Source organism: Cetorhinus maximus, chromosome 5, assembly GCF_964194155.1.
Source record: "Cetorhinus maximus chromosome 5, sCetMax3.hap1.1, whole genome shotgun sequence".
Taxonomy (NCBI): domain Eukaryota; kingdom Metazoa; phylum Chordata; class Chondrichthyes; order Lamniformes; family Cetorhinidae; genus Cetorhinus; species Cetorhinus maximus.
The window spans coordinates 77460146-77604324 of NC_135883.1; the positions used below are offsets into that span (position 1 = coordinate 77460146).

Here is a 144179-nt window from a genome sequence, read left to right on the forward strand (position 1 = left end):
CCCAGGATGTTGATTGTGGGGATTCAGCGATGGTAATGCCATTGAGTGTCAAGGAGTGATCATTAGTGTTACCACTCACTGGGGAGAGTGCGCTGTAACATCAAACCCCACTGATCCCCGAGCCGTGACAAATGTGAAAAGTTTGTTCAAACAACCAGATTGCCCCAATTCTACCTAGCTGTTTAATTTAGGTTAACAGAATACAAGCACCAGGTTTGTAAACTTAATAAGAAAATAACTGTTTATTGAACAAACTGTTGTTAACCAGTGGCAAAAGAAAGAAATATGAACTGCTCATTTCTAACTCTGTAACCTAAACTCTACCCCTTCTTAAATCCCTATACAAACACACATACAAGACATGCAAGACACACAAAAACATGGATTTTAAGGGTGGGATCAAACAGTTCACTAGCACCAATTCTGGAGTATAGGATTCGATTGTTGATTTTGATTGATGTCTTCTAAATTTCCTTCAGTTCTTGTTGATAACATGAGGTGGTCTTCCAGCACTTTCAGTATTTAGTTCACTGGTTGAGCACTTGCCTTTCAATGTCTCTAACAATGATTTTCCCCTTTGCCTCTTGGCAGCAGTTTTCAGAGAGAGAGAGAGCAGGTTATAGAGATATGGGAAGAAAAAAAACAGCTAGGTATTATTGTGGAATTACTGGAATCTTCCACATACAGGTGAGAGAGATTTTAGGTTTGGTCCTTTCAGGCAAGGAGCTATTCTGCACTGCTCTCACACAAAACCTGGTCACCTGGTCAGGAGCCAATTAAAACATTGTTACCAGGCAGCTTCTTTGGTCCAGGACTCCTTTCCAGCACCATCCTGTCTTTCATGGCACACTCTGTTCCAGGACTGCAACATCGTATATATCTCTCATCCTGTTCCAGTGGACATGTCTTTCAATCTGCAATCAATTGTATTCTAATCCATAGTCTAACAGAAAATAAAAAGATATGTTCTTTACAACAGTCCAACAGAAATAAAAATATATGTTCCTTACATTAGATTCCCTCTTGTTGGAGATGGTCATTGCCTGGTACTTGTGTGATGCAAATGTTACTTGCTATTTGTCAGCTGCATTTGGACATGGACTGCTTCAGTATCTGAGGAGTCGCGAATGGTGCTGAACATTGTGCAATCATCAGCGAACATCCCCACTTCTGACCTTATGATGGAAGGAAGGTCAGTGATGAAGCAGCTGAAGGTGGTTGGGCCTAGGACACTACCTTGAGGAACTCGTGCTGAGATGTCCTGAAGCTGAGATGATTGACCTCCGACAACCACAGCCATCTTCCTTTGTGCTCGGTATGACTCCAACCAGTGGAGAGTTTTCCCCCTGATTCCCATTGACTCCAGTTTTGTTAGGGCTACCTGGTGCCACACTTCATCAAATATTGCCTTCAGTCACTCTCACCTCACTTCTGGAGTTCAGCTCTTTTGTCAAAGTTTGAACCATGGCTGTAATGATGTTCTTATGATCATAAGCATGTCATGAGCTTCCAGTCAACTGTGATTTTAATTCTTAGGTTCACTTCCACTTTGACTTCTCTCTCTCCTCAGCTGCCTAGACAGTTCCAATCAAGTACAGTGTAAAGTCAAGGAACAGAACCTTATTTTTGGGCGAGGCACTTTACAGCTTTTCAGAGCCACAATTGACTTCAGCAATTTCAGATCATAACCTCTTCCCCGAGCTGTTTTTGGATGATTGCTGTTGCTGATGATTTCCCTTTTATATTAAAACCTCCATATTCTGTTTCTTTACTTGTGCCATTATCAACAACTTTAGTCTTGCACCATGATCCCGTTTGTCATTTAATTTATTTTGTCTTCCAGTCAATTATAGATCTTCCCCATTATTCTCCCCCCACCCTCCAAACCCTACTTTCCCTCTGTCCCTGTCATTGCTTCAAACCTGTTACATCTTAAACTTTTCCAGTTCTGAAATGGGTTTCTCTTTACGCACAAGTGTTCGCAGGCTCCTGAGAAAGGGAAACTATGCTGAGCGTGTGGGTGCTGGAGCCCCGGTCTATCTGGCTGCTGTGCTCGAGTATCTGACTGCTGAAATCCTTGAGCTGGGCGGTAATGCGGCCCGGCCCGGCATCATCCCCAGATACCTGCAGCTGGCCGTCCATAACGACAAGGAGGGGCATAGATAGGGTAGACAGGAAGGAACATTTCCCCTTGGTGGAGGGTCAATAACCATGGGGCAGAGATTTAAGGTAAGGGGCAGGAGGTTTAGAGGGGATCTGAGGAAAAATTATTTCACCCAGTAGGTGGTGGGAATCTGGAATTCACTGCCTGAAAGGGTGGTAAAGGCAGAAACCCTCATAACATTTAAGGAGTATTTGGATGTACACTTGCAATGCCACAGCATACAAGGCTATGGGCCTAGTGCTGGAAAATGGGATTAGAATAGTTAGGTACTTGTTTGACCGGCACAGACTCGATGGGCCGAAGGGCCTTTTGCTGTGCTGTGGACCTCTATGACTCTATGACTAAGGGGTTCAACAAGCTGCTGGGAGGGGTGACCATAATTCAGGGTGGGGTGCTGCCTAAAATCCAGGCCGTGCTGCTACCCAAGAAAACCAGCGCCACTGTGGGCTCGAAGACCAAGTGAAGCAGCCATTCTTTAATCTAAGAACCCACTGTCATTCAGCTCAGTGGGACTGCACTCACCTGGTTTCATTCTTACCTATCTAATCCTAACCAGGGAATCAATCCCCATCCACCACTACTCTCCTCCGTCTGGCTGAACTTGTTCTGACACTGAACAATTTCTCCTTTAACTCCTCTCACTTCCTCCAAATAAAAGGTGTGGCTATGGGTACCCGCATGGGCCCCAGCTATGCCTGTCTCTTTATGGGGAACGTGGAACATTGCTTGTTCCAGTCCTACTCCGGCCCCCTCCCACAACTCTTTCTCCGGTACATCGATGATTACTTCAGTGCTGCTTCATGCTCTCGTCAGGACCTGGAAAAATTTATTAATTTTGCTTCCAATCTCCACCCCTCCATCATTTTCACATGGTCCATCTCTGACACTTCCCTTCCCTTCCTTGACCTCTCTGTCTCAATTTCTGGTGATAGACTGTCCACCAATATCCATTACAAGCCTACCGACTCCCACAGCTACCTCGACTACAGCTCCTCACACCCCGCTTCCTGTAAGGACTCCATCCCATTCTCTCAGTTCCTTCGCCTCCGTCGCATCTGTTCTGATGATGCTACCTTCAAAAACAGTTCCTCTGACATGTCCTCCTTCTTCCTTAACCGAGGTTTTCCACCCACGGTCGTTGACAGGGCCCTCAACCGTGTCCGGCCCATCTCCCGCGCATCCGCCTTCACGCCTTCTCCTCCTTTCCAGAAACATGATAGGATCCCCCTTGTCCTCACTTATCACCCCACCAGCCTCCGCATTCAAAGGATCATCCTCCGCCATTTCCGCCAACTCCAGCATGATGCCACCACCAAACACATCTTCCCTCACCCCCCCTGGCGGCATTCCGTAGGGATCGTTCCCTCCGGGACACCCTGGTCCACTCCTCCATCACCCCCTACTCCTCAACCCCCACCTATAGCACCTCCCCATGCCCACACAAAAGATGCAACACCTGCCCCTTCACTTCCTCTCTCCTCACCGTCCAAGGGCCCAAACACTCCTTTCAAGTGAAGCAGCATTTCACTTGCATTTCCCCTAACTTAGTCTACTGCATTCGTCGCTCCCAATGCGGTCTTCTCTACATTGGAGAGACCAAATGTAAACTGGGCGACCACTTTGCAGAACACCTGCGGTCTGTCCACAAGAAAGACCCAAACCTCCCTGTCGCTTGCCATTTTAACACTCCACCCTGCTCTCTTGCCCACATGTCTGTCCTTGGCTTGCTGTATTGTTCCAGTGAAGCCCAACGCAAACTAGAGGAACAGCACCTCATCTTCCGACTAGGCACTTTACAGCCTTCCGGACTGAATATTGAATTCAACAACTTTAGATCTTGAACTCCCTCCTCCATCCCCACCCCCTTTCCATTTCTTCCCCCTCCCTTTTGTTTTTTTTCCAATAATTTATATAGATTTTTCTTTTCCCACCTATTTCCATTATTTTTAAATCTATACTTTTAATGCCCTGTTAGTCTTTCCACCCCTCCCCCACTAGAGCTGTACCTTGAGTGTTCTGCCATCCATTCTTAATTAGCACATTCGTTTAGATAATATCACCACCTTTAACACCTCTTTGTTCCTTTTTTCTGTGACATCTTTTGATTATCTGCTCCTATCACTGCTTGCTTGTCCCTACAACCACCACCCCCCCCCACCCCCAACTTCTCTCCCCCCACCCCCCACCTTAAACCAGCTTATATTTCACCCCTCTCCTAATATTACTCAGTTCTATTGAAGGGTCATGAGGACTCGAAACGTCAACTCTTTTCTTCTCCACCGATGCTGCCAGACCTGCTGACTTTTTCCAGGTAATTCTGTTTTTGTTTTTAATCATTAGCTATGGCTTATCTTCCTGTTTCTGCACTGTTATCTTTGGTGGCCCCCAAAGATCAACCCATGGCTCCTTCCTACTTCTTATTTTTATGCTGCCCCTCAGCAACATCATCAGAAAACACAATGTCTGATGTGATGTTTTTAATGTGAATGATGCGCAACAGATACAAGAGCCTAACATTTCCACAGACCCTGTTGGGGAAATTGAACTGCAGTGTGCAGGGCTTCCTGTCACACTTCTACAAGGGCATCCTCCCTCACGAAGTGGTGGAACTTGGACTAGCACGTGAAGCATGACTGGGGCCAAAGGAAGAGGAAAATAAAAAATTCTAAACCATCTTTCTATCTCTTCACTAGTAGTCCCTCTGGGATTGATTTAAACTGCAGGGTTTTCCCTAAACACAGAACGGAGTCTGCACCCATAATCTGAGGCATAAGCCATATTGGGCCTATTAAGATAAAAGCAAAATACTGTGGATGCTGGAAATCTGAAACAAAAACAAAAATTGCTGGAAAAACTCAGTAGGTCTGACAGCATCTGTAGAGAGGAAGACAGTTAATGTTTCGAGTCCATATGACTCTTCATCAGAACTAAAGAGGAATAAAAATGTGGTGAAATATAAGCTGTTTAAGGTGGGTGGGACAGGTGGAGCTGGATATAGGGCCAGTGATAGGTGGAGACAAAGGAGAGGTTGCCAAAGGTGTCATAAACAAAAGGACAAAGGGGTGTTGACGTTAGTGATATTAGTTAAAGTGTGTGCTAATGTTGACATTAAGGATAGAAAGCAGGATGAGCAAGTGACAGATGGCCCTAGTGGGGGTGGGGTGGGGGAAGGGATCGAAATAGGCTAAAAGGTGGAGATAAAACAATGGATGGAATAAATTTAAAAATAATAATAGAAATAGGTGGGAAAAGAAAAAAAATTAATAATAATTATTAGCAAAAAGGGGATCAAAAAGGGGGTGAGGATGGAGGAGAGAGTTCATGATCTGAAGTTGTTGAACTCAATGTTAAGCCTGGAAGGCTGTAAAGTTTCTAATTGGAAGATGAGGTGCTGTTCTTCCAGTTTGCATTGAGCTTCACTGGAACATTGCAGCAAGCCAAGAACAGACATGTGGGCATGAGAGCAGGGTGGTGTGTTGAAATAATAAGCTACAGGGAGGTCTGGGTCATGCTTGTGGACAGACCGAAGGTGTTCCGCAAAGCGGTCACCCAGTCTGCGTTTGGTCTCTCCAATGTAGAGGAGACCGCGTTGGGAGCAGCGAATGCAGTAGACTAAATTGAGGGAAGTGCAAGTGAAGTGCTGCTTCACTTGAAAGGAGTGTTTGGGCCCTTGGACGGTGAGGAGGGGGGAAGTAAAGGGGCAGGTGTTGCACCTTCTGCAGTTGCATGGGAAGGTGCTGTGGGGGGGGGTTGAGGTGTAAGGGGTGGTGGAGGAGTGGACCAGGGTGTCCCGGAGGGAACGGTCCCTACAGAATGCCGACAGGTGGGGTGAAGGGAAGATGTGTTTGGTGGTGGCATCATGCTGGAGTTGGCGGAATTATTATGGCCTTGGTCAGACTGTAACTCTAGAGCTGCATTCAATTTTTAACGCACCTCCGGAAAGATAAATTGGTAATGGGGTTGGGGGCAAGGGGGGTACTACAACAGATTCACCAGAATGGTAGTGGGGTTTAGAGGGTTAAATTTGAGGACAAGTTGCAAATTATTGGCTCTCGGGTACAAGTTTTGAGGGTGACTTGATAGCAATGTTTAGGGATTTGCTAGTATAAATAGATAAGCTATTTTCTCTGATAGGGTTGCAGAAATCTGGAAATCTCTCCCATCAAAAGGATGTGAATACATGTTAATTGAAGTTTTCAAGGTTGAGATAGAATTATTTCATGTAAGGGTATTAAGGGATATGGAGATAAGGTGGCAAAATGAAGTGGAGATAGGTTATCCATGACCTAATTGAATTACGAAATAGGTGTAAGGCTTTCTCATGTTGCTATGGAATCTCTGCCTTGCCCCTGCCTTAAGTAAGCTCCTAACTCTCCCTTTCCCCTTAAATTGTTAAAGTTGCAGCCCCAAATTAAACTTCACTTCACATTTTTTAAATTTAGTTTATTTGGTTGGTTTTAAAAGAGCTTCACCGTACCAGCAGAATAACCCACTGAGCAGCAGATTATTAAACTCTCCTGCCCTAAGTAAGCAGGAAACGCCACACAACGACCGCCTTAATATAAAGCATAGGCAATCTGAAAAATAATTAAAGAGGCACTTTCTTGGTTTCTTCTCGACATTTTACTCTGCAGCCAGTATGATAACATTTCAACGCCGTCTGAGAGTTAAGGCAGTGTCGGTGCGATGAGGAGCTGAGGTAGAGAGGAGAGTGGGCGGGGACAAGGTTTAAGTATCTGATTGGCAGTGGAATGTTGCCCGGAGGGTTCTGAGGATGACGCGAAGCTCTGGCCCCGCCCTTTCCCTCTTCACTGCGACAGCGGAGCGAGCGCTTGCTGATTTCCATTCAACATCAGCCCGAGCTCGTCGCGCCATCAACAAAGCATCATCGCTGGAGCTATGGGAATAAATGCAGCCGACATTGATGACCAGTCGCTTCTTCCTTACTATTTGAAGCCTGTCGACTTGGTGAAAGTGTCCGCAAGGTTTCTGCAGTGGTGGAGTCGCTGGTGCCAGTAAAATAAATCGGCGGCCGTCCGTATGGGGGGGTGGTTGCCGATTCTAGCGCAGTAGAAGTGCGTCGAGCGGGGCAGTGGCACAATGCGGAGTGAGGCGGCTCGCCACAAAAACACGGTAAAATGAACCAGTGTGCGAGCTATGGACGCCTGGCAGCTCCAGCAGTGGCCACCAGCAAACTCTTCACCGTCTAGCCCTGCTAGCAATGGGAGCTTTTAGCTTGTTGTGGTGCTTTCTTCCCTCTCTCGTAGCTTGGTCCGCAGCGACGATGCATTGGAGCGTTCTGACGGTAAGTACATCTGGATGTGAGCAGTGGGTTGTTTACCACAAGCCCTCTCATTGTTTGGGAGGCAAGGATATGTTTTAGATTCACAGTTTTTTGAAGGTATATACAGATTGTAATAGCTTGAGGTGTTGAGGACTTCATGGTTTTTCTATTCAATATCGATGCTGGAATGCGTCTGGGCAGGGCATTAGGTGCATGGTAATTTCCTGTACAAAGGATGGCACACTAGTTCCACCTCGACATCAGTGTTGAATTCATGCACGGGTACCCATGCACCGCAGAAGATAATGCACTTTATATTGACATATTTTTGTTGTTTTGGTAATGGATATTTTTGACGTTACTTTTGTCTTGGCTTAACTTAACTTAGTTTTTATTGGATGAAAATGTGCTATTGTGAAATAATACTGATTTGAAATGTAAGCCAGTATTGCAGCTGGCATTGACTTTCCTAAGAGGAGAACCTCTGTAATTTAAACTGTAAAACATTTCATTTGAAGTAATCTGGTTATACTTGGTCCCATACGTATATCAAGGATGCAGATCGCTGTATCAAGTTATTGATGTTTAAACTAGCAGTATGCCCTTGTTGGCTACAGTCACGGTGATGTGAATTTTCACTGTATTGGACATAATTTTGTATTGTTTTCACTTAAATAATTTGAAATCCTGTTAACTTGGCTTCTGGTGGCTATATTTCCTGTCAGTGTCACGCAGAGATGAAATTTAATTTTAACCTGTTCAACATGCACAATCTGTGTTCTAGACAGGTTTTCATTCATGCTGACACAATTACACTTCTTAAGCAAACTTGTTAAAGATTCAATGTTTTTTTTGAACAAGGCTAAACACAGTCATTGTGAAGCCTCTACTTCAAGTAGGAGTACTAATACACAGAATTGTGCTATATTTCAGCAATATTTTCCCTGTTTAAAATTTAATTTTTAATTATTTAGTGACAGTGAAGTGAGGCCAATTCTTAATGGTTGTTTAAAGTCCAATCACCTGTCTTAAAATGGCATCACAGCAAAATTCTGGGAACCATGAGGTTTGTAACCATAATCTCCATTACTTTGAGTAATTCCATGCCCTTTTACTAATTGTATATTTCATACAATTACAATGCAAATGAGCCATTTGGCCCAATCAGTCTCTGTTGATGCTTATTGTCCACACTGAGTGGCACTAAATCCAAGTGCCTGTCCTGTTTCTGTTTCCCTTCACGCTTCTGCCACTTATCTAACCTGTTACCTTTTGGAATAATCTCTGCTTCAATCACTAACTCTGGTAACGAATTCCACAACCACAATCCTGTGTTAACAATTTTTTCCTTGTTTTCTGTCCTAAGTTTCATTCTTGACCCCTCAATCACTAGAAACTGATTTTTTCCAATCTCCTCTGTCCTCCTTAACTTTATACACCTTGATCGAAACACTCTGATTACAATCTATATTTCCTCGTGCCAGGCAGCATACTAATGATTCCTGTTGTAGCATCCTTCCTAAAGTATGATTTTTTTGGGGGGGGAGGTGCAAAACTGCACCCAGTAATCAAACGGGTTTTACTGAGCTTTTATCTAGATTCACCATTATAGTTTGACTTTTATATTCTACCCCTCGTGCCATAAAGTCTATTATATTCTTTGTCTTTTTCCATTATCCATTAATGCCCATTATTCCATTGGTTTTTTATCTCTGAGACATGGGAGATGTTGCTTTGAACAGTGAACCACACCCTCCTCTGCAAATACAGACATTGAAAACTGCTTCCTCCAGCTCTACCGCTCCCCACTTCCAAGCATTCTGCATTACGTCTTGATTTATGAAAAAAAACAGGTTTTTAATCCACATCGTTCTTTTTAATTCCATACCCATGAATCAGCTCTAATATTATCTGTGTGGTACCTGGTTCAAGACTTTCTCTCAATCCATGTACTGTACATTACATCCACTGTATTTTCCTTTTTCATTATACCTGTCACCACCTCAGATTTGCCAAATGTGATCTATTTTTCTCTTTTAGTTAACTTCACACAGCCCAATTAATCTGAAGATGATAAAATAACTACATTTTCAGTGAGTAAATTCAGGCATGATTTATTGCAAGGGTGCCCTTGTGACAACAATGCAAGTCTGCAGATCTTTTAACTTGTCCCTGGTGGTGTTTGATCCCTAGCTTTTCCAAATAGGGGTGTTTGCCATTGTTATTTGGGTCTTTCAGGTCAAATGAGGATACATTTTTGCCACCGAGAAGCCCTTGCAGTTACTGACTGATCAAGTGAGTTTCTTTGGCTAATTAGGGAGAGGCACTGATCCTGCCTGTTGATGTGTTGTATGTTATCTTCTGCCCCAATCCATGACAGTCATGCTCATGTTTAAGGTAGAATGAGGGGAAGAAAAAGTAGGTGTGAAATCCAGATTGAGTTACTCTGAACTTTAAAGTGTATCAGCTGGAAGTCTTTTTAAATGCAAAAGTACCTGGATGTAAGCTTCAACATAATGACCAATTATTCCTATATCAGGCAATAATTAAAAATTACAGCAATTATGTGGTTTGGTGTACATTGAAAATAAGATACATTTACAAATGCAGCCCCTTCAGAACTACCTCATCAAGAAAATGATGCAGTAAACTTATAACAATGTTCAGGAGGTGGCCACAATTTCAATTGTGAGCTAAGATGTGTTCGTATATGTTTTTTTCCAATCCATGCTTAATGTTCTGAAACCTCTAAAAACACAAGTACAATACCATTGTCAATTCTTGTGGCACGAATAGTGTATATTGTTACTTTTTTTGTTCATTAATCCTTGTAAAAGGACTCATTTGCTGTCTTTTCTATATCCACCTGCAGATATATTTCATTGCTTTATAAACTTACTGAAACTCAATTTCTGAATTATGTAGAAATTCTACTGATGTTCTCGAATGGGTTTTAAATTCACTTTACTACATCTTCCTGCCCTACCCTTGTTTCTTCATATTTGCCTAAAATCTAAATCACTTGAGTGTTTTTTTTGTTATATGAGAAATCTGAGATTGTGCAGACCAGTTGCTTTGTTTGTTTTAAAAAAATTAAAATTTCAATTATTAAGCACGCTTGTTAGGATAATTCTCAGGAGGGAGATTCATAAAGCTTGCAATTGGTGGGCCTTAATACTGAAATACTTTAGAATTAACTTTTCAACCATTAATTCTAACAACTATGCAGCAAGCACAACTAGCTTCTTTTACCAATGTAGTTCAGACCACCTATATTGTAATAAGGTCAGTATGATCTGGTTTCATACCCTAATAGTAATGATGATCATGCAGTTTTCATAAAAATAATTCCCTTTACCAATTCATCTGCAGCATTTATGTAGCCTCTCCTATTTCTTCAGGGTATCCCAAAGTATTCTACAGTCAATTAAGTACTTCTAAAGCGTAGTCACTGCTATAATTACATGATAATTTGTGCACAGTGAGAATATAAATTTGGGTTCTGCACTAGATACTCTTTTAGATTCACCACTCTCTTCTAAAAGTAGATCTCCTGCCTCCAATGAGAAGGTGTTTACTGGAAGGGTCGGGAAAATGAAACTCCTTCGATGTGAACTGGAGACTATGATCTTGCACACCCTCCCACAGGCACTCCTTCCAATCCCCAGGAAGACTTACTGACAAACTCTTCAGTGAAGCAAGACCAATTATAAAGCATCAAGGCAGATACATTTACAAACAATTTAACAAATGGAGGGCTCTTTAAAGTGAACTTTATTCCCTGCAAAACAAGAATTCCAGCTCAAGTCATTATATTGAACATCTGCATGAGGTTTGGTGCCTCAGTCATCCATTCCAATTACTGCCTGGCTGCTCCTTTGGGTTCAATCCAACAATGTGTAATCACCATTCCCTACTTTGAGCTTCGAACACAATATCTGCAGATTGCCAAAAATGCCACCTTATGCCACAGTGCTGTTTACCTCAGCCCAACCTCGCTCCTCCTTCTTCTCCTTAGGCTTCCATATCTCAAGACTCATGAGGCAGACGAAGTACATGCTTACGTCCATTTTCAGTTTCTTCCTGGAATGGGTTGCTAGCCTGAAGTCAGAGGCTATATGTAGCTTGAGGGGCACAACTCCGCCGGAGACTCTCCCACTCTTACCAGCTGCCATAGGCAAGTTGGAGGGATTTGCATGTTGATAATCAATCCGTTTAGCCATGTTATGAACTTTCCATGGCCATCAATTCCTGGGGTGGGACTCAAACCAAGAGTTTCTGGCTCAGAGGTAGGAACATTACCCACTACGCCACAAGACCTCAACCTCACTCTCATTGTTGCAGAAACCTTCATTTATGGCTACATCACCTCTCAGCTTCATTTCTCAAATCTCTCTGAGTGGCTTTTTGCTACTTTTAATTTAAAGTTCAGCGTTTACTTATTCTGTGTCTTTTAACAATATTGTCTCCCCTCAGTCACCTTTCTAGCCCAAAGATCGTTGAACTTTTCAAAGTTCACATCTCTGATGCTAGGTACAATTTTGCATGTTTTTGTACCTCCAGGAATTTTTTTTATCTGTCGTCAGTTTTCTGATCTATGCCAATCAAGCATGACAGCTTATAACTTGTATTGACATCATTATTTTGTTTTGTTGATGGGTATTCTGCAGTGATTAGATATATTGAATGTATTAAAAGGCACAAACCTTTCAACTTCACCCAGGGGTATTTTGATATCATTAATGGTGAGCTTATGTTGCCCATTTATTCCTTTTACATGCAGTATTTCACACTTGTCTGTTATGCATTCTCAGTTGCCATTATTTCTGTCCACTTGCATATCTTGCCTAATTTATTTTGTGGTCCTTGAGTTGCTTTTTCAGATTCCACTACCCTACTCAGCTGGTTGTTGTAGGCCAATAGCCTCGGCTTCAGTGCACCACCGCAGGGGTTTCGCAAGGGCCAGTGATCCGAAGGGCTTCAAAAATGGCATTTACGCCATCATAAAGTCAGAAGCAAGGAAGCTTGTTGATCGTAGTAGTTTACCCCTTCATTAACAATTCCTCAGATAGTGAAAGCATGTAGTCAGAGCTGCACAGAATTCAGGACAGAATTGATAAAGTGACAAGTAACATTTAAAAAAAAATCTTTCATGGGATGTGGGCATCATTGGCAAAGCCAGCATTTGCCCATCCCTAATTGCCCTTGAGCTGATTGGCTTGCAAGGGTCACTGCAGAGGATGGTTAAGAGTCAACCATGTTGTTGTGGGACTGGAGTCACATGCAGACCAGACCAGGTAAGGACTGCAGATTTCCTTCCCTGAAGGACAACAGTGAACCCGGTGGGTTTTTATGACAATCGATAGTGTCATGGCTTCATTACTGAGACTAGCTTTTAATTCCAGATTTTATTAATTGAATTTAAATTCCACCAGCTGCTATGGTGAGATTTGAACCCATGTGCCCAGAGCATTAGCCTCTGGGTTATGTGTCGACTATGTCACAGTCTCTCCCACTATATTCAGCATAATAACTTCTATCTTGTGTTTGTGCCACACAAGTGCTAGGCAATGACAATCCTCAGTAAGATGGTCCAACAACATATCAATCGTGTGGCTAGTCCAGTTATGGCTACTCGAGTAGGTAGGAGGTTTGGTATTCTGCATGGGGTGGCTCTGCTCCTGACTACCCAAAGTCTTTCCTCCACTTAAGGCACAGCTAGGGGGTCAGATGGAATACTTTTCAGCTGCTTGCATGGATGCAGCTGCAAATGATCTCAAGAAGCTTAATATTAGGACACCCCTTCCTGCACCTTAAACATTAACAACTAATGCAGATGGCTGCACTTTGTACTATCTATAGGATATACTACTGCAGTTTCCGAACACAAGGATTAGGAGCAGGAATAGATCATTCGGGCCCCTCAAGCCAGCTGCGTCATTTGGTGAGCTCATGGCTGACCTGATTGTGGATTTAACTCCACTTCCCTGCCTGTCCCCCATAACCCTTGACTCCCTTGCTGATCAAAAATCTCTAACTCAGCCTTGAACATATTCAATGGCTCAGCCTCCACTGTTATCTGTGGAAGAGAATCCCAAGGGCTAGCAGCCCTCTGAGAGAAACAATTCCCTCTCATCTCCATCTTAAATGGGAGATCCGTAAATTCTAAACTGTCTCTTGGTTCTAGACTCCTGCAAAAGGAGCATTCTCAGCATCCAACCTGTCAAGTCCCCTCAGGATCTTTTATGTTTCAATTAGATCAGCCCTCATTCTTCTAAACTCCAATGGGTATAGGCCCAACCTGTTCAGCCTTTCTTTATAAGATAACCCACCCCCCCCCCTCCCATCCCAGGAATCAACAAAGTCAAATGAACCTTCTCTGAACAGCTTCTAAGGCAATTGTCTCCTTTTCACTTCCTTGAAGGACAATGATGACAGGTTCATGGAACACCATTACCTCCAAATTCCCCTCCAAGGTCCAAATGATGCTGACTTGGAAATATATCACCATTCCTTCATCACTGGGTCAAAATCCTGAAAACCCCTACCTAACCACACTATGGAAGTGTTTTCACTACACACAATGCAGTGAATCAAGGAGAAAGCTCACCACCATCTTCTCATGGGCAATTGAGGATGAGAAATAAATGTTGACTTTGCTAGTGATACCATTGCCTGAGAAGAAATTCTAATAATTAACAAAGTTGGCCATTTTTCCTTTAGCTATTATTGTAAATTAATAAAGCCCTGAGATACTTCTAGCACTCGATTTCTCTTTCTTCATTCCTGCTATTCCACACTATCCCTCACAAATTTTATAGCCATGACAATCCTGTTCCATCCTCCTGCTTTCTGTTTATTAGTCTCTGGAGCTTTGCTAAATGTGTTTTACAAGTCAGTGTGTCCAGCCAGCAACAGCTTCGTTTTCTGAGGATTTTTCACAGGGCACTTAGGATGTCATTTCTTCAAAAAAAGGTTAAGAGATTGGCCAGACAGGAAAAACAAGTCATGAGGATGTAATATTTGGTATTGAATCACGGAAACGTTCATGATGAGAGTGAAAGCTCTTGTAGCAAGGGCAATTTTTGTGATTTAACTATTGGTGTTTGATTGTGACCAAGAGAACTGCAGGATTCTCTGAAGTTAGTATTAAAATAGTTTTGGGGAAATGAATCACCTGTGTGTCAGTCCCCTGTACGGATTTGAGAGTCTTTACTGTGTCCAGCTGTGTTGGTCAGTTCCCTGTCCATATTTGTTGTCTTTACCTTGTACAGCTGTGAGTGGGTCAGTTCCCTGTCCAGGTCTCAGTGCGTCTTTCCCTTCTGAGTCATGTGAGGATATAATTGGGCTGCTCATGCTGTATCTAATTTAATGCAGAAGACTTTGCTATGTCTTTTGACTCATGAGGGGAGCTAAATAAATTTTTGTTGGATGCAATAACCCCTGCTAACTTGATGTGTTCAAACTGGTTCAAGTTGGTATTTCTCTGAGCCATATTCAATTGACGGCCAGAATATTGGACAGGGGTAATATTTGAAGCATCTTAAATTTGGGTGGGAAAGTTGCTTGTTCAGAGAAGCTTAAAGTTATCATCAATATTTGCCTACAGAATGCAACTGCATTTTAACTGCTGTGAAACACCTACACAGTGCAATGTAAATTCAAGTCTAATTTGTTTAGTGTAGTTTCTTTTATGCTGTGCTAAGTCACATATTCATGGTGCCTAATGTTAGAGCTGTCCACACACTGCCTCAAGCAGCACATTCCAAACCCATGACCACTACCATCTGGAAGGACAAGGGCAGAAGATAGACGGGAACACCAACACCTGGAAGTTTCCCTCCAAGCCATTCACCATCCTTGGAAATATATCACCGTTCTTACACTGTTGCTGGGTCAAAATCTTGGAACCCCCTTCCTAACAGCACTGTGGGTGTACCTACACCACATGGACTGCAGTGGTTCAAGAAGGCAGCTCACCACCACCTTCTGAAAGGCAACTGGGGATGGACAATAAATGCTCTCCTAGCCAGCAATGCCCACATCTCATGAATGAATTTAAAAATATCAAAATGCAGCATTAGACCCACTGGTAGGGTACTTCTCCTTCCTCCTTTAAAACACTCCAAATACATACTCCTTTGACCCAAACCTTTGGCCATCTGCCATAGTCTTATGTGGCTTGGTGTCAAATTTTGCTTCAACCCTCCTGTGAAGCGTCTTGGGTTGTTTCATTACATTAAAGCCACAATATAAATATAAGTTATTGTTTTTGGTTGTTGGCGGTGGCATCCTTGCATTTACATAAGATTAAGGACATGCAGTAATTCAAATCTGTTGGCGATTTTTATATGGTTTACTTCTGATGGCTGAAGTGGCCAATATGTGAGAGGCAGGTTTTGCCATGAGTGCTGCATACGAAGTGTTTATCAGGTTGTTGGAGTTTTTTTTAAACCCATAATTTTTCGTTTCAGCTGGAGTTTTGAAAAATCACAGTTTGAATTACAAAAATATCTTTGTCAGAAGTGGTACCACACAAAGCCAGATTTGTGTAGCAATTGTTAGTTGATTTTTTGGCCTTTTAAAGTAAAATGCCTTTTTTAAGGTGTCCACATGTTTCTATCTAGAAGACTGACCCATGTCATTCAGTTTTGTGGGTAAAAGCAAAATACTGTGGATGCTGGATAATTCGAAACAAAAACAGAAAATGCTGGAAAAACTCAGCAGGTCTAACAGCGTCTGTGGAGAGAAAGACAGAGTTAACATTTCGAGTCCATATGACTCTTCAGAGCTAAAGAGAAGTAAAAATGTGGTGAAATTTATACTATTTAAGGGGGGGAGGGGGGTGGAGCAGGTGAAGCTGGATAGAAGGCTAGTGATAGGTGGGGGCAAAGGAGAGATTGACAAAGATGTCAGGAACAAAAGGACAAAAGGGTGTTAATGGTACTGGTACTGGCTAAAGGAGATGCTGATGGTGGCATTAAGGTAAGAAAGCAGAATGTGATAGCAAGACAAGGGTAAGCACTCTGGAAAGAACAACATGAACAAATGACAGGTGGGGGGAAGGGACAGTGGTGGGAAAATAGATCGAAAATAGGATAAAAGATGGGGATAAAACAATGAATTTTTTAAAATGAATAAAAAATAAAAATAAGTGGATAAAAAAAAAAATGAATATTGAAAAAGGAGGATAAAAAATGGGTCAAGATGAAGGAGAGATTTCATGGTCTGAAGTTTTTGAACTCCATGTTAAGTCCGGAAGGCTGTGGAGTGCCTAATTGGAAGGTGAGGTGCTGTTCCTCCAGTTTCCTCAACATTGCAGCAGGCCAAGGATGGACATGTGTGCATGAGAGCAGGATGAGTTTTGTGGATTTTGGTTACCTGCAGTAAGTAGATGTCCAAATGACAATTGTTCACGTATGAGCCAAGACAATGATTGCTGGCTGACTGTTGAACTGGAGAGGATACAGGTAATAATACAGGAGTAGCATTATCCCGTTCCATATGCACTTCCCATCAATAGTGTACGAAATGGTTTGAACCAATTTTCAGCTCCAGTAGTTTATTGAAGTTTGAATTACTTTGTGATTAACTGAGTAAGTGTCCACTTCACCTTTTGGTTTCTTTGGGGTTGTATTCAGTTATATCTCTTGAATGCATCTTGAGATGTAAATACATTTTAAAATTTGTTTTGTAAGTGTTAAAGCCCTGTACCACAATCTCAGTAAGTTTGCAATGTAAAAGGCATGTTGTTGCTGATGGCAATTCTTTCAATTATTGCTGACACTGGCAACTGTGAAGCAAATTTCTGTATATGGTGATATAGTCTCAGGCGTTTACAGCGCAGAAGGAGGCCATTCAGCCCATCGAGTCTGCACCAGTCAACAAAGATCTGACTGCACTAAACCCATTTTCCAGTGCTTGGCCCATAGCCCTGGAGGCTATGGCAACGCAAGTGAATATCTAAATACTTCTTAAATGTTACAAGAGTTTCTGACTCAACCACCCTTTCAGGCAGTGGGTTCCAGACTCCCACCACTCTCTGGGTGAAAAAATTTCTCCTTAAATCCCTTCTTAGCCTTCTACCTCTTATCTTAAAATCTGTGCATCCTGGTTATTGACCCATTGGCTAATGGAAAATGTGCCTTCCTATTCACCCTATCTATGCCCCTCATAATCTTATGAACCTCTGTCAGGCTCCCCTCTCAACCTTTGCTGCTCCAAGGAAAACAGCCCCAGCCTATTCAATCTTTCCTCATAGCCAGCATCCTGGTAAATCTTCTCAGCACCCTCTCCAGTGCAATCACATCCTTCCTATAATGTGGTGACCAGAACTGCATGCAGTAATCCAGTTGTGGCCTATCCAGCATTTTATGCAGTTCCAGCATAACCTCCCTGCTCTTGCCTTTATTAGCCAAGGTGTAGAATACAAGTATACCATATGCCTTCCTAACCACCCTATCTACCTGCCCTGCTACCTTCAGGGATCTGTGGATATGTACACCAAGATCCCTCTGATCTTCAGAGCTTTCCAGGGTCCTACCATTCATAGTGTAATCCCTTGCCTTGTTAGCCCTCCCCAAGTGCATTACCCCTCACTTTTCAGGGTTGAATTCCATTTGCCACTGCTCTGCCCACCTGACCAGTCCACTGATATCCTCCTGCAGCTTACAGCTATATTCCTCACGATTTACCCAATTTTCATGTCATTTGTGAACTTCTTGATCATACCCCCTTCATTTAAGTCCAAATCATTTATGTACACCACAAACAGCATGGGCCCCAGCACCGAGTCCTGCGGAACTCCATGGAAACAGACTCCCAGTCACAGAAACATCCCTCTACCATTACCCTCTGCTTCCTGTCTCTCAGCCAATTTTGGATCCAATGTGCCACTTTGCCTTGGATCCCATGGACTCTTACTTTCTTGACCAGTCTGCCATGAGGGACCTTATCAAAAGCCTTGCTAAAGCCCATGTGGACCACATCAAATACATTACCTTCATCAACACTCCTGGCTACCTCCTCAAAAATTCGATCAAATTTGTCAAACATGACATTCCCTTAACAAATCCATGCAGGCTATCCCTGATTAATCCGTGTCTCTCCAAGTGCAGATATATTCCCTCAGAATCCTTTCTAGTAACTTCCCCACCACTGCGGTTAGACTGACTGGCCTGTAATTTTCTGGTCAATCCCTTCCTCCCTTTTTTAAAAATGGGACAATGTTAGCGGTTCTCCAGTCCTCTGGCATCTCACCTGTGGTCAGAGAGGATTTGAAAATTACTGCCAGGGCTCCTAGTATCCCTTCCCTTGCCTCCCTCAACAGCTTGGGATACATCTCATCCGGGCCTGTGGATTCATCCACTTTTAAGGCTGCTAAACCCGCTAGTACCTCCTCTCTCTCTCTGTTAATTTCCTCTAATATTTCACAGTCCTCCACCCTGATATCCATACCTGCATTGTCCTTTTCCATTGTGAAGACCGGCGCAAAGTATTCATTGAGGACTGTACCCACATCTTCCGGGTCCACACACACATCACCTCTAAAGTCACTAATTGGCCTGACTCTTCCCCTAGTAATTCTCTTGCTCCTTATGAATTAAAAAAAAAACCCTTTGGATTTTCCTTTATTTTACCCACCAATGCTTTCTCATGCGCTCTCTTAGCTTTCCTAATTTCCTGCACTTTTTATGCACCTCTAGGGACTCTGCCGTATTGAGCCCTCGGTATCCGCCATAAGCTTCTCTTTTTTTTCTTAATGTCGATTGACATCCAGGGTTCTCTGGACTTGGTCACCCCCTTTGTCTTTACAGGAACATATTTGCCCTGCATTCTAGCTGTTTCCTCCTTGAATGCCTCCTACTGCTCTGACACAGTTTTATCTGCAAGGAGCTGCTCCCAGTCCACTTGGGCCAAATCGTATCTCATCTTAGTAAAATTACCCTTTACCCAGTTTAGCACTTTTATTCCCGGTCCAACTTTATCCTTTTCCATAACTATTCTAAATCTAACTGAGTTATGGTCACTATCTCCAAAATGCTCCCTTACTGATATGCTTTCTACCTGCCTTGGCTCATTTCCGAATATTGGGCCCAGAACTGTCCCCTCCCTTGTTGTGCTTTCTATATAGTGGCTAAAAAAAGTTCTCCTGGATGCAACTTAAGAATGTTGCTCCCTCCCTACCTTGCACACTAAAACTATCCCAGTTAATATTTGGGTAGTTAAAATCCCCTCTATTACTGTCATATTATTCTTACACTTCCTCTGAAATTTGATTACATATTTGATCCTCTATGGATATGGTATATTCGATTTCAGAAGTCCACTGTATCACCCTTTCCTCCCTCACTCATTTTAAATTTTGTTTTTTTTATTCATTCAAGGGATGTGGGCTTTGCTGGCTAGGCCAGCATTTGTTGCTCATCCCTATCCCTAGTTGCCCTTGAGAAGGTAGTGGTGAGCTGCCGCCTTGGACCTCTGTGGTCCAAGTGGTGTAGGTACACCCACAGTGCTGTTAGGAAGGGAGCCCCAGGATTTTGACCCAGTGACAGTGAAGGAATGGCGATATATTTCCAGGTCAGGATGGTGAGTGACTTGATGGGGAACTTTCTGGTGGTGATGTTCCCATTATATTTAAACATTACAACATGGCAGCAACAGTGTAAGATCATAACTGAGATGTGCACGTGTAAAGACAGACAAGCTGCAGTCTTTAGATCATAATGTGTTCTTCCATCTACTGTAAGCAGCTGAAGAATTTGGTTAAAAAGATGATGGTGGATTTTATAGTGATTGGACAGTCATCTAAATTCTTCTCATGTTGACTCCTCCTCCACTGTCGCTAAATTATCTGACTGCTTATCCAACACCCAGTAGTGAATGAGCAGAAATTTTCTCCAGTTGAATATTGAGCCGTCGTAATGTGGCTCATTTACGCATGCTAGATGTGAAATATGTGTCGTCGGCAAACAAAGGTATGTGTTCCAGTCTTGCACCTTCTTTGAATTACCCAGCGGCTTGGGGAACTTATAGTCCCTGTTGCTTTCTCTATAGCATTGACTCGGCCAATCACTGTTGACTTGCCAATGAATCAGCACCCTTTTCTCCTGCAACATAAATTATTGTCGTCATTTGAAATATGGCATTCTTGCGTTTGTCCTGATGAATGCAAGACAAAAAGCTTTATCAACATGTCTCTGCTTTTTTTAGCAATATTCAAGGCTAAAGCCATGTTTTTTTTGGTTCCCATTCCAAGCTCTGATCCCTCACTATTGACTCCATCCCTCTCCCTCACAACTGTCCAAGATTAAACCAGCCTGTTCACAACTTTATTGTCACATTTGGCCCTAAGATGAACTTACAACCTCACATTTGCACCGTTGCTATGACTGCCTATTTCCACGTCCGTAACATCATTCAACTTCGCTCCTGTCTCAGCTCATTTCCTGCAGAAACTCGCATTCATGTCATTGTTACTTCTCGACTTGACAGTCCCAATGTGCTCCTGGCTGGTCTCCCACATTCTACCCTCTGTGAACTTGAGGTCATCCAAAACTCTGCTGCCCATGTCTTAACTCACAGAAAGTTCTGTTCACCTATTACACCTGTTCTTGCTGACCTACATTTAGTTCCTGGTCAAGCAATGCTCTGATTTTAAAATTCTCATCCTTGCTTTCATATCCCTTCATCCTCCATCTCTCTATAATGTTCTCCATCCCCACGGCCATTTAAGATAGCTGCGCTTCTTTGATTCTGGTCTCTTGAGCATCTCTGATTTTAATTCCTCCACCATTGGTGGCAGGGTCTTCTGTGGCCTTAGCCCTAAGCTCTGGAATTCCTTCCATACACCTCCAACTCTACCTCACTCTGCTTATTTAAGGTACTGCTTAAAACTGGTCCCTGACCAAGCTTTTGGTCATCTGACCCAACATCTCCTCACATGGCTTGGTGTCATATTTTATATGATAATGCCCATGTGAAGCAACTTGGAACGTAAATGGTGCTTTAAATACGTGCGCTTGTACAAGTCTCTCTCTGCCTTGCCCACTTACCATAGTACTGTCAATAGTCACAAATCTGAAATTTGAAACATTGTGCAAAATAAGAACACTTGTACAGTTCTTATCAATGATAACATGAAAGCAGCTTCAGAGCATTGTTGTATTGCTCCTAGTTAATCTGTCTTGGCTGTAACATTAATGATGTTTGATCTCAGCAGTGGCAACACTTTGTTACTGCAGGATAAAAGTTAACGTTAACTTTCTCCCTTGGATAACCCAAGTTTATTTTAATGGTATTTGTTATTGTTTCACTTCAAAATCTTAACTACTCTCTATTTATCTTGTGTCTTTGTTTCCACATGGTTGCACAATTCCAGTGGATCGAAATTTTGTTTTTTTTGTCTCAAGTGCTTGTGTCATGATTGATAGGTTATGCGTGCCATTTAATTCAATTTGTCTTGGTAGGAATGGGAAATTGGATGTACAAAATACCCATTTTGTTGTTTGCATTTTCATTCCTTCAGGGTGTGTGTGTTTCCTCTTTGCCCCAGTGCTCTAGCTGGTTAGAGTTTGAGAGAGGAAATCTGCTGTCAGTCACATTGTGCAGTACACAGAAATTCTCCACTATAGCACGTGCTTCTCTTCATGCAATGTTGTTTGTTTCAGTACACTAGCAAACAATCAGATACAATCTGGAGTCTTCAAATTTTGACACTGTGAAAAGTAGACCAAACTTGCATTTATGTAGAGCCTTTTAGGTCCTCTAGTCATCCCGAAGTGCTTCACAGCCAATGAAACAATATTGAAGTTATGTCACTGTCATGCACAAAACACTGCTATCAATTTGTACAGCCAGGTCCCACAGTAGTGTGACAATGGCCAGGTAATGTGTATTTAGTAACGTTGAGAGATCAGTATTGGGCCAGGATGATGTGCACTTCTTCAAAATAATGCTATGGCATCTTTACATTCACCTGAATGGGCAAACGTCTCAGCCAAAAGATGGCACTTCTGACAGTGCAGCACTCCCTCAGTACTGCACTGGCATGTCAACCTGGATTTTTTGTGCTCAAGTCTCTGGAGTGGGAATTAAAAAGTAAAAATCAAAGCTTTCCATCTAAATTGGCATAATTTATATACAATGTCACACATCCTTATTACGGGTCAGCAAGTGTTTGATTCACTGCTAAATGGAGTCCTGTGAAATTAAGTGCTCATAGTTTCTCAAAAAGTAAAAGCTTGTATTCTCTCCTCTGAGGTGGGTCGCCATCATAATTAATCCATGCATGGGGAAGGAATTTTTATTCCATAAATTCAAATTGTCCGCACCCTGTTGTATAGTTACCCAAGTGATATGATGTTTACAGTATTTTAGTATAGGACAAAATCAGCTGAAAAATGTTGTCATTTGTTTACTGTTGGCAAAATAAATATTTATAGAGTGAACTTTTGATGCCTCTGTAAATATCTGATTGCAGAGACCTATGAATCCTTGACTATATGCTTACAGACAACTTGACACTGCATTACACTAATCAGTGTAAACATATAGCGCCTGAATTTGTCAGAGCTTGGATGGTGGCTGGAGGGGGAATGTATCTTGCAGCAGGCTCCCTTAGTTACATTTACATGTTTAGATTTCAGACTTTGTTCTCCAAGTTGCTGGAGAAGCATGCAGATATTGGTATGGAGAGGCTAAAAGGACATCTGCCATTTTGAACAATGAGACAAACAGTTATCACCTTAACCAATGAGGTTAAAGGATTGAGAAGGATGGTGAATTAGAACATTAGAACTAGGAGCAGAAGTAGGCTATACGGTTTCTTGAGCCCCCTCCACCATTCAGTAAGATCATGGCTGACCTGATCTTGGCCTCAACTCTGGTTTCCTACCCCCCCCTTAACTCTTGACTCCACTATAGTTCAAGAATCTGTCTATCTCAGCCTTAAATATATTCAATGACCCAACCTCCGCAACTCCCTGGAGTAGTGAATTCCAAAGATTCATGGCCCTCTTGAGAGAAGAAATTCCTCATCATCTCTGTCTTAATGGGGGACCCATGTTCTGAAACTGTGCCCCCTAGTTCTAGATTCCCTCTCTGAAACATCCTCTCAACATCTACCCTGTCAAGCCCCCTCAGAATCTAATGTTTCGTTACGATTACCTCTCGTTCTCTAAACTCCAGTGAATTTAGGCCCAAATCTGCTCACCCTTTCCTCATAGGACAGCCCCTTCATCCCAGGAATCAGCCTGGTGAATCTTCTCTGAACTTTTTTTTTGTTGCAAAAATATGCTTTATTCATAAAATATCAGAACATTACGAAACACTTCAAATTGACCATCACAAAGTGCAATAATATTCAAGTCTTCTACATAGATCATATTGTACCCTGAAGTGCTTCAATACAATCAAAGGAACATTACAGACATTTCAAAATGGTCATAATAGTGCAATGGTGTTTAATTTGTCTCCATAGTCATGTTGCACTCTGAGGTGCTTAAATACAATTGTGATACATTTAATATTCACTGCACACGTTCAGTGTGAGTCATACAGCCCGAGGGGCCTATACAATACCTAGCCCCTCGGTGCTCTATGGCTGAAAGGTCTTAGACAGTGACCTTTCCCCATTGCGCTTCTGTGGCAGCTGCCCCAATCTTTAGTGCATCTCTCATCACGTAGTCCTGGACTTTGGAATGCGCCAGTGTGCAACATTCGGTCAGGGACAACTTTTTGCTTTGGAAGACCAGCCAGTTTTGGGCAGATCAAAGAGAATCTTTCACTGAGTTGTTGATCCTCCATCTGCAGTTGAAGTTTGTCTCGGTGTGTGTCCCTGGGAACAGCCCGTAGAGCTTGGAGTCCTGCGTCATGGAACTGCTCAGGATGAACCTTAACAAAAACCACTGCATCTCTCTCCAGTCGTTCTTGCAAAGGCACGCAAAGAGGTGGGAAATGGTCTCTTCCTCACCACAGCCACCTCGAGGGCAACGTGTGGAGGGCGTGAGACTCCTGGCACATAGGAAGGTTCTGTCTGGGAGGGCCTTTCTCAACACCAGCCAAGCTATATTTTGGTGCTTGTTGGAAAGTTCTGGCGATGAGGCATTCTGCCAAATGACTTTGACAGTCTGCTCAGGGAACCATCTGACAGGATCCACCATCTCCTTTTCCCGCAGGATCTCTAAGACGTTACGTGCTGACCACTGCCTGATGGACTTGTGGTCAACCGTGTTTCTCTGCATAAACTTTTCCACGAGGGACAGGTGGTACAGCACGGTCCAACTACTTGGAGCGTTCCGCGGCAGTGTGGCCAGACCCATCCTTCGCAACACCGGGGACAGGTAGAACCTCAGCACGTAGTGATACTTGGTGTTTGCGTACCGAGGGTCTAAGCACAGCTTGATGCAGCCACACACAAAGGTGGCCATCAGGATGAGGGCGATGTTGGCCACGTTTTTTCCACGTTTACCTAAAGGTTTCTACATTGTGTATTTGCGAACAAAGTCCATTTTCCACCTCCTAGATAAAGCGGAAGATGGCTCAGGTGGTTGCCACAGCAGAGGATTGAGGAATGGGCCAGACCTGCCCCATGTACAGCAACACCGAGGGTGCTTCATGCCTGATGACCACGTTCTTACCTGCAATACAGAGGGAGCATCACTCCCACATGCCTGAATTTTTTCACCGTGGCTACTCGCTCCTTCCAGTTTCTAATGCATGCCCTGGTCCCTCCAAACCATATCCTCAGCACACTCAGGCAGTCTTGTCTGACGGTGAAGGGGACAAAGGATCAATCAGCCCAGCTTCCAAAGAACATGGCCTTGCTCTTGCCACGATTTACTTTGGCACTTGCCATTTCGAGCTGGCCGCAGATGTTGATCAGTCTGCGCACTGAAAGCAGATCCGAGCAGAAGACAGTGATGTCATCCACGTACAGGGAGACTTTGACCTGAGTGCTTCCACTGCCTGGGATCGCCACTCCTCATCCTCGAATCTTTCCTGATGGACTTGGCAAAGGGTGCAGTGCAACAAGCAGGACAAGAGAGGGAGGGCAGCCCTGTCTGACTCGGGTTTTAATTGGAAAGCTTTCTGATTCCCACCCATCGATTGTGCTACTGATGTTTGTGTAGAGCAGTTGGACCCTATTTCCAATGCAAGTGTAATCCTCCTTAAATAAGACGACTAAAACTGTACATAGTACTCTAGGTGTGGTCTCACCAATGCCCTGTACAGTTGAAGAAAGACTTAATTATTTTTATACTTCATCCTCTTTGCAATAAAGGCTAACATTCCATTTGCCTTCCTAGTTACTTGCTGTACCTGCATGCTGACTTTGTTTCATGGGTATGGATATTCAGATCTCTTTGTACCACAGAATTCTGCAGCTTCTCTCCATTTAAATAATATTTTGTTTTGCTGTTTTTCCTGAACAAAGTGAACAACCTCACCCTTTCCCAGATTAAAGTCCATCTGCCAATTTTTTTGCCCATTCACTGAACTAATCTATATAACTTTGCAGACTGTGTCCTCCTCACAACTTGCTTTCCAATTTACCTTTTGTATCATCAGCAAATTAGGCTACAATACATTGCCCCTTCACCCAAATTGTTCATATAGATTGTAAATAATTGAGGGCCCTGGATTGATCCCTGTGGCACCCCACTCGTTACAGTTTGTCAACTTGAGATTGACCCATTTACCCTGACTCTCTGTCAGTTGAAAAATCCTCTATGCATGCTCATATATTGTCCTCAACACACTGACATCTTGTTTCATGTAGTAACCTTTCATGCGGCACCTAGTCGAATGTCCTTTGGAAATCCAAATATACTATGTCCACTCATTTCTCATTTATCCACATCCTAAAGAACTCCAATAAATTTGTCAAACACGATTTCCCTTTCATAAAACTATGCTGATTCTGCTTGATTGTTGTATAATTTTCTAAATGTGTTGCTGCTATTTAATGGATCCCAGCATTTTCTCAAGCTAATCGACCAATTAGTTTCCTGCTTTCTGGTTCCCTCCTTTCTTGAATAGGGATGTTACATTTGTGGTTTTCCAATCCATTGAGACGTTTCCAGAACCTATGGAATTTTGGATAATAACGACGAATACATCCACTTTCTGTAGCCACTTCCTTGAAGAACCTAGGATGTCGGCTGTCAAGGCCAGGGCGTGTGTCAGCTTTTGGTCCCAATAATTTTTCTCATTCTTTTTTCTTTAGTTATAATTGTTTTGCACATTTATAACACTTCTTTCAGAAAAAATTTGCCCCGTTGTACACCTTTCATGATCACCAGACTTCTCAATGCTTTACAGCCAATCAAGTAGTTTTGAAGAGAAATCACTGTTGGAATACTGTAACTGGCTACATTCTAATTTAAAAGAACATTCGCGGTTTCACTGTCTTGTCTGGTTGCACTTGTGGTCTATTGGGCAACGCCCATTTTGGTCAGTTTCATAATTCCACTGTCTTAATCTATTTTGCCAATATTAGTAGGTATTTTATGCATGCATTTGCATACTGCAAATTAGAAATAGCATTGGGGACATAGCTCTTTCATGTAAACACTGCCTCCTATTATTAAACTACTGGACTAATGGAATGCAGCAGTTAAAATCGGATGTTTTGTTTTCTGTCCTGCAGTGAATTAGAGCACAAATTCTGTACTGGGGTTGCTCAGTTCATAGAACCATTCAAGTTTGCAATACAGGAGGCCATTCTGCTCGTTGAAACTGTGCTGGCTCCAGAACAATCTAAACCTATTCCCACTGCATTGTTCTTCTTGAGTCTTGCAATTTCCCCTGTGTTTTAAATTTTTATCCGCCTTTGCCTTCAAAATGCAGTGGTCTTTGCCTCAGCCATCCAATGGTAATGACTTTATGTCCAACAATCCTGAAAAGAAATTCCTCCATACAATTCTGTACTCTCAAAGTGATGATTTTTGATTGATAGCACCTTGTAATCTTGAGGTGAGATGACATCAAGGCAGCTTTTGACCAAGGTTGACATCAAGAAGGAGTACTAGCAAAACTGGAGTCAATGGGAATAAGGGGAACAACTTTCCAATGGTTGGAGTCATACCTAGCACAGAGGAAGATGGTCGTTGGAAATCAATCATTTCAGTCCCAGGGCATCACTGCATGAGTTGCTCAGGGTAGTGTTTTAGACTGACCATCTTTAGCTGCTTCATCAGTGATCTTTCCTCCATCACAAGGTCAGATGGTGGTGTTCACTGATGATTGCATTGTGTTCAGTACCATCCGTGTCTCAGATACTGAAACAGTCCATGTCCATATGCGGCAAGACCTGGACAACATTCAGGCTTGGGCGTGAGTGGCAAGTAATATTCGTACCATATAATTGGTAGACAATCACCATCTCCAACAGCAGAGAGTTTAACCATCTCCCCTTCATAATCAATGGCATTACCATCACGGAATCCTCTACGATCAATATCTTGAGGTTACCATTGACCAGAAACTGAACTGGAGCAGTCATGTGGCTCCAAGATCAGGTCAGAGGCTGGGAATTCTGTGGTGATTAACTCCCCTCCTGACTCTCAAAAGTTTATCCACCATCTACAGGGCACAAGTCAGGAATGTGGTGGATACTCTCCACTTGTCTGGATGATTGCAGCTGTAACAACATTCAAGAAACTTGACACCTGGAGAAAGTTTGCTTGGTACCTTAAATATTCGCTCCCTCCATCACCAATGCACAGTGGCAGCAATGTGTACTAGTTACAAGATGCACTGCAGCAACTCACCAAGACTCTTTGACAGCATCTTACAAACCTGTGATCTCTACTAACTAGAAGGACAAGGGTGGCAGATGTATGGGAACACCAGCACCTGCAAGTTCCCCTCCAAACCCCACACCATCCTGACTTGGAAATATATTGCCATTCCTTCACTGTTGCTGGGTCAAAATGCTGGAACTTCCTTCAAAACAGCACTGTGGGTGGAACTACACCACTTGGATTGCAGCAGTTCAAGAAGGCAGCTCACCACCACCTCTCAAAGCTAATTAGGGATGGGCAACAAACTCTGGCCTAGCCAGCGATGCCCACGTCCTATGAAAGAATAAAAAAAAAAAATGCCTTTCCCAACTTAAATGATGGTGGAAGTGAGAACATAGGTGGACTTGGCACTCACCTTTGGGATACACCACTTCCAAACCTTCTCCAGTCCAAGCCACACTGATTACCCCTAACTGTTTTTGTTCGCTGTCCAGGAACCAAAAATTTGTGTGTTACTATATTTCCTCTTCTATCATATTTCTGTATTTTTCTTTTCAAGCCTTTTGTGAGGTACCTTATTGACTGCCTTTTTGTATGTCTATGTTAATATCTGCAGCATTCCATGGTCAACCCAATTAAATTTTTCAAACATGACATGCTTTTAATAAATCTGTGCTGACTGTCTTTAGTTAGTCCATATATATCTAAACACTTGTTGATTTTGCCTTGAATATAGATTGTAAGCGTTTGGCCACAACTGATGGTAATAGTTGGTCTAGAAGGCTATTCTCTGGCACAACTGCAAAACTTGTATGTTTGAGGAGAATTCAGAAAATCGTGCCTTGCTACCTTCTGTCTGATTTCTTTGAGCAGCCCAGGGTGCGTGCTTTCCAGCTCCGGTAACTTATGCATCATGAGCTCTGCTATTCCTTTACAGGACCAATCCCTTTCCACAAGTGCCTCCTGCCCACCTCCAGCAAACCCATATTCTCAATTTCACTATTATTTGTAAACACTGAAATAATTTATTTCATAAATAATCTCCATACTATTATCCTCCACAATCAATTCCATTCATCCCAGAGTGGTCAAGCCTCTCATTTAAATTTTTACTTGTGTGTGTATAAAGCCTTCACTACTTCCTTTTTTTAAATATTCTCTAATCTTTCTTTTCTGTTCTAGGCTTTCTGATCTTTTCACCTTCCCACTATAGCTTTTTGATAGTTCTTGTAACTCGTATTGTTGGCCCTAACTTTTATCAGTGCTTTCCTTTTAAAGTTTATTTAGTTTTGGTCTCTTTGTATCCAAGGAGTCTTGCATTTGTTATCTTTATACCTCAGATTTTAAGCTCTCCCACAGCTAATTCTCTTGACTAACTTTTCAACCAAGTTAATTTGAGCCAGACCTCTGCCTTTCCCGAGTCCAGCATCCTTATTTTGACTCTTCTTCATTTTATGTAATCACATTGAACCCAACTGTATTGTGATCACTACTTCTCAGCTATTCTACCATTTGAACATCAGTTATTGTCCTCCTTCATTTCTCAGACCTAAATCAAGCTGTGTTGCTTTGCTTGTTGGATTACAAATTACCGAACTAAGAAGTAGCCCTGGGCAAATTTTGAAATATAATTCCTACTTGGGCCACATGCATTACACGTATCCCAGTCTATTGTGGGACAGTTAAAATCACACTAGATTATTCCATTGTTGATTTTGTACATATCTAAAAGGTGAAGTGCATGATTTGGTGCATCAGCTGCATATTGGCTTTGGAACAGCTTATCAGCACTTCCTTTGTGAATTCAGCTTCATAGCCAATACATATGGTGTATGTCAGCTGAACTGTTTTTCATTGAAGCTCTCAAAAGCTGCAACAAAATCTTTCATATTGACATTCAACGCAAGTCTGACTGCAAATAGTGAAGAATCTGTAATTTTCTATTTGAGTGGCTTTGTCAGTATTTTAACAAATAAAGCTGTTACTTTACCTAACCCAGAACTTCTTTGCATTAGTTTAAAAAAATGATCTGAAATAACAACAGAAAGTAGGCAGCAGGCTCAGTATATGAATCGATAGATTAACATTTCATGTGCAGACCTTTAGTTAGCTATTTTTAGATAAATGCAAATAATCCAACAGTTGCTTCAGTTCTTGCCGAGTTATATAGAGTTGTAGAATGTTCCATTAGCTTAATCTGCTTATCAACTGATGAAATTTGTATTGCATCTGAAAACTGGCAATGCGCATGTGTATATACACACAAGCCCAAAACGACAGGTTGTATGGTTCTGCTAAACCAGGTAATATACCAGTTTCAACCTAAGAAAGGAAACATTTCTTAACTTTATGCAGAAAACTTTGCCATCAGGCCCTCAAATTTGTTGCTATATAATGCTTATATTATTACTTTTATAAGCATAAGTATATTCACTCTATTGCCTCAACAGTGTGCCTTAGCTTATAAACTGCATCACAGTTTATATCCATGCCCTCCACTCTTGTTTTATACACCACCCTGTCTTAATAATTTGGTGCTCAGATTTTTATTTTGATGCTCCCCATTGTCCCAGCTATTATTCCTTCCTCAAGCCAATCACTGGTAGGGTATGTCCGCATGAGTCAGTGCGTCAAAATAAATTATTCCATTCAAAGGATTTTGAGATGTAATGCTTTGTAAATCTGAGTCTTGTTATTTTGATATAGGCCAGATTGACAGAACATTCCTATATTGAAAGCTGGGTTCCAGAGGGACAAAGGGCCAGCTAGACCCTTTAGGAATGTTAGCACCATGCTTTTGAGCAATTTCACAGTTGAGACCTCCATTATCTGCCACAATGGAAAAAGCTCCCTCTCTGCTTTGATGGTTAATCAAAAATTCCATGAATTTATTCCTGTTGGTGTAGCACAACAATGCTCTGGTACTGGAATGTAGGAAAGTGCAGTACACATAACAGAAGAACAATCAGTTTTTTTTAACCAAAAGATTAAGCACAATTAACCAGAGAAACACGAGTGCCCTATGCAGTGGGAGTTATCTCAAATTGTGGAGCATAATCAGGGTGATGGTGGTTATGCACACGTTTTTTGTTTTGTAAGATTATTTGGTGGCTCAACCTTTATTTTTGTGTGCCTTAGAAATTATGATCTGTTATTGTTATTGGAGGTAATGAATGGTCAGCCCTGGAATATTTACTTTGAGGGTGGAGTTGAATTTGAGGCCATTAGTAGCAGTTTGCCTGTTTTTGTTTGGTGGCCACAGCAGTTCATGTTCTTGCTGGAATTATCTTTTCACTTGAGATGGGTTGGTGATGTTGCTAATATTTCACTTTTCTACATTTGTCAAGCAGGGTTAATGGATGGCTTCAATTTCCCAGATCTGCCCTGATAATATTTCATTGTTGCTGAATAGCTGGAACCTTATACTGGGTGGGGTAGGACTGCACATGCAATTTTGGTACAATGTGAAAATTTTCTTTCTGCTTACCAAAGTAAGAGGATGATGGTGCTGAGAATGAAATGCTTTATAATTAAGGCAGCAGTTGTCAGCATTAAATGCTTTCAGGACAGGCACACCGTAGCTAAATGTCAAATCATGCACCCTTTATTTAGACCCAACAAAGGCCTTTAGCCCCAAATTCTGAAGAATGCCCTTTACGATGCTAGTATAACATTTTTACCTTTACCCCACACTAAACATCTTTAGACTTGTATAAATGACATTGCCAGTCACTACCAAATGGAAGGCAGTTTTGCATTTTACATACTGCTTGTGAGGATTAATTGCATGTGCATTTTGATGTATAACCAGTTAATTGATTTGTTCTTTTGGCGGAATTTGTTTTTAAATTAATGTTGGGCAGATCACATGGAAAATTAGCAGTTATTTAATAAATCTACTTAAACAGGTAGACTTCAATAAATACTTGAGTGCTACAAAATGTCTTACTTGCTTTTTCTCTGCTTTGTTTCAGCTGCTGTTTGTGTTGCTTGGTGACATCACAGCTCAAGTAGAACCCACTCCAAAGGCTGCTCTATCTCATTCTGGTAAATACTTTCACCATGATCGTGCAACAGGGGAAAAAATTTACTGTAATAAGTGCCCTGCAGGCACCCACGTGGCACAACATTGCACATCATCAACATTGCGTGTCTGCAGCCCCTGTAAAAATGGCACTTTCACTAAACATGAGAATGGCATTGATCACTGTCACACCTGCAGGTCCTGTGCGGCCCCGATGATTGAGAAGTTCCCATGTACTGCCTTTTCTGACCGTGAGTGCACTTGCCCACCTGGTACTTTTCTGTCTAACAAAATCTGTGTAGTGTATACAGTTTGTGCAATTGGTTTGCGTGTGAAGAAGAAGGGAAGTGAGACAGAAGATGTCAAGTGTAAACCATGCCCTCGCGGCACTTTCTCTGATGTGCCTTCCAGTCCGAGGTGCAAAACACTCACTAATTGTTCAGAACAGGCTCTGGTGATCTTAAAACCAGGAAACCGAGAAAGGGATAACGTCTGTGGCTTACCAAGCACAATTCGGGGTACAACTACCAACCCATCAAGCACAGAGTCAACTCGCCACAACAATGGAGTACTGCCTGATGCCCCCACTCCATCAGGTAATTATTCATGATTCAAATACACCTAGGCTAATGCATTGAAATTGAATTACATTCCCCATCACTTTTTTTTATTCACTCATGGGATGTGGGTGTCGCTGACTAGGCCAGCAATAGCACTTATTGCCCATCCCTAATTGCCCTTGGGGCCAGGTAAGGACATTAGTGAACCAGATGGGTTTTTAACCACAATCAGCATGGTTTCATGGTTTTATTGAATTCAAATTTCACCACCTGCTGTGGTGGGATTCAAACCCATGTTCCCCAGAGCATTACCAGTCCTGTGACAATACCACTACGCCACCACCTCCCCCTTGTAGTACGTGTTAACTTGATTTGCCCTTTTGATGAATCAATGAATTCTGAGAGTGTAGCATCTTGTGTTTAGCAGCATAATTACTGAAATCTGACTCTGGTCAAAGAGTATATGATTGGATCACACTGCAGCAAGGCAAATGCCATTTGAAGAAATGCAGTCAGTTTTTAAAAAAGAACCCTTATTTGAATCTTACAACTTGCACTTTTTAAAGTTGTAATGGATAAGAGACAAACATTTTGATTTTAGTATTGAAATGTTTGGACCTATTTATTAATACATTTAGTCTCAATCAGATAAATTTGCTAATACTCTATTGCAATTTATCTGAACTCAAAACAAAGCCAATACCTCAGAGGTGATCAAGTAAAATAACTGAACTTTAATGAGACATGAACTGCTTATTGAATATCTGTTTCTGCCCTGAAATACTTGACATGCTGTAATTGGCGACTGTCTAATTGATAGTAATGGTAATGATAAATTTGTGAACCTCTCCAATCGTGTTTCCACCCAAGCCACACCACTGAAACACTCCAAGTGACAAATGATCCCCTATGTGACTGAGAGTGATGCACTAACCATGCTTATCATTCTCAACCTGCCTGCAGCCTTTGACATGGTCAACCACACCATCCTTCTCTAACGCCTTTCCTCTGTTCTGCTGGACGGGACTGTCCTAGCTTGGTTTCATTCTCATCTACCCAATTGTAGTCGGAAAATATCCTGCAATGTCTTCTCTTCCTGCTTCTGTACAGTTCCCTGTGGAATTCCCCAGGCTCTATCCTTGTTGCCCCTTAACAACTTCAATCAAAAAGACAATGTCAGTTTGTATATGTATGCTAAAACACCCAGCTTACTTCGCCGCCTCCCCCCGACCCTTCCATTACCCTTCCATTGTCGACCTATTTGTATGACATCTAGTACTAGATGGTCAGAGATTTCTTCTAATTAAATATTGAGAAGATGGAAGCCATTGTGCTTAGCTCCTGCCATAAGCTGCACTCCCCATTGATAAATTTCATTCCTGTCCCTCACCGCTGTCTGAGGCTGAACTGGACTTTGCAACTTTGATATCATATGTGACCGTGAACTGTGCTCCCAATCCCATATCCTATCCATCACAAAGATCCCCGACTTCCACCTCTATAAAATTGCCCGTCTCTGCCTGAGCCTCAGCCCACTTGCTGTTGAAATCCTCAATTGTTCTTTTGTTACCTGCAAACTTGACTCTTTCAGTAGCCTCCTGGCCAGCCTCTCATCTTCCACCCTTGGTAAGCCTCTGTGTATGTATTCTAACTTGCCCCAAGTCCTTTTTGATACATTACACCTGTCCTTGCTGACATACACTGGTTCCTTGGTGAACAACAGTTTGAGTTTAAAATTGCCATCCTTGTGTTACAAATCCCTTTGTTACCTTGCCCCTCCCTACCTGTAACGTCCTCCAGCCTTGCAACCCTTAGAACTCGGTGTTGTTCCAATTCATGCCTCCTTTGCATCTCCAGTTTCCTTATCATTGGCTGCTGTGCATTCAGCTTCCTGGTCCCTAGGCTTTGGAATTCGTTCCCTAAATGCTCTGCCTTCCTACTCTCCTTTTTAAGATATTCTTTTAAAACTTAACTTTGACTAACTTGCCCTAAAATCACCTTATGTGGCTCTGCTAACACTGCTGTGAACTGCCTTGGGAATATTTTACCCATGGCATTGGACAAAAAAAATGGAGACCCACCGACCACCTAGTTGGGGCGAATTACTCGACAGGCCAAATGGCCTCTTTCGGTGCTTAAACCATTCTAGATTTTAATTTGCCTCTTTATTTGTCAATGATGCTTAAGCCAGTTATAGAACTGGCAGCAGTCGCCCTGGCTGAAATCAGTTGTTCTTAAACATCCTTATGTTACTGGGTATAACATACTGGGTATGCAGCAGCTTGTGAATTAGTTCAGTTGTTGTGCTGTTCACCTACATGTTTATAATAATAGCATGAACCCTTTGGAATATTGCGTTTTTTGACTAACCGGTTTTGATCCTTGCTTCTTCTGAGGTAAAGGAAACCATTTGATTTTAATATTTTGCAGGTATTCCTAATGAATTAAGCACCACTGCTACATCTACAACCACAAATTTACTCAGTGGAGTGACCAAAGAAGCACAGCTTTGGCATTCTCCTCAGTTACGCTCAAATTCAGCTCTGTCAGCTTCAATGAATTTTCAGCCAATAATGGAAACCTCAAAAGCTGGTGTTGATTTCAGACGTCCCAGGAAAGGCCCACCAAGGCCAAGCGCACATAAGCACTTTGACATAAATGAGCATTTACCATGGATGATTGTTCTCTTTCTGCTGTTGGTGCTGGTGGTGACAGTAGTCTGTAGCATCAAGAAAAGCTCCCGTGTGCTGAAGAAAGGCCCCAAACAAGACCCCAGCAGCATTGTTGAAAAAGCTGGTCTCAAGAAGCCTATTTCCCCTACTCCAAATAAAGAAAAGTGGATTTACTATTATAATGGACAAGGTAAGCAAACAAAGATATAAAGCTTCAATGTAATAAACTACAGTCACCTTTTAAGTTTAGAAATGCAATTATATTTATGTTCTAAGAGCCATCATTGCACCAGCATGGAAATTTTTTATGCGTTCATGGGGTGTGGACGCTGCTGGCTAGGCCAGCATTTATTGCCCACGCTAATTGCCCTTGAGAAGGTGGCGGTGAGATACCTTCTTGAACCCCTGCAGCCCATGTGGTGTAGGTACACCCACAGCACTGTTAGGGAGGAAGTTCCAGAATTTTGACCCAGCTACAGTGAAGGAATGGCAATAGACTTCCAAGTCAGGATGGTGAGTGGCTTGGAGGGGACTTCCAGGTGGTGGTGTTCCCATTTATCTGCAGCCCTTGTCATGCTAAATGGTAGTGGTTGTGAGTTTGGAAGGTGCTGTCTAAGGAGGCTTGATGAATTCTTGCAGTGCACCTTGTAGATGGTACACACTGCTGCCACTGTGCATTGGTGGTAGAGGGTGTGAATGTTTGTGGATGGGGTGTCATTCAAGCGGGCTGCTTTGTCCTGGATGGTGTCAAGCTTCTTGAGTATTGTTGGAGTTGCACTCATCTAGGCAAGTGGGGAGTATTCCATCACACGCCTCGCTTGTGCCTTTTCGATGGTGGACAGGCTTTGGGAAGTCAGGAGGTTGAGTTACTCGCCGCAGAATTCCTGGCCTCTGGCATGCTCTTGTAGCCACAGTACTTATATGGCTAGTCCAGTTCAATTTCTGGTCAATGATAACCTGCAGGGTGTTGATAGTGGGGTATTTATATAATAAATATAATTATATTTTGATAATTTCATTGAATGTCAAGGAGCAATGGTTGGATTCTCTCTTGTTGGAGATGGCTGGCACTTGTGTGGCATGAATATTACTTGAAACTTGTCAGCTCAAACCTTGATATTGTCCAGGGCTTGCTACATTTGGACATGGACTGCTTCAGTATCTGAGGAGTCGCAAATAGTGCTGAACATTGTGTAATCATCAGCGAACATCCCCACTCCTGACCTTATGATGGAAGGAAGATCATTGATGAAGCAGCTGAAGATGGTGGGGCTGAGGACACTACCCTGAGGAACTCCTGCAGTGATGTCCTGGAAATGAGATGATTGACATCCAACAACCATAACCATCTTCCTTTGTGCTGGGTATGATGCCAACCAGTGGAGAGTTTTCCATTGATTCCCATTGACTCCGTTTTTACTAGCGCTCCTTTCTGATGAATTTGTGATGTCCCCTCTGTTATTGGTAAAGAATTGAACAACTTTCGGGGTGACTGGTTTGCTCTGCTGTCTCGGTGGCTAACTTGTGGTTCTGAATAGTGCCAACAGCATGGGTTTGATTTCTGTTCCTGCTGAGGTAGACTTGGGGTATGTCCCTTTTGCTGCATGTGAGAGTGCAAGTCCATGGTAAACAACCATTGACAAAAATTGCCAAGAAAACAGCTCTGGATGAAGCATCAGACAATGAGCCAAGGACCAGCAATTGGGCAGAGCACACATACCACACTGCACTATACCATAGCATTCCATTAGAAACATAGAAACTAGGAGCATGAGTAGGTCATTCGGCCCTTCGAGCCTGCTCCGCTATTCATTATGATCATGGCTAATCATCCAACTCAATAGCCTGCTCCCGCTTTCTCCCCATACCCTTTGATCCCTTTCACCCCAAGAGGTATATCTAACTCCTTCTTGAAAGCATACAATGTTTTGGTCTCAACTACTTTCTGTGGTAACGAATTCCACAGGTTCACCACTCTCTGGGTGAAGAAATTTCTCCTCATCTCAGTCCTAAATGGTCTACCCCATATCCTCAGACTGTGGCCCCTGGTTCTGGACTCCCCCACCATTAGGAACATCCTTCCTGCATCTTCCCTGTCTAGTCCTGTTAGAATTTTATAGGTTTTTATGAGATTCTTCCCCCCACCACCCCCCATTCTCTGAACTCCAGTGAATACAATCCTAATCGACTCGATCTCTCCTCATCTACCAGTCCCGCCATCCCAGGAATCATTCGGGTAAACCTTCGCTGCAATCCCTCTATAACAAGTACATCCTTCCTCAGATAAGGAGACCAAAGCTGCACACAATATTCCAGGTGTGGTCTCACCAAAGCCCTGTACGATTGCAGCAAGCCATCCTTTTTCCTGTACTGAAATCCTCTCGCTACGAAGGCTAACATACCATTTGCCTTCTTTACCGCCTGCTGCACCTGCATGCTTACCTTCAGCGACTGGTGTACAAGGACACCCAGGTCTCGTTGCACATTCCCCTCTCTCAATTTATAGCCATTCAGATAATCTGCTTTCCTGTTTTTGCTACCAAAATGGATAACCTCACATTATCCACATTATACTGCATCTGCCATGCATTTGCCCACTCACTCAGCTTGTCCAAATCACACTGAAGCAACTCTGCAGCCTCCTCACAGCTCACCCTCCCACCCAGCTTTGTCATCTGCTTCAACACCAATGCCATCCAAGTCCAGCAGCGCCATGTGCAGTGTGGTTGAAGGCTCTGTCATTGCCCTGTGTTCTTACTCATCTGCCCTCGACTGAGAAATATGATAATCCATGCTGACTGTTACCTGTTAGTCACTTCACCAGCTTTTAATGGATCAAGTATCCTAAGCATCTATAATTGCTCTTAGGTTATGGTGTCAGAAAGTGGATATGAAATAATTTTTCCATCGTCTCCATTGTTCATGTATTTTTAAAATAAAAAATTTGTATCACAAGGGAGTGGCTTCAAGACTGGAGCATAATTTAGGAATATAGGACCACGAATGACCCTTTTATGGCCATCCAGTTGGATCATGGCTGATCTGTATCTTAACTCCATCTAACCATAACCGTTATTAGTCTTCTCTAACCAGAATCACTCAGGTTTGAAATTTTTGGGGAGACCATTCCAGATTTTCACACGCTTTGTGTGACAAAATACTTCCTGACATCACCTCTGAAAGACCAAGCTATAATTTTAGGATTATTTCCCTTTTGTTTTGGGCTCCTCTTACCAGACAAGATAGTTTCCCTCTCTTGTGGTTAACAATTTTGATCATAAACACTCAAATAGGTCACTCTATAATCTTCTGTATTCAAGAAAATACAAACCTCACCACTTCTGAGTTCAGTATATCCCCCTTGAGGTGCAGTGTGCAGGACTGAATGAGGTACTCCAGATGGGGTCTAGCTAGACTGTATACAACTGCAAAGTAGCTTCCACACTTTTTACATTCCAGCCCTCTTGTGATGAAGGCTAACAAACCCATTATCTTTTAAATTATTTTTTTTATACCTGTCCACTAGCTTTTAGCTGTTCTTGGGGCCCCTAAATCTGGGCTCATTCGTCGTTTATAGCTTCTTATCAAGTAGAAAATACTCTTAGTCGTTTGGTGGTATAGAAGTTGAGTATTGCTGAAAAAAGACATTTTGTCAAAGCTTTTTGTCTTGCACTCATAGGGACAATCACAAGAATAGCAATGTCAGGGGAAGCAACAGCTTTGTATGAGAAGAGAGTGCTGATTCGTTGGCAAGTTGGCTCTGGTTGGTAGAGGCGTTCCCATAGAGAATGCACCAGCTAATTGTGACTGACAGTGAACTGCTATGCAATGTTTGAAATTTAAACCAGGCAACTTGACTCTGGTCAAGGCATTACCCTGAGAAATGAACCAGCAAATGGCTATCACTTATTCTGTTTAGCTGAAACAGGTGCAATCTGTGTACATGTTCATTTTGTCTGCAAAAAACGGGGCCCTGTGTATTAATATATGTAGCTTCCGATACACTCAAACCCATCATGCTGCATCTCTGCCAACCTTAAACTTGGTTGTCAGTGTAATTCTTAGTACAATGAGGATTATTTATCAAATGTCATATCACGGAATCACATCTAATGTTGAACACTTCTTCGAGGTTTGCAAGCGTAGGCTGGTTGGGTACAGTCTGTACCTTGGCTGTTTCAAATAGCGACTGGGACTTGCTGTTTGTCATGATCCTCCGGTCTTTGGGGCATGTGGCCTACATGCCTAGCATTGCAATGGCAGCGAAATTCATATTCACATTACTTGTTTGTGTGATAGGCAGAACGTCTTTTTGGCTTGATGGCAGTGCCCTGTTGGTGGTGAATACCACTCATGTTGCTACTGCACAGTAGCAGTGTGAAACAGTTAGCTTCACCTGTTGCTCAAATTTTTGAGTTACCTTGCCCTTCCAGGGTAATCTGAGGTGGACTAGGCACTTTTCAGGGCCGAAAGAGACAGCCTTAGGCCCGTTCATGAGTTTGCGCAATATACGGTGTGAAATGATCTGATCAGGGTAGCCATTATCCCACAGGATGTCTTTGATGTGCCCTATTTCAGAATTTGAGCACATGAGAAACATGTCTTCAATGGAATGATACCTAACCTCCTATCCCGTGGATGATACGTTTGCTATATTTAAATCCGTAGCAGTATGTAACAATTTCCTTACATGTCTTAATGGGCTCCATCCTGCGCTAAAATGCTTGAAATGGAGCAGTCAAATGAACTGCCTTTCCTTGACGTACTAGTTGAGAAATGTGCCAGGGGTTTCTCTCCCACGGTCTAAAGCGAGCCTACTGTCACTGGGCAGTATGTACATTGGGATTCATACAGTTCCATGCGCTTTAAGATTGGCCTTCTCGGCTATCTCGTAAATAGGGTCCAAGCTTTTTGATCACCAAGCAAGCTAGATGCTGGTTCGTTCCTCAGGGTAATGCCTTGACCATTCAGAGTCAAGCTGCCTGGTTTAAATTTCAAACAATGCTTGGCAGTTAACTGTCAGTCACCATGAACTGGTGCATTCTCCATGGCAACATTTCTACCAATCAAAGCCAACTTGCCATCCAGCCAGCACTCTCTTCTCGTACAGTATAAAGTTGTTGCTTCCCTTGGCCTTAGTATTCTTGCGATTGTCCTGATGAGTGCAAGACAAAAAGTTTGACGAGATGTCTTTTTTCAGTAATACTCAAGAAAATACTCTGAACCACCTTGTAGGTCCAATGTGGATAAATTTACACTTTGCTACATTGACAAAATGCTGGCTGATGGTGTTCAATGTCCCATTGCAACTTTCTGCTTCCTACTTACTGTACAGCTAATGTCACCAGTAAACTTATTTATTACAGCTCACATTTCTTTACCTGAGACCTTTCGAAACATTGTGGCCCCAGTACAGATCCCGGGGGACATCACTAGTCTCTTAGTGCCAATTTGAATGCCTACCAATAACCTCTGCCTTTCTCCCACCTCCTAGCTAATTATCTTCCCAAGTCAACAGATTTCCTTCAAATTCATGTGCTCTCATTTTTGTTAATGGCCTCTTCTGTGGATTGCCTTCTGGAAGTCCTTATAAGTTACACCTATAGACATTCCTATATCTACTACATTTGTTACCACCTCAATTACTTTGAGTAGGTAGATTAAACATCCCTTGCCTTTTACAAATTCATGCTGGTCCTCTCTGATAGCTGATATTTGTCCACGCGTTTAGCTGCTCTAAATTACTTAAATTTTACTGCTAATTTCTGACCTTTGAAATGAGATGATTGCTTTTTGAGCATCCAAGTGGTGAATCAGCCTCAGTCCAGATAGAAAAGTGCCTGCGTGCTGCTCTCATTGTTTTCTGTCTCAATTTATTTTAAACTTCAGATAAGTTACTGCCTCCTGTGCCAGTGCCTTCTTGAAACTTCTTCTGATACATCAGATTTGTTCAACCAACGCCCTGCAGCTTGAGGCCACAGAGGAAGTATTGACAGTACTGTGAAAGGAGATGCAACTTGCAATTTTGATATTTTATTTTGTCAGCCACAATGGTTTCCTGATGTCAACTGTATTGGTTTGTTGCGTGTTCTATTCACAGTACATTTTGTTTACTTTTCTTCGGTTCTGCAGTTGATATTGAGAATGGTTCCCATTGATCAGTTACCATCCCTATTTGCCATATTTTAAATGGTTTTCATTGCTCAGATCCCATTTCATTTTTCCAGTCTGTAAATGGTTCCTATTGCTCAGACACATCCCCCTCTCATTTTAAAATTGATGGATATAAGCAGCCAGAAAATCCCTATTGTCTTGACATTCTGGATGGAGGGCACTTGCTGCACTACTGGTCTATCCACAAGACAGCCCTTTGCTTCACATTCAATAGTTTACAGGATTCAGGGAATGTTACTATGAAATGTTTCACTGAGATGCTAAGCTCTGAGTGTTTCACCAAGGAATTGAGGTGGGCGGTCAAGAATCCTGTCCTCCAATGCCCCCTCCCCCGTCCCCCCTTGTCATTTGCTTTGTTTTTGAAATTTCTTTGGCTAATTCTTTGCCTTTCATGCTCCTCATGCCAGTTGGGGGTGACATGAAGGAGGGGTGAGAACCAGTGAGCTGGTCTCCAATGCTTTTGCCCATGGAAATACCATTTTCTTGGGTGCCAAGGAAAGTGCTATTTCACACTAGAGCACAAACTTTTACGTTATTAGACAAAAGAAAACCAGAAGCAAATTACATCAGAGATGTAGCTTTCAAAACTATTGATTGGGTTAATTCAACAAGAATTTATTTATCCTGGGACTTTGTCCTCTAAGTACCTCATGCAGAACTTTCACCTGCCCCCTTCTCTCCAATGCAATTTTCTGGCGCTTTTGGCATCTTTGGGAGCTGGTGAAATATGCCAGTCTTGCATACAAAGATCTCGCTCTGTTCTTGTGAAGAAAGTTGCAAAATCTTTTTCTCTATGTATGCAAGTGTTTCCTTTCCAAGCTTCTTCGTTTAAGACTATGTTTAGTCTCACTTCTTAAGGACGGAAACGCTTTATTTGCTTGCAGATTTTAATTTATAGATTTTAATTTCAACTGAAGATAGTTTAGTTGTGAGCACATCTTCATTAATTATTTCTCTAAGTCTTTACTGCTGTTGATTAGATATATAGCTGAGAGTTGCAATTATCCTATTAATTTGTTGTGGCTAGTTTACACTGGATATCTTGAGCAATGTCGCAATAGGTGACATATAGTTTGTGAAGTAATAACCCACTAATTGTTTTCATTCTGAAATGCCAACAAAGCAGTTACCTAAGAGTGAAGCAGATTGGGGATCCAGAAGGTAGCACTGCAGGAGCCTCAATCCTTGCACTCGTCCAACAGGCACAAGGTTTTTGCAGCTTGTGTAGATGGGAGTATTGACTGCAGGGAGAATGAGCAAACTGACCACAGCACTACGGTACAGGGGACCATTTAAGTTGATGGATTTAAAAGGAAGGCAGTAGCAGTAGTCTGGAAAAGTATAGCTGGGTGTATAGATACAGTTCTCTGCAGCCGAGTGTAAGAGCCCTGAAGGCGTGTTGCTTGCCTGATGTCAGAGTTAAGGACATCTCCTTGAGGCTGGAGAGGAACTTGGAATGGGAGGGGAAGGATCCAGTAGTCTTGGTTCATGTGAGTACCATTGACATAGGTAGGAGTAGATAATAGAGTAAAAAGCAGAGCTGCAAGGGTAATAATCTCTGGATTACTACCAGAACCACAAGCAATTTGGCATAGGGTAAATAAGAGAGTTAAATCTGTGGCTCAAAGATTGGTATGAGAAAAATGGGTTTCAATTCATGGGGCACTGGCATCAGTCCTGGGGAAAGAGGGAACTGTTCTGTTGGGATGGGGTTCACTTGAACTGCACTGGGACCAGTGTCCTGGCGAATCAAATAACTAGGGCTGCAGAGAGCGTTTTAAACTAAATAGTGGGATGGGAAATTTAGAAAATTGAAGGGAAAGCTCAAGGCAACAGTACAGCGTGGTGATTTGTAAAAAAAATTATTTGTTCACGGGATGTGGGCAAGGCCACCATTTATTGCCTATCCATAATTGCCCACATTATACTCCACTTGCCAGTTCTTTGCCCACTCACTTAACCTATCTTTGTCACTTTGTAGCCTCCTTGCTTCCTCTTCACAATTTACTTTCCAACCTGTCTTGGTGAAGTCAGAAAATTTAGTAACCATTCCTTCAGTCCCTGCATCCAAGTCATTTATATAAATTGTAAAAAGTTGAGGCCCCAGCACTGACCCCTGTGGCGCACCACTGGTCACATCCTGCCAACTCTCTGCTTCCTGTTAGCTAGCCAATCTTCTATCCATGCTAATATGTTGCCCCCAACACAATGAGCTTTTATTTTCTGCAATAACCTTTGATGCGGCATTTCATCAAATGCCTTCTGAAAACCTAAGTACAGTACATCTACTGGCTCCTCTTTATCCACAGCATATGCGACTCCTTCAAAGAACTCCAATAAATTGGTTGAACATGATTTCCCTTTTACAAAACCATGTTGACTCTGCCTGACTGCCTTGAATTTTTCTAAGTGATAGAGGGCCAGTGATAGGTGGAGATAACCAAAAGATGTCATAGACAAAGGGACAAAGAGGTGTTGAAGCGGGTGATATTATCTAAGGAATGTAATAATAAAGGTACAGATAGCCCTAGTTGGGGTGGGGTGGGGGGAAGGGATCGAAATAGGCTAAAAGGCAGTGATAAAACAATGGATGGAAATATATTTCAAAATAATGGAAATAGGTGGGAAAAGAAAAATCTATATAATATTTTGGAAAAAAGGGGGATCGGAAAGTTGGGTGGGGATGGAGGAGAGAGTTCATGATCTAAAGTTGTTGAACTCAATATTCAGTCCGGAAGGCTGGAAAGTGCCTAGTCGGAAGATGAGGTGCTGTTCCTCCAGTTTGCGTTGAGCTTCACTGGAACAATGCAGCAGGCCAAGGATGGACATGTGGGTTTGAGGGCAGGGTGGTGTGTTGAAATGGCAAGCGACAGGGAGGTCTGGGTCATGCTTGCAGACAGACACCTAACTAGTCACTGCCTGCCATTCAGAAAAAGACCCGTTTATGCCTACTCTTTGTTTCCTGTCAGCAAACCAGTTTTCCATCCATTTCAATACACTACCCCCAATCCCATGCGCTTTAATTTTACATGCCAATCTCTTATGTGGGACCTTGTCGGAAGCCTTCTGAAAGTCCAAATAAACCACATCCACTGGCTCCCCCTCATCAACCCTACTAATTACATCCTCGAAAAATTCCGGTAGATTTGTCGAGCATGGTTTTCCTTTCATAAATCCATGCTGACTCTGTCTGATTCTGCCGCTGTTTTCCATGTGCTCAGCTTTTAAATGTTTTATAATGGACTCTAGAATTTTCCCCACTACCGATGTCAGGCTGACTGGTCTATAATTCCCTGTTTTCTCTCTGCCTCCCTTTTTAAATAGTGGGGTTACATTAGCTACGCTCCAATCTGTAGGAACTGTCCTAGAGTCTATAGAATCTCGGAAGATGACCACCAATGCATCCACTATTTCTAGGGCTACTTCCTTAAGTACTCTGGGATGTAGATTATCAGGCCCCAGGGATTTATCGGTCTTCAATCCCATCAATTTCCCCAACACCATTTCCCTACTAACACTGATTTCTTTCAGTTCCTCCCTCTCACTAAACCCTGTGTTCCCCAACATTTCTGGTATGTTATTTGTGTCCTCCTTTATGAAGACAGAACCAAAGTATGCATTTAGTTAATCAGCCAATTCTCTGTTCCCCATTATAAATTCCCCTGTTTCTGACTGTAAGGGACCTATATTTAACCTCACCAATCTTTTTCTCTTCACATACCTATCGAAACTACTACTGTCAGTTTTTATGTTCCCTGCAAGCTTACTCTCGTACTCTATTTTCCCCTTCTTAATCAATCCATTGGCCCTCTTTTGCTGAATTCTATACTGCTCCCAATCCTCAGGTCTGTTGTTTTTTCTGGCCAATTTGTATGCCTCTTCCTTGCATCGAATACTATCTCTAATTTCCCTTGTAAGCCGTGGTTTGGCCACATTTCCTGTTTTACTTTTGCGCCCGACAGGAACAAACAATTGTTGCAGTTCACCCATGCGCTCTTTGAATGTTTGCTATTGCCTATCCACCGTCATCCCTTTAAGTAACGTTTCCCAACCCATCATAGCCAACTCAAACCTCATATCATTGTAGTTTCCTTTATTAAGATTCAGGACCCAAGTCTCAGAATCAGCTACGTCACTCTCCATCTTGATGAAGAATTCTATCATATTATGGTTGCTCATCCACAAGGGGCCTCGCACAATTAGATTGCCAGGTATCCCTTTCTCATTACACAATACTGAGTCGAGCTTGTTCTCTTGTTGGTTCCTCAATGTATTAGTCCAGAAAAAGATCCCGTATACACTCCAGGAATTCCTCCCCTACGGTATTGTTACTAATTTGATTTGCCCAATCTATATGCGTATTAAAGTCACCCATAATTACAGATGTTCCTTTATTACATGCGTCTCTAATTTCCTGTTTAATGCCATTCCCAACATCACCACTACAGTTTGGGGGTCGATATACAACACCCACTAACATTTTTTGCCCCTTAGTGTTTCTCAGCTCTACCCATACAGATTCCACATAGTCGGAGCTAATATCTTCCCTCACTATTTTCCTCTTTAACCAGCAATGCAACTCCACCGCCTTTTCCTTTTTTGTCTGTCCTTCCTAAATACTGAATACCCTGGATGTTCAGTTCCCATCCCTGGTCACCCTGCAGCCATGTCTCCGTAATCCCGACTATATCATACCTGTTTACATCTATTTGTGCGGTTAATTCTTCCACTTTATTGCGAATGCTCCTCGCGTTATGGCACAAAGCCTTAAGGCTTGTCTTTTTAACATTACTTGTCCCGTTCCCACTATTTTTCACTGAGGCCCTGTTTGATTCTTGCCCTTGATTTCTCTATCACTTTTCTTATTCCGCTTTCTGTCTTTTGTTCTTGTCTTTGATTCCCCTTCCTCTGACTCCTTGTATAGGTTCCCATCTCCCTGCCATTTTAGTTTAAACCCTCCCCAACCACTCTATCAATTGTTCCCTCGAGGCCATCAGTCCCGGTCCTGCCCAAGTGTAACCCGTCCAGTTTGTACTGGTCCTAATGCCCCAAGAATCTGAAATGCCCCCCTTCGCACCATCTGTTCAGTCACATATTCATCTGATATATCCTGCTATTTCTACTCTGACTGACACGTGGCACTGGTAGTAATCCTGAGATCACTACTTTTGAGGTCCTACTTTTCAACTTACTTCCTAACTCCCTATATTCTGCTTTTAGGACCTCATCCTTTTATTACCTAGGTCATTTGTACCAATGTGTAACACAACCACTGGCTGTTCACCCTCCCTCTTCAGAATGTCCTATAGCCGCTGTGAGACATCCTTGACCCTAGCACCAGGGAGGCAACATACCATCCTGGAGTCTCATTTGCGGCCACAGAAACGCCTATCTATTCCCCTTAGAATTGAATCCCCTATAACTATTGCATTCCTACACTTTTTACTCCTCCCCTGTGCAGCAGAGCCAACCGTGGTCAATGAATTTGGCTGTTGCTGCTTTCTCCTGAGAGGCCATTCCCCCCAACAGTATCCAAAGTGGTATATCTGTTTTGCAGGGGAATAGCCACAGGAGATTCCTGCACTGTCTGCCGAGTCCTCTTGCTTTGCCTGGTGGCCACCCATTCCCTTCCTGCCTGTGGACTCTTAGCCTGCGGTGTGACCACCTCTCTATTCGTGCTATTCACGATACTCTCCGCCTTGCGGATGCTCCACTGTGTCCCCAGCCGCTGCTCCAGCTCCAAAACCCGGGCTTCCAGGAGCTGCAGCTGGAGACACTTCCTGCACACATGCTGGACCCGGGCACTGGAAATGTGCCCGGCTTCCCACATAGAGCACGAGGAGCACACCACGGCTTTGAGCTCTCCTGCCATGACTTACCCCTTTAAATTAAATTAAAGCATTTGGAAGATACTTCATATCAATTACTCTCAGGCCCTTCTTCCCTGCTCCTAGTTGTTACAGAATATAGCCCCTACAAACGATGAACCACAAAATAAGACCTTAAAAACTATAAGCAATAAAAGCAGTAAATGCTAACCCGGCCTTACTCACGGTACTCAAAGGATCACCTCGTTCCCTCCTCACCGAACTCCCTCAGTCACCCCTGCTCTCCCAGCCCCTCTTCAACTCCGGACCCCTCTCGTGCCCCTCTTCAGCTCCCGACCCCTCTCGTGCCCCTCTTCAACTCCCGACCCCTCTCGCGCCCCTCTTCAACTCCCGACTCCTCTCGCGTTCTCCTCGTATCGTTCTTATTTATTTCTATTTGCACTGTCAGTTCATTTGTTTTGTTTTGAATGCTATGTGTGTTTAGATACAGAGCCTTCAGTTTTGTCCTTTTATTATTTTTGTAGCATCTAGCCTTCTCTGCTGATTTACTTTTAGATTTATACTCTGTAGATTTGTAGTCTGTTTATAATTTTCCCATCTTAATACCTGTCTCTCTTACCTTGTTTCTACCCTTTGATTTGCCACACCTTTTGAAATTTGATCCCTTGCCCCAACTATTCAGTTTAAAGCCTTCTCTTCTTCCCTAGTTAGATGGTTCATGAGGACGCCAGCCCCAGCATGGTTCAGGTGTGGACCATCCCAATGGTTCAGATCTCACTTTCCCCAATACTGATGCCGGTGCCCGACAAACCGGAACCCACCTCTCCCACACCAGCCTTTGAGCCATGCATTCATTTCCCTAATCTTAATTGTCCTATGCCAATTTGCATGTGGCTCAGGTAATAAACCAGAAATTATTACCTTGAAGTTCTGCTTCTTAATTTAGTGCCTAGCTCGTCATAATGACTGTGCAGAGCCTCTTTTCATGTCCTGCCTATGTCGTTGGTACCTATGTGGACCACGAGCACTGGATCCTCCCCCAACCACTGCAAGTTCTTTTTCAGCCCTGAGCATATGTCCCGAGCCCTGGCACTGGGCAGGCAACAAAGCCGCCTGGACACTTGCTTTTTGCTACAGAGAACTGAGTTAAACCCCTTACTATACTGTCCCATACTACCACTACATTCCTTTTTGCTCCCCCAGCTAGGATGGCTTCCTGTACCATGGTGTCGTGGTCAGTTTGCTCATCCACTCTGCAGCTTCCCCTCTCTCCTCCAAACAAGCTGAGTGAACCTCAAATCTTTTGGACAATTGCAGAGGCTCACACTCCTGCAATTCTGCTCTCTGGGTCCCGTTACCTTCCTTACTTGCAGTCACAGCCCCCTGTCCCTGACCACTGATCCACAGTGCTGTTAGGAAGGGAGTGCCAGGATTTTGACCTAGTGACAGTGAAGGAACAGCGATATATTTCCAAGTCAGGATGGTATGTGGCTTGGAGGGGAACTTCCAGGTTGTGGTGTTCCCATGCTTCCCTCCTGACATAGGTTGCAGGTTTGAAAGGTGCTGTTGAAGGAGCCTTGATGAGATGCGGCAGTGCACCTTGTTGATGGTGCACTCTGTTGCCACCGTGGTGGAGGGAGTGAATGTTTAAGGTGGTGGATGGATTGCTAATCAAGTGGGCTGCTTTGACCTGGACAATGTGTAATGATACTAGAGTGTGGCAGGAAAATGCAGAATGCACATACTTAAAAATACACCAGCAAATAGAGCCAAGATGGGAGAAATAGTTAAAAGGTGGAATGAAAGGCTCTTTATCTTTGTTATGAATTCTGCATGCATCCAGATAAATAAATTGATGACACAAATAGAAGTAAATGGGCCTAGTATGAGAGCTGTTACAGAGATGTGTTGCAAAATGACTATGGCTGGGAACTGAATGAGAAAACATAAAGAAATAATGGAGGCTTGTAATAGTGGTGCAATAATGGTAGGTGATTTTAATCTTCTCCGGGATTGGACAAATCAAATTTGCAAAAGTAGCCTGGAGGACGAGTTTATAGTGTGTGTTTGGGACTGTTTCCTAGAACCATATATTGTTGAACCAAGTATGGGGCTATTTTAGACCTGCCAATGTATAATGAGACAGGATTAATTGATGATCTCATCGTAAAGGACCTTCTAGGGAAGAGTGCTCATAACATGATAGGATTTCACATTCAAATTGAGGGTGAGAAGCTTGAGTCTAAAACTCGTGTCATAAGCTTAAATAAAGGCATTAACAAAGGTATGCAGACAGGGTCTTACTTTCCTTTGTTCTAAAGTTGCTGGAATAGGAGTCAAACATGTCTCAGGCGTTTGAAGACTTGTTATTAATCCTCCCTTTTCTGAAAGTGGTTATGGGGAGGAGGTATGGAGAACGTTTTGTTTGAGTTCAATGTTAACATTTTTTGGCTGGAGGGTGGGGCTGCTATTTTATATATAGTTACCTGGAATAAGTTCAGGTTCATAAAAGTTTTACTCAGTTTTTGAAATGAACCTAGGTTAAAGTAATCCCAGTTTCTTGGGTAATTCTGCCAGGTATTCTACAGGAGTAGCCAGCAATCATGTGAGGAAGCTATCAGTGCTTGTTTCTATCACTTAGGCTGAAACCTGATCTTGCTGAAGTTGTTGTGAAGTAGTCTGAGAATTAAAATTTCCAAAGAAGGTAAAGAAGCCAATTGAACCTCAACAGTCAAAGTGAAAGATAAACTCTGATTACAAATCAACTTTGAGACAAAAGCGCTCAGTGAAACTCACTGGACCAGCCTGTTAATGGATACAATGACAAAAAAGATCAGTGGGAGGTGTTCAAAAAGAAGTTAAATTGATTAAAAAAAACAGTTTGGTTTGCAAGAGCTCTAATTGCCCAAAAAATGAGTCTCAGACAACTAACGAGGCTAGTGACAACAGAAGGTAATATGATGTGCAAGGGGAGTGTGGAAAGAAATTTGCAAGGGATGTCAAAATCAACACCGTTTTCATAATTTACATTAGGAAAAGGAGTGGTCAAGAACAACGTGGCCCTTTAAGAACTAGGAATGAGATTGTCAGTGAAAATAAGGAAATGGCAAATGTGATAAATAATTACTTTGTAACTATTTTTAGTTGAGAGAGAAGCTGGAAATCCCAAGGAAACAAATATTGGGTCAGCTCTGCAAAAGAGTCATATGGACTCGAAACGTTAACACTGTCAGATGCTGTCAGACCTGAGATTTTCCAGCATTTTTTGTTTTTGAATCAGTTACTGATGGATTTAGTGAGTGGGTAAAACTGACAAATGGATTCCAATGTAAGCAAATGTGAGGTCACCCACTTTGCATCTAAAGGGATAGAACAGGGTACTTTCTAAATGGTTAAAAGCTAGAAACCGTGGAGGCCCAAAGAGACTTGGGTGACAGTTTCGTAGATTGGTAAGATGTCATGAATGGGGACAGAAAATAATCAAAATTGTTAATACAATGTTGGTGGATGTACTGTACTTAGATTTTCAGAAGGCATTTGATAAGGTGCCACATCAAAGGTTATTGAAGAAAATAAAAGGTCATGGTGTAGGGGGTAACATGTTGGCATGGATAGAAGATTGGCTAGCTAATAGGAAACAGTAAGCATAAATGGGTCATTTTCTGGTTAGCAGGATGTGACGAGCAGTGTGCCACAGGGATCAGTGCTGGGGCCTCAGCTCCTTACAAATTATAAATGATTTGAATGAAGGGACTGATGGTATGGTTGCTAAATTTGCTGACGACACAAAGATAGGTAGGAAAATAAGTTGTGGAGAAGACATAGGCGACAAAAGGATATAGACAGGTTAGGTGAGTGGCAAATGCAGTATAAAGTTGGAAAATGTGAGGTTTTCCTTTTTGGCAGGATGAATAAAAAAAAGAAGCATACCTGAATGGTGAGAGATTTCAGTGCTCTGGGATGCAGAGGGATCTGGGTGTTCTAGTGCATGGATTGCAAAAGATTAGTATGCAGGTGCAGCAAGTAATGAACAAAGCTAATAGCATGTTATAGCTTATTGCGAGCGGAATTGAGTACAAGAGTAGGGAGGTTATGCTTCAGTTATACAGGGCATTGGTGAGACCACATCTGGAGTATTGTGAACACTATTGGTGGTCTTATTTAAGGAAAGGTGTAACTGCTTGGAAGCAGTTCAGAGAAGATTTACTAGATTAATACCTGGAATGGGTGGATTTTCTTGAGGAAAGGTTGGACAGACTAGACTTGTATTTGCTGGAGTTTAGAAGAATCAGAAGCGACTTGTTTGAAATGTATGAAATCCTGAGGGGACTTGATGGGGTGGATGTGGAAAGGATATATCCTCTTGTGGGAGAATCGAGAATTAGGGGGTCACTGTTTTAAAAATAAGGGGTCGCCCATTTAAGACTGAGATGAGGATTTTTTTTTTCTGAGGGTAGTGAGTCTTTGGAATTCTCTTCCTCAAAAGGTGGCTGAGGCAGAGTCTTTGAATATCTTTCAAGCAGGGCTAGATAGATTTTTGATAAGCAAGGGGGTGAAAGGTTATTAGGGGTAGGCAGGAATGTGGTGTGGAGGTTAAAACTAGATCAGCCATGATCTTAGTGAATGGCGGAGGGGGTGAGTGGCCTATTCCTGCTTCTAATTCGTATGTTCATATAAATTTTTATCGCCCAAAGATATTAAGGGTTACAAGGCAAAGCTGTAAGTATGGATTTAGATTAATCATCATTTCATTGAATGGTAGGAACAGGTTCGAGGAGCTAAATGGCCTACTTCTGTTCCTGTGGATTCTTTTGCTCATTTTCCATCAACTACTGTTTCACAAGTACAAATGCTTAGTGATGCTGACAATGTCTTTGGAGACATGTTATTTGTTATTACATCTACTCTACGCATGCACTGCTGATGTTGACTCAGTAGCTAGGAATTTTGTAACTGTCTGAATTGCTCTGGTGCTTTAATCTTTTGTTTTTAATAATTCAGTTGTCTATTGTACCAAACCAATACAGTAAAAGAAAATCAATGTAATGTTAGCATTTCTTATTTTGAGATTTTCTCTCCTTGGCTTCTACAGTAGGCCTAAATTTCCACTCTTCATGTTCAATGTTATAATGATGGGTAGTGCTGGGACTATATTTCAGGTCTTTGCTCAAGTCTGCATGTTTATGATTGCTAATTAGACCAGGAGACCAGGAATCATACCTAATATAATCCTGGGAAGTGCATTTACCAACATTATGCATTTTCTGCAAGTGTTGCAGATCTTTATCCAAGAATATGATGGGGCTAGCCAGATAACTGAATAGTTTTTCCTGTCCTGCACTTTTCTATGGTCCTGTGTGCGATTATCAGTTTTGCACAGAGCAATCCCAAGACCTGTTTAAACTCCTTAGGCTTGAACTTCAGATCCATAGTGCCACTGGAGTTGAGCCCATTGAATGGGGTGCATAGTGGTTTTGCCTGCACAGTGCCCCATGCTGGGAAGGGCATGATGTGCATGTGCTGGAAGTAACCCAACTGGCTAGATCAGCTGTACCATTGATTTGATGCATGATTTACAAACTTCAACTATGCATGTCATTTCAATGTAGTTGCTTGTAATTCACCAAAGAATATTCGTAAATCTGCAAGAGGGTTCCACTCTTAAGGTTATTTGAAAGGCCAGGCACCCAACTGGCAGGTAAGGCACTATGGAAAAGTATCTGGAAGCACTGAGTGTTTTTGCAAGTATTGTGGTGTGTCCCTGGATTTGTTAAAATGTTACTGCACCCTCACCGGGAGGGCAGAGGATTTGGTGATTTGCCCAATAGGTACAGGGTCAGCAGTGGCAGTTCCTTGGGGTCTGCAGCATGACAGGGAGATGGAGCAGAAGTTGCGCAGAGAGCAAAATCTGCACTATGCACTCTGCCAAGTTGGGGCTGGACTCCTCGAGCTCCTTGACAGTGACAGGATGCTTTCTGGCCAGGCAACCAATGCACCCAGCATCTCGATGTGCATCCTCATCTGTGTTATTCTGTAAACTGCCTCATTGATATGAGCTGTCGGTAGCAGAACTCATCCGTGACCTTGCCCTCCAAGGAGCTGGCACATGAACTATCCTTTTTCTACCTGGCTGCAGCCAACTCATGCTCAGTGACTCGCCACATACAGATCCAAATTCTGTACTAACCTCAAGTATCTTTCTGCATCACCAGTATCTGAGCTGGTGGCTGAGTGTGTCAGATCAAGAGATGCTACATCGTCATCAGCACCACAGTCTTGCGTGCTCTCTCTTCCTCCTGTCTGTGCTGTTACTGGGCAGGTGATAGTGAGTGCCTGAAAGTAGAAGATCTGAAAGGAGGGGAAGGGGTGGAAAGCAAGAGGTCCATGGTCACATAATCTACAGCTTGCTCATTATGGCAGAGACTGGAATGAGGTACGGATGAGAGGTGAGAAGGCGCTTAGGGCAGGAATATACTCTCATCCTCCATGTTCTCGGTGACATTGGATACCATGTGCTCTGTCACAACCAGCCCTATGATGATAACTGTCTCCTCTTCAGGAGATTTAGGTGTCCTTGTTTCCCAACTAATTCTGCCCTGTTCCCTTCTATTGTGGGCCAACTGGTCCCGCAAGTGAGAAGGCAGAATGTCAGTAATTGTGGGATGCTGTTTTTGGGTGCTTGCCTACCATGTCTGAATAGCTGGAGATATGTGGATGCAGCGAGAGGTGGAAGTGAGGCTGAAATCATTGAAACATATGTGAGAGTGAGGTGGAGTATCTGGATATTAGGTGTGGGCCCTGAGTGCCAGAGTGCTGGTGGAGCAGTGGGTATGAGATGTCATGTGCAGATGCATTCACTGACCTTTACCACCTGCATGAGATCATTAAAATACTTGTGGCACTGCTGCCGGTCCTTGGGGGCCAGACTCTGGGGATTGACCCCCCCTTCTGAGGGCCGTCGTTGGAGGGCCTCCCCTCTCACCCTTGGCAACATGGCCTGTCATCTCCTGCCTATCCAGCACTAAGCCTCCAGTGGCATATCTTTGACCCTGTAGCCCTCTGACCTGATATTCCATTTTCATTGTTTAGAATTGTATCAATAGTGTTCAGCAGCTGCCTGTCATTCAATGCAGCCTCATTTTAAGAGGGACGGACTGCCTTTCAGAGGTGTGATCAGGTCGTGAACTGTGACCCGTGCACCAGAAAATGGGCCATAACTAATTTTCTTGCTGGAACTTTTGTATATTACCGAGTTTCAGCCGCCTAAGATAATAAGGTAATAAAAACAACAAATGCTGGAAACTCTCAGCATGTCTGGAAATCTGTAGAGAGAGAAAGAACAATAACGTTTCAAGTCGATGAAGTTTCAGCAGAAAGTTGTGACAAAACTTCATCAGCCTGAAATATGATCTGTTTTTCTCTCCATAGATGCTGCCAGAGCTGCTGAGTATTTCCTGCATTTTCTGTTTTCATTTCAGATTTCCAGCATCTGCAATACTTTGCTTCTTTATTATCTAAGGTACTTGTGCATTGTTTCAGATTATTAAATAAGTTAAATAATCACCCGTGCAATTTATTACCTACACAGCAATAACTTGCTTAGTGATGCTCAGTTTGAAGTTGGCTAGGGGCTGTCAGCTCCTGACCTCATTACAGCCTTGGTCCAAAACATAGATAAAAGAGCTGAATTCAAAATGTGAGATGACAGTGACTGCCCTTGACATCAAGGTAACCAAGTGTGGCATCAAGCCCTAGCAAAACTGGAGTCAGTGGGAATCTGAGGGGATACTCTCCGCTGGTTGAAGTCATACCCACACAAAGGAAGATGGTTGTGGTTGTTGGAGAACAATCATCTCAGTTGCCTAAGACATCACTGCAGATGTTCCTCAGATTAGTTTCCGAGGCTCAACCATCTTCAAATGCTTCATCTTCCCTCCATCATAGGGTTAGAAGTGGGGATGTTTATTCATGATTGCACAGTATTCAGTGCCATTCACAATAGCTCAGATACTGAAGCAATCCGTGCTTGCATGCAGCAAGACCTGGACAATATTCAGACTTGGGGGCTGATGACCAGCAAGTAACATTAGTGCCACACAAGTGTCAGGCAATGACCATCTCTGACAAGAGGGAATCTGACCATCGCCCCTTGACATTAATGGCATTACTGTTGCTGAAACCCACACCATCAACATCCTGGGGGGGTGTTACCATTGACCAGAAACTTAATTGGACCAGCCATATAAATGCTGTGGCTACAAGAGCTGATCAGAGGCTGGAAATGCAGCAGTGAGTAACTTACCTCCTGACTCTGCAAAGACGCAAGTCAGAAGTGTGATGGAATACTCATGGCTTGCCTGGTTGAGTGCAGCTCCATAACACTCGAGCTCCACGCCAAAGCAGTCCACTTGATTGGCGCCCCATCCACCAACTTAAATACTTACTCCCTCCACCACTGATGAACAGTGACAAAAGTGTGCACCATGTACAAGATGCACTGCAGCAACTTGCCAAGCCTCCTTTGACTGTACCTCCCAAACCTGTGACTTCGACCATCTGGAAGGCCAAAAGTAGCAGCTGAATGGGGGTGCCACACGAAGTTCGCCACCAAGCTCCAGGCCATCCTGAACTATTTTGCTGTTCGTTCACTGTTGAGTCAAAATCCTGCAGCTCCTTCCTGAACAGCACTGTGGGTATTCGGACACCACATGGACTGCAGCGGTTCAAGGAGGCAGCTCGCCACCACCTTCTCAAGGGCAATTATGCATGGGCAATAAGTGCTGGCCTGGACAGCAATACTTATATTCCATGAAATAATTAAACAAATACTTCAAAAATTATGTATCCCATGTATTTGTATATGTCAATTTATTTCTGAACTGCTTGGTACAGATAGTTATTGAACTTAAAAGGGTAAAATGTTCAGTTAGACTGAATCTGAAGGAGTAATTCAAGGTTCTGCAAACAAGTTTTGGAATTTCCCAGAGTAAAGCAAACTTCTAACAAATTGAAGTCTGAACTGCTCTCACATTCCTCAGAGTTGCATGAAGAAACAGGATTAAGTTGCGTTTGGGTCAACTGAGCAAGGTTTCACTTTGCTTGATCTGAACACAATCTTTTTGTTGTCTACATGAGTAAGCAATGGACATTATCTGGGTGTCAACATTCAGTCTCGTCATTGTATCCATCCTTCATTTGTAAGATTGAGGTTTTGAAGCGATTGCTGACGGAGGAACCAGTAAATGCACATACCACACTTTGTAATGTAGAGTTTACCAGCACACCTAATGCCCAACAAACTGCTTTTCATAGATGCCACACGCATTTGCCATTAATTAAAAATTAACTGACTGATTCATCCTGTGAAACAAAGTAAATCTAGCTGGCCATTGGCATGTCGACATTTAAGCACCAGGGCAAACTTTGTGCAGAGAATGTTGGCAGTCTACGAAAGATAAACAGTGAAGATTTAAAAACAAAATTAACATAACTGCAGAAATAGGCAACAGGTGAAACAGCAGTTGATGAAAGTATAATAGGTTGATGTTTGTTTTCACATGAATCATTCACTTTCCAGATAGTGATGAATCTATTTGTCTATTCCAGCAGTTGCATTTTCTTTCTTTTATCCCCATCAGGATCACTTTTGCTGCTGTTCATTTATAAACTGCAGGAAGTAAGAGCACTTAATCCATTAGCTGGAGCAGACCAGCAATTACAAATAAATGGCTTCTGTGGATTTAAATGGAATTTGCACTGATTGAGATAGAGGGTGGTTATTCATTGATCGTTCATGCAACAAACCATATACACTTTTACCAGAAAACATTGACAGCAAAAACATGACTGAGTTATTTAGACTTAAAGGGGATGTGACTAAAATTGAAAACAAATTTCTCCAGTTGCTAAGAAGTTCCAGTGCAAAGAAATCCCTCCTGAGTAAGTGGAAAAATGGCCAATACAGGTGAATTACTGCTGTTAAAATCTCTGCCCAGGACAGGAAAGATATGTTGGGTTATGGAGTACTGCAGCAGTGGCTTAATTACTGCAAAATGTAACAGAGGTAAATGATGTGGACTGCACCTGCCTTTTGGCACACGACATCGTTAAAATTGCTTTAAAGTTCATGATATTTGACATCTCTTAATTTGTTCTTTGTGTTTTTGACTCTTCTGGATATAAGCAATTGGTGTTTCTCCAAATAAAGTGTGCATTGCAAGCAATAATCTGTCCAATAATTAGAATATTAAATTATTAATATTTACTCTTCTCTCAAATCTTCAGAATTTTTATTATAGTGCCTTTTCAAGAAAGTCTTCTGTGCTCATCTTTGTTATTATATGTATCTCTGGATATTCATTTTCCTTTCTTGCAACAAATTATACCAACTTTTTCCCCCAGAAAAACTATAACAGTAAAAACATCGCCAAGTCATTTAGATGTACAGGGGATGTGACTAAAATCAAAACTAAATTTCTTCAGTTGCCGAGAAGCTCCAGTCCTGTGATGTAGCATGTAAATTGTTTTCATTTTATATAGCCTAGCAACAAGAGCATTATGCAAGTTGGCTGCCTTGAAACTTGAATAACAGACGCTGTCTTCTGAAATTCAAAGAAACCAGAGTTTCCGCTGGCCATCTAGTAAAATTTGTAGCAGCTGATATGATTGGATGGCTTGAGGGAATAAAAGGAAGGTGACTGATGGTTTAATTGGACACTGTAGTTCCGTCTCTTGGCAACAGCTATGTATTTAGCTACTGGTCAATAGTGCGTGTAAATGAACAATCATATGAAGTACTAGGATGGTAAACAATTTTTAAAAATCAAAGTTAACACCTTTTTGTCTGGGTTTAAGCATTTAATTGTATAAAGTGGTTCCTGATAACTTATTTTGGGTATTATAGGATCCTCTTTGCACAAATGTACATAGAGATGAGGTTGCCTGACTAATAATACCTTAAAATTGAGACAGATGCATAAATGTATCCAGGAACTTATTGATCTGGTTTCATCAAATTGTTTTCCAGGTTCAACTTGTCCATGAGACCCACCACCTGCTCCCTTGACCTCATTCTGGTTAAGCTGCTGGCCATCCAACTTCCTTTCCTGGCTCTCATGTTAGCACATGTTGTGAACAGCTCCCTCTCCTCAGGTGCTGTCTCCCTAACCTTCAAATCTACCATCCTCCTCCCAATCTGTGCTTGCAAATTATCTCCCATCCCACTTTCCTCTCCAAAGTCCTTGGAAGCGTTGTTGCTTCCTGAATTTCTGCTCATCTTCCCTGCAACATCATATTTGAACTCTCCAATCAGTTTTCCGCTCTGCGACAGCATTGCAACATTATGTACCAACATTACAAATGGAGCCTAGTTTGAATGTGATGGCAATAAACTACCCCTCCTCATTCTTCTTGGGTTGCCTTGGGTCTTTTACATGGTTGCCCAAAAGATCTTACTCTAAGACAGCTCCTCCAGTTTTTTGCTGGGTGGGACTGCAGTTGCCCTGTTCCATTTCTGCCCATACAGTCAGCAATAGTTCCTCTTCCTGCTCCAGCACCAATACCTCTGGTGCACTTCCCCTTCCCTCCCCATACGCAAGGCTTCCCCCTGTTTCTTATCTACATGCTGCCCCTTGGTGACATTATCCAAAACTACAACGTCAGCTTCCATGTGTACACTAATGATAACCAGTTCTACCTCGCCACCACCTCTCTTGATCCCAGTACTGGATAAACTTGGCTATTCCATTGATTTCCTGAACAAACCCTATTTTAAGTCCTCCATAAACTTTAATCCTGATTTCTGTTACCTGTATCCCAACTCGCACCAAGTTCTGTTGACCCATCACCCATATTGAACCTATATTGGCTCAATATCCCTACAACCCTTTGGGACCTCTGCACTCCTCTAATTCTGGTCTTTTGTGCATTTCCAATTTTGAATAGTTCCACTATTAGTAGCAGTAGCTTCAAAGCCTAGGCTATAAGTACCAGAATACCCTCCTTAAAACCTCCCTCTCCCTCTCTCTTCTAAGATGCCCCTTAAAACCTACCTCTTTGACCAAACCTTTTGATTGTTTGTCCAAGTATTGCCTTATGTGGCTCTGTGTCAGATTTTGTTTGCTAACACTCTTGGGTGTCTTGGGTCATTTTACTATGTTAAAGATGCTATATAAATGCAAGCTGGAGTTGCTGTTTGTAAATGATAAGGTGACCTTTTTTAGAAAACGATTAGATGCACTTTTATTTTTGTTCATTCATTTGAGATTTGGGCATCGCTGACTAGGCTAGCATTTATTGTCCAAGAGTACCTTATGACAAATTCCTTTGTGACAGGTATTTTGTTATCCAAATATATGGTGAAGCATTCTAGCAATTATTTGAAATGGTCACAAAATAACATAGATCCCAAGCATCTCCCAAAATAAATTTTTAAAAAACTTAGAAGTAAAAGTTTAATAGCTCCAGCAGAGAAATTGGCCACTAATCCACTTTGTCATTTCACTTAGTAATTAATGAATCTAATGCAAAGTCAGGAGTTTTGAGTACTCATCTCAGCATGAACTATTCCACATTGTAATCATCTTTACATGCTGCTTCTCAGCTGCCAATATGATGTACTCCTTAAAAAAACTTGCATTCATGTTGTGTCGTAAGCTGAAAAAAATCCCAAGCGTAATCAGAAACAAGTGAATGACGAGCCACATAAAGATTGAAGGGCAGCAAACTTTGCACCTCCAACTAATGAAGCTACTGTTTATTGAATATTGTGAGGACGCTGGTGGCAATATATGTGCACTTTTGTGGTGAGTGGTCCTGATCACCATTCTGTTCATGAAGAGTTCTCAGTCTTTCCACCTATGAGAGCTCAAATTCATACTTGGCAGTTGTCTATTCACCAATGAATATCCCCTTGCTGGAAGTGGAGGATAAAGAGGGGTGCGATAATTCAGTTCTGTTTGGGCTGAAGGTAGTAATCATAATGAGGAAAAATTGAAGAGTAAACTCTTGTGGCAGTTTGAGTAATCTGATAACTGTGCAGGTCTGCAATATACCAAAGCACTGTTGAGTTTCATTGTTCAGCCTGATTCTTTAATAGGACTGGGAATGGTAGAGTTATCAATGAGATTGGAATTCATCCCACTTTGTCCGATATGATCCTGTTAGTAGTTTTGTCATAGCTGATAGTTGGTGTTCTATGCCAGTAATTTGCATGGTATTAATTGGTTAATTTCCAGTTGGACTCATAGCTGAACTTGAGGCTTGTGTTTTGTTGACATGCATTTCAGCTTTCTATGACCTTGAGATTTATCTACAGAGTGAGAGAGTACACTTCATATGAAATCAAGTAAATTAAAATGACCTATAGTCATTTGGTAGCACAGAACTTGAGTATTATTGAAAGAAGAGACATGTCGAAGCTTTTTTGTCTTGCACTATTCAGGGCATTTCGCAAGAATACCAATGTAGGTGGAAAACAACAATTTATACTGCATGTGAAGACAGTGCTGATTGGTTGGCAAGTCTTCGACTTGTCTCATTTTTTTTCAGACAAAACTACCTATATGGATTTCTTAATTTATATTAGAAACTCATTAAGCTGATGGGTTTCTACATATGTCATGTATTAAGATTACTGCAAAGAGGTTTATGTGACTGCCAATTTTTTTTTGTCTGTTAGAGTTTAAGCTTAGTTGCACATAATGAAAGAATTATCAAATACATCAATAAGGGCGCATTGAGCTAATATTAGAAGCTATTACTAACTAGTTCACATTCTTTGAATTAGGTGTCGATATTCTGAAACTTGTGGCAGCTCAGATCGGTAGCCAGTGGAAGGACATATATCAGTTTCTCGCCAATGCAGCTGAACGAGAAGTAGCAGCTTTCTCCAATGGATATTCAGGAGATCATGAACGAGCGTATGCAGCCTTACAACACTGGACAATTCGAGATCCTGAAGCCAACCTGGCAAAACTCATTAGTGCTCTTCGCCGCTACAAGCGCAATGACGTGGTGGAAAACATCAGGGGACTAATGGAAGATACCTCCCAGGTATGTGCCCACTCAGCAACTTTAAGTTGCCAATCGAGTAATAATTTAAACTCTGCAGAGACATGTTAAGTATGTGATCAGGTGAAACTTTCCAAAGGCAAGTTTTTTTTATTTTGAAGTGAATTTGCCGAGCTTTAGCCAAGAAGCTTTTTAGAAATTTGGGAGTAAGAAGTAAGCCAGACTGAGTTGCCTTGCATAAAATGTTAAAATTATGGACTTCTGGCAGGAAACAACAGTGAAACAGATTGTTGTGAGGTAACGAGATGCCTTTCAAGGGAGAGAGGGAGGTGGGTTTGGCGGGGTGGCGGGGGGGTGGGGGGGGCGGATGGGGTATAAGGAAAACTGTGATAGCATGATTCAGATCAAAGTAATGGACTTGTTGGCCTTGAATTTGTTTCGTCCCCACCCTCTGTTTCTCTGTATATTTGTGTTATAGTTCCACAGGTGCTGCTAGCTTTCCTTGTTTTGCATGAATACATTGAGATAATTTGAGGATGACTGAGCCAAATCCTATCCTCATTTGAATTTGCTGCATGTCTGTGTACTGAATTTAAAATGTCCTTTTTTTAAAAAAAAAATGTTGCGTAAGCTTCGGCTTTTAGTTGTCATTTTGGCTTTCAACCGAGTGAATGTTTATTAACTGCTCTGGGACATGTTTCTGCAATAAAGTATGAAAACTGGAATGTTTGGGTAAAAGACCTGCTTGTAAGATTTTGGAAGACATGTGAAACAACATCTGCACAATTTATTGTGTGTCACAGCTGAAGCAACTGTACTTTATTTTGCTGTCTATCACAATGTTCTAGATTGGAAAAAGAACAAGTTGGTAAAGGTTTTTACCTTTCCCATATCATCTATATGGTACCATTATGCTGGGAGAGAAGAGATATTCAATATTTGTCTGTGATGACTACCTACTATATTGTCTTTGCAGTTTGAGCCCTCCAATATGAAGGATAGGATTGGAGTCAGCAAGCATTCTCATTGATAAGTAAACAAAATAGCAACTTGTATTAATGTAGTGATTTTAACATAGTAAAACATCCTGAAGTGCTGCAAAGGAGCGCAATCAAACAAAATGTGATACCAAGATAACCAAACCACATAAGGAGATATTAGGACAGATGACCAAAAACTTGGTCAAAAAGGCATGTTTCAAAGAGCATTTTAGAGAAGGATGGAGATGTGAAGAGGATTAGGGAGGTAAATCCAGAGCTTCAGGGTCTAGGTAGCTGAAGGCATGGCCATCAGTGACAGTGATTTAAATCAGGGATGTGCAAGAGGCCAGAATTAGAGGTGCGCAGATCATGAAGAATTGTAGTGCTGGGCAAGGTTGCAGAAGTAAGGTGATGTGTGGCAGGGATTTGAAAACGAGGATTATAATATTATATGTTGCTGGACTAGGAGCCCTCAGCAAGCACAAGGGTGATGGGTGAACAGGACTTGGTGGGATTTGGCAGAATGGCCAAGAGAGCATTAGAACAGCCTAGAGATAACAATGGGTTGTGAGGGTTTCAGTAGCAGTTGATCTGAGACAGGGATGTAATCGGGCAACTTTATGGAGGTGGAAGTAGGCAGTCTTGGTGATGAAGCAAATATATGCTTAGGAGCTCAACTCTGGATCAAGTACAACAGCAAAGCTGTGAGCCATCTTCAGCCTCAGACAGTTACCAGAAGGAAGAATGGAATTGGTGGTGAGGTTTGAAGATGTATGTCTGACTTGTGATTGCTTTATAGTATAGGAAAAGGCCATTGTTAACAAGCTCAAGTTCAAAAAATAGAATACACGACCATCTTTCAGATGAGACATTAGATGGGAGCCTGCATTGTCATTCCTGATGAACATGAAAGCCCCCATAGTATTATTTGAAAAGTAAAGCAATTATAGAATCTTATTTTACAGGAAGATTCAACCTGTGATGTCTGTGCTCTTTTGAGGGAGGTGTTCAGTAAGTCTCACAGTTCTGCAAAGTTAGAATCTTCTGAATGCCCTGGTCAGCATTTATCCCCCAACCAATATCCTTCAGACTCATTATCTGGTGAAACTTTGTGGTGTCCAAATTGGCAGCTGAAATTCCCCACATTACAAGCGAGACGGCACTTCAAAAATACTTCATTGACTGTGAGGTGCTTTGGGAATTCATGAGGTCGTAAAAGATGTTTATACATACACAAGTTATCTATTTTCTTCCCTTGCCTGAATTTATTTCATCTTCAAATGCCTTTTATACTCCTTGTCAAATTTATTTGTGCTGTCTACCTTGATTTTTTTCTCTTTGGTCTCCATTCCAAACTTCCAATAGCCTTTGTGTGAATTTGTTATATCTAATCTGTCTGCTCACCTTTCCTCTTCTGAACTTTTTCACGTGTTATTCTTTGGGCAATGATAAAGCAGAAATTGCACAGAGTACTTCAGATGGGGGCCAACAGGCATGGCCTTACTGAGATTTATGTTCGAAGCAGTATATTGCTTAAGTTCCTGATCAAAGTGAACTGTTAAATTTGTTCAAGATTCATGTTACTAATGGCAAACTTTGAATCTACTAATCTCATGGCTAAGTCCTGTTCAATATGCTCAAGTAGAACATTAGGACTCACCCAGCTAGGCCAGTTTCATCTTTGCTAGACGCACTTTTATCCCAGTGTATCAATGTAAAAAGAAGGATAAGGTACTAATTTTACATGACTTGCTTCCTGGAATTTCTTGTGAATCACTATCTGCTGATCCTTGCCATCAAAAGTAACCAAAATTCTGCTTACAATTTTGAGGTTCAGAACTCTCATGTAAAAAAGTATAAGATTAAGTGGAATAATGTGAATAGTTGAGTTAGAAAGTAAGCACGTTTTTGGACTGTTATCAACAGTTTACTGCTGAACTATAGCAATTTTCCTGCAGAAAAGGATATGTATTGCTCCTCATAAATATTCACACATTTAGTTCTTGTGCTGACTGTCACGCTTTGGTTGCTCTTCAAAGTAAGGCATTTGGAAACATTTATATTCTTATTCTTCCATGGAATGTGGTGTCCTAGGCCTCATACATTGATCAATTTCGGGTCAGTGATAACTCCTAGGATGTTGATAGTGAGGGAATTCCGTGATGGTAATGCCATTGAATGTCATGGGGAGATGGTTAGACCAGTATTCATTGCCCATCCCTAATTGCTCTTGACTGCCAACTTGAACTGCTGCAGTCCATGTGGTGTAGGTATACCCACAGTGCTGTTAAGGAGAGAATTCCAGGATTTTGACCCATTGATAGTGAAGTTCCAAGTCAGGTTGGTTTGCAGTTTGGGCGGAAACTTGCAGGTGGTGGTGTTTATGCAACTGATGCCCTTATCCCTCTAGGTGGCAGAGGTCATGGGTTTGGAAGGTGCTGTAAAAGCCTTCGATGCATTGCAGTAGAGCATCTTGTGGGTGGTGCACATTGCTACCATTGTGTGTCAGTGGTGGAGTGATGAATGTTGAAGGTGGTGAATGTGGTGCCTATCAAGTGGGCTGCTTTGCCCTGGATGATGATAAGCTTCTTGTGTTGTTGGAGCGCCAGGCAAGTGGGGAGTATTCCATCACACTCCTGACCTTGTGCCATGCAGATGGTGGACAGGCTTTGGGGAGTCAGGAGATGAGTTACTTGCTGCAGAATCCCTAGCCTCTGACCTGCTCTTGTAGCCATAGTATTTATATGGCTAGTCCAGTTCAGTTTATGGTCAGTGGTAACCCCCCTAGGGTGTTGTTAGTGTGAGATTCAGTGATGGTAATATTATTGAATGTCAAGGGGAGATGGTTAGATTCTCTTTTGGAGATGGTCATTGCCTGGCACGTTTGTGTGGGGCGAATGTTACTTGCAACTCATCAGCCCAAGCCTGGATATTGTCCAGGTCTTGCTGCATATGGATACAGGCTGCTTCAGTATCTGAGGAGTTGCTAATGGTGTTGAACATTATGCAATCATCAGCGAACACCCCCACTTTCTGGCCTTATGATGGAAGGAAGGTCCTTGATGAAGTAGCTGAAGATGGTTTGACCTAGGACACTACTCTGAGGAATTCCTGCAGCAATGTCCTGGGACTAAGATGATTGACTTCCAGCAACTGCAACTCCCTTTGTGCTAGGTATGACATCCGACTAGAGGAGAATTTTCCCCCTGATTCTCATTGACTTCAATTTTACTCGGGGCCCCTTGGTGTCACATTTAGTTAATTGCTGCCTTGATGCCGAGGGCAGTAACTCTCTCCTCGTGTTTTGAATTCAGCTGTCTTCACCATGTTTGGACCAAGGCTGTAATGACGTCAGGAGCTGAGTGACCCTGGTGGAACCCAAACTGAGTGTCAGTGAACAGGCTATTGCTGAGTAAGTGCCACTTGATAACACTGTCGACTGCCTCTTCCATCACTTTTCTGATGACCGAGTAGTTTGATGGGGTGGTAATTGGCTGGGTTGGATTGGTCCTGCTTTTTGTGGACAAGACATACCTGGGCAATTTTCCACATTGCTGGGTAGATGTCAGTGTTGTAACTGTACAGGAACAGCTTGGCTAGGGGCATGGCTAGTTCTGGAGGACAAGTCTGCTGTAAAATTGCTAGAATATTGTCATGGCCCATTGCCTTTTCAGTATCGAATGCCTTTAGACATTTCTTGATATCATGTGAAGTGAATCGAATTGACTGGCATCTGTGATACTGGTGACCTTGGGAGGAGGCCGAGATGGATTATCTACTTGGCACTTCTGGCTGAACATGATTGCAAATGCTTCAGCTTTGTCGTTTGCACTGATGTGCTGGGCTCTCCCATCATTGAGGATAGGGATGTTTGTGGAGCCACCTCCTCCTCCAGTGAGTTGTGAATGGTGGTAGACAATTAAACGACTGGATGTGGCAGGAATGCAGAGCTTAGATATGATCCAGTGGTTGTGGGATTGCTTAGCTCTGTCTGTTGCATGCTGCTACCACTGTTTGGCATGTAGGTAGTCCTATGTTATAGCTTCATCAGGTTGACACCTCATTTTTTTGGCATGCCTAGTTCTGCTCCTGACATGCCCTCATGCACTCCTCATTGGACCAGGTTTAATCCCCTGGCTTGAGGGTAACGGTAGGATGGGAGATATGCTGGGCTATGAGGTTACAGATGGTGGTTGAGTACAATTCTGCTGCTGCTGACATCCCACAGCACCTCACGGATGCCCAGTATTAAGTTGCTAGATCTGTTTGAAACCTATCCCGTTTACCATGGTGGTAGTGTTACACAACATGGTGGAGGATATCCTCAACGTCAGAACAGAACTTCTTTTCCACAAAGACTGTGTGGTGGTCAATCCTCATAGGTGCATCTGCGACAAGTAGATTAGTGAGGTCAAGTAGGCTTCTCCCTCTTTTTGGTTCCCTCACCATCTGCTGCAGACCCAGTCTAGCAGCTATATCCTTTAGTACTCGGCCAGCTTGGTCTGGAGCGGTGCTACTGAGCCACTCTTTTTGATGGACATTAAAGTCCCTCATTGATTCATCAGCTGATGTTGGGGGCAGTAATGATGGCAATCAACAGATCCTTGTCCACATTTGATCGGATGCCATGAGACATGGGCCTGGAGGCAATGTTGAGGACTCCCTGAGCTGCCACCTCAGTGGTGTGGTGATGGTGGTGTCTGGGGCATTGTCTGTAAGTTATGATTCTGTGAGGGTGACTGTGTCAGGCTGTTGCTTGACTAGTCTGTGGGACAGCTCTCCCAATTTTGGAACAAGCTCCCAAATGTTAATGAGGGTCGACGGTGCTAAGTGTGCCATTGTTGTTTCCAGTGCCTAGGTTGATGCCGGGTGGTCTGTTCAGTTTCATTCCTTTTTAGACCTTGTAGCAGTTGGATACAACTGAGTGGCTTGCTAGACCATTTATGAGGATATTTAAGAGTCAAACACATTGCTGGTTGGTCTTGGAGTCACATGTAAGCCAGAAAGGACAACAGGTTTCCTTTAGGCATTTGTGAACCAGATGAATTTTTATGATATTCGCCAATGGTCATCATTGCAGACTAGTTTTCAATTCCTGATTTATTAATTAAATTTAAATTCCTCCAGCTTTCATGGTGAGATTTGAACCCATGCCCCAGAACATTAGCCTGGGCCTCCGGATTACTAGTCCAGTAATATTACCACCATGCCACCATCTCTTCGATAAAGAAATATAATTGGTATGTTAGATTCCTGTTAAAATTTGTAACTTGAGTCTGTTATATCATTGTTCGTTCTGTTATTTGCTGAACTGCTAGCTATTAGAAGCAGCTTGGACCTTTCTTGTTATATCCACAGTGAATTTCTCCTTCCCCCTCCTTCATTTCAATGGTTTCAACCTTGTTTGGAACTACATAGCTCTGTGTGTTCCATGCAGCAACAGCTTTGATGTTCCTCAATTTGCATTTCTTTCATTACATAAAAATGTGTTTTCTAGCCCAAAATTCAAATTGATTTGCATCCCCCATCAGATTACCAGTTTACCTTCAATAGCTTTTGATGTGTAAAACAGTTCTTTGAAATTGTATGTGAAACCAATATTGAAGATGATTGTTTTATGTACCATGGTATTTGGCACGTATGTTCTCCATTGTGAATTGTACATTTGTAATTTAGATGATTTTTGTTTTGAGATTTGTTATATCAAAGGAGCTAGCAGAGCTTTTGAAACATGACCACAATTCTTCTGAATTCTGATATTCTATCACATCATCATCATCATCATCATCCTGCTTCGACGAGTTGTTAAATGCAGTAATATAGAAATTATAAGACTGTACCAAATGTTTTTGCCATGTCAAAAATTGGAAGTTTATTTTTTAATCTATAAACCTGAATAATTTACATACAGTCTAATGAAGGATCATCACCTATTACAGGTTTCCTGGTATGTGTGATGTATTTAATTTCTTGTAGCTTTGCATAATGACAAAAAATCTTAGTTTGCAGAAGTTTCTTGATATACACAATGGCTTTTTTTTAATCAGTTCACTAAGTAAAACACATAAACAAATCAACAAGCTAAGTGTAGTTAGAGTGCAATAATCAGTGGCCGTTGGCTCTGGATCCACATTGATGCTGATGACATTGTCCAAACAGCCGGTCCATCATGAATGCCCTTGACACAGATTAGAAGGTGAGACAGAGCCATTCTGTTGTATCAGATTGACAAGTTAAGTGTTTCCAGCAGCCTTTGTCCAAATTTCTGCAATTAATGGGATCCTTTTGGGAAAGTTAAAGTATGATGTAAATGTTGGAAAACACATTCACCTTGAAAGCTAAAACACCAGTGGCATCTGAAATCACAGCCTATCCATTGCCATCCATGTTACCATCTCCAAAAGTAAATAGGCTCCCCTTTGGACTGTAGGATTTTGCTAAGGATTCAATGGATACAGAAAAGGTAGGCCAATATGGAACAGGAGATATTTATCTTTGATATTTCAGGTCAATAAGCTGTTCAGCGATGAAGTGCTCTAAGCCGACTTGAACAATTAAATCAGGTCCCACTATCAATTACTGTGCTACTTTTTACTCTAGTTATATATGAATATTGGACAAATCAGCAAGAATAGTAATTCTAATAATAACTCAGATATGCATAATACTAACTCATTGAATTTGCTAGCTACCTTTTTTCTTTGATCTTTTATGTGGCCTCTGAATAATGTTCAAAGAATGAAAACTACCAAACTTATAATAAAGTGCTATCTCATAAGCCATCATGAATGCAAGTGACTAATGCAAGGATCATCTGATTAATTCACAATTGTTTGAAATGTTTTCATCTCTAACAAGAGGACTAGTGATTGCTTGGAGTAGATGGGTTTTATGAATACTAATATTTGAATATATTTTCATTAAGAATGTACATTTGCTTCTCAAGAAAGCATACTTGTTTACCATAACATGTCATTAGAATTTTTTTCACAAGTGTTTTTCCCTTTTGGAACCAAAGTATCCTAATGAAAGTAGCACATACTGTACTATTGACAAAGTTAATGAAATGCACACCCACAGGAAATTTGAGATGAGTGAAACTGGAAATTATAAATGAATTACTGGGTGAAGGTAGCTTTCAAAATCTGCCTTTTCTCCCAGTCAACGTATTTGCACTCAAAATAATTGCCATTCCATTCACTGGTCTATTAGCAATGTAATTTGTGGGACTGAATGTTGAATAAATTCAAAAACTCATTCAAACCACTATTCTACTATTTTTAATAATTGAATTTAGGCTTATGAGAGCTGCTTTATACATACATTTTCTTTTTGCGATGAAGTTTGCCAGTGACTTGATATTTTTGCCGTACATTTATCTTTTATTGTTTTTAGAAATCCAAGTACAGTTGATGAACTGTACGATTTCCCAGAGTAAGCTTGCTCTACTTCATTGCTTTTCTAGTTTAATCTGTGCATTTAAAATTAAACTTCTTGCACAGAAATCCCAATTTGTCAAGAGGCAGGATTCAGACATGGAGACAGCAAAGGAACTGGACATTAGGGCGGAACCAAGTTCTGTCATTGATAGGTATTATAATAAATTCAGAAAGGAGGAAATGAGCAGTTTTTCCTCCAATTGAGCACACAAGGGCAATTAGAGATGGGCAAATGCCTAGTCAGCAACACCCACATTCTGTGGAAGAATTAAAAAATACATGATTTTCTGTATTCAAGAGGTCATTATCTGCCATTTCCACCATCAAACATATCTTCTCCTCCTCTCTGCTTTCAGCATTCTGAAGGGAAACCCTGGCCCATTCTTCAGTCACCCCCAATACCCTGTCCCCTTCCCACAGCGCCTTTCGATGCAAACACAGGTGAGGTAACACCTGCCCTTTTAGCTCCTTTATTCTCACCGTCCAAGGCTCCTAATGATCCTTCCGGGTGAAGCAGTGATTTAAGTGGTCTTACAATCTAGTCTGCTGTATTCACTTCTCACAATGTGATATCCTCTATACTGGGGAGACTAAACGCAGATTAGGTGGCCCCTTTACGGAAAGCCTCTGTTCTGTATGCAAGCATAACCCCAAACTTCCGGTGGCCTGTCCTTTTAACTCTCCACCTTGCCCTCAGGCTGACATTTCTGTCCTCGGCCTGCTGCACTGTTCCAGTGAAGCTCAACGTAAGCTCAATTAGACACTTTAAAGCCTTCTGGACTTGACACTGAGTTCAACAATTTCAGACCATAAACCTTGACCCCAATTTTATTTGTTTTTCTCTACTTGTTTTCTTTTCAGTCAGCAGTGCACCTGTTCACATCTTTTGTTTCTTTGATTCTTTTCTTGCCTGATCGCCATTCCCTTTGGTCCTGAAAGACTAACTTTTCTGTTAATCAATCTCCCCTTCTTCTACCCTATCAGAGACCTTCCTTTGCTCCTTACCTCACCTAACCCTTGCTTCAAACCTATTACATCTCTAACTTTTCTCACTTCTGATGAAAGGCCATTAGCCTAAAGGGTTAACTCTTTCTCTCTCTATACAGATGCTGCCAGACCTGCTGAGCTTTTTCTAGCACTTTGTTTTAACTTTAGGTTTCCGGCACCCACGATATTCTGCTTTTTGATTAATGTCTCAACACCAATTTGGGATCAGTTGGCAGAAGGAATAGTTTGCAGGCTTCCCTGAAAATATGCCAGATATACCTCTGTAGTAATTAATAAAATGTACATCTGCAGCAAACAGACATCCTCACTGTTCTGCTAGGTGTGCAGGTCCCATAATACCAGATGATCAATTGCCAGTATAATTGGAAGGTCACCATCAAGGGACTGCCAGTGAAGACTGTTTGTTTGCTTTATTGATGTTTTGTTCTTCAGCCCAGTTAACTTTTGAACTCCCATCCACCAAGCAACAAGAAATCCTCCGCCATTCCATCTCTACTGCCATTCCATCTCTTCTGCTCTGTGGTTGCCCCCCTCACCTCACTACTGTAGTGACTCTGCTAGTGTGGGCACCTGTTATCATATGATGACCCTCTCCCTGGGATTTTAGATGAGGCTGTGATGGGGACAGAGCAGCATGCAGAAGGCACTCTCTGCTAGCAAATTTCTGCTGTTTTTATGATATTGACATTTTGGCACTGTGGCTTTGGTACATGATAGTTGACCTTTTGTACAAGTTTTGAAATGGTTTGCAGCATTAGGTAATCTCTATCTGGCGTGCCTTAATGGAAATAATTACTTGTTTATCAGCATACATTAGTAATCTTGTACCTTGATATTTGTGCTCTACAGGACGGAGGATACCAGAGGAAATTGGGCTGCTTTCTGTTTTGAACATTGCGTGTCCCAGCATCTCACCTCACCTTGTCCCAACCATATATCTGACTTCATGTGGACATTCCCCATTTCATAGATTTAATTTTTGATTATTATAAATTAATTATAAATTTTAGTTTCATTTTTGGTCTCTGGACATTGTGAGCAAAGCCAACATTTGTTGCCCATCCCTAGTTGTACCTGTGCAGGTTATGATAAGCTACCTTCTTGAACCACTTAAGTCCATGTGGTGAAAATATTCTTAGTGTTAGATATGAAGTCCAAGGATTTTATTCCGTGACAATAAGGGAATGACAATATATGTTCAAGTCAGGAAGTTGTGAGAATTGGTGGGAAACTTGGAGGTGATTATGTTTCATTGTTTACTGCCCTTTTAACTCAAGATGATAGAGTTTGTGAGGTATTGTTGACAGCAAGTTGCTGCAGTGGAACCTATAGATCGTACACATTGCAGTCACAGTGCACCAGTGTTGGAAGTAATGATTATTTAAGGTGGTGGATGGGGTGCTGATCAAGCGGACTGCTTTGCCCTGGATGATGTTGAGCTTCTTGAGTGTTAGTGCAGCTGCACTCATCCGGAAAAGTTCTTTTTGTTCATGGGATGTGGGCATTGCTGTCTAGGCCGGCATTTATTGTCCATCCCTAATTGCCCTTGTCTGGACTTATGGCTTATCATGGAGATGGGGAGGCTTTAGGAAGGTGGAGATGAGCAACCTGTTGCATTTTACCCAGCCTCTGACCTGTTGTTGTAACCATGACATTTGCGTGGCTTATTTCTAATAGGCACTGAGTTTAGTGTGGAATGGATCCTATCCTCATATGCAAGCTGAATGGATCATGTGCTGACCCATTGCACCACCCAGTCAACCTATTTTGTATCCATTCACATAATCAAAAACCTGATTGTACACAGTTGCTTCGGATTGCAATTCATAAGCTTGTTAGTTAAACAGTTTAAACTATTTATCTTGAATTTGATGAAGCATGTTAAAGTAGAATATCTTCCTTCTTAAAAAGAAAGGGTATATTGTTTTATCTTCTATCATGTCAAAGAATTAGAGTAGATTTAAATGGTGTAATGTGTCCAGTGAAGCGATTTTGCCTGTCTGAAGTGCTTGTGTTTTGATGTCAACAGGGCTGAGTTTTATGTTGATCTACATTAGCTGTTGAAATAGAAATTCTGTTTCCAAGTGATGTAAGAAGCAACAGGTGCAGGGAAGTTGGTTTAGGCCAGTAATAAGTCACTTGTGTGTTTATAGGGAGTGGTAAGACAGCTGCATTGTTGGAGAAAAAGATTGGCTGCAAATCTATGGTGAAATACCTTAAATTGCTCAAAGCAAAACCAGGCAGAAGGAGAGCAGAGTAGTATGGCCAGAGCCTAGTTCACATTGGCATAGTTGAGCAAAAATTTTCAAAATTATCTTCATGTTCTGCTATAAATTTTTAACATTTACAATTATTTAAATTTTATTTATTCCATGAATCACAGTTAACTATCTTGCCGTGTGACCTGTTTGGACCTGATTCTGTCTCTATCACGCCTGATGTGTACGTGTCTTGTGCTCACTTGGGCTTGCTTGTGATCTTACACTCACTCTCCTCCCCCACCAAGCTGATCAAACTCTTTGCCATATACCGTCCTTTTTCTGGATGTGCCTTTGTTTCTCCACACTCCCTACCCAGTGATCAACAGCCAGTTTTTCTGTCTAAATGTTTTGTCCTTTTATTTGTCTGATCTTGAGTTTCTTTGTCTGATTTTTCAGTAATAATTACTGTCCTTCCCTGACGCTAGCTCATTGAATGCTAGGGAAGGAAAGAGGGAGAGAAATGGGTATGCAATCAATCTGTTTTGCAATATATTTTTCTCACTTATTCTCTGTCATTCCCTGGGCTTAACATTGTCTTTTTTTCTATCTTTCTCTAGATGTTTTGACCTATCTTTCTCTGGATGTTTTAAATTCCTGTAACATTTTCTGTCCCTGGCTTCTATGCTATTCCCCCTGATCCATTGCCATGATTTTTTTAAGTCAATCTCTAATTTGTTGCCTCTAACTTTATGCTGCATGCCTTCCCAGCCATCAGTCCTGATACTCAAATTTAATGCCCACCCAAAATGTTTCCATCTTGTGTATTTTCTTCACTTCTGATTTATCTGCCAACTTTTTAATCTCTCTTCCTCATGTGCCTAATTTTTTCCCCTTTCTGCTGCTTTAGTTTCTTTATAAATAAGACCAGGGGTGTTCTGCCTGGTGTCCTGGCCACTATCTATTGCAATAGATTCAGAAACCAGACCAATCTCAGACAAGGATGTTTAATGGGTGAATATCCATTTACCGCATCAGACAGCAGAAGGAATTCTGCGAATCACAATTGTTTTATTGCTAAACTATAGTTCTGTACAAATACCAGTTTCGACTCTTCCCCTCTGGATCTTCTCCCTGTCCAGAACCAAACCCAGCTCTTACATAGAGGCTTCAATGAGCAACACCTGCTCTCAATTTGCTCTGTAGCTTGTCCTGGTTTACTCTTAAAGGGACCTGCATTTCTAACATTGTCGAAGGAGACACTTACTACAGTGACATCAGCTTAATTTATTAAACAACATAAGTTACATTTAAAGGCAATTGACATGCTAATTCAAATTGTTCTTGCTTTCCACTGATGCCAGGGGCACAGACAGCTCGTGAACTCTTTTCTCTTTTCTCTCCCTATGTCATCTTCAAATCTCTGCAATGAATCTCTTCACCCAGAGAAAGGGCAGTAGTCTTATATCATCTGCAGCTAGAGCTTTTTGTGTGTTCTGATGTTCCATTGTGCCTTGATTTTGTTATTTCATCTGCCCATGGTTACAATCTAAACAGGATATTCTTAACACCTAAACAGCCTATCCTCAACTTTTTACTGTATAATCATTTTCCAAAGTTGATAACCTTTACCTTCATTTAGTTATAGTTCCAAAGTCCAGTGATCTATACATTTCCAAGCATATCCTTGATCACAACAGGTGGGGACACCTGTCCTTCACTTCCCTTTTCCTATTCATGCTGTCAGTTCACACTGTCAATCCACATTAGTGTGATTTCGATTTAATGCAAATCACATGGGCAATATGGCCTGCGTCAACCATATAGTTAAAATTAACCCTTCATCTACAAGAAGCTCATGCAAAATACACAAAAAGAATTCATAACACAAGGTTTAAACTGCACAAAAGTATTAAAAGGTACATATTTAGTACACAATCCCTCTGGTTACATCACTAACACAGATTATCTGGTCATTATCACATTGCTGTTTGTGGGACCTAGACATGCACAAATTGGTTTTACACTTCCATTACAATAGTGACTATGTTTCAAAATTGCCTTTGGCTGTTAGGCTCCTTGGGTGCTCTGAGTTCGTGAAAGGTGCTAAATAAACACAAGTCACTTCCTCTCTTAATATCTCTTTCACTCTTTCTCTCACTCTCTTTCTCTTGCTTTTTTCTCACACCTTCCTCACCTCTGCCACTAGTTGACCTTGGGACAAATGTACCAAAGAGCTATTTTGATTCTTTTGAGAATTGTGCTGGTTTGTGTCAGAGATGAACTAAAAAAAATTGTGTTTGTACACATCTCAAACCTTCAATTGGGCCCCCAAAGGTGAGTCAGCTCAGTGCAAATCATGAAATATAGAGCTCTGGTTGATAAGGCCTTCTATGCCGACAGAGCAGTGGTACTGCAGTAGCCTGCACTATGCGTAAAGAAGTCTTTGGTAATAATACAGAAGTTAATTGCTTTTAAACTTTTAATGTTAAAATCTATGATGAATGCAAAAGATAGGATATGATTATCATGCAACTAAGAATATTTCTCTATATCAGAAACTCAAAAGTAAATACAATTTAAAAAAAAAAATTCATTCATGACTGTGGGTGTCGCTGGTAAGGCCAGAATTTAGTGTCCATCCCTAATTTCCCTAGAGGAGGTGGTGAGTCTTGAACTGCTGCAGTTCATGTAGCTAAGGTACTACCACAGTGTTGTTAGGTAGAGAATTTCAGGATTTTTATACAGCAATGAAGGAATGATCATAAATTTCCAAATCAGGATGGTATGAAACTTGGAAGGGAACATGCAGGTGTTGGTGTCCCCATGTTCCCCACCTTGTTTTTCTAGGTGTTAGAGGTTGCCAGCTTGGGAGGTGCTGTCAAAAATTTCTTAGTGAATTGCTACATTGTATTTTTTAGATGGTGTACACAGCAGACATGTTGCACTAATCTAATGTGTCACATACCTTTTTAAGAAGAATGGTATTAAGGAAGATCACATGATCTTAGTATCCAATAGGAGAGTAACGTGGGCTACCTCTGTAGTTAGTAGTGCAGAGATAGAGTTTGAAGTAAAAGCACATGTTTAGTTGCTGCTGAGTACCTTTGTAAATAAACTAAGAGTTTATACCTAAGAAGCGTCTGTTGATCAACTATATCAATATTACCAACTCGGCCACCACTCAAACAAGCGTGCAACGAGAATCCATAGGATCCAACAAACTGGGGATGAGGATAAAACAAGTTAAACAGAAGCAATCAAGAGAAACAAAATCGGCACTATACCTTGCACAGTAATTGTAAGCAGAAGTCCCGTTCAAATCGTCTAAGTAATCCCCTCACAGAATGCTGCAGTTCAGAAGAATTGATCCTTTAGACCCAACAATGGATGATTAGTCTCACTACATTGAACGCCTCACATTGTTTTTCCAAGCAAATGAGATTATGGGGGAAGAGAAAAGGCAGGTGATCCTCTTAAGTACATGTGAGAATTAAACCTATGGCTTGATTCGAAGTTTGAAGGCACCCAGTGCCCCAGATTCAAGAAATTTTGATGAATTGGTGCAACTTGTGAAGGGCCATTATCAACCAAAGCCCTCAGTAACGATGCAAAGGTTCAAGTTTAATTCAAGAATTAGAGCCCCAACGGAGACAGTTGCATGCTATGTTTGAAGCGATTAACGGAACATTGAGGACTTGGTACATCCCTAAACGACATGCTCAGAGATTGTTTAGTGTGCGGTGTGAATGATATGATTCAGAAGTGATTGTTATCCAAGGCAAATTTGGAATTCGAGAAGGCGCTAGAGATAGCACTGGCGTGGAAAGTGCAGTAAGAGATTCAAAAGCCATACAGGCCGCGCAAAATGGCGCCGCCCTCCACATCGGGTGGGAAGCCCCAGTCAAAAAGGGCACAAAAACGCAAGACACTGCCAAGAAGCAGGAAACAGACCCCGCTAGCAGGAAAATGAGAAAAAATGACTTAGCAGCGAAAAGAATAATTTCAATAGAGGTGGAAACAAGCAGTCTTTTAACAATCGGCAGTTTAAAAAAATAGAATATTTTTATTGCCATTGAAATTGACACATGATGAGACAGTGCATGGAAAGATTCAACCAGACTTTGAAACAAAAGAAAAAACCCAGTGAGATCTACAAAGTAGATAAGCCTGAAGCAACAAATTCAGTTATTTATTCATTGTTTAACTTGAAGGTTGGAAAAACAGAACCAATATATATAACGGTGAAAGTGAATGGTAGACCTGTTAGAATGGAAGTGGACACGAGTTTCCACTAGAGTAATTGGGGAACATACCTTCAAATATCTCAACAATGGTGAACATCAATTAAATTTAGAAGAAACAACTTCCCAATTAAAAACATGCACGGGTGAAGTCATACAAGTCAAAGGCATAAGTACAGTAACTGTCCATTATGGAAGCCAATCTGTAAAGCTACACTTGATGGTGGTAGCAGGGGCCAAGCCTCCTGGGGTGAAACTGGCTAAGGAAATTGTTAGCATGGGCTGAAATTTTCCAGTTGAGACCAAAGGTACTACGAAAGTACACCACAGTCTTCAAGGACAAACTTGGGAGGATCCAGGGGCTGCAGGCAAAAATTCATGTGGATTCAGAGGCAACCCCTCTCCGATTCATGAAGGCAAGACCAGTACCTTACACACTACGAGGAAAGGTCGACACTGAACTGGATAGACTGGAGAAACTGGGCGTTATACAACCTGTGCCGTTCTCAAAATGGACAGTGCCCATAGTCCCCATCCTTAAAACTGACCAACGTGTCCGAATTTGTGGAGGCTACAAATTGATGGTTAATAAAGTAGCTAAGTTAGACAGACACCCCATACCAAAGATCAAAGACCTGTATGCCAAGCTGGCAGGCAGAACCACCTACACGACATTTGATATGAGTCATGCTTATCAACAATTAAAGTTGGATAATGCCTCCTGGGAATTTGTTACATTAATGACCACAAAAGTTGTACCAATACACTCGATTGCCTTTCGGCAGCTCCTCAGCTTGCGCCATCTTCCAGAGAACAATGGAAATTTCACTGCAGGGACTGCCCCAGGTTGTAGTCTATTTAGATGATGTTTTGGTCACAGGATTCACTGAAAAAGAACGTTTGGCAAACTTAGAAGTCTGAAAACGTTTCTTGCAGGCTGAAGTGTTTTTTTTAAAAAAAAAGAGAAGTGCACACTCCAAGCGAGGGAGGTAATCTATTTGGGTCACAGAGTAGATTCACAGGGTCTCCACCCAGTTGAGGAGGAAGTGAGAGCCATAAGAGAGGCACCTACTCCAAAGAACGCCTCAGAGCTCAAATCATTCCTAGGAATGATCAACTATTATGGCTAGTTCTCACCCAATTTGTCTACAGAATTGGAACCCCTGCATTATCTACTCAAGAAGAAGCAATGTTTGGTCTTGGGAGGCGCCCCAGAAAAAAGCTTTCATAAAGATCAAACAATTGTTGCACTCGTCCAACCTATTAGCACATTGTGATCAGACAAAAGAATTGATGCTGACATGTGACGCGTCTCCCTATGGAGTGCGAGCAGTGTTCTCCATTGGATGGACGATGGCACGGAACAGCCTATAGGATCCGTGTCAAGAACGCTCATCGCATCTGAAAAGGGACACTCGCAGATAGAAATAGGCAGCCCGTAAATCATCGGAGGGAATGATCCCTACGGAATGCCGCCGGGGGGGTGAAGGGAAGATGTGTTTGGTGGTGGCATCATGCTGGAGTTGGCGGAAATGGCGGAGGATGATCCTTTGAATGCGGAGGCTGGTGGGGTGATAAGTGAGGACAAGGGGGACCCTATCATGTTTCTGGGAGGGAGGAGAAGGCGTGAGGGCGGATGCGCGGGAGATGGGCTAGACACGGTTGAGGGCCCTGTCAACGACCGTGGGTGGAAAACCTCGGTTAAGGAAGAAGGAGGACATGTCAGAGGAGCTGTTTTTGAAGGTAGCGTCATCAGAACAGATGCGACGGAGGCGAAGGAACTGAGAGAATGGGATAGAGTCCTTACAGGAAGCGGGGTGTGAGGAGCTGTAGTCGAGGTAGCTGTGGGAGTTGGTAGGCTTGTAATGGATATTGGTGGACAGTCTATCATCAAAAATTGAGACAGAGAGGTCAAGGAAGGGAAGGGAAGTGTCAGAGATGGGCCATGTGAAAATGATGGAGGGGTGGAGATTGGAAGCAAAATTAATAAATTTTTCCAGGTCCTGACGAGAGCATGAAGCAGCACCGAAGTAATCATCGATGTACCGGAGAAAGAGTTGTGGGAGGGGGCCGGAGTAAGACTGGAACAAGGAATGTTCCACATACCCCATAAAGAGACAGGCATAGCTGGGGCCCATGCGGGTACCCATAGCCATACCTTTTATTTGGAGGAAGTGAGAGGAGTTAAAGGAGAAATTGTTCAGTGTGAGAACAAGTTCAGCCAGACAGAGGAGAGTAGTGGTGGATGCGGATTGTTCGAGCCTCTGATCGAGGAAGAAGCTAAGGGCCCTCAGACCATCCTGGTGGGGGATGGAGGTGTAGAGGGATTGGACATCCATGGTGAAGAGGAAGCGGTTGGGGCCAGGGAACTGGAAATTGTTGATGTGACGTAAGGTGTCAGAGGAATCACGGATGTAGGTGGGAAAGGACTGGACAAGGGGAGAGAGAAGGGAGTCAAGATAACGAGAAATGAGTTCTGTGGGGCAGGAACAGGCTGACACGATCGGTCTGCCAGGACAGTTCTGTTTGTGGATTTTGGGTAGGAGGTAGAAGCGGGCCGTCCAAGGTTGGGCGACTATCAGGTTGGAAGCTGTGGGAGGAAGATCTCCAGAGGAGATGAGGTCAGTGACAGTCCTGGAAACAATGGCTTGATGTTCTGTGGTGGGGTCATGGTCCAGGGAGAGGTAGGAGGAAGTGTCTGCGAGTTGACGCTCAGCCTCCACGAGGTAGAGGTCAGTGCGCCAGACAACAACAGCACCACCCTTGTCAGCGGGAACATATTCCATCCCACTCCTGACTTGTGGTTTGTTGGAGGTGGAAAGGCTTTGGTGTTGGAGTGGTGGCTAGCGGGTGAGTCACCCACAGCAAAATATTCAGCTTCTGACCTGTTCTTAAAGGCATAGTATTTATGTGGCTGGTCCAGTTAAATTTCTGGGCAATGGTGCCCCTTCCCCCAAAGTTGGTCGGGGTTTAACAATAGTAATTCCTTTGTATGTCAAGGGGAGGAGGTTAAACGTTCTCCTGTTGACAACAGTCAATGCTACATATTTCTGTGGCGTGAATGTTACTTGCCACTTATCAGCCCAAGCCTGGATGCTGTCATGGTCTTGCTGCATGTGTGGATGGCCTGCTTCATTAACTGAGGAATGGAACTGATCATTATGAACTTGTTAGTGAACATTTTTTTTTGTCTTGTGATGGAGAGATGATCACAAAAGCAGCTAGAAGATGATTGGATCTGGGACAATGTTCTGAAGCTGAGATCTTTGGCTTCAAACAGCCACAGCCATCTCCCTTTGTCCTTTGTGTATGATTCCACCAGTGGAGATTTTCCTCCTCCGTTTTTATTGACTTTAATTTTACGAGAGTTTCTTGATGCTCCACTCAGTCAAATGCTGCCTTAATGTCTCACCTATCCTCTGGAACTTAGCCCTCTTGTCCCTGTTTGGACCAAGGCTGTAATGAGGTCTGCAACCGGAAAGTTCTGGCAAAACCCAAGCTGAGCATCAGTGTGCAGGTTATTGGCAAGTGTTGCTTGATAGTATTGTGAATGACACCATCCATCACTTTGCTGATGATTGAGAGTAAACTAATGGGGCGGTAATTGGCCGAACTGGATTTTTGTAGAACAAGTGCAATTTTCTCTTGGTTTGCAGATGTCAGTATTGTATCTGTTCTGGAACAGTTTGGCTAGGGTTGCAGCTCACTCTGGAGCACAAGTCTTCAGTACCACAGCTGGGATTTTCAGGCCCTATAGCCTTTGTTGTATCCAGTGTGCTCAGCTGTTGCCACCATTTCAACCTTGCCTTTTGCACTGGACGTACTGGTCTCCATTTTATTATTTTCATAATTTGGCAAGCTTCAATTAGAAAGTTATATTCTCCACTCCTAAGTTTATTTTCCCTTGCTTTACAGTCTTCTTGCTCTTTTCCTATGTAATTAGAAACATAGTCATCTGTTCCTGCTTTCTGTAAATATTCATACAAGAGTCACCCAGGTTGACTTTACATCCAGTTCTTGTCTACTCTCTTTTACTTGCTCAGAACTGCACCTTACTTGGCTAGCAGCGATTAGGATCCTTGCATTTCATGTTTAGGTGTACCTCTTCACCCCTGACTTATTTTCTGTCCTAGATCTTTACAATCGTAGACACAGCACAGTTTGCAGCAAAGAAGAAGGCAATTTGACCCATTTGGATTACTGTTTAAGGACTACTTTTGGATGACTCCATAATCATGCTTTTATGGCATGGTTTTGTATTTCATCTGCTTGAAGCAGGTGTCAGACTCTGCCGTCTCTCCTCTTGAGTCAGAGGGTTCTGGCTTCAAACCCTATGCCAAAGACATAAGCACATAATCTAGTTATGAGGAAGTGTTATACTGTCAGATGAAACGTTTAACAGAGGTCATATCTGCTGTCTCTCAAGTGGATGTAAAAGATTCTGTGGCACTATGTAAAGAAGAGGAGAAAGATCTTTGTGTTCTGGTCAATATTTATCATGTAATGAAATCCTAAATAAGTTGGACTGGTAATTTTACTTTGCTGTTTGTGGAACCTTGCTGTAGAAAAATTTGCTGCAATATTTCCAACATTATATCAATTTACTTCATTGGGTCTCATAAGGTTACGCAGATTTAGATTTTAGAGCTAAAGAATGGCAAATGTTCAAATTGACAAATAGCACAAAATTAGCATGTAATTTTAGAAGCAAAGACCAGGAATTTTAGACAGTTAATAAAATTAAGCAATTTTTAAAAATCTACAGGGCGCATGTTGCAGTTAGCCTGGAACATTTTCTTTGGGTCCGGTCCATGTCCTCTAGTCTCTGCTGGTTGCACCGCAGATGCAAGGGTAAGGATTGTGAATAGAGCATTACATAAAATGGATTATTTTCTTGGTACTAGAAGATTTTGTTCTGTTTGATTTTTGTAATCCTTTTTGTTTAAAGTTTTACTGTATGAATGTCTGAATGTGCTGCTTGTCAAAATGATTCAAATTCACAATCCTTGACCTGCCCACCTGTACTGCTAAGTTCTTTTTCACTATTCTGCTCTGGCAAATTGCCATTATAAATGTTTGTGATTAGGAGTTCCTCATGTATTGAGATCGATTTTTTTTATAAGGCCCTCAGCCAGAAAGTGAAGTCCAGTACATGTTGCAATATTTAAATAACTGCTTGCACTTTTAGCACTTCTGTTGAATGGAAAATTTAGCATCCTTGTGAGGGCAGTTCTCACTATTTTGATGACCTTGTAGAATTTGAACTGAGACTTCAAAGACTGAATCTATACTTCCATTTATAGTTATCAGTACTGTAGAAACTTAAGTGAATATCAACTGCATAGGTTGTGTGGTTTTATTTGTGATCAATCAATACAAGTCAAATGTTTGATTCACTAAGATGCAATGCAATACTGTTATTTTAAGATATTGAAGGTGGGGACATTAGTGATGTTGGTGTCATTTGAGGTTAGGGTAAGTATTATCTTGTTTGAGCTGTTCATTTCTTTGTACTTTAAAGTGGCAGGAATGTTACCAACTACTTGCCAGCTGAAGGCTGGATATTATCCAGATCCTGCTGTAGGTTGATAATAGGCTGCTTCGTTATCAGAGGAGTTGTGAATGGAGCCGAACGCAAAATAGTCGGCGAACAGCTCCATTCCTGGTCTTGCAATTAAAGGAACACCATTGATAAATAGAAAAAGATGGTTGGACTGAGGAGGCTTACCTGAACTCCTGTAGTGATGTCCTGGGACTGTGTGTTTGGCCTCCAACAGCCATGAAGTTTTTTTTTAGTGCTTCAGACATAATTTCAGCAATTGGAAGGTTACCCCTTTGACCCCTGTTTTTGCATCATTGATGTTAATGACTGCTACTCTCATCTTAGAAAAAATTAAATGTAATACTGTGGTAATAACGTGATCCAGCACTGGATCAGCTGCACCAACTTGGCCTTCTACAAACTACAACAGCAAGTGCTTGACAACAAAAACCTCCACAAGAGAACAAAAGTCCTAGGGCAGAATTTTATGGCCCTGTCACGGCAGGGGCAGGGCTGGAAAATTCAGTGAGCCATTCATAAGTCCATTGACTTTGGCTGGACTGGAAAACCTCAATGGCAGGAGGGGCTTAAAATTCCACCCCTAGTGTACAGAGGCAGTTGTTGTCACCACACTCCTATGCTGCAGTGAGACCTGGACTGTGTATTTGTGCACTAAAGAAATTCCATCAGCCAGCTCTGCAAACATCCAGGCAAAACTCCTGAAAAACCGACTTTGATGGACTAGACATTGTGTCGGGATGGCCATAAATCATCTTCCCCACCAGACCCTGTCTACACAACTCTCAAATGGGTCAGCATTCCAAGGGAGGCCAAAGAAAATGTTCAAAGACACTCTGAAGCTTTCCTTGAAGTGCAGCAGTATTGACAATGGCTGGGAGGAGCTTGCTTCCAATCATTCGGAATGGCGACACCTTGTCCATCAAGCTGCATCTCACACTTTGAATCAAAGCATCGTAATGATGAGGCAGGGCGGCTGCAGGGAAGGAAAGAAAAGGAAGCAAATCCTGCACTCTGGATCCCACTAACTTGTGGGACATCCTTCCCCATGTGCCCAAAGGTCTGTGGTTCGAGAATTGACCTTTTCAGCCACATGGCAGAAACTTGCCATCTTGAGTAGGCGTCATCCTCGAATCGAGGGACGGCTGCTGCTGCTGCCGATTGATGTGAACTTTGAAGATTAGAAGGACAAGAGCAGCAAATGTATGTGTGCACCACTACCTACAAGTTCCTTAAGTAACTCAACATTCCGACTTGGAACTATAACGCCGTTCCTGGATCAAAACCCTAGACTCGCTCCTTAACGGTACTGTGGGTGTACTTGCATTAAATGACTGTAGTAGTTAAAGAAAGTGCCTCGCCACCACCTTCAAGGGCAATAAATGCTGGCTTTGCCAGCAACATATGCATCCCAAAAACACAAATAAAATACCCCATTTTAACGTGGTATTTTCATGTGTCTGGAAAGGTAGATCAAAGCAGCAGTTGAGTGGTCACAAATGAGTGGCCAAAGGGGAATTCACTTCCATCAATTGTAGCTGAGGCAGAAAGTGTGCACACTTGGGACTCGATTGTGTATGTGGGTGAAAGGATATTGGAGTAGGGTGCATAAGTGTGATTAGAATTATTTGCTTGTGTGGAGAGTAAACACTGACAAGTGTTTGGGATCAATGCCCTGTTTCCATGTTGTAATTTCTATTTATTTCTCTATAGAATTGTTTTTACATGCATGCCATAATCAATCTCTCGTGTTGTTAGCTGATCTCAGGTGCTGAATGTACATTTAGCCTCCAGGGTTTCATTGATATATCCAGGGACTCTTTATGGAAAATGAGAACACAACTGGCTTGTTTAATTATGCCCATGATTGCAGACTGGCTCATAAGGTGGTGCAACTGGTGCTGTGAATTAGCACATGACCATGAGTCATCACCTTCAGGAAAGGAGAGACCTTTTATTCACTATTTCAGGATATCCCAATGTGTTTCAGTCAGTGTTGTGACATGGGGAACGTGGCAATCAGTTTGCGCACAGCAAGCTTCCACAGATAGCGAAGTAATGACCATATCATCTGTTTTTGTCATGTTGATTGATGGATAAATATTGGCCAGGACACTGGGGATAAACCTCCTCCTCTTGAAATTGAGCCATGAGATCCTTTTGCATTTACCTGAGAGAGCAGGCAGGGCCTCAGATTTATCTATTGTCTGAAAGATGCCACTTCTGACAGTACAGCACACCCTCTGTACTGCACTGGTATGCAGCTTAGATTACTGTGCTTAAGTGCCAAGATGGACTTGAACCATGAACTTTGTGACTCGGAGATGAGAGTGCAACCAAATGAGCCACTGCTGAGCCTACGGCAAGGAGATTATTCTATTTTGGAAAGCTGTTCCAGCCAAGTTGTACTGTATTCAATGTGTTGTATTCAATTGTGTGTCTCCAAAAACAAATGACGAGCACTTTGAGTATTGGTAAAGGTAATCAAACTATACTTGAGTGTATGTTGGTCAGTTGTAGCCTGCAGCATCATTGTAGATAGGGTAACTACCAGCAGTTCAAATTCAGGGGTGGCCACCGAGGAATTTTGGATATGAGAACTGGACAGAAGTTATTAATGGTTTGATGATTGTTGGTAAAGATATACCGCTGATGGGCATTGTTTGATTAAGGACTAGGATCGCATATAAAGAGAGTCAGCTGGGACACTTTTTGGATAGGAGGCAGAGATCTGTAAGATTGTGAATAAACCTACTATCACGGATAAGAATTGTCTTGTTTCGCACTTCACCACCTGGTTTGGATCCATTTAACAGGAGTAGTCCAGCTGTCAATTGCTAGTTTGCTTAATTTTGAAGTGACTGTCTGCATGTCAAATCTGCTGTTTTGTATATTTTCTGAAAGCGTTTCTTCTGGGAAAATGTCCTGCTCCTGTATGGGTTTGTTCTGACCTGAAGGTGGCCACTGTAGTTGCAGAGCATGGATGAGGAGTCAACTCCAGTTACTTTATTGAGACAGAATTATTTGAAGCTCTATGTAGAATTATGATTCAGTTAATGTTGTCTGAGTTTAGTTTTAAAACTATTAATATTTTTGTTCAAAGGAAAAAAAATGCATTTTAAACCTCACACAGGGCCATGACTGTGATGCAGTATTTCAGTTTGAGCTAATGATATTTTGAAGGTGCTGAGATGAGCTGGTTTCTATAACCAAATTCATGATGCAAAGAATGTTGTTCCCTCACATGGCCTTTAGAATTTGGTTACGTCAGCTTTTCAAGTACGGTTGTTGTTTAGCCTTTTGTAAAGGCTTGCAATACATTAGAAATTTATTGGATAGTTGACTTTTTACTAAGTGTCAAAACTCTTTCTCACTATTTCAAATTACTGTACCAATTCGATTGTAGAATTAAGTGCTGATTAGATTATACGATTTCCATGAAGTCTGGATCAATCTGGAAGGATCTGATTGGATTCTTGACACCTAAGTAACCTGGAAAAACAAGTTCCAGTTTCAACTAAATAAACCAGGTTAAAGTTTTTTCAGTAAAGGAAATTTGTGGTAGTGGCTGCGATGATCGTTGTCTGCTCTTGAATTTCTGATTGCAGAATAATGAAGTACTAATTCAATTTTTCTTTTGAACTGCGTGCAACTTTTCTGTGCTTCACAGGTTGAATCCTGATGTTAGAAAAGTGCAGAATGACTTTTAACTTGAAGGATGCCATGTTCTTGTATCTTCCTATTCTTCCCTGAATACTGTAGTGTGAACTAGTTCAAGGATTCATAGGCTGGTGTTAATGCTCTTTCCATAGCAATAACTATCTTTATAATAGGGTGAAAAGTCCAATAAAGCAGAAGGGGTTTATGATCTCCCCACAACCCATATAGTGAGGTCTCTGGGTGCAGGACATCCAAACCCACTGGACTTGAATGTCTTTTTGGGTAACTGGTCTCCATTCAACTGGACTGTCAGGTGGGGGGTTCGAACCTTACACTTTCACTCAGAGGCTGCAGTACTGTTGCTAAGCTAAAGGGTCACTCCTTAAGGATGTCATTGGCTAACAAAATAGGCAGCCTTTTTATGCTGACACAGATTTTAAACAACATATTTTTTAATTAATCACAGTGCAGCCTAACTTGAAACACAGCATGTCCCAATGAGTGGTACCTGGACCTGCTCTCTGCACCTTTGGCTCAAATTGGCACAGCATCTGGCTTGGGGCTAAATGAAGAGTGGCACTGCTGTTAGGTTCACAGGCACAAACTTGCAACATCTAATTGCACCAGCAATGGGGAAAAAATTCAGAAGGTGTTATCTGGGCTGGAGGCACTATTTAAAGTGCTACTTAAACAAAGAACCACTGCTGATAGGTTGGCAGAACCAAGTACATAATCCAAATTTTTTTTAAAACTGTTTGCAGTGTAAGATGTCAATGTCACACTGGACTAAGTTTCAAGTTCCCTGCGTAAAGTGATTGCACAAGTTATAGTTGCACATAAGCACTGTATAGCATCAGCCTGACATAGTAATATCCATGGAATCATATCTTCTAGACAATGTCCCAGCCGCCACCATCACAGCTATGGGAAGGCAGTGATGCAGTGGTGTTGTCATTGGACTAGTAATCCCAAGATGCAGGGTAATCCTCTGGGATTCGAATCCTACCTTGGCAGATAGTGAAATTTGAATATAATAAAAATCTGGAATTAAAAGTTTAATGATGACCATGAAACCATTGCTGATTATTGTAAAAACCCATCTGGATCACTAATATCCTCTGGGGAAGGAAATCTGTCATCCTTCCCTGGTCTAGTCTACGTGTGACTCCAGATCCACAGCAATGTGATTGACTCTTAAATGCCCTCAGAATTGGCCTAACAAGCCACTCAGTTGTATCAAACTGCTAAAAAGTCTGAAGGGAATGGAACCGGACAGCCCACCCAGCATCGACCTAGGCACCGGAATCAACGACAGCAAACTTAGCCCTGTTCACCCTGCAAAGCCCTCCTCACTAATGCTGGGGGCTTGTGCCAAAATTGGGAGAGCTGTCTCAGACTAGTCAAGCAACAGCCTGACATAGTCATACTCACAGAACCATACCATGCAGGCAACCAGATACCAATACCTTCATCCGTGGGTATGCCTTTTCCCACCGGCAGGACGGACCCAGGAGAGGTGGTGGCACAGTGGTATACAGTCTGTGTGTGACTGTGGGAGTCTTCAACATCGACTCTGGACCCTATGAAGTCTCATGGCATCAGGTCAAACATGGGCGAGGAGAGGACCATGTACTGCCCACCCTCAGCTGATGAATCAGTGCTCCTCCATGCTGAACACTACTTCGAGGAACCACTGAGGTGGCAAAAGTGCAGAATGCACTCTGGATGGGGGATGTCAATGTCAATCACCAAGAATAACTTGGTAGGACCTCTGCAAACTGAGCTGGCCGAGTTCTAAAGGACATAGCTGCTAGACTAGGTCTGCGGCAGGTGGTGAGGGAACCAACTAAAGGGAAAAACATACTTGACCTCATCCTCACCAACCTGCCCGCCGCAGGCACGTCTGTCCATGATGATATTGGTAGGAATGACTACTGCACATTTGTTGAGACGAAATCCCGCCTTCACATTGAGGATACCCTTCATCGTGTTGTGTGGCACTACGTGCTAAATGGGATAGATTTCGACAAGATCTAGCAACTCAAGACTGGGCATCCATGAGGCGCTGTGGGCCATCAGCAGCAGCAGAATTGTACTCAACCACAATCCGTAATCTCATGGCCCTGGTTCAATGAAGAGCATAGGAGGGCATGCTAGGAGCAGCACAGTGATAACTAAAAATGAGGTGTCAACCTGGTGAAGGTACCACACAGGACCACTTGCGTGCCAAACAGCATAAACAGCAAGCAACACACAGCTAAGCAATTCTTCAACCAATGGATCAGATCTAAGCTCTGCAGCCCTGCCATATCCAGTCGTGAATGGTGGTGGACAATTAAACAACTCTCATTGAAGGAGGAGGCTCCACAAATATCTCCATCATCAGTGATGGAAGAGCCCAGCACATCAGTGCAAAAGATAAGGCTGAAGCATTTGCAGCAATCAGCCAGAAGGGCTGAGTGGATGATCCATCTCGGCCTCCTCCGGAGGTCCCCAGCATCACAGATGCCAGTCTTCAGCCAATTCAATTCACTCCATGTGATATCAAGAAACGGCTGAAGGCACTGGATACTGCAAAGGCTATGGGCCCTGACAATATTCCGGCAATAGTACTGAAGGCTTGTGCTCCAGAACTTGCCGCACCCTTAGCCAAGCTGTTCCAGCACAACTGCAATACTGGCATTTACCCAGCTATGTGGAAAATTGCCCAAGTATGTCCTGTACACAAAAAGCGAGACAAATCCCACCCGGCCAATTACTGCCCCATCGGTCTAGTCTCGATCATCAGTAAAGTGATGGAAGGGGTCATCAACAGCGCTATCAAGCGGCACTTGCTTAGCAATAACCTCCTCACTGAAGCTCTGTTTGGGTTTTGACAGGTGAGATTGACTGCCCTTGACATCAAGGCCGCAATTGACCGAGTGTGGCATCAAGGAGTCCTACCAAAACTGGAGTCGATGGGAATCAGGATGAAAACTCTCCGCTGGCTGGAGTCATACCTAGCACAAAGGAAGATGGTTGTGGTTGTTGGAGGTCAGTCATCTCAGCTCCAGGACATCACTGCAGGAGTTCCTCAGGGTAGTGTCCTTGGCCCAACCATCTTCAGCTGCTTCATTTAATGACAGTCCTTCCATCATAAGGTCAGCAGTGAGGATGTTTGCTGATGATTGCACAATGTTCAGCACCATTCATGACTCCTCAGACACTGAAGCAGTCTATGTCCAAACGCAGCAAGACCTGGACAATATCTAGGCTTGGCAAGTAACATTTGTGCAACATAAGGGCCAGGCAATGACCATCTCCAATAAAAGAGAATCTAACCATCGCCCCTTGAAATTCAAAGGCATTACCAATGCATAATCCCCCACTATCAACATCGTGGAGATTACCATTGACCAGAAACTGAACTGGGCTAGCCATACAAATAAAAGCAAAATACTGTGGATGCTGGAAATCTGAAACAAAAACAGAATATGCTGGAGAAACTCAGCAGGTCTGACAGCATCTGTGGAGAGAGAAACAGAGGTAATGTTTCGAGTCCTTGTGACACCAGAGCTCTGAAGAGGGGTCAGACGGACTCGAAACGTCGACCTGTTTTTCTTTTCACAGATACTGTGATACTGTCAGACCTGCCGAGGTTAGCCATATAAATAATGTGGCTACTGGAGCAGGTCAGAGGCTAGGAAACCTGAGATGAGTAACTCACCTTCTGATTCCTCAAAGTTTGTTCGCCATCTACAAGGCACAAGTCAGGAGTGTGATGGAATACTCTCCGCTTGCCTGGATGAGTGCAGCTCCCACAACACTCAAAAAGCCTGACAGCATCCAGGACAAAGCAGCCCGCTTGATTGGCACCACATCCACAAACATTCACTCCCTCCACCACCGATGCACGGTGGCAATTGTGTGTGGCATCTACAAGATACACTGCAGGAACTCATCAAGCCTCCTTAGACAGCACCTTCCAAATCTACGACTGCTACTATCTAGAAGGACAAGGGTAGCAAACCACCACCTGGCAGTTCCCCTCCAAGTCACTCACCATCCTGATTTGGAAATATATTTCTGTTCCTTCATTGTCGCTGGGTCAAAATCCTGGAACTCCCTCCCTAACAGCACTGTAGGTGTACTTACACCACATGGACTGCAGTGGTTGAAGAAGGTAGCTCACCACCACCTTGAGGCCAATTAGGGAAGGCAATAAATGGTGGCCTAGCCAGCGATGTCTGCATCCCATGAATGAATATTAAAAAAATTCCATTGCTGAAGGAAGGAAGGGGAGAGCAATCAAGCAACTGTAGCCCAGCTAGCCTAACATCAGCAGTAGGGAAAATGCTAGAATCTATTAAGGTTGTGGTAACCAGGCACTTCGGCAATCATGATGATTAGGAAGTTTTTAGGAAAGGAGAACTGTTTGACAAATCTATTAGTTGTTTTGAATAGTGATTAGTAGAGCAGATAAGAGGCAACCAGTGGATGCAGCATATTTGGATTTTCAGAAGGCATTCAATATCTGCCCCACAAGAGATTCTTGCTAAAGTTTAGGACTCATTTGGACTGGAGGTAATAGCATAGATTGAGGATTGCCTAACTTACTTACATACGAATTAGGAGGAGGAATAGGGCATTCAGCTCCATGAGCCTGCTCCGCCATTCCCTAAAATTATGGCTGATCTGATTGTGGCCTCAACGCAACTGTTCTGCCAGCCCACAATAACCTTTGATTCCCTTGAGAATCTATCTATGTCTGTCTTGAATATATTCAATGACTCAACCTCCACTGCTGTGGGAAAGAGAATTCCACAGACTTGTGACCCTCAAAGAAGAAATTTCTCATATCTCTCTCAAATGGGAGACTTTATTTTTAAACTTTGTCCCTAGTTCTGGTGTCTCAAGCATGGGGAAACATTCTCTGGGCATCTACTCTGTCAAGCCCCCTCGTGATCTTACTGAAGCATGTAAGATGCGCTCTCATTCTTCTCATCTCCAATGGATACAGGCCCAACCTGTCCAACCTTTCTATATCCCAGGATTTGGTGAACAAGTGAACCTTCCCTGAACTACTGGTAATGCAATTATGTCCTTTAAGTGAGGAGACCAAAACTACACACACTACTCCAGATATTGTCTCACCAATAACCTGTAATTGTAGCAAAAGTGGACAAGTTCGCATTTTTCTGCATTAAACTTCCATCTGCCAAATTTTTGTCCATTCACTTCATCAATCTATATCCCTTTGCAGGCTCCTTATGTCGTCTTCATGACTTACTTCCCTACCTACCTTTGTGTCATCAGCAAATTTAGCAACTATACATTTGATTACTTCATCCAACTCATTGGTATAGATCGTAAATAGTTGAGGCCCCAGCACTGATCCCTGCAGCCAGAAAATGACCCATTTATGTCTACACGCTCTTTCCTGTTTGCTATCTAACCCTCTATCCATGCTAAAATGTTACCCCCTATACCATAAACTCTTATTTTGTCTAGTAACCTTTTGATGTGGCACCTTGTCAAATACCTGCTGGACAAAAGAAAAACAGAACGGGAATGAATGGGTCATTTTTGGGATGTAGGGTGTAACTAGTTAAATGCTGCAAGGATTGGTCCTTTCATAACCTCTATCAGTGTAGGGACCAAGAATAATATGTTCAAATTAGCTGATGATGCATAGTTAAGTGGAAAAGTAAGCTGTAAGGAGGATGCAAAGACTAGTACATTGGGTAAGAAAATAACAGAGTATAACAAGATGTCACGGACAGAATGTATTTGCTTTCTTGCTGCCCGTAATCAGTATGTTTTGGATGGAAAGTCGTGTTTTCCTTACCCTTGGAGTGTGTTTAAAAAATGAAGAATGTTGTTTATTCTCAGTTACCCTGAATTAATGCAGCGTCACACACTTGGACACACGCGCACACTCTCTCACTCACTGGATACAGATCGTTCATTTTTACAGATTACAGTTAGCAGAGTCTCTGATTTATGATTTCCGGTCTCCCATCTGATAGAAATGGACCATTTTCAAAGCCTCCAAAATTAATACCTGAATTTGCAATCATTAATTTTCAGTGTCAGAGAGGTCAGCTGGCAATAACTGACACATCACTTTGTTCAATTGTTTATTGGAATGAAATGGAAGACTTAACTTTGAGATGAGTTTAGTTTGTATCTAACTTGCAAATGCAGGATCTTCATGCCTTTCAATGTATTTCAGTGGTAAGGCAATCAACGAGATGCCAATTCACAAAGCTAATGGTGGAGCAGTGTTTATGGGGCAGCTGCCTTTGACTTTCTGTGTTTAACCATGCATTTGTCATCACCTGAAGTTGCTGCAGCATTTGTGCTAGAGCTGCTAGCCTCACTCTTTCTTTGCAGCAACTTGTGGACCATTAACACTATTCTTAGTCTTCTCTCTTGCAACTTAAATAGTTTCTTGAATCCCCTAAATGTAGTTTTCCATCCCCTGGCACCTCTTTTGTAATTGTACACTCTGCCTGACTTTAACGACCTGTCTATAATAATAGTATGGCTAAATTTGCGTGCAGTGGTATTTAATTTCTTTCTTGGACACTTGTACTTTGAAAGGTTACCTATATTGCATTTCAACTTTCCTGCAGTAGCTTTTGAGTTCATGACCAAACGGTCATTTCCACAAATGGGCCGATCTGAAACTTGTTTTACTATATTTGCCATTTATAAAGTGGTGCACCTGAGATTAACTGCTACCTCCTAATTACAATGTTAAACATTCTGTTGCTTTGGATGTGCTACACTTCTTCATCCAGCCTTCCTTGAAAGGTGGAAATACTGATGGAGTTACAGGTCTATGTTAAATGTAATTATAACTTAGCAAATGCAACAAGATTCTGAACCAGCATAAGACACTTTTGGGAAAAGAAAAGAATCTCGTCAAAAAAGTTATAAAGACCTCTTCAGAATATGATTTTTGCAGTCTGATGAGCAGCACAAGATTTTTTGATGAAACCTTGTTGTTTCATGATGCAGTATTGTATATGAGGACTCTTAGCTACAAAGTTCAGATCTCCAGCCAGAACTGAAGTCTGTGTTCAATTGTTTATTGGAATGAAATGGAAGACTTAACTTTGAGATGAGTTTAGTTTGTATCTAACTTGCAAATTCAAGAACTTCAAGAGACAATTGTATTATTTGTCAGATTCCAAAGATAAGACGTATTAAAAATTGAGGGCAAAAACAGAATTACCTGGAAAAACTCAGCAGGTCTGGCAGCATCGGTGGAGAAGAAATCAGTCAACGTTTCGAGTCTTCATGACCCTTCGGCAGAACTGAAGCATAGTTAGGAGAAAGGTGAAATATAAGCTGGTTTAAGGTGGGGGGGGCGGGAGGAGAGAGAGAAGTTGAGGGTGTGGTGATTGTGGAGATAAACAAGCAGTGATAGGAGCAGATAATCAAAAGATGTTACAGACAAAAGGATCAAAGAGGTGTTGAAGGTGGTGATATTGTCTAAGAAAGGTGCTAATTAAGAATGGAAGACAGGACACTCAAGGTACAGCTCTAGTGGGGGTGGGGTGGAAAGACTAACAAAGTTTTAGTTTTAGATTTAAAAATAATGGAAATAGGTGGGAAAAGAAGAATCTATATAAATTATTGGGAAAAAAAAGGGAGGGGGGAGAAACGGGGTGGGGATGGGGGGAGGGGGGGGGGCGGGGGGGAGTTTAAGATCTAAAGTTGTTGAATTCAATATTCAGCCTGGAAGGCTGTAAAGTGCCTAGTCGGAAGATGAGGTGCTGTTCCTCCAGTTTGCGTTGGGCTTCACTGGAACAATGCAGCAAGCCAAGGACAGACATGTGGGCAAGAGAACAGGGTGGAGTGTTAAAATGGCAAGCGACAGGGAGGTTTGGGTCATTCTTGCGGACAGACCGCAGGTGTTCTGCAAAGCGGTCGCCCAGTTTGCGTTTGGTCTCTCCAATGTAGAGGAGACCGCATTGGGAGCAACGAATGCAGTAGACTAAGTTAGGGGAAATGCAAGTGAAATGCTGCTTCACTTGAAAGGAGTGTTTGGGCCCTTGGACGGTGAGGAGAGAGGAAGTGAAGGGGCAGGTGTTGCATCTTCTGCGTGGGTGGTTTTCCACCCACGGTCGTTGACAGGGCCCTCAACCGTGTCCGGCCCATATCCCGCGGATCCTCCCTCACGCCTTCTCCTCCTTCCCAGAAACATGATAGGGTCCCCCTTGTCCTCACTTATCACCCCACCAGCCTCCGCATTCAAAGGATCATCCTCTGCCATTTCCGCCAACTCCAGCATGACGCCACCACCAAACACATCTTCCCTTCACCCCCCCTGACGGCATTCCGTAGGAATCGTTCCCTCCGGGACACCCTGGTCCACTCCTCCATCACCCCCTACTCCTCAACCCCCACCTATGGCACCTCCCCATGCCCACGCAGAAGATGCAACACCTGCCCCTTCACTTCCTCTCTCCTCACCGTCCAAGGGCCCAAACACTCCTTTCAAGTGAAGCAGCATTTCACTTGCATTTCCCCTAACTTAGTCTACTGCATTCGTTGCTCCCAATGCGGTCTCCTCTACATTGGAGAGACCAAACGCAAACTGGGCGACCGCTTTGCAGAACACCTGCGGTCTGTCCGCAAGAATGACCCAAACCTCCCTGTCGCTTGCCATTTTAACACTCCACCCTGTTCTCTTGCCCACATGTCTGTCCTTGGCTTGCTGCATTGTTCCAGTGAAGCCCAACGCAAACTAGAGGAACAGCACCTCATCTTCCAACTAGGCACTTTACAGCCTTCCAGGCTGAATATTGAATTCAACAACTTTAGATCTTAAACTGCCCCCTCCCCCATCCCCACCCCGTTTCTCCCCCCTCCCTTTTTTTTTTCCAATAATTTATATAGATTCTTCTTTTCCCACCTATTTCCATTATTCTTAAATCTAAAACTAAAACTTTGTTAGTATTTCCACCCCACCCCCACTAGAGCTGTACCTTGAGTGTCCTGTCTTCCATTCTTAATTAGCACCTTTCTTAGACAATATCACCACCTTCAACACCTCTTTGATCCTTTTGTCTGTAACATCTTTTGATTATCTGCTCCTATCACTGCTTGTTTATCTCCACAATCACAACACCCTCAACTTCTCTCTCTCCCCCCGGCCCCCCGCCTTAAACCAGCTTATATTGCATCTTTCTCCTAACTATGCTTCAGTTTTGCCGAAGGGTCATGAAGACTCGAAACGTTGACTGATTTCTTCTCCACCGATGCTGCCAGACCTGCTGAGTTTTTCCAGGTAATTCTGTTTTTGTTTTGGATTTCCAGCATCCGCAGTAGCTTTTTGTTTTTAAAAATTGAGGGGTCTGGCCAGAGCAGATAAGGTGAAGGATGACCAGAGGATCATGAACCAGAGGGCACAAATTTAAGGTAATTGGCAAAAGAAACAATGGTGGCATGAGGAAAAACTTTTTCATGCAGCGAGTGATTAGGATCTGGAATGCACTGCCTGAGTGTGGTGGAGGCAGGTTCAATCGAGGCATTTAAGAAGGGTATTGGTTAAGGATCTGAAAAGAAAAACGTGCAGGGTTATGGGGAGAAGGGTAGAGAGTGGCACTAAGTGAATTGCTCCCTCAGAGAGCCAGCACAGACACAACAGGCCGAATGACCACCTGTGCTGGAACCATTCTATGATTTAGTGATTCAGAAGTGGGGATGTTCGCTGATGATTGCACAGTGTTCAGCATTATTCACCGCTCCTCAGATACTGAAGCAGTCCATGTCCAAATGCAGCAAGGCCTGGACAATATCCAGGCTTGGGCTGACAAGTGGCAAATAGCATTCACGCCACACAAGTGTCAGGCAATGACCATCTTCAACAAGAGAGAATCTAACCATAGCCCCTTGATGTTAAATGGCATTGCCATCACTGCCCCACTATCGACACCCTGCGGGTTACCATTGACCAGAAACTGAACTGGACTAGCCATATAAATACTGTGGCTACAAGAGCAGGTCAGAGGCTAGGAACCATGTGATGGGTAACTCACCTCCTGACTGCCCAAAGCCTGTCCACCATCTATAAGGCATAACTCTAATAACACTCAAGAAGCTTGACACCATCCAGGACAAAGTAACCCACTTGATTGGCACTCCATCCACCACCTTAAGCATTCATGCACTCCACCACCGATGCATACTTGCAGCAGTGTATGCCATCTGCAAGATGCACTGCAGCAACTCTCTAAGGCTGCTTGGACAGCACCTTCCAAACTTGCGGCCTCTAACATCTAGAAGGACAAGTGTGGCAGATACATGGGAACGCCACCACCTCCTGCAAGTTTCTCTCCCAAGTCACATACCATCCTGGTTTGGAACTATATCGTCGTTCCTTCACTGTCGCTGGATGAAAATTCTGGAACTCCCTTCCTAACAGCACTGTGAGTGTACATACACCACATGGACTGCAGCGGTTCAAGAAGGCAGCTCACCACCACCTTAAGGCAACCAGAGATGGGCAATAAATGCTGGCCTGGCCAATAATGTCGACACCCCATGAATGAATAAAAATATATTTTAATTGTTACTAAAAATAAAACCCCTGAATCCGGGTTAATTCAAGTCAATTGTCCTAGCCTGGTCTAATAGCTAGCTTGTTTCTGTCTTTTTTTTTCTGAGGGGCAGTGGTTAGATTTAATTCTGTACTTGTCTGGTATTTAATTAATTATCAGCTTGTATATGTACCAAGATTATAACCTCCCATATGATATACCTTTCATTTTCATTGCAAGTAACTTTTCTAAAGATTAAAACAAAGTGTTTTAAGTTTACAAGAAAACATGCTTTCTAAATTTAACTTTAATGCCCTCTTCATGTTGCAGCATGGCTGCGAGAATGACTAGGGGCTGTTGCTGCTCTTGATTAAAGTAGGGTGGATTTCAGAACCACGCTTGCCAAGGGAAACTGCTACCCCATTTGTTTGTCATTAACAGATTTAATTTCCTTTTATCATGCCCATTGCAGGGCTGCAACTTGGAAATAGACTGAAAATCAGAAAAAGCAATAACTAAGAGTAGGTCACAGCCTTCTCGATGTTTCATGAACTTTTGAGTTGTATTGTTGCTTATATTACAGCACCGCCAGCAACGTACAGTCTTTTAATTGAAGGGGACTAAAAATACCCTGTTCCCTGCTCGGCTGTCAGACTCATCAGTTGTGGCCAAAAGTGAGGCAGATGTTCTATTGCCAGATCACACTCATTGATGCTCTGGACTAGTCATTAAGAGGTTTGTCAAGTGAAATGGACTTTGACCAATTTTCCCTTTCTTTACCAGCCCCACCACCACCAACTACTCAGTGAGAGACACTTTTTCTCAGTTTCTCTTAGAATTAGACTTTTGTAGTGTGGTGTTCCCAATACAAAACCATAGTTCACCACTGTACAGCATTATACAATGAGTTGTGTATCTGCACTACATCAAGTAAATTGTGTGTTCACTCATTCATTTTCCGATTTGTGAAAAATATACCTGGGTGTGGTTTGTCTTTAGTGGAAATAAGATTATATCACCAACTCAATAAATAGTGATTATCTCCTTCATGAGTAATTGTGCTACAGAGAATACTGATACATCAAGTTATATGCAGCTGTACAAAATATATGGGCCCTGACCTCCCGACCCCGCCCCCCCCCCCCCCCCCCCCCCCCGATCATCAGAGACTGGACGTACAACCCAAGATGTACGTCAGGACCTCACGGAAGTTCTGATGAGCTGACCTCCATGGGAATTGCCTGGGAAGTTTGAATTTTGATGTCAATTCCCCTGCTCCCTGAGACAATGGCCCCTATTCTGAGAGTCAGAGGCTTTGGACTGTTCTGTGGGACTTATCCATGATTTGCGAGACGGAAAAATCCTAGTCTAACTCCTGGATAACTCAGAATTACTAAATTGTAGCACAGCCTACACTGTCAAGTTACGCTTTGCGAATAATTTGTTTTTCTCTGTATAGAAGTACATTTTTGTAAGCGCAGTGACTTGATGATAATGATGACTTTTCAACCCAAACCTGAACGTATATTTAATATTGCAACTTGACAGAAGCTGCAATATTCTGACTAGTTAATTCCTTGTTGATTTGTTATTTACAAAATGTTGTGTCTCTGCCATGTTTTAGGCACTCGTGTTCCACTGCCTGTTGTTCTTTCAAACTGATTATTGTGGAGCAGTGTCACTTTATAAAATTAGGTCAGCTTCATTCAGTAGCCAGCCTTTGCAATGGAGAGAAACAAAGTTAACATTCCAGCTCGATTTTCAGCATTTTATCTTTCTATATCCTTATCAGTTATACTGTTATCATTTTCAGTTTTTGGACTAACTAATGGAAATCCGATTTGCTCAAAAAAAAAGTTCTATGTACTGTTTAGGACGTGGTTAACTTAATTTAGCACTTGGCTAGACACTTTGTGGCAATGTGTTATGTATTGAAATAATTCTTTTCTCATGGGATATGGGTGTTGTTAGCAAGGCCAACGTGAATTGAGTGGTTCGATTTGCCCTTGAATTGAGTGGCTTGCTAGGCTATTTCAGAGGACTGTTATGTGTCAACCATATAGCTGTGGGTCTGGAGTCACACATAGGCCAGACTCGGTAAGGATGGCAAATTTCCTTCCAGATTAGTGAACCAGATGGGTTTTAACAACAATCGATGATAGTTGTCATGGTCACCATTACTGAGACTACCTTTATATTCCAGATTGATTAATTAAATTTAAGTTCCACCACAGCAGCAGGTGGAATTTAAACCCCTGTCCCCAGACCATTAGCCTGGGCCTCTGGGTTACTAATCCAGCGACATTACCTCGACGCCACCTTCTCTCTCTCTCTCCTGTCCCGTTCTTTCTGTTTCTCCCCCCACTCCCCAAACGTGTGTTTCATTGCTGTTAAATACGTTTAAGATTAGATGTCAGGGAGAGAATACCTCTTATTGTCTCTCCCAACGCAACTAGATCTGTTCAGGGTTGAATTGAGGAAGTGGATCTAGTGAGAAGCTGCAACATTGTTGCACAATTGTTTTTTCTCTAGACTACTATATCAAGTATATCCACAAATATGCAATGCTGTTGAAATAAGTGTTTTTTTTGCTGCAGTGCATTGTTGAGGTTTTCACAAACAGCTGGTTGGGCAGCATGGAATGATCAACTTGAAATGTTGATCTAATAGGGCTTGAACTAATGGGGCTTTAGAGGCACAGCATTAGACATATTAGGCAAGATTTTGCATTGAGAATAACACGGAGGCTTATATCGCTCATAATTATTTTGGAGCAATTCAGATCCCAACTCCTAGGACGCACATTTGACATTAGACTTGGTATTGAAATCCATGTAAAAACGAGAAGTTGCATAGTTACCCACTGAACCCATTAGGGCAGGTGCATTCATGTGTAAGTGGATTTGTAACAATGTGAGCAATCATAATTACTTTCAATAGCCTCTGTGCCCATGAAAATATAATTTCACAAGCAGGGGGTTTCATTCCTTCAGAATGTAATTCGAATTAGAGATTTACATTTTTTTCACTTTTTTGTCTCTTATCGCGCCCTCCCTCTCACGCTCTCGGCGGGGGACTTTAATGCCCATCACCAAGAGTGGCTCAGTAGCACCACTACTGGCTGAGACTTAAAGGACATAGCTGCTAGACTTGGTCAGCGGCAGGTGGTGAGGGAACCAACAAGAGGGAAAAACATACTCACCAACCTGCCTGACCGGAGTGAACACACCGCACAATCATTGTGGAGACGAAATCTTGCCTTCATATCGAGGATACCCCCCAATGTGTTGTGTGTCACTACCACTGTGCTAAATGGGATGGATTTTGAACAGATCTAGCAACTCGAAACTGGGCATCCATGAGGCGCAGTGGGTCATCAGCAGCAGCAGAATTGTACTCGAACACAATCTGTAATCTCATGGCCCGGCAGATCCCCCACTCTACCATTACCATCAAGCCAGGGGATCAACCCTGGTTCAATGAAGAGTGCAGGAGGGCATGCCAGGAGCAGCACCAGGCATACCTAAAAATGAGGTGTCAGCCTGGTGAAGCTATAACACAGGATTACTTGCGTGCTAAACAGCATAAGCAGCAAACGATAGACAGAGCTAAGCAATCCCACAACCAACGGATCAGATCTAAGATGTGACAAAATCCTGTCACATCTAGTCGTGAATGGTGGTGGACAATTAAACAACTCACTGGAGGAGGAAGCTCCACAAATATCCCCATTGTCAATGATGAGGGAGCCCAGCACACCAGTGCAAAAGATAAGGCTGAAGCATTTGCTACAATCTCCAGCCAGAAGTGCTGAGTGGATGATCCATCTCTGCCTCCTCCGGAGGTCCCCAGCATCACAGATGGCAGTCTTCAGCAAATTCGATTCACTCCATGTGATATCAAGAAACGGCTGAAAGCACTTGATGGTGCAAAGGCTATGGGCCCTGACAATATTCTGGCAATAATACTCAAGACTTCCAGAGCTTGCTGTGCCCCTAACCAAGCTGTTCCAGTACAGCTACAACACTGGCATCTACCTGGCTATGTGGAAAATTGTCCAGGTTATGTCCTGTACATAAAAAGCAGGACAAATCCAACCCGGACAATTACCGCCCCATCAGTTTACCCTCAATTTATTAAAGTAATGGAAGGGGTCATCAACAGAGCTATGAAGCGGCACTTGCTTAGCAATAACCTGCTCACTGAAGCCTAGTTTGGGTTCCGCCAGGGCCACTTGGCTCCTAACCTCATTTCAGCCTTGGTTCAAACAGGGACAAAAGAGTTGAACTCCCAAGGTGAGGTGAGAGTGATTGCCCTTGAAGTTCTACCAAAACTGGAGTCGATGGAAATGGGGGAAATCTCCCCATTGGCTGGAGTCATACCTAGTACAAAGGAAGATGGTTGTGGTTGTTGGAGGTCAGTCACCTCAGTTCCAGGACATTACTGCAGGAGTTCCCCAGGGGAGCGTCCCTGGCCCAACCATCTTCAGCTTCTTCATCAATGACCTTCCTTCCATTGTAAGGTCAGAAGTGGGGATGTTTGCTGATGATTGCACAATGATCACCATTCGCGATGACTCAGATACTGAAGCAGTCCATGTCCAAATGCAGCAAGGCCTGGACAATATCCAGTCTTGGGCTGACAAGTGGCAAGTAACATTTGCACCACACAAGTGTCAGGCAATGAGCATCTCCAACAAGAGAGATTCTAACCGTTTGCTGCTTGATGTTCAATGGCATCACCATCACTGAAACCCCCACTATCAACGTCCTGGGGGTCACCATTGGCCAGAAACGGAACTGGACTAGCCATACAAGTTCTGTGGTTACAAGATCAGGTCAGAGGTTAGGAATCCTGTGGTGAGTAACTCACCTCTTGACTCCCCAAAGCCTGTCCACCATCTACAAGGCACAAGTCAGGAGTGTGGTGGAATACTCCCCACTTGCCTGGTTGAGTGCAGCTCCAACAATACTCAAGAAGCTTGACACCGCCCAGGACAAAGCAGCCCACTTCATTGGTACCACATGCACAAATATTCACTCCCTCCACCACCAATGCACAGTAGCAGCAGTGTGTACCATCAACAAGATGCACTGTAGGAATTCACCAAGGCTCCTTCAACAGCAGCTTCCAAACCCACGACCACTACCATCTAGATGGACAAGGGCATCAAATAGATAGGAACACCACCACCTGGAAGTTCCTCTCCATGTCACCATCCTGACTTGGGAATATATTGCTGTTCCTTCACTGTCACTGGGTCAAAATCTTGGAACTCCCTTCCTAACAGCACTGTGGGTGTACCTACACCACCTGGACTGCAGTTCAAGAAGGCAGCTCATCACCACCTTCTCTAAGGAAACTAGGGCTGGGCAATAAATGCTGGCCCAGCCAGCGAAGCCCACATCCTGTGAACGGATAAAAAAATGAACTATTTGGTTCCAAGCTAAGCTTCAGATCCCATACCCTGTCCATCAAAAAGGCCACTTTTTGACCTCCTGTCATGTTGCCTGCCTTCTCTCAATTGCTGCGAAAAGCCCTCAATCCTTTCTTTTGTCATGCCCATACTGGACTGTTTCAATGCTCCCATCTTTCTCCCTCAAGCCTTCAGTGCATCCAAACTTTTCTGCCTAACCTGGCTTTGCTGGTCAATGTTGTCTGCAGATCTCCCAGCACCTTTTATTTTACAATTCTGTCCCTCGTGTTCAAATCCTTCCATTGCCCCTCACCCTTCCCTATCTTTAACATACTGTAGCTTTGCAACTTTTCAAGACCTGTGTTCCTTCAAGCTCAACTCATTTTAAAGGTACCTGGAACTGTATCTGAAGTGCTGTAACCTGCAAGGCTACAGACCAGGTGCTGGAAAGTGGGACTGAAATGAGCGGCTAGTTTCTATTTTTCTCTTTTTGGCCAGTGCAGACATGATGGGCTGAATGGTCTCTTTCTGCACCTTTTCTTTTCTATGGTTGTACATAAGAAATAGGAGCACAAGTTGGCCATTTGGCTCCTCGAGCCTGCTCCACCGTTCAACAAGATCATGACTGAGCTGATTGTGGCCCTAACTCCACTTTCCTGCCTGTCCCCCGCCATAACTCTTCACTCCCTTAAATCCATCACTTTACCCCACCATTGGTTGACTAAACCTCTCCGTCTCTCTTTTCTCCCTAACGTCCTCTGAAAACATACTTTTTGAATGAGCTTTTAATCCTGCTAACTCCGAGCCTAATATCACCCACTTAACCAGTACCCACTGAATCTTGTCCATCAATGAATTTTTTGCAAACGTGTCTTGTACACCTCCAAATTTTACTTATTGTTTCAAGTTTAAGTTTCAGTCTTTCATGTAAAATAATTAGAGGTATTCTGGAAGTCCAGCTATTTAAAGGGGATTTTAAACATACATTTGGGACCATCACTTCTTCAAAATCCAGGTACTTGGTGAAACAGAATCTGCCTGATTTGAAATTTGTTGGCTACCACTTAAGTTATTTTCATAAATGTACATAAACTTAATTTTCTTGCTAAACTTCAATGCTTCAGATTATTAATGTCATACTAATGGGTCGTCTTAACTTTTTGAAAATTGGAGCCATGTTAGCATATTTCTAATTGGAGCCTACCCTGCATTTATCGACACCCTTCCAATAGCGAACCTTTCCCCTCATCTCACTTAAAACCCACTTCTATACAGCACTATTGGTGCAACATTGAAACACTTTATTTGTTGCATTTTTTTATTTGCCAATGATATTTCACATTCAAATTATCGTAAGGAAGGAAGATTGGCTGCTGAAAACAGACTATGTTGAGACTGCGGTAGATTTGTTTGGTGATCGGAGACACAAGGGCTGAATTTTAATTCCAGTACCAATCCCAACACTGCACTGAATCCCTGGTCAGGAACTTGAAAGCGGATGTGGTGAGACCCTGGAAGAAATTTTCAAGAAGGCGGCCAATTAGGAGGCCTGGGAGCCCTGGCAAATTAATGATGATGGGTGGGCTCAGTGCCAGGAGGCCAATGGGAGAGCCTGAGGCTCTGGGCCAATGGGAGAGGTGGGTGATGCTGCTGTAGGTGGGAGACAGCAAGAGCGCCTCAAGATGGAGAGTCCCTTTGAAGACTTGTAAAGTATGCAAAATAAACTGTGGCCACAGCTGCCAGGCCATCATTGTAAGGGGAAGCATCCCCACAGGATGGCCTGGTGCAGCAGCTGTAGCCCCCTCAGTTCAGCACATTCATGCTGGGCTGTTTTGCAGGATGCTCCTCTGATTTCCCCACCACCTTCCCATTTATGGGCTCCAGCCACATTGAGGGGTGGGGTGGGGGGGAGGCGGTGTGGGTTGCTGGTGCACATTCACCACCTGGAAAATCCAGCATGTGAAGAGTGCTCTCAATTGTCACTTTAATTGGCTACCCACTACTGGCAGGCAGATGTCTGTCATCTGCTGCCCTGCGCCCACCCATGTCCCCCCCCTGGAAACAGGCCAGAGCAGGAAGATGCGGGCAGACTGGCATGCCAGCTGGCAGCAAGAAATTGCAGGCACGCCCACCTCCAGGTGCAAGTTGGGTACAACATTTCTCAAGATTAAACTTTGTATACATGAAGGTTTAGTTTTTGTAATGGTTGGTAATTAAATTATAAAGATTGTTGGGCATATTTTTGTTCAAGGTAAGGGGAAAGCACTGATTTAGATCTTTTTTTATGTTTAATTCTTTTCTGCCCCAACCATAATGTAGCTTGTTGAAACACAGCATTGGTCTGGTTTCAAAAGTAATATATTTTACATGTGAATGAGCTGTAACTTCCAACACCATGTCTGGTAAACATCTTTTGTGCACCAGGTATTTTGCTGGCTCTATTGTACAGTGAAACTACTGAGTACTCTGATAAAGTTCCAGTTCTAACCAGTATCTGGCAAAAATTGGCATCACATTCCTAAAAAGACCCTTGTGCCCTGAAAAAGCTGGGAGATCTAAATTTCTCAGCCATTGTGGCATAGCAACTAGTTTATTAAATACTTAACTGAGTCCAACTGTTTCAAAGTCTATGTTTAAAAGAAATGAATTGGTATTGGATAGTGCAAGAACACAGTGTTAGTGTTCAGTTGATATTATCAGGCAACTCTCTTGGAGTTCAATTTCTTAAACTTTATAACAACGACTTATTTTGTAATGTATGTTTTGAACGCCCAAGCTGAAGGAGCACTCAGCCAAAGTTTTGGAAAAAGTTACATCATACTCCTTGAGTAATGTTGAATCTTCCTACTGGATAAAAGCTGCTTCAAAGAGCTAGGGACGCACAGTTCTGTCAGGAAGTAAATATTTAACTACTTTGTCACTAAATGCTAACCCCTATTTTGTCAGAGGTACATCATCCTCAGGTTAAACAATTATGATTGCCTTATAATCTCAAATGCAAACATTATCAGTGAAAAAAGAACAAAATACTGATTTAAAAAAAAACTCAGTCATAGGAAGTCGGTGTCACTGGCAAAGCCAGCATTTATTGCCCAGATGCCCTTGAGATGGTAGTGGTGAGCTGCTGCCTTGAATCACTGCAGTCCATGATGTGTAGGTACACCCACAGTGCTGTTAGGGAGGGAGTTCTGGGATTTTGACCTAGTGACAATGAAAGAATGATGACATAGTCCCAAGTCATGATGGTTTCTGACTTGGAGGGGAACTTCCATGGGGTGATATTACCATGTTTCTGTTGCCCTTGCCCTTGACCTTCTAGATGGAAGAGGCCAGGTAGGTGCTGTCAAAAGAGCTTTGACAAGTTGCTGCATTGCATCTTGTAGATGCTACACATGCTGCCACTGTGCAGGGTGGTGAAGGGAGTGAATGGTTAGCATTGTTGCTGATCAAGTGGGCTACTTTGTCCTGGATGCTGTCAGTTGTAAGGTTTGGGTGTAGTTTGGTAGGTTTTGTTTGTAGTAAGTTTCTTCAGTACTGTTGGAGTTGCACTCAAATAAGCAAATGGAGAGTATTCCATCACACTCCTGACTTGTAGCTTGTCGGTGGTGGAAAGACTTTGATGGGGTTAAGATATGAGTTACCTGCCACAGAATTCCCAGCCTCTGCTGTAGCCGCAGCATTTATATGGCTGGCCCAGTTCAGTTTCTGGTCAACGGTTGATTGGTGGGGGTGGGATTCAGTGATGGTAATGCCATGTTGGAGATGGTCATTGCCTGACACTTGTGTGGCGTGAATGTTACTTGCCACTTGTCAGCCCAAGCCTGGATGTTGTCCAAGTCTTGATACATTTGGACATGGACTGCTTCAGTATCTGAGGAGTTGCGAATGGTGCTGAACATTATGCGAACATCCCCACTTCTGACCTTATGATGGAAGGAAGGTCATTGATGAAGCAGCTGAAGATGGTTGGGCCGAGGACACTACCCTGAGGAACTCCTGCAGTGATGTCTTGGGGCTGAGATGGTTGACCTCCAACAACCACAGCTATTTTCCTTTTAGTGTTAGGTATGATGCCAACCAGTGGAAAATTTTCTCCGTGATTCCCATTGACCTCAATTTTACTAGGGCTCCTTCATGTCACACTTGATCAAATGCTGCCTTGATGTCAAGTGCAGTCACTCTCACTTCACCTCTTGAATTTGTTACAACTTCGGAAGAGACTGGTAACTTTTAAAAAGGAATCTGAATTCTCAATCATTAACTGAAATGACTACACAACAAGATTTCATGTTTTAACACTCAAGAACAATAATAGGCACAATTAATTTAACACAAGACCATGTAAACAGCTCTTACTTTAAATTAAAGTTCTGAACAGAGCTCCCTCATTCCACTTTAAGTTCGATCGCGTGACTTTTTTTTATAGTGCAGTTTTGTGATTGGTCATTCAGCTCTCCTGAAGCCAAGTCATGTGTCATAGCATACATACTGAGTCTCCTCTGTTTCCCAGTCTGACACTTCAGACCTCCAGAACACACTCACTCGCAGTCTCTCTCTCTCTCTCTCTGACTCTCACTCTCTCTCTGACTCTTGCTCTCTAACTCTCGCTATCACTCTCTCTCTCTCTCTCTGACTCTCTCTCTCCCTCTCTCTGACTCTTGCGCACTCTCACTCACTCACTCGCGCTCTCTCTCTCACTCGCACTCTCTCTGACCCTCGCGCGCTCTCCCCCCCCTCTCTCCCTCTGACTCGCGCGCTCTCGCTCTCTGACTCAGGATTTCACTGCTAATCTCTTCCTAGATTCACTAGGCAGACCTGGCAATTTTAATTCCTCCTGAATTTGGACTTCTCATTTTGAACGTGGGCCCCATAAACACTTCCTGCGCAGTGTCCAAATCGGGAACATCCCTGGTCCCTCATAGCCTTTATATTCCTTGTCCTGCTTTCGCCCAGTCTGATCCCAGGTTACCTGCCTCTCAAACTGTGGAAACAGCCCAGATACATCAGAACAGAAGAAACTTCTCATCCCCCACAGCCCATCTCCATGGCAGCATGACACATGTCTTGTTCCCAGATAGAAATGCAAACTAATTGACCAGTAACTTTCAAGCTCCCGAGCGTCTGATTTGAGGGTACCCCAAAGATGCGCTCTGTGAAGGCCCCACGTAAGGGTTTACATGGCAATTACCCAGAAGTGCTAACTTCCTCTGGACAATTGCGCTGCACTGGGAACCGTCCGAAAATGCAGTTTAAATTGCAAACTTCGGATGATTTTGCTGGGGTTATACCAATAGTTACCCAGAAAAAGTTAGAAGAATGAAAACCTCTTCTAACTTCTGGGTGACTATTGTAAATACCCAGACTGAACCCCACCCCACAGGACTCCAACTCCTCCACACCCCTGACCTTAGACAACAGCCCACCCTCCACGGACCGCCCCCAGACAACCCCAAATCCTATCTGCTTACCTTCGACACTTACCCCTGGCCTGTCAATTTCTCTGGCCCTTTAAACTTAGCTGCTTTATGTCAGCTAGTGCTGTTAAAAAGGGGGGCGTGGCCTTTTTGAATACGCTGGAGCTTCACTTCGCTGGGACCTGTGAGGAGCCTTTTGATGCAGGCCCCAAGCAGCTCCAGTGAACGGAAGTGTCAACGTCATTTTCAAGACCAGGTAAGTAGGTATTTATTTCTTCTTATTTCTGCGGGCCAGCACTTTCCGACGCTCGTCGGAAGTTAAGGCCCAATATCTTTAACTTTACCCTTAAACCCGTCCAGAAGTATGTGGCAATTTCAAAACCTTCCCTCCTTGTTTACAAGTTGCTTTCAACCTCCTTTGATCTGGTGAAATTGTGTGAATAATTTAAATCTCCCCATTTACACCTTAACTTCAAAGCTTTTTCTGAGATGCCTTGAAACAGACTGCCTCCACAAGTGAGATCCAGAGAGACCACTATAAACCTAGGTGTGAAAGTCTCTCTCCGCCATCCCAGCAACGCAATGGGACTTTCCCATTGACCTGTAATTTCCACAGGCTTGTGTGATAAGTTCCTCAGACCAGACTATTGCTGTTTAAGTGCTGCTTGATAGCACTGTCAGTGATTGCTTCCATCCCTTTGCTGATGATTGTGAATACAGTGATAGGGTGGTTAACAGGCCAGGTTGGATTTGCCCTAAATTTTGTGGGACAGGGCATGCCTCGGCAATTTTCCACATTGTTGGATTGATGCCGCTGTTGTAGCTCTGTTACAGCTTCACTGAGGGGACAGCTGGTTCTGGTTCAGTATGACAGCCAGGATGTTGTTGAGACCCATAGCCTTTGCTGTATCCAGCACGTTCAGCTGCTTCTTGATATCACATGGAATGAATTGAGTTGATTGAAGGCTGGTATCTGTGATGCTGGGGACCACAGGAAGTGACCAAGATAGATTGTCTATTTGGCACTTCTGGCTGAAAATGGTTACAAATGCTTCAGCCTTGCCAATCGTGTGATGTTTCACCATCACTCAGGATGGTGATGTTTTTGGAACCCTCCCTGATTAGTTGTTTAATTGTCCACCGCCATTCACGACTGCACGTAACAGGGCTACAGGATCTTTGGTTTGATCTGTTGGTTGTGAGTTTGCTTAACTCTGTCTAAAGCATGCTGCATCTGCTTTTTAGCTTGCACGTGATCATGTGTAATATCTTCACCTAAAAATGAGGTACCAATCTGATGAAAAGCCGAAATGTCACCATGTTTATACTGTCTTTGTTCAAAAGACAAATCCCCTATTTCATAATCACTTGGTAATCTTGGTAACATAAGCCAGGCTTATGAGCTGCTCTTATTTTCTAAGCTAATGAAAGAGGCCTGACTATTTAAATTCTGTTTGTTTCCTAGGTGCACATGCTCAGATTCATTTTTGGTTCAAACTACATTATTGAGCGAACATGGTTAGATCTAAAATGTTCTTTTTTTTTCCAGCTGGATCTTGAGAAGCTTGTTCCTGTTCTCAGCAGCAAAAATGGCATTACTCCAAATCTTGCTGTTCCCAACACAACAATTGAGCCATCTTCAGCTGACAAAACAAAAGTGTTTTTTGTTGATGAATCAGAGCCCCTCCTTCGCTGTGACTCAACTTCCAGTACTTCATCTTCAGTTCTCAGCAGAACTGGATCTTTCATTTCCAAAGGTAAAAACTGCATCTTATTTATAATGGTCTCTAAAAGTTCACCTATTATTTAAGTGGCGTAGTTTGCATTCCAGTTTGAGGATACAGTACTGAAACCTCATTTTAAGTGGAGAATGATATCATCTACTGTATAATGTTTTCCTATTTTATTTAGAGCTGTCTACTTCATTTGATTTGATGAATTTTATTGCAAAGACAGTTCTTGGGATATGATTGATTGTATTTTAAATTAATTCACAATTAAAACTGCAAGTGAATCACCAGAAATGGTGGTGACTTAAAAAGTAGTTGCCACCGGCCCAAATCTTTCCCACTTCTCCATCATACTTGTGCAGTGTTTCTTTCAGCAATCACTCCAATGACTACTGAAGCCGGTGACAACCTTCCTCCACAAATAGTTACAGGTGTACTGGTAGGGGCAGCTTTAAAACCATTACCTCAGTGATATTCAGTACCTTTAGAAAACCTTCAGTAGGCATCGGTGTGATTTGCGGTGACCATATCTTGTTACAGTGCTTCTTCTTTCTTTGGGAATTTGCCACTTGGAATTGTTTCTTAGTTCAGCCAAATAATTTATACAAGCAGCAATCCCAAGTTTTTAAAAAAAATTCGGAATTGCCTTCATTTCCCAGGTAAAGACTGAAGATGCAATAGTATGGATGCAAAGTGAAACAAATTTTATAAACTTAACAGCCTCACCTGGTGGCTCAGTTAGTAAAGAAACTGGTCAATTTGAAACAACCACTAGTTTCTGGCACCTGAACTGATTTTGGCTGAAGTGCCAGGAGAACTACAATTGACTTCTGTGACTCTGGGCTCAGGAGGAGAAAAAAATCAGCAAGAGGAATTGGCTCATTCTGGTGACTATCCAGTGGTCTCCACTGGGCAGCCATGTCAGTGATTTTTAACTGTGATACTCTCAGATTTGGACAGCTTACTAATACTTGCATGTTGAGGCTTACCCATTCTGCTTCTCCATATAGTGCAGCCCCCGTGGGTGAGGCATTGGAGGGCATCTGTGAAGTTGTATTCTAGCAGGAGTTAGCACTTTTAGAATGACGGGACAAAAAACATGAGAAAATATTTGTTTTAATTGCAAACTCCAAATCCCTAATGTTTCTACTCGAGATCTTTTTGGATGGAACTGTTCAAAACATTCAAATGTGCTTAAATATCCTCTTTTCTAAACTGCAGAGAAGAAAGACACCATTTTACGGCAGGTACGTTTGGATCCTTGTGACCTGCAGCCTATATTTGATGACATGCTTCATATTCTTAACCAAGAGGAGCTTAGAGTGATAGAAGAGATTCCACATGCAGAGGACAAGCTGGACAAGCTCTTCGAGATTGCTGGAGGGAAGAGTCAGGATGCCAGCCAGAAACTCCTGGACTCTGTTTATAGCCACTTACCTGACCTCCTTTAATCTTGTACAGCATTGTATGTGTTTGATCATACTTATTGATGGTGGTTATGGCTGGTCATTGCCAGTAATATAAAACAAAGCTTGAAATTGCTCAGGCTATATGTGGCATTTAGCCCATCAAAGTGATGATATTCTTGGGTCATTCACTTTGTACTCTGGAATTGGAAGCTTGCTTCCACTGTTAGAAGCATGGCATCCATCTGGCATGTAGAAGCCAGTAATTTGGTCCTCCTTTCATTGTTTATTTTGGTTAACTGAAATATCATTCCGAGGCAAATTGTGTGCACTTTTTATAATTACTGTATTTAACTGATATGGGTTATTCTGTGTACTCATGCACTAACTTTTAAACAATTCCTGAAGTAAACTTGGAATAGTGATGTCTTCTATGGAGCCTGCTTTGATTCATTTTTTTTCTCCTTAACTGCGCTGAAGTCTGGTCGCTAAGTGTTCACTTTCTGCTTTTAATGCAAAAATCATTTTTATTTCGTTTTTCCATGTAGGTTGCTCTTGATCTTTTATTGACTTGTTTTACTTTATGCTGTTGAAGTGGCTGCAGAAGTAGCTCTGATCCACAAAATGATGCATAAAATCAGAGCTTTAATAATCAACATTGTTCTTGAAGCAAGCTGTCGTACCAGTTAACTTTAACTTTTACACGTATTTTCAGTGGCTGTTTAAACAGGGGATAAAATGGAAACTGACTAAAACTGCTATGTAGAATACTATGAAATGATTCCAGGATATTGTATTAAATTATCAAAGCTGGTGGAATACTGTTCATGAGAGAAACTATTTTGTGGTTATATTTCCAAAAGAGGAAATGTTGACAAGTTGCTTCATCAGTTGGGATGATGTAGCTGGTTATATGTCGAGCAGAACTGGTGCTCGAATGCAGATCTTTTGACAACTTTAGCGGTACTAATACTGTCACCTACTACTTGCTGTATGCGAAAGAGAACAAAACTATTTTTAGCAATCTGCTCAACAGAGGTGGGAAAGGATATGCTTGTTTTGGTATTTTTTTAAAACTACTTGGAACAAGTCTGTTATTGGTTTAGGATGATACTAATTTATTCAGGGTACAAATAATTGAGTGTTTATTACTATTATCTGGCAAAATCATGCTGCATTTAATTCCACTCAATATATTAGCGATGTAAACTGTTAACAAGATGCACCCTAATAAAAGTTCAAACTGCTTTTTTTTCCACAATGAAGAGTGTGATTTGTCCTTAAACTGAAGGTCAAAGCACTGGTTTTCATCCAACTTGTCTGTCGAGATAGCAACAGAACATTCAGTATGTGTGCAAAAGGATCTGTTTTTATATTAAAGAAAATTAGACTTGCTGCTTTTTCTGGGCAGTCTCCTCCAGACATGGGCACTTGTGGCTGTCACATTGATCTTGTTTTCTTCTGTACTTTTGTCCCAGTGGTGGGTGAACAACATATGTGCTTGGTGGGTTGAGGAGGGGTTTTCTCCTGGCATCGAGGTGGAATGCCTACCTTTAGATAGACTGGAACTGAACTTTTTGCTTGAAGGAAAATGCTGTCTTAATTTCTCAAAGGGAGAAGATTGAGGTTAATTTGATGAAAAAGTATTTAGAATGATGGGGGATGAGACAGAGCAATAAGAAACTGACTATATCCTGAGGTTGAAGCCACATAGACATAAGATTAAATATAAGAGATTTAGCATCAACAGCAGGAGAAACTTTCATCCTGAGCCTTGAGGCTTTGAAGTGCAGAGCCAGCATTTCTGATTGAAGCAGAGACTGTCAAATTAAAAAATGTGTCAAACAGGTGGTTGAAGGAGAGGGGCCTAAAAGGAGGTAGGGGGTAGTTACAAGTGATGAGGATGAACACCAATACACATTATAGACTAAACCAGCTTGATTCCATATAATTTCTATAATTATCACAAAAATACGAATCATTAAAAAAAGTTAACCTTCCTATATTGATATTTATATGAAGGATTGTTTGTATTCTGTCAACACTTGAGATAACATATAAAAGGCAAGTTTTTAGTGGTTCATTTAGAAAATAACTGCACCTCTGGCATGATTTATCTCTTGTTTTCTTTTAGCCTAACATAACAGTCTAAAGGTAAGAATATAGGGTACAGATTTCCTTGGTTTGGTTATGTACAATAGAAGTGTCTCTTCTTTCATCGTGATGCATAGTCCTCGACCCAAGTAAGGTCAGGAATGGGATTGTTTGCTGACAGTTGAAACAGTTCAAACTGGCTTACAGTCATCACCGTCATCTCTCCCTCAATTTGAGGAGGACGTCTACTTGGGGCGCGAGTTTCTGCCACGGGTGGTGTTGACTCGGAGATGGGACAAGTCCGCCATTTGGTGGATTTCCAACTTTGGTGGTTCAGAAATACACCATTTTAAATATATATTCTGACCTTCGGGGCTGATACAGGGCTTAAAAAAAGCTCTGCTGTCAGACTGGGAACTGACTACAGAGATGTGATAGGAGGAGAGTGAGCATAGAGAGACAGAATCTAAGGAGCTGCTCCTCCAATCACAGATTCTGTCTTTCCCACACTGGCTGCTCCAGCTCCTCCAATCATAGGTTTCCTCTCTCTCCATCTTGCTGCCCCTCAAGATAAGGAATCTATGATTGGAGGAGCAGCACAGGTAGGAGGGAGAAATCCTGAGAATGGAAGAGCTGGAGCTGTTATTCTGGCCAACCCAGCTGTCACCATGCAGGAGACTTTCAGCTGTACTGTCACCAATCATTTGACATCTTCCAGGAGGCCAAGGAGGAGAAGCAGAAAATGAAAGAAGAGGGAGTCTCCCCGGGGGAGCCGTCATTCAGCTTTGCATCACGCCAGACCTGGCTGCCGTCTGTGTCTGCAGCTCAAGCCACTGCTGGGAACTGGAGGACGCTAATTTAGCCTCCTTCGCTTCTAGTGATAATGTGTTAAGCCACTGGTGAGTTACCTTGAGTGTGGTGAGTGCTGTCTGTGTGTGGGGCAATCACAATTCATTATAGGGTCGGCCATATAGTAGGGTGGTGGTGGGGGTGGGTGGGAAGGGGGTTTGTTCCCACTCTGCTCTGGAAAATGAGAAGCAATTAAACTTGGTGCTTGTTCCAAGTAAGAAAAGGCAGGGCCGGTGTGACTGCCTTCCCAAAGCACATGCTGTTTTAATTTTAACCATAGATAGCTAACGGGTGCGGACTAGACAATGGACATAGTAATAACTGAGGCGGGTTGTGACATTTAATGTCGGTATGACTAGTATGGGCTTCCTGGAGGTTCTGCAGAATTTAATGGCAGGGCCTGATGTAATTTTTTTTAAAAATTGGTTTCCCAGCTGCAGCCAGTTTGAGTGGCTAGCTGAGATTGGCTGGCTGGCTGGCTGGCAGGAAGGCAGCTGGGGAACACAGTTGAGGTGAGTTAGACATTGCTGGGAGGGGTGTGGGAATTAGACGTTTAATATATGGGGGTGAGTTAGACATCTGACATTAGGGAGCAGGGGGCATAAGAAATTGGGAAGTGGGGGAATTGGACAACAGATATTGTAAGCAAGTTAAATCATAGAACCATAAAAAAGTTATGGTCGTGTCTGCGCTGGCCAAAAAGAGAAAAGAAACCAGCCGCTCATTTTAATCCCACTTTCCAGAACCTGGTCCACAGCCTTGCCAGTTACAGCACTTCAGATGCAGATTTAAATGAGTTGAGCGTTTCAGCTACAACCACCAATTTAGGCAGTGAATTCCAGGGACCCACTTACCCCCTGGGTGAAAAGGCTTTTCCTCATGTCCCCTCTAATCCTCCAGATCAATCACCTTAAATCTATGCCTACTGGTAATTGACTCCTCAGCTAAGGGAAACAAGTCTTTCCTGTCTATCTAAGCCCCTCATAATTTTGTACACCTCAATTAGGTCACCCCTTAGCCTCCTCTGTTCCAAGGAAAACAATGCTAGCCTATCCAATCTCTCCTCATAGCTGCAATTTTCAGGCCCTAGCAACATTCTTGTAAATCTCCTCTGCACTCTCTCCAGAGCAATTATGTCCTTCCTGTAATGTGGTGACCAGAACTGTACACAATTCTAGCTGTGGCCTAACCAGCATTTCACACAGTTCCATCATTACATCCCTGCACTTGTATTCAATACCTCGCCCAATAAAGGAAAGCATTCCATAAGCTTTCTTGACCACCTTGTCCATCTGCCCTGCCACCGTCAAAGACCTGTGGACATGCACTCCAAGATGTCTCACTTCCTCAAACCCTCTCAATAACTTTGCATTTATTGAATATTCTCTTGCTTTGTTTGCCCTCCCAAATGCATTACCTCACACTTTTCCGGATTGAATTCCATCCCACTTAACCCAATGATTGATGACATCTGAAGCTGACAGCTATCCTCTTCACTATCAACTACACGGCCAATTTTTGTGTCATAGTTGAACCTTAGACAGCAGTGGGTGTGTTGGACAGCTGATTAGTGTGAAATTAGGTTGAGAACAGCATAGACTTGGTTGTGATGACCCCTGTGGCTAAGTAGCCCGCTGAAAACTATTGTCTGAGCTTACATGTAAAAAGATGACCATTTGGACCAAAAACTAGCGAGTTGCTGGTGGCATGGGGCAATGCTCTACATGAGTCAAGTGCCTTTAGAAGAGAATTAAAGGAGGTCATTTCATAATGGCAGAAACACTCAGCACAGTACAGTTTATTTTTATTTTTCAGAACATAAATATAATTTCTAACAATATTTTCCAATATTTATTTTCAAGTTTACATCTTTGAGCATCTTAACAGCCCCTATGTTACGTAAGATGTAAATGGTAAAATAATGTTGGTTGCATTTATAAATGGTAAAATAATTTTGGTTGCATTTATAAACCATTTAAAGTTGTTAAATTTCATAGACAGAAACACATTACTTATGATGGGAATCAGTAGCTTTAATGTAGCTTTTTCTCGACAATTAAAATAATGCCTGCTTTTAAACATTTTGCAAAGTGTTTTGGAAGAGGAGCATGTGTGGTGAGGGGAGAGGGGCTGATTACCATGTGTTGGGGTGGAGTTGGAGAGGAGAGGGACTTCATTGAGTCTTCTGCCACCAGGGAATATGGAGAGCTTGGCTGGAAGCTACATGAATATATAAAATAACATTTTACAAAGTATTTTGAAACACATTTCCATATTATATGATGTATTATTATGTTGATCTATATTACTTGAACTTTAATTATATATGGAATGTTACTATGCTGCTTTATTGCTGCTTTTGCTGGGGTCTGGAGTCCTTAATTTTTAAGAGTTTTTCAGATATATATTCCTTCATGGGATCTGAGCATTACTGGCAAGGCCAGCATATCTTGCCCATCCCTAATTGCCCTCGGGTGGTGGTGAGTTCAAATGGGGTCACTTTGGAAAAGAGTTTGTGAAGTAGTGCCAAAGTCATTTACTTCACTTTGCATGTACGTAATCCAGCAAGGTCATGTTCTTTGGTTAGTATGAACTTCATCTTGTATTACATGCACAAAATTGCATTCAATACTGAAATGCTGAGGTCATCCGAACATAGGAAATAGGAGCAGAAGTAGGTCAGTCGGCCCCTCGAGCCTGCTCCATCATTCATTAAGATCATACCCAATCTATTTGTGTGTTTCGAATTCAACATTCCCATCTACTGCTGACAACCTATGATCCTCTTGCCTAACAAGAATCTATCTATCTCTGCCTTAAACATATTCAGTGACTCCGCCTCCACCGCCTTCTGAGGCAGAGAGTTCCAATGTTGCACAACCCTCAGAAAAAAGATTTCTCCTCATCTCTTTCCTAAAATTTTAAAACACTGCCCCCTAGTTCTGACTCACACACAAGAGGAAACATCCTTTCCATGTACACCTTGTCAATACTGTTCAGGATCTTCTATACTTCAATCAAGTCACCCCGGACTCTTCTAAACTCCAGTGGAAACAAGCCCAGTCTGTCCAACCTTTCCTCATAAGCCAACCCACTCATTCCAGATATCAATCCAGTAAATCACCTCTGAACCACCTCCAATGCATTTACATCCTTAAATATGGAGGCCAAAACTGCACACAGTATTCGAGATGCGGTCTCGCCAATGCCTGTATAACTAAAGCATAATATCCTTACTTATATGTTTAATCCCTCTTGTAATAAAAGATAGCATTCTATTACCCTTCTTAATTACTTGCTGTACCTGCATACTAACTTTTTATGACCCATGCAATAGAATACCTAGATTCCACTGCACCTTGGAATTCTGCAGGCTTTCTCCATTTAAGTAATACTCTGCTTTTTTTTATTTTTCCTGTCAAAGTGAACGACTTCACATTTTCCCACATTATACTCCATTTGCTAGATTGGCCCACTTAAGTCAACTTATCTATATCCATCTTCAACTTCCTTATGTCCTCTTCACAACACACTTTTCTACCTATCTTTGTATCATCTGCAAATTTAGCTACCATGCCTTTGCTCCCCTCATCTAAGTCATTGATATAAACTGTAAAATGTTGAGGGCCCAGCACAGACCCCTGTGGGATTCCACTCATCACATCCTGCCAATCAGGAAAATACCTATTTATGCACACTCTTTTCTGCCAGCCAGCCAATCTTTTATCCATGCAAATACACCATGTGCTTTTATTTTCCACAATAACCTTTGTGGCACCTTATCAAATGCCTTCTGGAAATCCAAGTACAATACATCTAAGGCTCCCCTTTATCCACAGTGTACATTACTCTTTCAAAGAACTCCAATAAATTGGTTAAACATGATTTCCCTTTCACAAAACTGTGCTGACTCTTCCCGATTACCTTGAGTTTTTCTAAGTGCTCAGTTATAACCTCCTTAATGATTGATTCTAACACCTTCCCCATGACAGATGTCAAGCTAATTGGCCTATGGATTCCTGTTTTCTGCTCCCCTCTCTTGAATAGTAGAGGGGGTATGCTACTTTCAAATCTGATGGAACCTTTTCAGAATCTAGCAAATTTTGGAGAACTAACACCAATGCATCAACATCCTAGGGTCTTAAAGGTAGGTAATGAGGAAGTCCATCATGATCCAGGACTTGTCAGCCCGCAGCTCCATCAGTTTGCTCAGTAACACTTCCCTAGTGATTGTAATTTCATCAAGTTCCTCTCTGCCTTCCTCCTCCTGATTTGCAGTTATTACTGGAATGTTTTTGTATCTTCTATAGTGAAGACAGAAACAAAATATTTGTTCATTTCATTCGCCATTTCCTTATTATCTACTATTAACTCCCCATTCTCACTCTCTAGAGGATCAACACTCACTTTGCTTTTCCTTTTAAATACTTGTAGAAACTCTCACTATCCGTTGTAACATGTACCACAACAATTGGGTCCTTTCTGTCCCACTCTAAGCTCCTTTCCAGCCCTGAGCAAATGACCCGAACTCTCGGACTGGGCAGGCAACACAGTTGCCTGAGCTCTCGCTCTTTGCTGCAGAGAACAGTATCAATCCCTCTCACTATACTGTCCCCTACTACGACTATATTCCTTTTTGCTCCCCCTGCTTGAACAGCTTTCTATACCATGGTGCCATGCACAGTCTGCACATCCACCCTGCAGACCTTGCTTTTATTTACACAGGTAGCAAGCACCTACCTGTCTGATAATTGCGAAGTCTGAGGCTTCTCCACAACTGTCTACTCGGTCCCTTCACCTGCCTCACGGTCACATCGTCCTGTCCTTCAGTGCTGTCCAAAACAGATGACCCTATTCTTAGAAATGTGACCATCTTCTGAAACAAAGTGTCCAGATATTTCTCCCCCTCCCTTACATTGTGCAGTGTCTGTAGTTTAGCTTCCAGATCAATAATCCTGATACAGAATTCCTCTACAAAAATAAAAACGCAGCAGGTCTGACAGCATCTGCGGAGATGAACACAGTTAACGTTTCGAGTCCGTATGACTCTTCAACGGAACTAAGGAAAAATAGAAAAGAGGCGAAATATAAACTGGTTTAAGAGGGGGTGGGACAGGTAGAGCTGGATAGAGGGCCAGTGATAGGTGGAGATTGCCAAAAGATGTCATAGACAAAAGGACAAAGAGGTGTTGACGGTAGTGATATTAGCTAAGAAATGTGCTAATAGGTGACATTAAGGGTAGAAAGAAGGACGAGCAAGGTACAGATAGCCCTAGTGAGGGTGGGGTGGGGGGAAGGGATCAAAATAGGCTAAAAGGTAGAGATAAAACAATGGATGGAAATACATTTAAAAATAATGGGAATAGGTGGGAAAAGAAAAATATATATAAATTATTGGAAAAAAGGTGGATCGGAAAGGGGGTGGTGATGGTGGAGAGAGTGTATGATCTAAAGTTGTTGAACTCAATATTCAGTCCGGAAGGCTGTAAAGTGCCTAGTCGGAAGATGAGGTGCTGTTCCTCCAGTTTGCGTTGAGCTTCACTGGAACATTGCAGCAGGCCAAGGACGGACATGTGGGCATGAGAGCAGGGTGGAGTGTTGAAATGGCAAGCGACAGGGAGGTCTGGGTCATCCTTGTGGACAGACCGAAGGTGTTCCCCACAAGAGGAACATATGCTCTGAATCAACTCTATCAGAACATTCCAATAATTTTAAATACAAATAGTCATTTGGTAGTACAGAACTTGAGTTTTGCTGAAAACAATAAATATTTTTTGTCGGAGTTGAGTATACCAAGGTGAAAGGCTTCAACAAAAATTGTCTTTTTTCAGCAATACTCAAATTTTGAATGTCTTTTTTAGCCACCCCTCAGACTTCTTTATTCAAGAGAAATGCAACCCAACCTATCAATCCTTTCCTGATATGTATATCTACGCATTTCAGGTATTATCCTTGTAAATCTTCTCTGCACCCTCTCCAGTGGCTCCATATCCTTTTCATAATATGGCAACCAGAGCTGCATGCAGTACTCTTAAGTGTGATCCAACAAAGGTTTAATACAGGTTTAGCACAACCTCCCTACTTTTCAATTCTAACCCTCTAGGAATAAAGCCTAGTGCTTAGTTTATGCTTTTTATGGCCTTGCCAACCTGTGGCACAAGTTTTAGTAATTGATGTAATTGTACTCCGTGATCTTTTTCCTCTACCCCACCTAAACTTGCACCTTCCACATAAAAAGTGATTTCCCTATTCTTCCTACTAAAACATCCTACCTCATATTTATTTGTATTGAACTTCATTTGCCAATTATTTGCCCATTCTGCAAGTTTATTTATATTCTCTTGTCATTTGTAGTTGTCCTCCTCTGTCAACCCCCTTCTCGATCAAAACATGATGTCATCTAAAAATTTAGGAATTGTATTTTTGATTCCAAAGTCCTAATCATTATTTAAGTTGAACAGCAATTGTCTTAGCACTGACCCTTGTGGAACACTACTTCCCACCTTCTGCCACTCTGAATAACTACCATTTAGCAATCCATCCTGCCATTTGCCCCTGACTCTAATTCTGTGACCTTATTCATTAGTCTATTATGGGGCATCTTCTCAAAGGCTAGTTGAAAATCCAGATAAATTACACCTACTGCATGACCATTGTCTACTCTCTCTGTTAATCCTCAAAAAATTCAATAAGGTTGATCAAGCTAGATTTTCCCTTTTGAAATCCATGCTGGCTATACACTGTATTTTTTGTTTCTAGCTTTTCTTCTATTCTCTCATTTGGTAGGGATTCCATTATTTTTCTATCACTGATGTTGAACTGACTGGCCTATAATCGCCTGGGCATGTTCTGTCCCCCTTAGATATAGGCATTATATTAGCTATCCACCAGTACACTGGTGCTGCATCTTTTTCTAAATGTGTAGTAATGCCTCTGCTATCTCCTCCCTAGATTCTTTGAAATTACATGAGTGAAATCCATCTGGACTTTAACCTCTTTGAGTTTGATTAGCTTGTTCAATAATTTTTTTAATGCACCTATCTCATTACTCATCTCATCATTCAATACAAAAACAAAAATACCTGGAAAAACTCAGCAGGTCTGGCAGCATCTGCGGAGAGGAGCACAGTTAACGTTTCGAGTCCAAATGACCCTTCAACACAACTAAGTAAAAATAGAAAAGAGGTGAAATATAAGCTGGTTTAAGGGGAGGGAGGAGGGGGCGGGGGGGGGGGGGGGGGGGGGGGCAGTAGAGCTGGATAAAGGGCCAGTGATAAGTGGAGATAACCAAAAGATGTCACAGACAAAAGGACAAAGAGGTGTTGAAGGTGGTGATATTATCTAAGGAATGTGCTAATTAAGGGTAGAAAGCAGGACAAGCGAGGTACAGATAGTCCTGGTGGGGGTGGGGTGGGGTGAAGGAATCGAAAAAGGCTAAAAGGTAGAGATAAAACAATGGATGGAAATACGTTTAAAAATAATGAAAATAGGTGGGAAAAGAAAAATCTATATAAATTATTGGAAAAAAAAGTGGGGGGGGAAATCGGAAAGGGGGTGGGGATGGAGGAGAGAGTTCATGGTCTAAAATTGTTGATCGGAAGGCTGTAAAGTGCCTAGTCGGAAGATGAGGTGCTGTTCCTCCAGTTTGTGTTGAGCTTCACTGGAACAATGCAGCATACATCACAATGCATTCATCATTCAATGTCATGTCTACCTGATCTATCTCCCTGGTAAACAACTGAAGTGAAACTATTTAAGATTTCTGCCATCTCTCTTTATTGTTACCTGTGGTAATATACCGTCAATCCCTTAATGGCTATGTTCCCATCACAGCCTTGCTTGTTTTATTGATGTGCCTGTAAAATATGTTACTGTTTTATTTTATGTTCCTTGATAATTTGCCTTAATTATTTTTTGACTTATTTGCTAATCTATTTATATTCTCTCTTATAATGCACTCCTCTGCTGTCTTTGCACTTAATGTATGCCTCTTTCCTAACTCTCAATTGTTCCTTTATGTCTTTATTCATTGATGGAATCTGACTAGTGTTTAGTTTGTTCTTATCTTTTAGCAGAATATATTTTCCCTTCACTCTGTTGAACACAATTATAAATATTTTTCACTATTGTTCTACTTCACTATTTGCCAATATTATTGCCCATTTTATTTTCCAAAATCTATTCCCAACCCGTCAAAATCAGCTATTCTCCAGTCTATTAACCTCAAAATAAGATTATAAGGCTGTAAGAATAGGAACAGGAGTAGGCCATTCAGCCCATTGAGCTTGCTCTGCCAATCAATAAGATCATAGCTGATTTGATTGTGGCTTTATATCCACTTTCCTGCCTGTCCTAATAACCAAAATCTGATCAAAAATCTGTTTAACTCAGTCTTGAATATATTCAATGATCCAGACTCCACTGCTCTCTAGGGGAGAGGTATTCTAAGGCTAATGACCCTCTAAGGGAAGAAATTCCTTCTCATTTCCTCCTTAAATGGGAGAGTTCTTATTTTTAAACTGTGGCCCCAGTTCGAGATAGTCACACAAGGGCAAACACCCTCTCAACATCTACCTTGTCAAGCCCCCTCAGAATCTTATACGATTCAATAGTTCACCTCTCATTCTTCTAAACTCCAATGAATATAGGCCCAACCTATTCAACATTTCCTCATAAGATAACCCCTTCATCCCAGGAATTAGCCTAGCGAACCTTTTCTGAACTGCTTCCAACGCAAGTTTATTCCTCCTTAAGTATGGAGGTCAAAACTGTACTGTTCCTCTCACCCGCTCTAACCTGTCTCTTTCTGAACTTGCCGCACTCCTTTCTCTCAGGTCCAACCCTGACATTGTCATCAAACCTGCTGACAAGGGTGGTGCTGTTGTTGTCTGGTGTACTGACCTCTACCTCGCAGACACTTCCTCCCCCTGGACCGTGACCCTAACATTGAACATCAAGCTATTGTTTTCAGGACTGTTACTGACCTCGTATCCTCTGGAGATCTTTCCTCCACAGCTTCCAACCTCATAGTCTCCCAACATCGGATGGCCAGCTTCTACCTCCTACCCAAAATCCACAAACAGGCCTGTCCCGGCAGACCGATCATGTCAGCCTGTCCCTGCCCCACGGAACTCATTTCTTGCTATCTTGACTCCATTCTCTCTCCCCTTGTCCAGTCTCTTCTGACCTACATCTGTGATTCCTCTGATGCCCTACATCATATCAACAATTTCCAGTTCCCTGGCCCCAACTGCCTCCTCTTCACCATTGACGTCCAATCTCTCAACACCTCTATCCCCCACCGGGATGGTCTGAGGGCTCTCCACTTCTTCCTTGAACAGAGGCCCAAACAATCCCCATCCACCACTGCTCTCCTCCGTCTGGCTGAACTTGTTCTCTTACTGAACAAATTCTCCTTAAACTCGTCTCACTTCCTCCAAATAAAAGGTGTGGCTATGGGTACCCGCATGGGCCCCAGTTATGCCTGTCTCTTTATGGGGTATGTAGAACATTCCTTGTTCCAGTCCTACTCCGGCCCACTCCCACAACTCTTTCTCTGGTACATCGATGACTGCTTCGGTGCCGCTTTTCTCGTCTGGACCTGGAAAAATTTATTAATTTTGCTTCCAATTTCCACCCCTCCATCACTTTCACATGGTCCATCACTGACACTTCCCTTCCCTTCCTTGACCTCTCTGTCTCCATTTCTGGTGATAGACTATCCACCAATATTCATTACAAGCCCACCGACTCCCACAGCTTCTTCGACTACAACTCCTCACACCCTGCTTCCTGTAAGGACTCCATCCCATTCTCTCAGTTCCTTCGCCTCCATCGCATCTGTTCTGATGATGCCACTTTCAAAAACAGTTCCTCTGACATGTCTTCCTTCTTCCTTAACCGAGGTTTTCCACCCACGGTTGTTGAGAGAGCCCTCAACCGTGTCCGGCCCATCTCCCGCGCATCCGCCCTTGCACCTTTCTCTCCCTCCCAGAACCATGATAGGGTCCCCCTTGTCCTCACTTATCACCCCACCAGCCTCTGCATTCAAAGGATCATCCTCTGCCATTTCCGCCAACTCCAGCATGATGCCAAACATATCTTCCCTTCAACCCTCCTGTCGGCATTCCATGGGGACCATTCCCTCTGGGACACCCTGGTCCACTCCTCCATCACCACTACAGCTCAACCCCCTCCCACAGCACCTTCCCATGCAACTGCAGAAGGTGCAACACCTGGCCCTTTACTTCCCCCCTCCTTACCGTCCAAGGGCCCAAACACTCCTTTCAAGTGAAGCAGCATTTCACTTGCATTTCCCCTAATTTAGTCTACTGCAGTCGCTGCTCCCAATGCGGTCTCCTCTACATTGGAGAGACCAAGCGCAGACTGGGTGACCACTTCGTGGAACACCTTCGGTCTGTCCATAAGCATGGCCTAGATCTTCCTGTCGCTTCCCATTTCAACACACCACCCTGCTCTCATGCCCACATATCCATCCTTGGCCTGCTGCAATGTTGCAGTGAAGCTGAACATAAACTGGAGGAACAGCACCTCATCTTCCGATTAGGCACTTTACAGCCTTCCAGACTTAACATTGAGTTCAACAACTTGAGATCATGAACTCTCTCCTCCATCCTCAGCCCATTTTTGATCCCCTTTTTCCTAATAATTTTTATATTTTTAAAATATTTTTTTCTTTTCCCATTATTTCTATTATTAGTTTTAAAATTTATTTCCATCCATTGTTTTATCTCCACCTTTTAGCCTATTTCGATCCCCTCCCCCCACCCCTCCCCCACTAAGGCCATCTATCACTTGTTCATCCTGCTTTTTACCCTTAATGTCACCATTAGCACATCCTTTAGCTAATATCACCACCGTCAACACCCCTTTGTCCTTTTGTTTATGACATCTTTGGCAATCTCTCCTTTGCCTCCACCTATCACTTGCCCTCTATCCAGCTCCACCTGTCCCAGCCCCCCTTAAACAGCTTATATTTCACCACATTTCTATTTCTATTCCTCTTTAGTTCTGATGAACAGTCATATGGACTCGAAACATTAATTCTGTCTTCCTCTCCATGGATGCCGTCAGACCTGCTGAGTTTTTCCAGCAATTTTTGTTGTTGTTTTTGTTTTAGTCAAAACTGTACACAGTGCTCTTGGGCCTGATTATTGCAGGGGGCAGGCCTGACACCTTGACATGCAAAATGACGGGCGATGATATCGGGCGTGCGTCCTGACATCATCGAGTGTCATTCAGGTCTTTCGTCCGGCGGGCTGCGCGCCGGCCAAACTGTCAACAGCCTATTAACGCCATTAAAAAAACAATTAAAGTTGTTACCAATGCTGCCCATCCAACCTTGAGGCTGGTGGGCAGGCAAAGATCTCAAGCAGCCTTCGCGTTTTACAGGAAACCTCATCCACCGGCGGGATGAGGTTAGTTTCCTGAAGGTTTAATAAAATAATTAAATATATTTTGCTAACTGTACAAACACTGTCACATGAGGGGATATGTTTAAATAATTTTTCAGATCCTTTATTGAAGATTTCCATTACCAACTTAATCTCCCTGAGGCAGCTCCGTGCCTCAGGGAGATTTCTGCGCTCTTCTGCACGCGTGCGCGAAAGAGTGCAGGCCCGATTCTCCCTCCACCCGCCTGCACAGGTAGCGTGAGCGCTATGGGTTGTGCATCACGCTGGATGGGCCTTAATTGGCCCTCCCACGTAAAATGGTGGCACCCAGCTGATCATGGGTGGCGATTGGCTCTGCGCCTGCCATCGCCCGCTCCCACCTGGCCTGCCCGACCAGGTAAGTTTCTGGTCCAGGTGTAGGGTTGAACCAAGACTTCCTACTTTTCTACTCCATCCCACTTGCAATAAAGTCAACATTCCATTTGCTTTCCTAATTACTTGCTGTACCTTGATGCTAAATGTTTGTGATTCTTGTACAAGGGCACCCTTTGACATTTAAATAATATTCTACCTTTCTATTTTTCCTGACAAAATGGATAACCTCACATTTTCCCACATTATACGCCAGCTACAAATTTTTGCCCACTTACTTAGCCTATCTGTATCCCTTCGCAGACTCTTTGTATCCTCCTCACAACTTGCTTTCCTATTATCTTTCTATCATCAGCAAATTTGGTTACATTAAAGTCAGGCCGCTCAGCCAAGTCATTAATATGGATTACAAATATTTGAGACTCCATCACTGCTCCCTGTGGCACTCCACTAGCTACAGCTTCCCAACCTGAAAATGACCTATTTATCTCAACTCTCTGTTTCCTGTTCATTAATCAATCCTCTATCCAGGCTAATAGATCACCACCAACACCATGAGCTTCTATTTTGTGTAGTTACCTTTTTATGTGGCACCTTATCAAAGCTTTTTGAAAATCCAAATACAATATATCTCTGGTACCCCTTTATCCAAAACTAAAACAGAATTACCTGGAAAAACTCAGCAGGTCTGGCAGCATCGGCGGAAAAGAAAAGAGTTGACGTTTCGAGTCCTCATGACCCTTCAACAGAACTGAGTAATATTAGGAGAGGGGTGAAATATAAGCTGGTTTAAGGTGGGGGTGGGGGGGGGGGGGTTTGGGGGAGAGATGTTGGTGGGGTGGGGGGCGGAGGTGGTTGTAGGGACAAGCAAGCAGTAATAGGAGCAGATAATCAAAAGATGTCACAGACAAAGGATCAAAGAGGTGTTGAAGGTGGTGATATTATCTAAGAGAATGTACTAATTAAGAATGGATGGCAGGACACTCAAGGTACAGCTCTAGTGAGGGTGGGGTGGAAAGACTGACAGGTATTACAGGTATAGATTTAAAAATAATGGAAGGAGGAAGGAAAAGAAAAATCTATATAAATTATTGGAAAAAATAAAAGGGAGGGGGAAGAAACGGAAAGGGGGTGGGGATGGGGGAGGGAGTTTAAGATCTAAAGTTGTTGAATTCAATATTCAGTCCGGAAGGCTGTAAAGTGCCTAGTCGGAAGATGAGGTGCTGTTCCTCCAGCTTGCGTTGGGCTTCACTGGAACAATGCAGCAAGCCAAGGACGGACATGTGAGCAAGAGAGCAGGGTGGAGTGTTAAAATGGTAAGCGACAGGGAGGTTTGGGTCTTTCTTGCGGACAGACCGCAGGTGTTCTGCAAAGCGGTCGCCCAGTTTACGTTTGGTCTCTCCAATGTAGAGGAGACCGCATTGGGAGCGACGAATGCAGTAGACTAAGTTAGGGGAAATGCAAGTGAAATGCTGCTTCACTTGAAAGGAGTGTTTGGGCCTTTGGACGGTGAGGAAAGAGGAAGTGAAGGGGCAGGTGTTGCATCTTCTGCGTGGGCATGGGGAGGTGCCATAGGTGTGGGTTGAGGAGTAGGGGGTGATGGAGGAGTGGACCAGGGTGTCCTGGAGGGAATGATCCCTACGGAATGCCGCCGGGGGGGTGAAGGGAAGATGTGTTTGGTGGTGGCATCATGCTGGAGTTGGCGGAAATGGCGGAGGATGATCCTTTGAATGCGGAGGCTGGTGGGGTGATAAGTAAGGACAAGGGGGACCCTATCATGGTTCTGGGAGGGAGAGAAAGGTGCAAGGGCGGATGTGCCGGAGATGGGCCGGACACGGTTGAGGGCCCTGTCAACGACCTTGGGTGGAAAACCTCGGTTAAGGAAGAAGGAGGACATGTCGGAGGAACTGTTTTTGAAAGTGGCATCATCAGAACAGATGCGACGGAGGCGAAGGAACTGAGAGAATGGGATGGAGTCCTTACAGGAAGCGGGGTGTGAGGAGCTGTAGTCGAGGTAGCTGTGGGAGTCGGTAGGCTTATAATGGATATTGGTGGACAGTCTATCATCAAAAATTGAGACAGAGAGGTCAAGGAAGGGAAGGGAAGTGTCAGAGATGGACCATGTGAAAATGATGGAGGGGCGGAGATTGGAAGCAAAATTAATAAATTTTTCCAGGTCCCGACGAGAGCATGAAGCAGCACTGAAGTAATCATCAATGTACCGGAGAAAGAGTTGTGGGAGGGGGCCGGAGTAAGACTGGAACAAGGAATGTTCCACATACCCCATAAAGAGACAGGCATAGCTGGGGCCCATGCGGGTACCCATAGCCACACCTTTTATTTGGAGGAATTGAGAGGAGTTAAAGGTGAAATTGTTCAGTGTGAGAACAAGTTCAGCCAGACAGAGGAGAGTAGTGGTGGATGGGGATTGTTCGGGCCTCTTTCCAAGGAAGAAGCTAAGGGCTCTCAGACCATCCCCGTGGGTGATGGAGGAGTAGAGGGAAAAGATGTCCATGGTGAAGAGGAAGCGGTTGGGGCCAGGGAACTGGAAATTGTTGATGTGACGTAAGGTGTCAGAGGAATCACAGATGTAGGTGGGAAAGGACTGGACAAGGGGAGAGAGAAGGGAGTCAAGATAACGAGAAATGAGTTCCATGGGGCAGGAACAGGCTGACATGATCGGTCTGCCAGGACAGTTCTGTTTGTGGATTTTGGGTAGGATGTAGAAGCGGCCGTCCGAGGTTGGGCGACTATCAGGTTGGAAGCTGTGGGAGGAAGACCTCCAGAGGAGTTGAGGTCAGTGACAGTCTTGGAAACAATGGCTTGATGTTCAGTGGTGGCGTCATGGTCCAGGGAGGGGTAGGAGGACACTTCCTGTGCGGGGAGTGGAGGGATTCCCCATCTGTCAAAGTGCACTCTTTCACACATGCGCACGCAATAGTGCACTGCTCCCTGAGACTAGGTCCTGTCTCAGGGAGATTCATGAGAGGTAAGTAAACTCTAAAAATAGATAAATATTAAAATTATTAACATGTCCCCCTCATGTGACAATGTCACACGAGATGGGACATGTTAATAATAAACACACAAAATTTATTACATTTTTAAAATACGGACATGAAACTTCATCCCACCATGGATGAAGTTTCATTAATAATCTGCAGCCCGCTGGGGCTACTGGCCTGCCTGCCAGCCTTAAGGTTGGCCGGGCAGGGTGTTTAATAAGGTTAATTACACTGTCAATGGCCTTAATTTGCCATTGACAGGTCGGCGGGCGGACAGCTGATTTCGCTGTCCACCCGCCTTCATGAATATTTAAAGGGACCGGGATGACGTCGGGGGTGCACTTAGCCTCAGGGAGATGAGTGCACTCTTTCGTGCACATGTGTGAAAGAGCACACTCTCGATTTTGGGATTCCCCCCCGCGCCCGCACAGGGAACGCATAGTGCTTCTGTGCGGACGTCACGCTGGGCGGGCCTTAATTGGCCCACCCACGTAAAATGGCTCCACGCCTCTGATTGGGGATGCCGATCAGAAGCGTGCCCGTATACGCCCGCCCACCAACTTACCCCCCAACAGGGGGGAAAATTCAGCCCATATAGTCTACTTTTAATCCAATGCCCTAGTCAATATTTTTCACACCACCAAAAACAGATTTTATGGTTAACATCATATTGTGAGTTGTGGGACCTTGCTTTGCGCAGCTTGGCTGCCACATTTCCTGCATTACACAGTGACTACATCTCAAAAGTACTTAATTGGCTGTGAAGCATTTTGGGATGTCCTAAGGTCATTTAAGCCTGTAGATAAATACAAGCCAACATTTAAATTGCAGTTCGTTGTATTCAGTGGAAAAGTTTCCTGATGGCTGTTTAAGGTGATGAGTATAGACAAGAAAGGGCCAAGATTGTTCTCTGGTTTATGCTGATGTTGTTGCTCTCAACTGGGACAGTGATGAAGGCATTACAAATGACCATAGCGTCTTTGTATCAGTGAGGATAACTGGCCTAACTTCCTGTTTCTCATCACTTCTAAAAATGTATTGTGGCTGTCTGGTGAGAACAGAATTTGGTTTTCTATGATGCCTCCCATGATTAAAACAGCCTGCCATAATCTTAGATGAAAATTGATAGTTGTGTGATGCACCAGAGGTTGCCTGATGTTTATGAACTTGTAGCTATAAGGCAATTAATTCCTTCTGGGAAGGAGGGAAGAGACAAAGAAATGGTGATTATAGAGCAGAAAAGAGTTCCTATTCCCACCTTGCCTTCTCTCACCTCAAGCCTAAAACTTTTGAAAGCTCATATACAATTTCAGACCTAATTATCCAGTGAAAAATTCTTCCACACAAACCACCCATTTCTATAAAGCACTGATTACAACTTGAGTCCAGTTCACCATGCACAACTCTTAGACTTTGACCAAGATGCTGTGCTTGATTATTGGCCAGTGTGTGCACAGTTTAAGTACAACATGCATTCCCGTAGAGCCTGATTCTCATCTCATAGTCCACTTGGGACAAACTTTCCAACAAGGATCAGAGGTTAACATGAAAACCAAGCTTATGTTGTTTCCTTTCCCCTCCCTCTTACCCGAGGATTCTGAGACCAGCTGTAACATCCCAATTGCTGCCCTGCTGAAATCAGCTAACTCAGCACAGACTGAGAATCAGGCCTGTGATCTTTTGGTCTGTACTGGTATTAAAACACGGGACTGCATTCTTATGTACTTTTCTACATTTTCTCCATCCATTTTTATTTTAAAAAGTATGTACTTTTACTTATACTATGAATGGTGCTGACACCTTTCATGAAAGGATCATGCATTGTTTAATTCAATAAGTTGAGTAAACTGAATTAATATATAATAATGTTACAACACAGAAAGAGGCAACATGGCTCCACACGTCTGCACCAGCATTATTCACTACATGAATCTAATCTTGCTCTTACGATCATTCCCCATTATCATAATATCTCTTTTTTCAATCAAAAAACAAGTTCATTTTTAAGAGAATTTATGGACCTTGCTTTAACAAGTGTTTAGTGACGGACCGTTCCATATTCTAAACACCCTCTATACCCTGTTTGTGATTCTCCCATACACCCTCGGCCAGGCCAGTTAGACCTTTACTGCAGCTTCAGCAGCAGCTTGACTACATCTTGTTGATATTAGTGGTCTTCCCTAACTGTGGATCTCTGACTAATTATTGTGACTGTAACTTTGGCATTTCTGTAGTAACTGAGATGGTGAGAAACACCTAGGGCAGAATTTTTCCTATGGCGGGCAGGCTGGGCGGGAGCGGGCACAGAGCCGATCGCCGCCCGCAATCGGCGGGCTCAGCGCTACCTGTGCGGGCAGTGGGAGGAGGGAGAATCGGGGCCTGCGCTCTTGTGCAGCAATTTCCTCGAGGCATGGATGGATTAGAAAACTTTTTAATAAATGAAGTAAAAATGTATTTAAACATGCCCCCTCATGTGACAGAGTCACAAGAGCTGGGACATGTTTGGGGAAATTTATTTATTTATTTTATAAAAGCTTTAAGAAACTTCACCATGGACGAGATTGCCCGAAAAACATGAAGGTCGCTTGGGCTTCTTGCCTGCCCGGTAACCTTACGGTTGCATGGGCAGCGTTCTTAACTACTTTACTTACTTTTTTAATGGCCTCAATTGGCCGCTGACATTTCGTCAGGCGCGCAGCCGCCTCCGATGCGCGCCCACCGAATGAAATATCGAGATGACACGTGATGACGCTGAGACGCACGCCTGACGTCGCTGCGCATCATTTTATGCGTCGGCATGTCGGGCCTGCCCCTGCCCCCACCTCTGCCCCCTGTCCCCACCCCTGCCTCCACCCCTGCCCCTACACACCGACGGCAAAATTCTGCCCCTAGGTCTTGATTCTTGTGTTACCACCCAAGAATAAGTAGAGCATGACTTTATCCCTGTTCTTAAGATTTTGCTCAGCATATGCATGCAGCATGTGAATTATAGTGCTGTTAAACTTCTCTGTCAGCCAGTGTGTCAGGGGAAGCAGAGACTCATTTATTATTGCAGGATTCTTCCGATTTTAGTTTATTATTTGTTACAATGGCAATTCCAGTAGCCCTGTTAAGTTTAATCCCCTTAATGACATCACCAGCAATATTTAAACAAAGTTATTCACAAAAATCAAGTGGGAAAATTGAAATAAACAAACAATGGTTTCAGTTAATCATATTCCCTTGCAGCTAGTTGTTTTCTGCAACAAAATATCAACCCCCAGCCTCCCTGCCCCACTCAAGAAAATTTTATACATTAAAGTTGTCCGCAGCTGTTGTCAGGCACACATGTAAAATATCTAAAAATAATAAAGATGGAGAAAGGTGTGACTAATTGTGACAAAACGCTGGCCTAGCCAGTAATGCTCACATCCTATGGACGAATAAAAAATAACTTTCACAGCATCTGGGAGTGGAGGGGAACTCCTTTGGCTCTTTCGGAAAGTTTCAGAAACAACCCAACATGTTTTTCAAAAGCATGTTGCAGCATGTCTGTGCGGATGATGCCAGAAAATTTCGATCTTGTGAGCTGCTTCTGCGGAGATGCAGTCCTTTCAGTAGCATTCACACTGTACACACAGCACCACCAACAGGATGGAAAGAAGCACTACATGAGCAAAACAAATCGCCAATAGGAAATTTCTGCCCACAGTTGCTGGAGCTGCAAAGGCAAGCTCGGGAACATCAGGAAAGGATTTCTGCTGCACTCCTCAGATTGCAAGGCACAATGGAGGAGTCCGTCCATCTTCAGGCTGAGGTGATAGCGCCGGCATTGCAATGCACCGAGGTCAACACTGGCAGGATGGCTGCCGCCATGGAGACCTTGGTCCAGGACGTCGCTCTCGCGATGCTGCACGGGCTCAACTTCATCGCTGATGCCATAGTTGGCCTCCAACAGTGTGTACGAGAGCTGTGCAGAACCAATCCCGACAACCTCCTCCGCAAGAGGCGCAGGAAAGGCTCCACGCAGACAGAATACAATTGGCCAGACAGGGGGCAGCCCTGATGCACTCCTCTCCCAAAGCGAAGGGGTGTCACGGACCCGTTAACCTTAACTAGACACTCTGTGGCAGCGTACAGAAGTCGGATCCGGGCGACGAAATGCGTCCCGAACCCGAATGCTCGTAGAGTCCCGAATAAATACTTGTGACCCACCCTGTCGAACGCCTTCTCCTGGTCAAGAGACAGGAAGGCGCTCGACAGACTAGTCCTGTGGGAAAAGTGGATAATGTCCCGGACCAGATGGATATCATCAAAGATGGTGCAGCCCGAGGCGGTGTAGGACTGGTCGGGATGGATCATGTGGTCCCGCACGGTGCCAAGGCGAGAAGACATGGCCCTGGCAAAGATCTTGTAATCCGTGCTGAGGAGGGAGACTGGGTGTCAGTCTATGAGGTGGTGGAGATCCCCTTTTTAGGCAGCAGGACAATCCCGGTGCCACGAGAGGGGCATCCCCCTGGTCGCGATACTCTCCCCCAGGACCCCCGCGTGGTCGCTCCCCAGGACGTCCCAGAACGCCCTAAAGAACTCCACGGTCAGCCCGTCCAGCCCTGGGGATTTGCCCCTGGAGAGGCCGTCGGGGGCACCAGTCAGCTCCCCCAGACTGATAGAGGAGTCAAGCTTTCCGGTGCCCTCTGGGCCCACCTGCAGCAGGTCCTCCCACAAAACTCTTCGAGCATCCTCACTGAATGGATCCGGAGAGAAGGGACTGCCGCAGTCCCCTAGCAGGCCAGATGGCACTTCCAGGGTACAAGTAGGTCAGGGCGATACCCTCACCGACCCCCCCGAGGGGCCCTGCAGCAAGGGGATGGGGATTTGGGCTCCCCCCATAGGGCAGAGTGAGGATTTACGGGGTGGAGATGCCACCACCTTTTCACTGGGGGAGGGGACGCATCCAACCTCACGAATCGGAATATCCTCCCCCTCTGAGGGGTGACGTCTCTTCCGGAGTAGGCTGGGGGCTGGGAAGACCTCCATCTGCGAAGCCCCCACAGCCTCGTCCATCCCCTCCAGACGCTCTGCCCTCTGGGATTTGGGCAGGTCCACCCCCTTTAATAGGACCACTGGTTTGGGGTTGCGACCCCCACTGCCGCTGGACCCGGAAACCCGTGCGGGGGGCGACGTCAGGCCCAGCACATGGTGTTGAGGCGCACACGGGGCTGGGAGCGCACGCGAACACTTTGGCGGGGTTGGATGATGTTTTTACCCCCAAGCCGGTGTTTTCAGGGGTCTGGGGATCAGGGCAGGTTTGGGGAGTCTGGGGGAGGCCACTCACAGGTAGCGGGTCTTCCTCCGCGACTTCTTGCTGTGCAGGTTCTCTCTCCCCGACCTCGCCGGCAGCCGAGGTGGCAGTGGCTGCTGGCGGCTCTTCCCCTTGCGGGGAGGGAGTTGGAGCGGTGGCGGGGGGAGGAGGAGCGGCGGTGCCAGCCGCGGCTGCCTGGATGGTGCTGGTGGCCTTGGAGGTGGGGCAGTCCTTACGGACGTGTCCCACCTCCCTACAGGCATAGCACTGCACACCGTTCGCAGTCCAGAAGGCCCGGTAGGTGACCCCCCTCATATTCCACGTTAAAGCCCCCTCCATGCACTATTCCCGGGCCAGGTGGATGAAAACCTGATGCCGGAAGGAGTACACGTGGTGGACGGCCACATCTTTGAGACCGAGCATGATCGGTGCAACCCCTGACCTAACCTCCCCCAGTTGATGGAAGTGGGGGAGGAGGAGCTCACTAGGGACAAAGGGTGGGACATTCAAAATGATGATCCCCTGGGCGGTGCCTCCAAAGGGTCCACCACCAGAAAGGTCCCGCCCATAGTGAGCCCCTTTCCCAGGGCCAGGTGCACCGCTAGCTCGGTCCTCAAGAAAATTATGGCTTTGCCATACATTTTCGAGGCGGCAACTACAACTGAGGGGCCAACACCCCCAGCTGTAGCCTTGACGCAAGCCTCGATCGTCATTTCAGGGAGGTTGTAGCTTTTCACCTCCAGGGCCTTGGTGAGGAGGCAGAAAGGTGGTGGGGTTGCAGAAGCAGGTGCACCTGCATAGTTTTCTCCGGGGTGCCCGCCACCACCTCCACATGTGCCTGGGAAAGCCCGGCTACAGGTGACCCTGTCGCAGCCATAGGGGCTGATCCACACCCACCCCGAGCTCTATACTCAACAATATCCCACCCCAGGGAGAGGGGGGGAGGATGGTGTAACCTCCCCCTCTGGGATGACAAAAAACAGAGAGGAGAGGAGGGAGAGAGGTAAAGGACAAGGGGACACAGGAGGGAAAGTGTAAAGGGTAGGTGGGTGTCGCTTTGTGGAGTGGAGTGTAGCTGGGGGCCCCAATGTTCTTCCTATAGAGGGAGGGCGATATCTTCACCAGGCAGCCTGTACTGCCTGGAAAACAGGAGTCAGCCCTGTCCCTCTGGGATGACAAAAAACAGAGAGGAGAGGAGGGAGAGGGGTAAAGGACGTCACTTGGTGTCTCTCACTGTCTCGCTCTCTCTCTCTCTCTCCTCCAGGCCTCAGGCCTCAGGCCCTGCAGGCTCCAGGTCCCCAGCAATACAGAGGATGGAAGAAGGCTTGAGGGAAGGCAGCAATACAATAATAGGAACAGCCACAGGAAATCCCACAGCAGCAGGAACAGCCACAGGCAGCACCGAGCACAACCACAGCAACAGCCACAGGTCAGCAGTAACAAGCTGCAGCTGAGACCAATCAGGAGGCACAGCCTCGGCATGGGTGTTAATCACTTGTACATAATGTTCACTATTGTCAATAAACTCCCAAGAATGTCTCCCTGCCTGTGGCTCCTTGTTCTGATGAGCAGAGCTCTTGTCACTCAAATGTGCAACATTGATTCCCGCACAAGATAAAGGCAGGTGTCTAAGTCCAGGGCCTCTTCCCTGTGCAGTGTGTAACCTTCAGACCAAAATTATGGTCCGGCCTCACACTCCCTGGAAACATTAGTGATGTCTGCACCGTGATGGTGCTTGTCGTTGCTGCCAGAATGTTGTGGGCAGTCGTCACAGAGTCCTGCCATTCCCTCTATGTGCTCTCAGCACTTTTGAGGTGGGGCTGGCCAGGTGCTGAAGGCTGACAAAGGATCTGGTGCATTTAACGTTTCATGGCTGCGTTTCCATGATATGACCCTAATCACAGAGCGCAAGCGAGCTGCACTCGGCCAGAGAGAAGTCAGACATACACAGACTCTATGTGAAAACCTATGGAGTGTCTTCACTACACGTCGCCATCATAGTCCTGGAATCTAGCGACTGTTAGGGCCTCCACTGCGTCTCCATAACAGGAGCCTTATCACAGGGGGTATGTGCACTGCCATCAGTGAGACTGGAGTGAAACATTCACAGATGCAATGTGAAGAACTATGGTGTCTCCTCACTGGATGTCGTCATCATTCTTCACAAATCGAGCAGCTATGAGGGCCATCCAATCACGCCTACCACCTCTGGCCAGTGCAATGGCCTCATTTCCTTCATCCTCACCTTCGAAGACCTCCTCACCCTCATCCCTGTTGATATCCCCCTCATCAGAGGAGACCTCCAGCTCCTCCATCTCTTCCTCAGCCAGCTCCTCTCCTGTTGGAGCGTCAGGTTGTAACGGACACAGTAGGCGACGACGATGCGTGACACCCTCTGTGGTCTGTAAAGCAGGGCTCCACCTGACCGGTCCAGGCACCGGAACCTCATTTTCAACATCCTGATGGTTTGCTCCACCAAGGTGCGAGTTGCAGCATGAGCCTCGTCATACCCTCTTTCTGCTGCAGCCTGAGGCCGCCACACAGTGTCATCAGCCACGGCCTCTGCAGGTAGCCCTTACCCCCAAGAAACCATCCCTGCAGTCTCTCTAGACTCTGGATGATGTCAGGGATGTGAGACCTGCTAAGGATGTAGGAGTCATGGATGCTCCCTAGATTTGCAGACCTGTAGGATGTGTTTGTGGTGTTTGCACACCAGCTGAACATTCAGCGAGTGGAAGCCCTTGTGGTTGACATAGTTGACCACTTGTTGCCATGGCGATCTGAACACCATGTGAGTGCAGTCGATGGCATCCTGCACCTGTGGAAAACCTGAGATCTGTGCAAATTCCAGCACTCTTGCTTCCTGGCTTTCCTGATCCCAGGGGAAAAGCACAAAGTTCTGTGCCTTCGCAGAAGTGGTGTGCGGGACATCCTGGATACAGTTGTGCATGGAGACGTGTGAGATCCCGCACAGGTGACCTGTGGAGCCCTGAAAGGAGCCACTGGTGTAAAAATTGAGTGCTGTGGTCACTTTCATGGCCATTGGCAGTGGATGCCCTCCACGTTCCCATGGTGCCAAATCCTGCAGCAGCCGGCAGATGTGACCAACCAGTTCCCTAGACATGCGCAGTCTTTGGCGACACTGGTTCTTGGTCATCTGCAGGAATGAAAGGAGGTGTCAATAGACCCTGAGTGTAACTAGGCGCTGACTAGCGACGGTTCGCTGTGGCTATTAAGCGGTGTTTGCGGGAGCCCCAGTGTCCCTTCTTCCTGAGGGTGCTGCACCTCCCTCTGTGCAGCCAGGCACCTCAGTCACTCTCTTCTCCATCGTCTCCGGTCTCTGTAAGTCACAAGGCAGACAGCTCGGTCATCAGGCTCCATGCTCCTAATGTTGTACTCCTGCAGGATGAGTGGGTTAGCATGGATGTTCTAAGAACCTCTTTTGGTTAAGTCTGAAGACCCCTTAACGCATCACAGAGACTGCTGGCAACCACTTGGATGGCCAGAGTTTAGTGCGCTGCATGGCTGCCCGAAACCCCATTCACTTCCGCCCCACTCCACCTGACCAATTTGCAACAGCTTTCCCCACTGAATTGCAAGCTGTGCTCTCAGCTCAGGTGCAGGCATTCTCCTAACCTGCACTGCAAGGCTGTTAGCTTGAACCATGGGGGAGACTGGTCCAAACTGGGATGCTGACATTGCAAGGGGCTGTGAACGCCTCCACCAGTGACTGCTCCATGGCCAGCTTTAGCAAGGAGATTGTACAACTTGCCCAGTTGTCCAATTGCTCACAGTTCACTAAAATGTTCATTAGTTTGCAGTCTGTGCCCGAGGGGTGAAAAGCTCTGGAGCACTTGGTGGCACTTTCATGCCTCTGTGTTGCTTGAGTGGGCAGATAAACAAGAGGCCTGCCTCCAAGCATGTCAATATGGCTGTGCCTGAACTGTCTCAGCTCTGAAGGAATGGTCACTTTATACAAGGTTTTCCTAATGCACGGCTGCTTCCCACCCCCCCACTCCCGCACGTGCATGTGCAATATCATCAACCGGAGTGCACCCCTTGCACCACCCCTCCCCAAACTTGCCTCAACCACAATACAGCCTTTCCCCCTCCAACCCTAACTTGCCTCAACCACAGTGCAGCCCTTGCCCCGTCACCGCACTGTCAGCCAGCCGGGAAAAGCTAACTTGCCTGTGCCCTCACCTGAATGCGTGGCGCCTCGACCTTGAGGTCCAATAGTCCACCCTCGCGAGCGCTGTGCAACATTACTGTGCAATCACCTCCAAGTTCCCCTCGAAGTGCAGCTCACCAGCCTTATAAATGCTGTGCCGATATGCTTGGATGGTCCAGCGTGAAGGGATGGTTTCGGCGAGCTGGGCTTATAATGATATGCAGATGTATTACAATGAAGTTCCTGACGTCTGGAGGTGGGAAACACGGCCTGCCACTGATGAGCAGAGCGGACGGTTGCAAACACGTTTCACGATGCCGTGAAAGCGATTTTTGGCCTTCCTGCCATTTTGTCCACTCACACCTACCAAGATACCTGACGCCAGCGGGCACAGAAAATTCCGCCCAATTGACTTTTGGCTGGCCCGCCGCATCCTCCATGACGGGTTCTGCAGCAGTGGGGCCAGAAAATCCCTGCTGTAGAGTCAAAGCTTCATGTCCATCTTGATGGTTTTGGATGCTCAGGCTGTGCGGAGCCATTGGAAGACTGATGCTGCTTTGTCAATTCCTGTGTGGACATTGATCTCTACATCCCCTTGCTGGAAATGTTGTTTCCTAGCTAGTATCAATTTCTTCATGATAGTCATACTTTTGTCCATGTAGTACTGAACATATATGACCCTGATTTACGTTTCAAAACATTTTTGTGTTTTCTTAAATTAAAGCAAATTTTAATTATTGTCATATTGTTTAATTCTGCACAAATATGTGAACTAGGTAAATCAGAGTACGAAAATATATAATGGAAAAGTCTGTGATAAGAATATAATTTTCTTGTAATCTTCATCACAGCATATTACCCTTATTAAAAACATATTAATTTTGTTAGGTGCTCTAAATAATAAATTTTCCACATGTTTGGGATGCATATCTACTTAACAGGACCAGTTACAGCCTTTCTCTCCTCTGTCCTCCGCCTGTAGGGTGTTTCTGAGATTCTACCACATGTTTCTCTGTTTCTATGCCCCTCCTTCTTCTCAGATGTTCAATGTCTCTCATTCCCCAAACATCCACTTCACTCCCATTATCTTGCTGTTCACCTCTCTCACAAAATGACTCAATGAGTAACAACTTTAATTGGAAGGCTTATTGATTCTTTTAAGATTAGAAATTGACAATTTCCACGAACAGTATAGAGACAAATCGTCATGAAATATTATGAAGAAGTAAACAGGTACTGTGCTTGTCCAGTGGAGTGAAGCAGAAGTAAAGCTGATTATTTTACTTCCCCTTGAATGGTTATAGACGCTTCGTTATTCCATCATGTCCAAGCTGCAAGGACTTCATTGTCTTCTGTGAGTTGTCTCATGGCTGAAGGGTCGATGCGAGACTGGCATGGACGTCCACAGATCTGTCAGTTTGGTAATTGGGGGAGTTTATTCGGCTATGTTACCTCTGGCTTTGCTCTGGCCACGTTGGACATTGTGAGTTTGGCACAGGTGGTCCTCAAAACACACTCAACCAAATGTCAGTGTTTGCCTCCACATGGGCCGGTCAACTGCAGTGTTTTATCAAGAGAGCTGGTCTGCAATGCACAAGTTCATAAGGCTCTTTTTCCGGGTCTCCTTGCACCATGAAGAGCTACAGTCGGTCAGTTGCAACTGTGTATTTGTTGACTAACAATACACTCATTTAACCACTCCTGCCCTCTGCAAATCTCTCCCAGTTACTTTCTTCTTGTCACCTGATTTTAGAAACCTCCAAGCCTTTCTCTTTGATCACGTCTTTGGTTCCAAATACTAGCTTCTCTATTTTTCCCCTTTTCCCGAGCTGAGTGTCCACTATACCCTTTTTCTCAGTGCAAAACACTTGAGATGTCTACCTGCATGTGATGAGTACTATATAAATGCAAGTTGTTGTTGTATCTGGTGATATTTGTTTGGTGTTCTCAGAGTACACTTCTTAAATAGGAAATTACCAGGTGCATGTGTCACACATTGAAATGTCAAACTGACAAATACAGAAATATCTAATTGAGATAAGCTGTATTCTTTCCAGGGGTAGGAGGTACCATAGTGGCAATGTCACTATACTGGTAACCCAGAGGCCCAGGCTGGGGAAATGAGTTCAAATCTCACTATAGCAGCTAGAATATAAATCTGGAATGTAAAGCTAATCCATGATCTTGACAACTATTATCAATGGTTGTGAAAACCTTCCTTTAGGGAAGGAAATATGCCGCCCTTACCTGATCTGGCCTACTTGGAACTCCAGACCCACAGCAATGTGGTTGACTCTTAACTGTCCTCTGAAACAGCCTAGCCAGCCATTCAGTTCAAGGGCAATTAGGGATGGACAAGAAGTGCTAGCCTTGCCAGTGATGCCCATATCCAATGAAAGAATAAAATAGTTCCAGGGTAGCTTATTGTTCCTTTTATCTTCTGAAGCTTTGTTCTCCACCAACAACATCCTGCCAACCCCCCAATGACACCGCCTCCACCAATCATTGCAAATCATGCTTTCCAGCCCTCATATGTGCCAGGCACCTGCTTTTCAAATAAGCGTACCAACAGACATGCCCCTTAAACTGATCATCTCATTCCCGGTGCGTCCCAGGAAACACGCTGGATTGCTGGTGGGGCAGCCTCTGATTTGTACCCCCCACCCCTGCCGTCACCTCAGGCTTCAGTAATCCGGGTGCCATATTTAAAGGGTGCCCCTGCACAAAGCTACACTCTCTAAGGGATTGGAAGCCGCTGCAAACTCATAGCTGCCAAAGGGAGGAAACATGCGACCCCTAGGTTTAGCGACGCCTCCCTCGGGCACCTACTGGATGCAGTGGAGGCCCACAGTGAAGTTTTCTACCCCGGCTCTGGGTGAAGAGTGGCAAGCAAGGACACCAACCCAGTATGGGAGGTGGTGGCAGCAGTGGTCAGTGCCTATGTCCTGAAAAAGAGGACAGTCACCCAGTGCCAAAAGAAGATGAATGATCTCTTCTGTTCTGTCAGGTGGCATATGTGACCGCCCAGTTCCCTAGACATGCACAGATGCTGGTTCTCAGTCATCTGCAGGAATGACAGGCACCATCTATAGATCCTGGGTCTAGTGAGACGCCTACAAGTGACGGTTCTCTGTGGATCTTCAGCTGCAAGAGCAGCAGGCCCTGCTGTCCCTTCATCTTGAGGGAGGTGCCGAGCCAGGCACCTCCACCGCTCTCTTCGTCTTCTCCTCTGCTGCCTGTAAGCCATGAGGCACACCGCTAAATCACCAGGCTCCATGATCCTGATGTTCTCCTTCTGCAGGATCAAGGAGAGAGATGCATAGGTTAGCATGGGTGCACTAATAACCTCTCTTGGTTAAGTCTGAAGGCCCCTTCAAGCATGCAGGAGAGTGCTGGCCACCACTTGGATGGCAGTGATAGTGTGCTCATTGGCTGTCTGAAACTTACCCACCTCCGCTCCATTCAACTCCACTTGACCGATCGGTAGCAGCTTTGGCCACTGGACTGCATGCTGTGCTCTCAGCTCAGGTGAAGGCATTCTTCTAACTCACACTGCAAGGCTGTGCTGTTAGCTTGTACCATGATGGATGCTGGTCTAAACCTTAATAAAGGCATTGCAAGGGGCTGTGAGCACCTCCACCAGTGCATTTGGTGGCACTTTCATTGCTTTTGCGTTGCTTGATTGGGCAGAGAAGTTTCAGAGGCCCGACTCCAAGCATGTCAATGGAGCTGCTGCTGAACGGTCTCAGCTGCGGAAGAATGCTCACTTTTGACAAGTTTTTCCAAGTGCGTGGCCGCTTCTCTCACCCCCCTTGCCCCCCAACCCCCCCGGCATGTGCTTGAGGATTTCCTTTAGTCTGTCTGCGCTGCCTTGCTCCCCGCGACAACCCCAGCCTGATCTGACCAACACTGGAGCCCTTGCCCTGACACCTGGGAAAAAGCGACTTGCCTGTGCCCCCCAGCGAATGCACAGCATTTCATTCTTGATGTCCTACGGGCGATGCTCACAAACCCTGCACAAGGTTGTGTACATTCACCTCCGAGTTCCCCTCGAAGCTCAGGTTGCCAAGTGCATACCTTTTAAAAGCAATCGTTTAGTACTCTGTTGTGAAGTCATGCTGACGTAGGCAGGACATTTGATGGAGGGGGATGATTCTGGTGAGTAAGGCTTATAATTGAATGCAAATGTATTAAAATGATATTCCTGATGTGTGGCCATGGGAAAAGAGGACCACCATTGATGGGTGGAGTGGACGGTCGCAAATGGTTTCACGACAGTGTGAAACGAATTTTTAGCCTTCTCGCCATGTCGTCCCCATGCTGCCCGCCATGACGCTCGATGCCAATAGGGCCGGAAATTTCCAGCTAATGTCTCAGAAGCAATTTAAGCTCAAAACCCACTTTTCTTTGGTTTGCTTATGCACCTTTCATAATTCAACTTCATCTCAATCATTAATTAATTAGCATTCAAATGTGTTATCTTTTTGCTGTTTATCACAGCTCTTCTCAACCTAGGTTCTCATTTTCTGACCATAGAATTCAACTGGCTCTTTGTTTCCTCCATCAATTAGTTCTCCATTGTGTACAAGACTGCAATAAAAAAATTGGCTCAGTAAGCAAATCCATTTAGTATATCAAAGCAAACAATTCATACGCTCATCCACACAACAGGAAACGTTTCCCAAATATTCCTGTCTCCGGATCCTCGGGGATGAGACGTATGTCGAGAAATGTGCATCAGGCCCCTGCAGAAGTCCAGGGGCAGAAATTTCCCCCCCATTGAGGGGGGGTTGTGTGGGGGCAGGCCCACATAAAATGGCGGTGTGGCCCCGATCGGGGGGCGCCAATCGGGTTTACGCCCGCCCCCGCCCAACCCCCCCGACGGGGGAAATTTCTGCCCCTGGACTCCTGCAGGGCCCTTAATTGGCCCGCCCAGCATGACGCACGCCTGGAAGCACTGAGCGCTCCCTGTGCGGACGGGGGAGATTCCCTGAGTCGGGGCCTGCGCGAAAGAGCGCAGATATCCCACTGAGACACAGAGAAGCCTCAAGGAGATTAATTTAAGGTTTAAAAATTTAAATAAAGGAAAGAAAATATTTTAAGACATGTTCCCTCATGTGACAGTGTCACATGAGCTGGGACATGTCAATGAATTTTTTCAAAAAATTTTATTCAATTTTTAAACCCTTCATGAAACCTCATCCCACCCGTGGATGAGCTTCCATGAAAAATGCAAAGGCCGCCTGGGCTCTTCACCTGCCCACCAACCTTAAAGTTGGATGGACAGCTCAGTTTATTACTTTAATTAGTTTTTAAATGACATTAATCCGTCTTTGACAGTTCGGTGGGCACGCAGCCGACTTGGCTGTACGACCGCTGAACTGAAAATCTAAATGACACGCAGTGACTTCAGGACGCCCGCCCGACGTCACCGCGTGTCATTTTACACGTGAGCGAGCGGGCCCTGCCCCTGCTCGACAACCCGAAAATTCTGCCCCAGATGTTTGGACATGCATGGGAATTGCCGAGGAAGTTTAAACTTCCAATGGGCTGATTTCCAGCTGCCGGGACCCTCTGCAAATGTGTCCGACCCTGAGCTCTGAGCTCTGGGCAGAGACTTGAACTAGATACACAGACTTACTGGTTTACTTATCCTGGAAATGTTAGACAGTTTAAAACCTGGCCTAAGAGCTGGGTAACTCCACCCCCACCATCCACTCGACTTTGCTCCGACCTGACCCGACTACCCCCTGACCATCTGATTATCCCCCTGACCAGGTACATCTACACCCCACAAACAGACCCTACTACCTCCTGATAACCCAACTCCTTGACCACCCAACTACCGCAGACCTGACCCAACTAGCCCCCAACCACCTGACCACCTTCAGCCATCGATGACCCCCCCCGATCTGACCCAACTATTCCTGATCATCCGTC

At 43.5% G+C, this 144179-nt stretch overlaps 1 protein-coding gene across 2 annotated transcripts; it reads left to right on the forward strand.

Annotated features, from left to right (window-relative positions):
- Window positions 1-6936: 6936 nt before the first annotated feature.
- Window positions 6937-112314, forward strand: tnfrsf21 (tumor necrosis factor receptor superfamily, member 21). Of its 2 annotated transcripts, XM_078542077.1 has the most exons (6): window positions 6937-7469; window positions 32170-32815; window positions 35210-35641; window positions 61240-61505; window positions 109467-109674; window positions 110869-112314. In XM_078542077.1, exons 1-6 carry the CDS (start codon window positions 7386-7388, stop codon window positions 111096-111098), a joined length of 1866 nt encoding a protein of 621 aa, XP_078398203.1. In that variant the 5' UTR covers window positions 6937-7385; the 3' UTR covers window positions 111099-112314. The 2 variants fall into 2 exon arrangements, with proteins under 2 accessions (XP_078398203.1, XP_078398204.1); XM_078542078.1 differs by lacking the exons at window positions 6937-7469; window positions 32170-32815; window positions 35210-35641 and adding an exon at window positions 57293-57392.
- The last annotated feature ends 31865 nt before the right edge of the window (window positions 112315-144179 follow it).

Bases quoted from the DNA above. Each gene is read 5' to 3' on its own strand.
- tnfrsf21 (XM_078542077.1), top strand. From the start codon at position 7,386: ATGGGAGCTTTTAGCTTGTTGTGGTGCTTTCTTCCCTCTCTCGTAGCT. The intron at 32,816-35,209 runs GTAATTATTCAT...AATATTTTGCAG, and splicing joins TGATGCCCCCACTCCATCAG to GTATTCCTAATGAATTAAGC. The intron at 61,506-109,466 runs GTATGTGCCCAC...TTTTTTTTCCAG, and splicing joins TAATGGAAGATACCTCCCAG to CTGGATCTTGAGAAGCTTGT.